The 144,179-nt window shown below is 34.1% G+C and overlaps 8 protein-coding genes across 8 annotated transcripts; 5 read left to right on the top strand and 3 right to left on the bottom strand.

The window, feature by feature from the left end:
* Positions 1-7,494: 7,494 nt before the first annotated feature.
* LOC123659573 (threonylcarbamoyladenosine tRNA methylthiotransferase) lies at positions 7,495-16,642 on the top strand. The gene is made up of 8 exons (XM_045594781.1): positions 7,495-7,669; positions 8,441-8,615; positions 10,569-10,726; positions 11,086-11,352; positions 12,144-12,309; positions 13,863-13,970; positions 14,580-14,745; positions 15,369-16,642. Exons 1-8 carry the CDS (start codon positions 7,495-7,497, stop codon positions 15,771-15,773), a joined length of 1,620 nt encoding a protein of 539 aa, XP_045450737.1. The 3' UTR covers positions 15,774-16,642.
* Positions 16,643-19,953: 3,311 nt separating this feature from the next.
* LOC123659440 (xylose isomerase-like) lies at positions 19,954-27,436 on the top strand. Its single transcript, XM_045594655.1, has 8 exons — positions 19,954-20,032; positions 20,592-20,738; positions 21,323-21,602; positions 21,946-22,395; positions 24,751-24,844; positions 25,482-25,646; positions 26,781-26,866; positions 27,195-27,436. Exons 1-8 carry the CDS (start codon positions 19,954-19,956, stop codon positions 27,289-27,291), a joined length of 1,398 nt encoding a protein of 465 aa, XP_045450611.1. The 3' UTR covers positions 27,292-27,436.
* Positions 27,437-34,730: 7,294 nt separating this feature from the next.
* On the bottom strand, positions 34,731-61,015 carry LOC123659708 (uridine-cytidine kinase-like 1). The gene is made up of 12 exons (XM_045594894.1): positions 60,858-61,015; positions 52,731-52,852; positions 50,146-50,325; positions 43,010-43,116; positions 41,983-42,153; positions 41,568-41,704; positions 38,912-39,098; positions 38,421-38,510; positions 37,781-37,940; positions 37,533-37,678; positions 35,615-35,812; positions 34,731-34,847 (listed from the first exon to the last, which is right to left on the bottom strand). Exons 1-12 carry the CDS (start codon positions 60,908-60,910, stop codon positions 34,731-34,733), a joined length of 1,668 nt encoding a protein of 555 aa, XP_045450850.1. The 5' UTR covers positions 60,911-61,015.
* A 1,783-nt stretch (positions 61,016-62,798) lies between these two features.
* On the top strand, positions 62,799-66,776 carry LOC123659441 (uncharacterized protein K02A2.6-like). The gene is made up of 2 exons (XM_045594656.1): positions 62,799-63,801; positions 63,961-66,776. Exons 1-2 carry the CDS (start codon positions 62,799-62,801, stop codon positions 66,774-66,776), a joined length of 3,819 nt encoding a protein of 1,272 aa, XP_045450612.1.
* A 30,536-nt stretch (positions 66,777-97,312) lies between these two features.
* Positions 97,313-98,729, top strand: LOC123659442. Its single transcript, XM_045594657.1, has 2 exons — positions 97,313-98,113; positions 98,319-98,729. Exons 1-2 carry the CDS (start codon positions 97,313-97,315, stop codon positions 98,727-98,729), a joined length of 1,212 nt encoding a protein of 403 aa, XP_045450613.1.
* A 12,797-nt stretch (positions 98,730-111,526) lies between these two features.
* Positions 111,527-117,918, bottom strand: LOC123659443. Its single transcript, XM_045594658.1, has 2 exons — positions 117,127-117,918; positions 111,527-111,937 (listed from the first exon to the last, which is right to left on the bottom strand). Exons 1-2 carry the CDS (start codon positions 117,916-117,918, stop codon positions 111,527-111,529), a joined length of 1,203 nt encoding a protein of 400 aa, XP_045450614.1.
* A 4,170-nt stretch (positions 117,919-122,088) lies between these two features.
* LOC123659444 lies at positions 122,089-124,965 on the bottom strand. The gene is made up of 2 exons (XM_045594659.1): positions 124,174-124,965; positions 122,089-122,499 (listed from the first exon to the last, which is right to left on the bottom strand). The coding sequence occupies exons 1-2, from the start codon at positions 124,963-124,965 to the stop codon at positions 122,089-122,091; spliced, it is 1,203 nt and encodes a 400-aa protein (XP_045450615.1).
* A 9,184-nt stretch (positions 124,966-134,149) lies between these two features.
* Positions 134,150-135,511, top strand: LOC123659446. Its single transcript, XM_045594660.1, has 2 exons — positions 134,150-134,641; positions 135,101-135,511. The coding sequence occupies exons 1-2, from the start codon at positions 134,150-134,152 to the stop codon at positions 135,509-135,511; spliced, it is 903 nt and encodes a 300-aa protein (XP_045450616.1).
* Positions 135,512-144,179: the final 8,668 nt, after the last annotated feature.

A 144,179-nucleotide genomic window follows, 5' to 3' on the forward strand; every position in this document is an offset into this window, starting at 1 on the left:
AGCGTTCGAAATAGACAATAATGGCGGCAGGTGGTCGTGGCGCGTGCGCATGCGCGTACCGTTTATTTTTTTAAAGGCCTGTTTCACTGGTTTTGGATAACGTTATTAGTCGGATAACGGTATCCAACAGATAAAAGTTTTTGTTAAATCATTTTTATGACTATCGAATTCCACAATATTTATGAAATATTTCTAATCACAAATATGAATCTAAAAGTATTAGCTATTTGAGGAGAAACAGGTGCTAATGATACTATCTCCTACTATAGTATCTCCTACTGTTAAAGTCTATTCGTAACTTATTTGCAGGATAAACTTTAACCAAAACTGGTGGAACCGGCTCTAAGAAACGAAAAAGGGCCAAAGATCCACCATGCGTTGAATCCCTTGTCGTGACATGCGGCGGTAAACTGTGCGTAACGGCCTTGGATACAAAAAGTTAAAAAAACGAGTTGTTTCTATGTAAGAGATAATAAAAAATGCATGTAATTAGGAAAATCACTGACGTACTATCTACGTTATTCACCATAATGTGAGGTTCATGTTATAAACTGTAGTTATTTTTTTTAACACTATATTCTTGGGTTATATGAAATAAAATGAAATAAATTACAAATAAAATACAGAAATAAAATGAAATAAAAATATAAATACGATATAGATACCTATGTTTGTTCCTTATAAGATTTTAACAACTTTAAAAAATGATTTTTACTTCAAAATTCTGGCATCTGCGATACAAGCTGTAGTCAGTGCAGATGTCGTTAGAAATATTTACTATTATAATATAGTTTCATGTCAATAAAGATTATTATTATTAAAATTCATCTTCATTTGAGAAAACAAAGTTAAGGTACCTACTAAATAAAAGCGTCTAGTCTAGTTCTAATACAATATAATCTTATTACTACGATTTTTTTCATTACAATGTTAATTCGTAAATTTATTAACAGATTAGTAAAATACTTCATTTGTTTTGGTATAAATAACTTTTTAAACAGTAAAAAAGTTTTAATATGAGTTGACTTTTGTTTTATTAACAGTAAAAGGGTAAAATACAAAAAGTGTACTAATGTAATGATAAATATATTGAAAAACTTAATTTTTTCTTAATGAGTAATGACTCAAACTCATTTTAATTGAAGTGAAATAATTTATTTACATTATGAGCACTTCTATTACTTTTTTGGAAGTTGAAAACGATGCAATAAAACCTTTAAAAAAGTAACAAAAATCTAATCAATGCCGAATAAATTTTAAAACGTAATATTACTTACCCTTTTAAATATATAAACAGTTTGAAAACAAAACACGCACAAAGTTTTACGATATTTACGAAACATTCATATACACGACAACCGGACACAACCTAACTCAACGAAGTAACGCGCGCTACTGACAAGTGACAGTCAGTCAGTCAGTTCTCAGTTACCTTACTTGTGAAGTATGCACGAATTGCTTAACTTTTAAAGGAAGTTTACTCTTTTATTCACAATAATGGAATAAGTAGCGCTTGAGATGAAACACAGCATTACTATTTATATAAATATATGTCATAAATTGGTCTTCACCCTTAACATTAAAATTAATAATATGCGCGTTGTTAATACTCGCAAACGAAAAAAAAATCGACTTCAATTTACATAGACAAGTAAATAATAAAATATTATGTAGGTAGTCGAATAAATATTCAATTAATACACATTTTTCGCGTCCTGCCTGTGTTAACACACGGAGCCGAGACGTGGACACTGACGAAGGGACTGGTCCACGAGCTTAAAGTCGCTACACGTGCAATGGAACGGGCTATGCTTGGGGTTTCTCTCAAAGATAGGATTTGAAATGAGACTATCTGCGAGAGAAAGAAAGTAACCGACATAGCCCACATAATTAGCAAGTTGAAGTGGCAGTGGGCTGATCATCTGTGTCGCAGGATCGACGGCCGTTGGATCAGATGGGTCCTGGAGTGGAAACCGCGTCTTGGCAAATGCAGTGTGGGACGTCCTCCAGCCCGTTAGACCGATGATCTACGTAAGATTGCCGGTGTAGGCTGGATGAGGATTGCGGAAAACCGGGATGTCTGGCGCGAACTTGGGGAGGCCTATGTCCAGCAGTGGACTGCAATAGGCTGAACTGACTGACTGACTAATACGCATTATTAGGGATAAATCAAAAAGTAGGTACTTGTCAACTTTTGATCAGATTAAAATGGGACCACAAGACAAGCACCAATTTCCGATAATAACATTATTAAAATCGTTACACCCAGTAAAAACATAACATACATTATAATTTCAATCAAATTAAGAACCTCCTCTTTTTTTGAAGTCGTTTAAAAAGCATTAAAGCAGAGTTTGTTGCCGGCTTAATTTGTAGCTGTATAAAATATTCTTTCCTGGTCAATCTATATATAACTCTAAACGCACCTTCATCTAGTAACCTAGAATATTAAACATTGTAAATAAACAATATTCATTCACTCAGCGATTGAGTCGACAGGATAAAAGGCGCCAAAGTTGATCTGTAAGGCCAAGGGTATCATTCCAAAGCAGCTGTACGACCTATTGTCACACTGTAAAACACCTATTATTAGAAAATAAAGAATAATAAACCTTACTACACACTATTAAGGATTTAAATGGTAATGTAATGATATCGTAACTTGAATTCATTTGCGTTATTATTAATCGGAACCAACGATTTCTATTGGGGTCCTATTGTGTTGTTTTTGATACGTATCCCTTTATAATTTGTTTCGATTGTGGTTTAATCCTCGCTTGATACTAAAAGTTATATATATTACAAAACTATTATGAGCGGTCATTTCAATATTTGTTTTTTTTTAACAAATATTTTTAAAAATGTCTGTAAATGTTGTAAATGCTGAAAATGTTTGTAATACCTATAAGGATTTCAAATAATTTAATTCCTTTTAAATCAAGGCTAAATTAATCTAATATTGGTTCAGTAAGAAAACTTCAAAACAGTTTCTTTAAAAAAAATCGATTAGGTTGTAATTGGTTCGCAGTTGAGACGCGGACTTGATTACTTTTGGAGCTTATCTACTAAATTTTATTCTTACTTGTCTACCTCGGGGTTGAATTCAACCAAAGACTATTTTTATTCGCATATGTTACGATCTCAAAAGTTTTTTAAATGTACTCTATAGGGAATGGTACTTTCAAGATATTATATTTCAAGAGTTTATCATTGTAGTTCAATTCAATATTCATTCTTCGTATAACTTTGATAGCGTGATGCAACTGAGGTCAGCGTCATCTAGTGACGAGTACGTTACTTAACAATGTCAATCTTATGTGGTTTGTTACAAAACTAAAAATTGCTAAAAAATGCTTGCATTATGTTTTTTAACTAGCTTAGTCTTCAAAAGAATTTTTCAATTGCTGCAGTAATACTTGAGATTATCTGTTAAAAATCTGAGTCTGTTTAAAAGTAGAAAAGTAGAAACTGAAAAAACGCGCCAAATTAAATAAAATATATTAGATAATAAAATATACTATAAACTTAGAACAACTAATTGATACTATACTCCGATTCCGATTCTTTCAAATCTTTAGGGGAATCGCCGAAATTCGTAAATTTTTATTATAAGTTTTAAGTTGCCGAGTTATTTTGGTTTTTTTAAATTATTCCTGTATGTTGATTACGCAATTATTGGATAAAATTGAGGCTTTGCATTGGTTTTCTTTCATAATGGTCATCAACACGTACCTATTTACTTCATTATGACGAATAACACTTAAGGAAATATCTTTCTGATAATTATATATAATATTTTATTCATATAGGTAGTATCTATATAAGATATGCCATAAAAATGTTTTTTTTTTTTTAATATAATATTATGTTTTAGTCTTTTGAGCTTTTGTAGGTTTCCAAATTTGCACTTGATATACCTAAACCCAAAGGATTCCAAATAATCTGTATTTTTAAATATTGGCTGCGTTCCACCTAAGGCCCACAACGCCATCGATCACGACCGCTGAAATTCGACTACGAAGCAAAAAAAAAAAAAAAAACGCCGCGGTCGTTGTACTTGTAGGTGAATTTTATAAGTGGAACACATATTTGGACACTGTCTGGTGTCAGCTGTGTGGTCGCAATATGGCGGCACGGTGAAAACATGCAGCTGTGGGGATTATGAGTTAATATTTCGCGAGGATGGGAGTAAAACTTAATTCAACATGGATTCCCGGGAATTAATCGTTGCGTTTTTGCCGAATCGAACGAGAGATAACATTCACAATTTGACATTGACAGTTGATTTTTTAAAATTCCCGCCTCGTTAAACGAGTCGTCAAACGAACTAAATTTGATAAAAGTCAACTTTGACCCACCTATATTTTGTGGGCGATGTGGTCGCAAACAGTGACGTCTATCTGTCTAACGTCATCTATGACATCGAGTGATCGCTCGTGACGATAACGGGCCTTACGGTCCGTTTTTTTGGAAGAGTCCTAATTGGTAAACAAATATGGCGTACTTATGACCACAGACAATTAGAGTATAGTGTAGCTTAGTGAAGTGACACAAAGAGTAAATGAATGAACAATATCAATAAGCCATAGACAAAGTAAAATTAATTTTACATCAAAATATTTAATGATACCATATTGCTGAAATTATTTCAAAAACTAATAATATATTAAATAATTTTGTTAATAATTAGTAAAGGTATAAAATTACGAAAAAAAATCGAACATCTTTATATAAACAAATTTATATTTCTTAAATATAAATAACCTGTTAGAAATTAGTTGCTCTTTGACTAGAATAGATAATTAAAAAAATACGTACTGATTTATTCATTACAATAGTAAAGTAAAATATTGAAATACAAAATAAAAGGCCAATAAGAAATTTATTTACTTTATTTTCTAATAACTGTCCATACTTCCTAATGAATCGCAAGATTCTTCAGAGACGTGGGTATTGAAACCTGGGGATTCTGATGCAGCATCCATGATTCCGTCAAGCTGCATCATTTTATCTTCTTATAATAAAGTCATAGTTACTACAAATCCAGCTCAGTGAGCGTTTCGTATCAACTGTCTGATGAAATGCTATAGCCACCTATATCAAAGTATTGATAGCTTCACTTTTTGCCAATTTGATTGACTTTTGCTGCTCAAGGAGCCATCTCTTGGTAAGGTCACGAAATTTCGAGCGAGTTGCAGCAAATCTAATCATAAAAATCAATGAATTACGAATGACAGGGGTTTGTTTACCAAATAGGACTATTCCAAAAAAACGGAATATATAGTAAAGTGACACAAAAAGCAAATGAATGAACAATATTAGTAAGACATAGACGAATATAAAATTCATTTTATGTTCAAATATTTAACCCTAGCATATTGCTCAAATTATTTCAAAACCTAATAATATATTGAATATTTTTGCTAAATTAGTAGAGGTACAGAATTACGAAAAAAAATATTAATCGAGCATCGAGCATAAATGGCAACAAAGGGGACTGTCCATTTTGGCCCAGCGTGAACAGAATTCATACAAAAAAACAAATATACCAAAAATTCATGTTTATTCGTGAATTGCAGTTTTATCAATATAAACTGATGAAATGTTTATTTAATAAGTATTTTAATTCATTAATTATATACTTCTAGTTTATTTTCGGTTGGTGATTTGATTACAACACGTTGCTAGTCTTAAACAAACAATTATTATTAACGAACAATCGATTTTAAAATATTTTTAAATCAATTATTTGTTAAAATCGATTAAAAGTATTGTTAAATCGAATTAATAAGAAAAAAGTCTAAAAAAAGTCTATAAAAGTGTATTTAGTAAAAAAACATTCAACTTTGGTGAAAAATAAACTATTTTAGAAACATTGTTATTGACTAAATAAAAAGCAAGCAATTAATTATATTAAATTCGATTATCGATTTAATCGATTTATTTGTTTATTGAAAATATTATTTATTATGGCAACCCTAAACTACAGACTTTTGCTTCATACATTCATTTGACTTCCATATTGCTTTCATAGTGATATAGCAACCTACTGTAAGGTTTTCCGTCAACCGAGAATTCATCACTACTGCGACGTAAAATACACAGTGGGCATATTCATAAGTAGGAAAATATATTTTGTATTTATTTTATATGTAAACAATAAAGGTCAGGCAGAAAAGCCATAAAAAAATATTATTGCAACTGCATGGTTGGTCGACGGACAGTAGGTTGTTGTGCCCATGTCATGAAATTATTTGGTTTTTGGGCTGAAAAAGGTTTCAAGATTTTATAAATCTACCTGCCTAGTTTTTAGATAACATTCTGTTAACGTACGAATCCGATTAGTAAAACAAAAATAACAAAACAATGATTTTTTATTTCAGAAACCTTCTTGTAATTATCCACAAAAAAACAAAAATGAAACACCTGGATACAAAACTATCATTTTTCTAATTCATACTTGTTAGTACTACTAACTTAATATATAATTATTATTCTCAGTGACTGTCCACTCGGGGCCGAAACCCCCCTACAAAGTGGACAGTCCGCCTGTGTCTAAAAAAAGTCGACCCTATTAATATTATTGTCACACTATTTGTATTTACTATGAATAAAAAACCTTGCGCCGGCGGCACACTCTCTCTAACATCTAAAAAAAGGAATAATAACATTGTACTCCACGAAGCTCTCATTGGGTAATCCTAAGTCTCATCCTAAAGTCTTAAATTTTTTTCCTGTGAACTACAGTAAACGTTTATGCCGTTGCTATGTGGTATACTTTAATATTATATGGGATAGCATTAAAAATGTTCAGGATGAAATTGATATTCAGAAATATTCATAAAATAAAACCTTTACAATGAACACTTTACCATAAATGATTGACATTTGCAATATTTTTTAAGCATTTTTTTTGTGCGCTCAATATAAAAAAAGAAGAAAATAAAACAATTAATAACAAAATACAAATAAATAACAAATCGCTTTACTGTAATATTATTTAACAAGTTAGAATTCGTGAAATTTTAAAATATAGTTAAACAACATGGCCTATTTTATCGCTCATGCTGTTCATTCACTTATACTCATTCACTTCTAAAAATATTATGACCACATCCCTATTTGCCTTATAAAAAAAGATATTGAAATGTCATATTCGAAAATATTAGTTATCTGTACTCTCGGAATTCGTATTTTGTAGTTTTTATGTGTTTAAAATGATAAATTGATATTTGTTTTTAGTGAAATAAATAGTAAATGGAGTTTTACAAGTGTCCGTAAGCTAATATGTTGTGAAAGTGAGTGATAAATGCGGAAAAAACGTGAATTACGATTGACAGCGGTTTGTTTACCAAATAGGACTCTTCCAAAAAAACAAGATATAGGTGGAATGATAGAATGGGCTTTGCGGGCGTTGCGGACGCTTAGTGGAGCGCGGCCATTCTGTTTATTACCAATATCAAATGTCAATTTTAAAACGTCAAATTTCCAAACATGCCAGGCGCCGTATCTGAAATTATTGACGATATTGAAGATTTAATATCTTCTCAGGATATTACGCCTAAAGAGCGATATGCGAGTAGAAAAAATGTGACCGTAAGATCTAAAAAACGGGACACTAAGAAAGCAGAGTCAGTAGAAAAGATCATATTAGAAAGTGTTGTTCCAGGTATAACCTAGAATATTTGAACTATGTTCTTATTACTAATTTTTATTTAATTTTAACTAACAATAAATAATGTACTGGTTACGTTTTTGAAAGCATCATTTCATTTTTCTACTTCAATACAAAATAACTATGTGTAAACTTTATTATTTGTAGTAAAAGTAGGTACTTTAAAAAATAAAAAATAAAATGGTAAAGTTAACCCTTTAATTTTTAACACATACGTACTTAAAAGGGGTGAGGCTTTAGATTAAGAACCATCGAATTATCTAAGCTCAAAATTTGTCCGTTTATCGGCATAATTTCGTTACAAAAAAAACTAACCTATCTAAATTCCAAATTAGACCGTTTATCGACATTATTGCGTTACAAAAAATAAATAAAAAATAACCCTAACCTAACTAACTTCAAAATTTTTCTTATTATTGGCATTCCTATATTGACATGAATTTTAATTAATTGGTTATGAATATTTTTTTTTTTTTTAATAAGACATACATCCACGGGCTTATGAACCCATGTCCTTTTTTACTCTAATACATGCAAATTTTTATTTTTATTTTTTTTCTATTTCAAGGTAGGCGTTACGGTTATGAATATTGTATATATATGTGTGTATTTTGATATTCCTATGTTTATTTTTTCTCTGTTTCTTTATTAATTATTTTTGTATACTGCTGTTTGATTGTATGGACTTTGTCGGAAATAAAATTATTATTATATTATTATTATAATTATTAATAGGTAAAATATATGTCATGATCAAAATTCCAGGTACCCAAACAATATATGTTAAGACATGGGGCTGTGCTCACAACAACTCAGACTCTGAGTACATGGCTGGTCTACTGGCCGCTCAGGGTTACAAGCTAACAGAAGACAAGTGGGAAGCTCAGCTCTGGTTGCTCAACTCTTGCACTGTTAAGAGTCCTGCTGAAGATCACTTTAAGTAAGCATATGATTGGTATTTGCAGTTATTGAAATAGCATGTCGTAAATTATATAAACTATAATTAACTGTATGTAATATATCAATATCTATAATCAACTGAGGTAGGGCAAAGCAGGAATTTCCTGCTCAAAATATGGAGCAGCCCGAATGGGGTAGTACCTCGAACTTACAGAAGATCACAACAAAATAATACTGTTTTCAAGCAGTATTGTGTTCCTGTTGGTGAGTAAGGTGACCAGAGCTCCTGGGGGGATTGGGGATTGGGTCGGCAACGCGCTTGCGATGCTTCTGGTGTTGCAGACGTGTATAAGCTATGGTAATCGTAATCGTAAAGTAAAAAATCTAGGTATTATTTTTGACCAAAATTTGACCTGGAATTCACAGATTATGGAAATTAGTCGTAAAATGTTAACTGCTATTAGTTCCATTCGTAGGTTACGAAATCTTTTGCCAATTCCCACCAAGATTGCGTTGGCACAATCCATCCTTCTTCCTATTCTCGACTATGCCGACACCTGTTACCTCGACCTCAGGGAAGATCAATTAAATAAACTCGAGCGTATTCAAAACCTTTCTATTCGCTTCATATTTGGACTTAGGAAATATGACCACATTTCTGAGTTTCGCAAAAAGCTCGGGTGGCTCATCATATTCTTTATATATTATGTTTATATATATTTGATATATATGTGTATGTATATGTGTATGTATGTGTGTATGTATGTATATGTATGTATATTTACGTATTATATGTATATATTATGTATGTAAACCTCCATGCCGTCTAATTCTTTAGTCATGTCCTTTTCATGCTAGAAGTTGTCTGGAAGAGATCGCTCTTTTAGCGATAAGACCGCCTTTTGTACATGTCTATATTTTCTTTTACGGTGTAAAATTTTTCTCTGATAGTGTACAATAAAGAGTATTTGTATTTGTAATCGCTTATCATCAGGTGAGCCGTACGCTTGTTTGCCGACCTAGTGACATAAAAAAAAAATGAGAATGGAAAAGTAATAATAATTAAAAGTGATTGTGCTTTAGACCACACGATTGATGTACAACTTCTATAGTTGCCCCTATAGTAATATACGAAATGTTATTCTCTCTCTTTCTATCTTCACTAACTTACATCTCCCTCCAACTTCCGAACGCTTCGCCTGATCACCCTTTTGGCAACACTCTCGTCACGCATTCACCAGCTTACTCCCCAAGTCAAGCAAAGCATAAAGAAGATTTTCCTTTAATAATCATTTCAACACACATGGTCGAGTGTTACAAACGTAGGCAAATATTGATGTCTATGTTTTATGTAACAGCTGGCTGATATAGATATTATTTTTTTTGGAATAAATGTACATATAATAAAAGTAATTATATCACCACAATCATTAAGCTGGATCACTAGAAACCTTGCAAATAGACAGTTAATCTACATTAGGGCTAGTGTATCAACTATATATATTTTTTTAACCTTTGCCGTTTAATATGATATTGGTTATATTCTCCAATTAGTGACGCAGTTATATTCTCCAATTAATGACGCAGTTATATTCTCCAATTAGTGACGCAGTAATATTCCAGTGTTATAAAATGTTCAATGTAACAAAAATCTAAATTACATTATCCTGGATCTTTAAATATTTTTTTTTTTGTCACTAGGTCGGCAAACAAGCGTACGGCTCACCTGATGGTAAGCGATTACCGTAGCTTATAGACACCTGCAACACCAGAAGCATCGCAAGCGCGTTGCCGACTCAATCCCCAATCCCCCCAGGAGCTCTGGTCACCTTACTCACCAACAGGAACACAATACTGCTTGAAAACAGTATTATTTTGCTGTGATCTTATGTAAGGTCGAGGTACTACCCCAGTCGGGCTGCTCCATATTTTGAGCAGGAAATGCTTGCTGTGCCCTACCTCAGTTAAAAAAAATATATATTTCCTATTCTAGAAATGAAATAGAGTTGGGTCAAAGTCGTGGGATACATGTAGTGGTAGCAGGGTGTGTGCCGCAGGGTGCTCCGAGGGTTGGTTACTTGGAAGGACTCAGTGTTGTCGGAGTACAGCAAATAGACAGGATCGTTGAGATTGTTGAGGAAACATTGAAAGGTAATTGTTGATGTAGTTAATATGATTTGTATGATATAAGGAAAATTGACAATGAGCGAAAGTTTGTTATCGTTTCACCTGGAATTGCTCATCATTTTGTTTAACTAGCTTTTTATAGATTCTGATGGAAAAAGCTGTATATGAATTATGAATCAAAAAATTTTTTTGTTTCAAGTAGGCTGTATAAACAGCTCAATAATATAATATAATAATTAATATAAATGGACATACGATTTTAATTGAAAATTCTGCAGAACAGAAATGAAGAAATTCCACAGTAAACTGTGCTACGTTCCTATTATATTGCTATTATATTTATATAGTTGGCCAAGAAAATCATGTTAAAAATACTATTTCAGGTCACACGGTCCGTCTGTTTGGTCAAAAGAAAACCGGTGAAGGTAGAAAGGCGGGGGGAGCGTCCCTCCTACTACCGAAAGTACGGAAAAACCCACTTATAGAGATAATACCAATTAATACAGGATGTTTGAATCAGTGTACTTATTGCAAGACTAAACATGCAAGGGGTGACCTTGGGAGTTACCCGCCAGAGGAAATTGTGGAGAGGGCGCAACAGTCTTTTAGAGAGGGTGTCTGTGAAATATGGCTGACCAGTGAAGATACTGGTGAGTGAACTCTCAAATGTCTCAAAAGTCGAGGTACTTCCCCAGTTGGGCTGCTACAGATTTTGAGTAGGATATTTCCTGGTGTGCATTGTCTCAATTAACTCTGAAAGTTGATACAAAATATATACTACTATACGACTAGCCCGTTGGCGCAGTTTGTAGTGACCCTGCTTTCTGCTCTGAGGGTTGTGGGTTTGATTCCCACCTTGAGTCTGAGTGTAATATAAATATTTATTTATATATTTATATATGTATTATTTATAAGTATGTTTATCGAAAAAAAAGTATGTAGCTATATACCAGTTGGCTGTTATCTATAACACAAGCATTAAGTTGCTTACTGTAGGAACAGACGACCGTGTGTGTATTGTGTATATATTTATTTATACTAATATTATTAAAAAGAAGTTCATTTCTCGGACAACAAAGGGTCCATAATTTTTAGTAAAAATAAAAGATGAAAGCTTTATAACTAATGTTAGTACTTAATAACTACAAGTGACGTCGTAATGTCACACAAATGCCTGAGTAGCGGACAGTCCCCACTATCGGCGATGACCCTTAAGACATTGTTGCGGAGCCGGGTACTCGCCTTAAAAGTGAGCTAGCTTTTTTGTGTAGAATTGCCAGTGCTAATATCAGGAACTGCTGGTTCTAATTGAATTTATTTTTCTGTGTTGGATAGTCATTTATTCAGGAAGGTTTTATAAAATTTTAGTACATTTTTTCCTAATGAACGCGACCGACACCACCGGACAAAGCTAGTGTACTAATACTCGGTACTTTTTAAGGGACGTACGGTCGAGACATTGGCTCATCTCTCCCCGAGCTGCTCTGGAGACTAGTGGAGGTGATCCCCGAGGGTTGCAGACTGAGACTGGGTATGACCAACCCGCCCTACATACTGGAACACCTTGGGGAAGTGGCCAGGATAATGCACCACCCAAGAGTCTACAAGTGAGTATAGTGGCAAGTGTACTTATGAGTTTAGATTTATTATATGTTAGAATCTTCTCATATTCAAAGGCAATTTCTAGCAACCAACTTGTTCACTTCCTAGTTCTAAAAATGATCTTCAAAATCCAGTCTAGGAATGAATATAATTAAATACCCTCTGTTAGAAGCAGTTTATTATTATTATTATTTATTATTAAACCTTTATTGCAGATATAGTTAACAATGTTTCTTACAATTCATGTTGATCGACAATATTACAAAAAAGGTACATGCTAACGTATACCTGCGTGTCTTTGGGACACAAAGGCCTCCTCCAACTCCTTCCACTTCTCTCGAGACAATGCAGCCCTCTGCCATAATGGGCCTGCAACCCTTCTGATCTCGTCTGACCATCGCATCCTTTGTCTTCCTCTCTTTCTTCTGGTGTGAAATCGAGGGGTCCACAGGGACACATCCCTCGTCCATTTATCTCCAGTGTCTCTGAGCATGTGGCCTACCTACCTCCATTTCAGGGTTTTTGTTTTTAATATAACATCTTCCACCTTTGTTATTTTTCTTAAATCCTCCGCCCTTTTGCGATCTCGTTTAGTGTAGCCCATCATGCTTCGTTCCATAGCCCTCTGACAAGTAACGAGTTTTTGGCCTTGTTTTTGTGTTGTTGCCCATGTTTGGCACCCGTAAGTGAGTATTGGTAGTATACAGATGTTGTATATTTTTCTTTTTATGGCCATGTTATACCGTTTGCCTTTCAACACTTCTTTCAAGGTCCAGAATCTCTTCCATGAGTTGGCAATCCGTCTTTCTATCTCAGAATCCATTTGGTCGTTAAATGCAATAATTTGGCCCAAGTAAATATAGGAATTTACATATTCTATTTCTTCCTCCTCTATTTTGATGTTTATTCGGGATCTATTTGATATTATTTTGGTCTTTGTTTTATTCATTGTTAGTCCTACCTTTTTACTCTCTTGGGCCAGATCTCGGAGCATGGTCTGCAGATTTTCTGGGTTATCACATATGAGTACTATGTCGTCAGCAAATCTTAGGTAGTTCAAGTACGTTCCACTGATGTTTATTCCAAAATGGTCCCATTCTAGCTTCCCAAAGAAGAAGCAGTTTATAATTTGAGTCAAATAAGTCTAATCGTCATCATCATCATTACAGCCTATACAGTCCACTGCTGGACATAGGCCTCCACAAGTTTACGCCAAAAATAACGTGAACTCGTGTGTGTTGCCCATAGTCACCACGCTGGGCAGGCGGGTTGGTGACCGCAGGGCTAGCTTTGTCGCACCGAAGACGCTGCTGCCCGTCTGTACTGTGTGGCTACGGCACTAAAGAATATAGCCACCCCCTCTCTTCCCGTGGGTGTCGTAAGAAGCGACTAAGGGATAACACAGTTCCGCTACCATCTTGGAACTTAAAAAAGCCGACCGGTGGCGGGATAACCATCCAACTGCTGGCTTTGAAATAAATCTAAAATAATAAATAAATATATGTATATAATTGAATAATAAATGCCAAGTAGCCTACATTTATTATAATTTTTTCAGGTTCCTCCATGTCCCGGTCCAGTCCGGTAGCGACAAAGTATTGTCAGATATGAAGCGGGAATATACTAGAGCGGATTTTGAGAAAGTTGTCGATTTCCTCAGAGAAAAGTTAGTATTTATTATTATTTCATTTGATTCATTGTTTATTGCAGCCTGTAGCGTGATACTAATGTCAAGTTCTCTCACTTCACATAGATGGGTTGGATCGTTATCTACAATGAAAGCACGGAAAGTATTCAATACTTAAAGTTTTGGATGATTATGACCGACAAAGGGGTACAACTTGTCATTTATCGATATTCACGAGTTTTTTAAATGGATTATATCGCTTTTAAAAAAAATATTCTGTAACTTAAAACGTGAATTGAACCAAAATATTCGTTATTTTTTTTTTTGATAATGCCCATGTTAAATTTATATAAGGGGTCACTCTAAAAGAGTATAATGCGACTCATATCACATCACATGAGGCATAGAATTAATATTGGTAAATACAAATTACCAAATTTCTACGTTTTTAGACCATTAAAATAATATTATAAAATTTCTTTACGCACGCTTGACTTGGGAATAAGCTGGTGAATGCGTGATGAGAGCGTTACGAAAAGTGTGATCGGGCGAACGAAAGTTGAGAGGGAGATATAATTTAGATGGAGCTAAACGAGTTTTATTTCAATCGTGTGGTCTAAAGCACACTTGTTTTTTTTTGTCATCCAGAGTGCCGGGTATGACGATAGCGACGGATATAATCTGCGGCTTCCCGACGGAAACGGAAGAGGATTTCGAGGACACGATGACGTTGTGTGAAAAATACAAGTTCCCCTCTTTATTCATAAACCAATTCTTTCCGAGACCGGGGACTCCAGCAGCTAGAATGCAAAGAGTAAGTTGTTAGTAATAATAAACTTTATTGTAAATCAGATTTTTTTTTACAAAAGCAAGAAAAAGTACAAAAGGCGGCCTTATCGCACAAAGCAGTTTTTTCTTAGTAGGTGGTAGGTGGTGGTAGCGGTAGGTGTATTTAGTAGGTTGTTTTAGGTTCCTGTATTTGGAAAACGATTCGTTTTGCTTACGTATCGTTAAATTCGAATTAGGTCGTGTTTGAATATATAATTTTTGAGTTTAGGGTAGGTCGTGGTTTTATCCGTTTTGAATTTTTATATTATTTAAGAGTTATGATTAGGTGGTTGCGCTGGTCGTTGTATGATGTTTTTTTCTTTATAAAAAATTCAAAAATTATTTTCACCGCAAATGATTTTTGAAATAGGTTCGGTTGATCTTGAAATTAGCGATGAATTCAATTAATCATATTGAAAAAAAAGTTTAAAAGATATATAGACATATTAAACAATCAACTTTATAAAAAATAACATACCGACATAAGAAATTAGTAAAATAAAAAAATTCTTAATAGCATGCTAGAACTACGACCATAACAGTTTAGTTTTTATAATTTTTTTTTTTTCATTTGTTTAACTAATAAAAAATCAACTATTTCCTAACCAGGTACCAGGACAAGAAGTAAAGAAACGTACGAAACAACTATCGGAATTGTTCCGATCGTACGAACCGTACGGTCACAAAGTGGGGGAAGTCCAAGAAGTTCTCGTAACAGACGTGTCGCACGACAAGAATTACTACGTCGCTCATAACGAGTTTTACGAGCAAGTTTTAGTACCGAAAGTTGAGAAATATATGGGAAAAATGCTCACAGTTAAAATAATAAATGCAACTAAATTCTCTATGGTGGGAGAACCCATAGATAAACCCAAGATGGCGGGTCTTACGCAGCCTTTGAAGAAAGGCGAAGTGTCAGGTGTTAGGCGGCAAAAGAAAATGGTTCCGATACCGATTTTAGTGATATTTTTTGCGGTTATTGTACGATTGATCTGGATGTTTTTGTATCTGTAGTTTTAATTAAAGGTTATATTAGGTGACATTGTGACAAAATACTAAGAGATCGTCCGTCAATCAAGCTAGGCTCGAAAAGGGGGATTCGGAAAAATATAACTTGTGTTTTTTTTTTCGTTGAATGTTTTGTTCACCAAAATTTATTCAGATTACACCTGTAATTAAAGTTAATCTTTTGACAATGTCAACATACGTTTGGTGATACGTGATGAGGCTTAAGACGAACCCAAAAAAATCACGTGTAGTTTTTACATATTCGTACAAAGAATCTTAAGTTTTTAGAATATTATCTTTAAATGCAGGTATAAAGTATAATTTAGTTTTATTCTGAAACTAAGGACCGCGACAAAAATGTTTAGACAGAAAGGTTGCACGTTGTTTTTGACTGGCATACAAATAATATTAAAGGCATTGTGTAATCATGCGAAAAGCATATATTGTACTAGTACATGGACATATTCAATGTACATTGTCCTCGGACCACGGATTAGACTTTCTTCAACATTTCTTCGTCAAGGTCACACTACACGCCGCTTTTCGGGTTTGTAAATCGCGCGTTTGACGAAAAAATAAAAAACACGTTAAAATCGTACTACCCCCACCCCTTTTTAAGTCTAACGTGATTAATGGACAGCCTGTTACCATGTGTCTCCATCTATGGTGTTGCAGACGTCTATAACCTACGGTAATTGCTTACCATCAGGTGAGCCGTACGCTTGTTTGCCGACCTAATTGTATAAAATAGGTATTTGTCTAAACAAGCTACAGTGACAGATTGTGACATTTAAATACATAGTATTTATACAAGTGACGACAAATACGCCTTATATCCAATTGTTATGTAAATAATAAAGTATTTTTGTAAGTTGTTTCATGTTTTATTTTTTATTTATTAAATAAACTTTTCACTCTCAACAAGGTTAGAGGGGTTAGGGGGTTTCGGATGTTAATCCTGTGTCGGGGGTCTGGAAGCACACAATATAATCACAAATGCCTAGATCATTACAAACATCTGTATATCCTCTACACAGATAGTGATCACGAGAGAATCGAAGCTAAGACCATTATTAATTTTTTGTTATTTACCAAAAAATTAAACTAACCCATTTTAACCTAACCCATTTTATTAATTTCTTATGTATGAGTATGCTCACCAACCCGCCTGCCCAGCGTGGTGACTATGGGCAACACACATGAGTTCATGACATTTTTGGCGCGAACTAGTGGAGGCCTATGTCCAGCAGTGGACTGCAATAGGCTGTAGTGATGTGATGAGTATGCTGTGTATTTATTTGTATATATATTTTTTTCGTCACATAAAAGGTGTATGTAAAATTGCAACTGAGATGTCCAATGTATATTAATGTCCTTTCTGATGAAGAAGTTAAATACAGCACTTTTGTAAAATATGTGGAATATGGCGATACAAAAGTGCTTATGAGGTGTACTCGAATAAATAAATTTTTCATTTGATTTGTGAATTATTCACCTACTTTTATTTAACTTATAAAAATAATTAAATTGTTTTGAATTTCATTTCTTACAATAATTTATAATATAATGAATTATTCGCGTTAGGAAAATAGTGACTCGAGGTTGTCGCTCAGTTTACGATTAGCCACGTGCCTTGACAAATTACTTCAAAGTTAATTAGAAAGCTGTGTCCACATTGGCGTGCGATGCGTCTTTTTATCAGTCTTCACAAAGGACATACACATCGCATTGAAGGGATTCATAAATAGTCCTATTAACCTCATAGATATTCTCCGGTGCGTGGGCACCGGAGCGGTTATGCCAGACTCCTACTGGCTAAAAAACCACCACGTGTGAGCACTCGTCTGCCTGGGTAGGGCGAGATGGGGTTGGGCTAGCATTTCCCACCTCGTCCCGGAAATAGTTGTAGTCCTATTAACCTAGGTGAAGTATTGATCAGGCTGTGCGTAATAAGCAAAATTTACAGTTAGTAACTTATATGAAACCGCGCTAGTAAGTTGTGCCCCGCGGTTTCACACGCGTTAATTTGAAAAAAAAATAGCCTTTATCCTCTGTAAATGTAAACAGAAAAATAATTTTTCAATTCGAACCATTATATTAGATTCTGAGATAAGCACGCTTAAATAAACAAACGAACTATTCAGATTCATAGAATTAGATTGCATGTATTTGCCTGTTTAGTTTTGATGCAGAGGGTACAAAAATTTTCGAGATACAGTGAATCAAAGACCAGCAATATTCATTCACAGAGAAGGGCTGGCTCTCCTACACGAAGAAAGAGCCCTATGCTCAGCAGGGGAATGTTACAGGCTGAATCGTTCAAAATTGCAATTTGGTACACGCTTGATTAGCACTAAGAAATTAAAATGTAGGTACATAAGAGATCAAATACCGTTTATTGAAATTCTGAGTATACAATAATATTATCTAATATTTAAATTTAATTAGCCTTTGTAAATAGCCTTCAAACGTAAATTAAAGGAGCACTTTATTTCTTAAGTCAATTTACAATCCTCTACTTAGTAAATATGTAACGATGTATAATCTATGCATATAATAAAATGGTGGTGGAAAGTCAAAACTGTACATTGAATATTTTTTTAAAAAGAATACTTGGGGTGTGATCTACAATCGATACCGATGCCAAAAATATGGTTTTTAGAATTTTTGTCTGTTTGTCTGTATGTAGGTCCGGGATAAACTCAAAAAGTACCGCATGGATTTACTTCAAATTTGGCACGAATATTATTAAGAAGTCGGGTCAACATATAGGCTACATATTATCACGCTATCACCTACGGGGAACGAGCAGTGAACCTTTATTTTTTCAACGCATTCCGTAACAACGCGTAATCTAACGACGCATATTTGAATGTTGTTGTTATTATGTTAATAATAACCATGCTATAAGCTAGCTTCACACTATAAATAAAGACATTCTGTAGTATATTTAGTATCAGCATTGCACCCGTGCGAAGCCGGGGCGGGTCGCTAGTTACCTAAAAAATTACAGTTAGTAACTTATATGAAATATATGCAATGCATGCAATATATTATAGTTATTTAAATATTTTCTTTACGCTGTTCTTTCTTGCATTGTCTCCTCCGCCACTTGACACTCTCTCTCATGACCATTGGTTGACTGGAAGATCTATTCTAGGGATAAGTCAACTATACGTGTAATTTTCTGTATATTCTTTTTTTAGTCCAAAAAATATATACAGTAGATAACGACACTTCTAGGTATTTCTATGGTCTTGCATATTAATGTAGGTGTATAAATATCATATTTAATTTAATAAACGATTCACACTCAACGGAAATACATAATATACAAGCACAAACGCCCAGAAGACGGCAAACACTATTGCCCATACAAATGAAAGCCATGTGCGGGGATCGATCCCGCAACCGTACGACAACCGCGGCCGTAAACCAGGGCTGTGACCGTTTTGCTAATGTGTCAATTTATTTTTAGGGCCTATTTCACCAGTTCTATTACCAAACTGGAACTTAAAAAACAGACCAATGGTGGGTTAACCATCCAACTGCTGGCTTTCAAATACACAGGCCGAAGACGGGCAGCAGCGTCTACAGTGCGACTAAGCCAATCCTGCGGTTACCAATTCGCCTGCCCAGTGTGGTGACTATGGTCAAAACACACGAGTTCGCGCCATTTCTGGCGCAAGAACTTGAGGAGGTCGGAGGAAGTGATATGCGAATATAAATATTTCATAAATATAGTAAGATTCAATGGTAAAAGTGAATAATGAATAAAAGACTTTACTTACGGATACTGTCATTCGTCAAATAGCACTATCCACAACTGGATAAACAGGCCCTTATTATTAACAATGGATATGCGGGGGTACAAATCAGAAACACTTCGACTTTATATAGATAAGTAAAGTAATCTAAGTTTATAAAAACAAAAAAACTGAAGTGAAATCTAAAAGTAGGACGGCCCTTTACCTTTTCATTGTTTTATATACAAAATAAACACATATTAATTGTTAAAACAAACTCGTATTTCGTGCCGCGTTCAGGTTTTAAAACAATAAGCAATCCGACACAATTCCGCTCTGCTGGTTCTATTCACTCGATATTATATAAGATACGTTGCATCCGTCAGTCTGTCAGTTGTTAGAGATTGGTAGATCGTTTTGAAGAGAAAATTTTAGTAATCATGTCGTATGCTCAGCCTGGAGGGAAGAGGCAGAAAGTTCGTGAAGTAAGGGCGTCTGAAAACGTTGATTATTTTCAAGGTAAGAATATTTTGTTCATACCTAACAATTAAGTACTTATTTGAAAATTTTGTTTTAAGATTTGAATGTTGGTGAATAACGTAACGTATTAAAAACAAAATAAAAAACATTATGAAGCAGATGAATTATAAAAATACATTATTTTTATTTTGTTTGTATATATATAATTGTTAGGTAGGTATTTAATGTAAAGGTCTTTCTATATATATGTGAAGTATAGGTATAATTACAATTTTTCAAAAGTCTTATTATATTTGTCTTCAATAAGTGATCTTTTCTTGATTAGATATTTACGTTTTAGAAATTACTTTTGAATCATATATTTATACAACTTTAAATACGTTATCATATTAATAATTACGTTATCTTTAAAAGTATTCTTTAGTAAAAAAAATAAAATAGGTACAAGAAGGTGAAAGCTATTTGTACGCTAATTTACTTTTTTATCTTCGTTTTTTTTTCTTAATATGCTTAAAAAATTATTAAAATTTTTAAATAAAGTATTGTAACAAAATACTCTTTAAAATATATAAAATTCTAAATTTGTAAAATATTTTAGGCATAGAGAAGGTAGAGTACAACAACATGGCGACCTCTACAGACACGAACAGCTACCGTTACTACAACTCCAACGAGAGGGTACACTCCAGGAGTATGGAGGATTGGCTCAAATACAGCGTTTCTTTTACGGAATTTAGATGCAATGGTATGAACTATTTAACATTAAGTATAATAAAAAGTAGTCTAAATTTCTAATTTTTCGTCTTTTGCTTTAATGTAAGCGTAATTTTTTTAATTTTTTTTTGTCTCGGACACTGTCTTGTTTTTGATTTATGGCGCATACCACGCATTCAGTCTGTAACATCCCACTGCTGGCCATAGGCTTCTTTCTCCTTTTTTTCTTCTTCTTCTTTTTTTCCACCACGCTACTCCACTGCGGGTTGATGGATGTGTTCACTATTATGAGTAACGATCGTTATCAGATATTTATGATAACAACCGGGAACGCTGGCTAACCACAAGTACAGACATCGAAACCGGAATGAAATATTTATACAAATACAAATATCCATCCCGAGCGGGAATCGAACTAGCAAATCGTTGGTGTTTTAGGCGACAACTCGCACAACCAAACCAGAGCGGTTGTTAGTTGGTTTGTGGCAAATTGTCTTTTTTATTTGTTTTTAGAACTATTAGACACTTCTTTATATTGATATTTAAAACAAAACAGTCACAATTTCACCGCGTTTTTTTTAATGGCAATACTTATTATGTTTTGTATCCTATTAGGTTCAGACATCCAAGGTAGACCGATTTTCAGCCGATCCTGGGACGACAATACCAACACAATAGACAATCACAAACGTTGCTTAAAAGCGTTCTACGATTTCTGTACGAAACTCGGTATCAAATACTGGACAGCTTTCGATTCGGATTTGGTTCCACAGACAGATAACTGGGATGAGAATAAATCGAACTGGGATGAAATTGTTGAATACATTATGGAATTATCTCAGAGATGTCCAATGAAATTATTGTGGTTGACGCCCGACTTGCATTCACACCCGAGGTAAGTTAACGAATTTTTTATTCAATTAAGGTAGCGCAGATCAGAATAAGTCTTGATCAAAATCTGGAGCAGCTAGGCTGAAGAAGTACATCGACCTCAGAGAAGACCATAGCTCTGAAGCAGTGTTGTGTTCATGTGGTGAGTAAGGTAGAGAGCTCCTGGGGAGAGTCTGGGGTAGGGTCGGCAACCTGTTTGTGATGTTCAGGGTGTTGCAAGCATATGCTACAGTAACTGCACAGCATCGGACGGAACTTGTTTACTATTGGATCTAGCCTTTACTTCATAGAGATTATTATATTAATTAATGAGAATTATTATTTATTACTATATATTTTTATTTTAGATATATCTCAGGTGCTTGTACAAGTAACGAGGCATCAACATTCGTACAAGCCGCGACACAGATAAAGAAATGTTTAGAAATGTCACAACGACTCAACGCCGAATGTTTCCTTCTATTGCCTTACAGAGAAGGCTACAATGCTATCTTCCAAACCGACGTTGCTAGAGAAATAAAACTTTTCTCGAAACTTCTGAAAATAACAGCCGAATACAAAGACAGATTAAACTACAAATGTCAATTGCTCATTATGCCATATTACAGTAATTCTGGGAGAAATTACGGTAGTTATGGCAATCTGATGTGGCAGCCCAACGGAAATTTGAACGGGGATGTACTGTACCGTTATATGTGGGATATAACGAGTTGTTTGTACTTTTTAAAGTTTAACAATTTGGATCGTTATTATAAAGTCTGTACTCCGCCTGGACATCATATGTATATGGCTGGAGTGTAAGTAAATTGCACAGCTGCTAAAATTATAATACTTAAAAATTACCACAGACTAACGTACTTTAAGTAGACCAAGAAAAAATTGTGTACACACGCCCTCGGGTAACAGAATCAATTCAATTAGTTATCGTACAGCTAGCAAGTAAGATTGTGCTTGCAAGTAACAATGTAAATTGTTACTTGCAAGCACAATCTTGTGTATTGTAATTCACAATGTATAGAATAATAGAGTTTTGCACTGCTGCTTCAGCCTGTATTATCCCACTACTGGGCATCGGCCTCTTTCCCCATGTAGGAGAAGGATCAGAGCTTAATCCATCACGTTGCTCCAATGCGGGTTGGCGGATATATTCCCTACTATGAGTAACGATCGCTATCAGGTATACATGATAACAACCGGGACCGACGGCTTAACGTGCTCTCCGAGGCACGGTGGGGAGACCCACAAGGACTGCACAAATACCCAGACCACGGCAAACACCTCTATGGCCAATACAAATGTTTGTCATGTGCGGGGATCGAACCCGCAACTGCCAGCGCAATAGGTACAATCCATGGCTGTGACCGTTGTGACATGGCTGTGAGAGTTTTGCACACCAAGAACATTTGTATGTGTAATTGGTCCTACGAGTTGGATGTTAAGTCGGAGGTAGATTTATGACGTGATTACAGTTCATAATCTGTCTTCAAGAGTTATATATTGGCTACGGCAATAAAGAATATAGCCACCCCCCTCTCTGACCCTGGGTGTCGTAAGATGCGACTAACGGCCGAACCCAATATTCAATCTATCTCTGGTTATGTCCTACTAGAGACAGAAATATCTATCTATCATTCATTTTACTGACCCAATAAACTTGTCGACGATAGGCAATCTTATCCTTCAAAGCTGTCTATCGACGAGAGGGAGGATAGCTTACTAGAGATAACAGTTCGTATGAAAATGACAGTGTAAGCGTCCCAATAATAATAGAGTTCTATCTGTCAGTAACGTTGGTTATCTTTAGTAACAACAATATCCGATCTATAGTTTTCGGGGGATAACTAAGATTTATTAATTGAAAAAGTATTTTCTTTGTTTAAAATAAAATTAATTTCGAGTGAAAAATAATGGCAGACTCAAGTACAAGTAGCAGTTCAAGTGATATTGCTCTTTTGCAACAATTAATTGAATAAAAATAATATGTGTCTTGTGAAATAATACTTACTTTACTCATCTTGTGAATAAAACAAACAATTTGGTGAATGATTGTACCTATAATTTGCAATGATTTGTATAATTTGAATTTTGATTTGTAAAAAAATTATACAAATTCAAACGAAACAACGATTCAATAAAGCGTAATGGCGTCGTAGCGTCTTTTCGTGTCGTGTTAAAACGTTCCGTTACCCGTTCCGTTTACCATGGATTCCATATTAAAATAATATCATTTATTATAAATTAAAAAATCTGTGTAAAAATTAATTTGTCCATATTTTTTATATAACAAGATTACTTTAATATGAATAAAATTTGTATGACAAATTTAAATACTACAAAACATCTATGTAACATAACTGAGGCCGTCTGTGACGCTGCGTATACTGGAATGTAAGGAAGAGCTCAGGTAGCCGGCCTATCTACAGCTAACTGGAGATAGTAGTCCCCTATGCGAATTATTGGGACAACTACAAAGGATAGATAGTTAGTTATTAGCAGTCGATGATAACTACCTATCTCTATCTTTAGATTGAATATTGGGTTCGGCCGTAAGGGATAACACATTTCCACTACCACCTTGGAACTAATAAAGCCGACCGATGGCGGAATAACCATCAAACTGCTGGTTTTGAAATACACAGGCCGAAGACGGGCAGCAGCGTCAATCCGCCTGCCCAGCGTGGTGACTTTGGGCAACACACATGAGTTCACGACATTTTTGCGCGAACTTGTGGAGGCAACTGTCCAGTAGTGGACTGCAATAGGCTGAAGTCATGTGATGCATATATTGTGTTCATAATATAAAGGTTTTACCATGATATATAACTCTTTATTTTAAAGAGAGCTTATTATTATATTATTATTATCTTAGATTTAACTCATTATAATAAAGAATAAGTTGAATCTAAGACATTACTACTATATCCCTACTAATATTATAAATGTGAATGTAAGTTTGTTTGTTACGCTTTCACACGAAAACTACTTGACCGATCATCCTGCAACTTTGTACACATATTCTTGAAGGTATTATTATCGGGTAGAAGCTAGTACTGATATATACCACGTAAGTGTGTCCTTGCGTTGTGTATTTGCTTTTACGTGTGTCGAGTGTTGTTGTTAATTTTATTTATGTATTTTGTTTATCTCCACAGCTACAACATGTTCGGTGGCGTCGTGATAACGAATCAGTTTGACCAGTGTGACAACAAAACCATAACACTGATGATGAAGTGCATCATCGATCAGGTATTTTATTTTTAATAGAAATATCTCAAATATTATCATATGTAATTGTTACTTGAATTGAATAAACCAAGAAAGAACTTGTTTGCCACCAAGTTCTATTAAAACTTTTTTATTATAATGTCAGTTTTTTCATATGTGATGACTCACCTGGACTGAAATAGTTGTGTTGTGTTTAGCAATTAAGTCATAACTTAGCTATTAATAAATAAATCTTTTATGTCACTAAACTACGTCTATCTAGTCTTGTCGAAATTTTCGATCAAGATCAAGATCTTTCTAGATCGTTCCCTAGCCTACATATGTGTGCCTGTTTGTAATTTTAAAATGACTGCTTTTTACTAAATGCATATAGACATATGGATGCAATGGTACATATACTAAAATAACATTTTTGGTGTTGTCTGTTTGTTCCGGCTAATCTCTTAAATGGCTGGACCGATTTTGACGGGACTTTCATTGGCAGATAGCTGATGTAATAAGGGGTTACTTAGGCCACTTTTATTTTAGAAATGTATTTATTTTACAACTCTGCAAACTGAACAATAACTTTTTTGTTTAACTCCACGCGGACGAAGTCGCAGGCACAGCTAGTTGTGTAATATAATAAATATAAAAAAGGTTTATTTTATGTCGCCAGGGTACAGCTCCCCCCGGTGGTATAAACCTGAGACTAGTTCCGAAGCGCGACTGCGACCTACGTGACTTGATGACGTCACAGGTGACGTATATCGACGCCATCGCCAGGGGACTAAGGGTCGCCTGCAATATCATCTCTGAACAAGTTTTCATTAAGCATATTCAGGTAATTATTTCCTTTCACAATATCTCAGTACGACGTTATCTGATTCAACCAGTTAAAATAATATGGTGCTTGAAATACGACGACCTATCGCATGTCGCACCGTGTCGCGTTAGTGCAGCCAAGGCCAATATGGCGGCGCCTATAGCTCGCATTGGCCGTATGGCATTTATATTCTCACTTATTCATGCAAGTGTTCCGCGGTATTTGTGTATTTTTATTCATTAAATTTTTCACTTAGATCGTGGTTTGATAAAACCACACAATTCTTTTTAACCGACTTCCAAAAAAGGAGGAGGTTCTCAATTCGACGGTATTTTTTTTTTATGTATGTTACATCAGAACTTTTGACCGCGTAGACCGATTTCGACAAATTTTGTTTTAATCGAAAGGTGGTGTGTGCCAATTGGTCCCATTTAAATTTATTTGAGATCTAACAACTACTTTTCGAGTTATATCTAATAATGCGTTTTTACTTGACGCTTTTTTCGTCGACCTACGTTGTATTATACCGCATAACTTTCTACTGGATGTACCGATTTTGATAATTCTTTTTTTGTTGGAAAGGGGATATCCCTAGTTTGGTACCGTGATAAGAAAATCAGGATCTGATGATGGGATCCCAGAGAAATCAAGAGAAACTCTCGAAAATCCGTAACAACTTTTTACTGGGTGTACCGATTTTGATAATTTTTAATTTAATCGAAAGCTGATGTTTATCATGTGGTCACATATAAATTTTATCGAGATCTGATAACTACTTTTTGAGTAATCTTTGATAACGCGTAGTTACTTGACTATTTTTTCGTCGATCTACGTTTTATTACTTGTCGATGTATTTGAAGTCGGTTTTTTTTTTCGTTTGCCTGCAAATACAATTATTTTATTTATTAATATTTTATTCTTCAGTTCAGTTTAGTTCAGCTTATTGCAGTTTACGGACATAGGCCTCTCCAACTTAGCGCCAGACATCCTGGTTATCCGCAATCCTCATTCAGCCTACATTCATTGAATAGAACATAACATAAAAGTCTTACCGTTAAGAGCATTCTTTACTAGAAAAGGACATTTGTCGCTATGTGGTTGGGAAGCAAAAATTTAGTTTTAGTGTATGTTGTAAGTACCTTCTTGTTGCAGCAACGCTATGCGTCCTATAACAGCGGCTTCGGTTCTCGTCTGTTGAGCAGCGACGTCTCTATTGAGGAGTGCGAGGAGTTTTACAAGTAAGAATTAATTTATTAAAAACAATATGGGTTATTAAAACCGTGTAGAAATATAAATAACTTTCTCAAAATCTTCTTAGTAAACTTTTCCTTAACTTGTTTTTGTTTATGGGAAAGGACTGTCCATAAATAGCGTCGCGAGAATTTCACAATTTTCTGACCCCTCTCCCGTCCTTGTCACACACAGATGGAAAACACAAATATAGATAGTAACAAAAAATAGGGTGTTTTTTTTTTGTTACATTTTTTCATGAACATATTGACTTAGGATAATTAATCTTTGGATGATTTTTCTTAAAAAAATTAACAAATTATACATTTTTTGCAGAAAAAATCAAGCGCAGGTCAGCGAAATAATGTGTACGAAATCCGAACATTACAACATGGTGTTTCAACGATATCTAGATACCTGTGACCATGTTTGATACACACAAATGTATCTGTTGGTGAAAAATTAATTAATTTCTCTATATAGGTATTTGTAACAAAAAATGACTGTAAACTTTCATGATCATAGACAATTATATTCTAGGATGAAAGTGAAACTGATTCTAATAAAATTTCAGATAGCTATTCAACTTTTTTCGCCGTCACATATTTATCTATCAGATACGTCTATTCGCAACCCGGTAGTCTAAAAATTTTATTTAATCAGTAGAGATCCTTCTCAGGACAAGTTTGAAGGGTATATTTTATTTGCTGCTGATAAAGTCTATGATTACGCATTGGAACAGCGTGGTGGATTAAGTTCTGATCCTTCTCCTACATGGGGAAAGAAGCCTAGGCCCAGCGGTGGGATATTACAGGCTGAAGTCTATGATCATTTGGTCAGTAGCTTCGTAAAAGATTTTTTTTTATCAAACCGTAGTATTGACTCATAGACAATTATTAAAATTATTAGTTATTGAAAGTTATTTTCGTTACGTATAAAAACTCCAACATTCTGTACTGTAAATGCCTAACAACTTAATCTTATTAATTCATAGCAAATTGGTGTATTGAATTTTGTAGCCATCAAAAAATTAAGTACATGAAATACTCGTGAAATATTAAAATAGAAAATTAGTCAATTATCAATAGTTATAATTAGTTATGTAAATGATAAAATTAGTAATTTTATATGTTAGTAAGCTTTTTTATCGACATATATTTTTATATGATATAAATATAACATAGTATCAAAGCAAAATACGTTTATAATGTAAGATTAACTCGCTCTTTTATTAAATAAAAGTACAAAATACAACAATACTTATAAAACATTAACTTTGCAAAGTATAAGTTTTGTTACTCGCACATTATCTGTGATAGCATTTCGTGTTCATAATGTACATAGTATAAGAAATATTACTTGAGACATTAAGGTTAAAGACATGAACCCAAGGTAGACGTAAAAAAAACGAGTGTGCTTTAGACCACACCTTTGAAGTAAAACTTACGAAACGTAACTCTCTCTCTCTTTCTATCTTCATTAACTTATATCTCCCTCTCACCTTCCGTTCGCCTTTCCCGGTCACACTTTTCGTAACGCTCTCGTCGCGCATTCACCAGCTTACTCCTCAAGTCAAGCGCGCGTAAAGAAGTTTTACTTCAAAAAGTTGAATGATGTTTTTATTGTATAAAAAAAAGAAAAATGAAAAAAAAGTGTTAATCTTTAAAAGTTATTTTTAAGAGATATACAGTTCTATAATCTAAATACGTTAAAATTAGTACTTTTAAAGCAATAGACAATGAAAAACTCAAAACATTATTCATTCATTTTATTTCGTATTTTCTTGTTTTTTTTTTTTTGATTTTTTTACATATATTCACAGCAGCTTATTATATTCATATAAAACACAATAATTGTGCTCAAAAAGTAGTTACTTGTCTATAAACCGCTTTCTATATCCAAAAAACCGGTTAGTTTTGCCTACTATGCAAACTACTAGCTTTTTGGATAACGAAACCGGGATTAAGTTACGTCACTAGGATAATGTGGAGTTAGGATAAACATTCCAACTGTGACATCAGTCAAAATTAGTTTTGCCACATATTCAATATATATAGATACTCAAAAATAACTATAATATTAAAAAAAAAAAAATTTAATTTTGACATCCTTTGTAACGGAAATTTACTAAAAATAGTTTCTATATCTGCAGATATAATTTTTTAAATTTTAATAAAAAATAATTACATATATTCAATCTGTGGCTATATTTAAGAAATTTTACAATATAAGCTGACAGCACATTGTGTATACATTTAAGTCGTTCTTTTCTTTTAATAATAGTCTATACATACACTTTTCTATCTTAGGTATAACATTTAAGAATAAATTAGAAAAAAACGACGCACTAATATTAAGTACTGAGAAAATTATCCTTAATTAATTATATTATAAACTAATTTCTTTTACTAATAAATAATAAGAAGTACAAAAAAATATTGCTAAAAAGTAAAATAAATTTGTAAACTTAAAACGAATTTTATTCTTTACGACTATTACATAGTTTTAACTAAAATAATTATATATACACAAATAATAATAATATTTCGTTTCAATTTATTAATTTAATACTGCTAATAAAAACGAAAAAAGACAACAAAATGGCAGCATACGTCGGAATGAGCACAGACTATATATTTATGGATAACACAGTATAAAGACTTTCTATCAAATTTTCTATAATGACAAAGGTTCTATTTTATTTTTTAAATCAAAAAAGATCTCACATTTTTTTTAAACAGTAACAGCGGAGTTATTATCGATTCATCACTGCAGAATATACATCCGAAACGGTGTTAGCGTCACTTTTAAGTACCTGGGTGACCATTGATTCTAGTAATAAGCAATTTTTGGTTTTTATTATATATCTTTATAACTTAACGAAGTTTGTAATCTCTACCGCGCCGATTAATCTTCAACTTGTCTTTTCCATTCCACATTGGATAAAAATTCATACTCTTTTGACACTATTAAAAACCATTTAAATAAATAAATGAACGAAATATTATGTAATGTTGGAGGAACAATAAATTGATCTAGTTGTAGTACTAACTATTGTAAAATTTTGTTTAAAGATATATGTCTATTATTAATACAAATGCATTAAAATTACTTAATACATGTAATTAAAGATCATGTCAAAATAATAATTATTATTAATAATTTCAAAATGACCTGTAATTCAGTTTAAATCAGATCACAACTGAAATAATGTAGAAAAATACAGTTTGTGAGTATCAAAAAGTCCGTCTATAGTTTAGCTTAATAATATAGTTTGATAGAAAGCCCGTAGTCTGCATTTGGATGTATTTTGATATTCAGAACACATGTATAAAAGCACCACGGTTTTTCAGTTTTTTTTTTGGTTTTTCGAACATAATTATGGAAGATATATTTATATCATATGTATATTTTTATACAAGTCTTAAACAATAAAAAAGATATGACTATAAAACTTTTTTACAGAAACAATAACTGGAATATGAATTCAGCGTACATTGTTAAACTAGTGTGTGTTTGTGTGTCTGTATGTGTTTGTTTATGTGGTGTGTGTGCGTGCGCGCAAGTACTTTGTAAATTTGCGACATAGATGAGTGTTAGACAGTATATATTTTTTGTAATGAATAGCTCTGTGTGTATAGTCTGCACGCACATTATATCGTGCAGATGTACCTAAGTATCTTTAGTAGGTCATAATAGTTTTTCTTTTGGGACAGTATTTGCAGAAAAAATAAAAGTAACCTGATAATGTTTATTATTTGAAGTTGAATGTTGACAAGACTGACAATTTCTGTAAACTATGAATTCAAATTAATGCATATTGTTTTCTGTTCCAGACAATACATTAAGTAATAACACAATATATATATATATCTATATAATAATTGTTTTGTATTTGTCAAACTTTGTACAAAAATGTAATTTATTATTGTGTAGAAATTACACAAAACGTATTATGTAGGAAATTTAGTATTGAGTTAATTCAGAGTTTCAACTCTTTCAAGTTTCAAATATCAAAAATTTAACTTCATGTAATAATAATTTTTGCATAATTTAATTTAAAACGTGACTTCTAGACAATTATTTTATTGCAAGTGGCATTATTGTGTTTTTCTTAGATATGTAAAATACTATGAAAAAAGAGATGTTAAGAACTTCTGTTCATTATTCTGTATGAAACGTCCTGACTTCAAAAAAGGAGGAGGGTACTCAATCCGACCGTATATATATGTATGTTCGGGGATAACTTCGTCGGAGATATCCCATGTGTACCATGATAAGGGAACCAGGATCTGATGATGAAAATCGTAGTGACGACTAGTGCGTTTGTTAATTTTTCTCGTCTACTTACGTTGTATTACATGTCGATGTAATTAAAGTCGGTTTTTTTTCGTTTGCGTGCAAACACAATTATATCAAGATAAGTTTGAAATAAATGCAAAAATCTTTCCAATGATTGAATTGTTTTTTAATTTAATAAGTTTCGTCATCGGAATATAAGATCTATAATTGTGTTTGCAGGCAAAGGAAGAAAAACCGACTTCAATTATATCGACAAGTAATACAACGTAGGTAGACGAAAAAATAGTCATGTAAATACGCATTATCAAACATTACTCCAAAAGTTGTAATCAGATCTCGATGAAATTTAAATGTGACCACATGATAAACATACGCTTTAGATTAAATTAAAAATCATCAAAATCGGTACACCCGTAAAAAGCTATGCGGATTTTCGAGTTTCCCTCGATTTCTCTGGGATCCCATCATCAGATCCTGGTTTCCTTATCATGGTACCAAACTAGGAATATCTCCTTTCCAACGAAATAAGAATTATCAAAATCGGTTCTTAAACGACAGAGTTATCCCCGAACATACATAAAAATATTTATATACGGTCGAATTGAGTAACCTCCTCCTTTTTTTGAAGTCGGTTAAAAAACAATACGTACTCTACTCTAAATCCGCGATTTCTTAACGATCGCACAATTATCGCAAGTTGCTTATCTTCTGTTACAAAATCGTTAGTTATTACATCTCTTTCTTTTCGTCATATCAATTTGTGCTTAATTTACAGAGTACACATTTGTTTCTGCGTTGTGTTTTTTATTTGATAGCCACGTTGTTTTCAAAATATTGTGCATTTATAGGGTGAAAAAAAAGTTGTGTGATAGCAAAATCATTTTTTGTTACATATATAAATATTGGGGCATAGATAACGTGTTATACATTATTATGATTTTTAATTTAAATGTGTATACTTTTTTAAACGTACAATAAATGATTTTATTATTATGAATGATCTACTTATTACTACGGATGTGTCAATAACAAAAAAAAAAAAAACAAATCTTAAAATTCATATATATTTGGTAACAACATAAATATATAATTTTTTTAATTTATTAATTTCAATATATTAATCAAAATTATTTATAGATTTGGTCACATATCTACGTACCAATATTACGAACAACGCAATATATTTTTTTTATGTTCTTATTTTTTATGTTAATTTATAAATTTCAAAATTAATTATTTTAGGAACAGTTTCTTTGGTACAACAATATGACCGAATATTTTTGATAAAGTATAAATTGATTTTTTTTACTACAAAAACCCAAAGAACTTAAATTAAACTAAGTAAACACCGATTTAAGAGGAACGCAGGATTTTTTAAACACATTTCTTAACAGTACTTTACATAATACATATATTAAGTGTAGAAAATTATCACCAATAAAGTTTTACATCCCCCTAAAATGTATGTACTTAAAATAGTAAATAATGCAGAGTAAGGAATTATTACTTGCGCTATTTTTTTTAAATTGTCAGAGTATATTCTGTGCTTTGTTTTTTTTTTTAATTTTTGACATAATTGTAGCAATGATTAGTATCAAAATGACACAACTCTATTTTTATTTTTTTAATTGTCAGAGTATATTCTGTGCTTCGTTTTTTTTTTAATTTTTGACATAATTTTAGCAACGATTAGTATCAAAATGACACAACTAACGACCGTATAACAAAGAAACGGTTACTGACTCATGTTAACATGAGCTGTTCATGTTAATTTACCCACCCCTATACTTATCACTGGGGATACTCGAAATACAATTGACAATTAAAATATATTAAGTACGTAATATCTAATATTTTAGACGAGATCACACTAATCCGACTAGATTTTACCATTTAATTTTCATGGTCATTAACATTATTAAGACGTAGAATGGGATATTGACCACGTTTGAACATACCAGTGACCGCGATGCTTGATTGATTGATTGATTCAGTAACATCCCACTGCTGGGCTTGAGCCTTTTACCCCAAGCAGTAGCAGGATATAATATGCTTAATACTCGCTATCACATGTACATGATAACAACCGGGACCGACAGCTTAACGTGGTCTCCGAGGCAGGAAGAAACCCACTCAGACAAGGTAAGACTCTCCGACCAGAAATAATAATTTTTGCAAATACATTATTTTTTTTTTTTTGATAATTACATTACGTCTAGTAATTTATAAAACGTATCGAAGTAATCGATTCAGAGCAGTTTGTACATAAGCGGTCGTTTTACGTCTGGCGAATGCGACACTTTATAAATAAACTTTATGTTTTTAGGAGTGAATGGTATTTCATGTTAATTTAATATACAATAATGTATAAATAAATAAAACAGTAATAATTTGATAGATATTCTTGTATATAGTATTAAAATTGTATTTAGTATATGTGGTTCAGTGTGTTTTTGCTGGTATTCAAATGTATATAATGCCAATTTCCTATATATCTATATATATTTAAGTTATTTACACACAAATTACAATCAAAAAAAATTACACAATTTTCTAGAGATAAAAAATCTTTTACCTACACCTAGACCTAGAACTTGATATTGATATTGACACATCCATAGCAATGTGTACAAGAACATACAAATATTATGCTACACTTCGAAGCATTACAATTCATACACAAGTCCGTTTAATAGTTTACGTTTAAGCGTATTAATGCCCTGTTCCTATATTCAGAAAATAAATTGTTTTCCGTCATGTCGTTAGTAAAAACGAATCGTTTTTCAAATATAGAAACGGAGCGTAAATTAGAATATTAAGATAATATGCAGTTACGTAACAATAAATAATGACATGAGTTCATCGCATATAACAAGTTCAGTCTATTGTTTTTTTTGTATGAAATAACTTAAGTATCTGACGGACGTTGGCAATTTTGTCGAATCAATAGATTTCATCGAATTTTTGTCTTTTTGAGGTTCTTATACTGACCAAGTTAAGTATAATTTTGTAAAAGTCGGATATCCTATCGTACATTTTTTTATACAACTTCGATGGAAAGCGATTACCGTAGCTTATAGACGGCTGCAACAGCAGAAGCATCGCAAGCGCGTTGCCGACCCAATCCCCAATCCCCCCGGGAGCTGAACATGAACTGTTTGTTGCAGAGATTTATTTAAATATTTTTGGTAGTCACTGATCTTGTTAAGATATACTTTGAAATATTCATGTTTAAAATTAAAAGGAACAGGAAATAAGTTTAAATAAGTAAGTATTAAATATTGTACCTTAAGACAACTCGTACTTGACTGTTTTTTTGTCACTAAATCTTAAAAGATAAAAAATAAACTAAAAAAATCACTATAAAATACTTATAAATAAAAGAAACCTCGAATACAACACATTGCAAACGTCTACCATATTGCCGACTTCTGTTATATTGCCAACTTCTACTATATTGCCAACCCAGTATTGCCAACTCCTACTATATTGCCAACCCAGTATTGCCAACGTCTACCGTACCTATACACACCTATCTCGCTCACTCTCAGTGCAGCGTATATTTCCATCTCACTCTTCGTCGTTAGGTTCCGTACCGAAGTATCTGTCGCCGAAGTTCCCGATACCGGGCAGAACGTAAAACTTCTCGTTTATTTCCGGATCTAACGCCGAGGTCACAATCTTAACCTGAGGACAAAATTTATATTTAATTTGATGGACATACATACAGTGAGGCAGTGAGTGATTGTTTGTCCAAACTTCTGTACCATCCTCCTGTACAGTTATTAAATTATCGAAGTAAAACTTCTTTACGCACGCTTGACTTGAGGAGTAAGCTGGTGAATGCGTGACGAGAGTGTTACGTAAAGTGTGATTGGGCGAGGCGAACGGAAGTTGAGAAGGAGATATAAGTTAACGAAGATAGAAAGTTTTACTTCAGTCGTGTGGTCTAAAGCACACTTGTTTTTTTAACTAAATAGAGAAAACCAATGACAATACATATCGTAGAGCAATCGCTCTGGTGTGGTGGGGGGTGTACCGTGTCAGCGCCTACACATCGGCGGTTTGCGGGTTCAATTCCCGCTCGGAACGGATATTTGTATTTTTGGATGTTTATCCTTATGGGTCGCCCCTCCGTGCCTCGAAGAGCACAATAAGTCGTCGGTCCCGATTGTTATCATGTACACCTGATAGCGATCGTTACTCATAGTAGGGAATATATCCGCCAATCCGCAATGGGACAGCGTATGGATTAAGCTCCGATCCACCTCCTACATGATGTAACAGGCAGAATCGTGATAGAAGAATATATATGTATATATATATATATATATATATATATATATATATATATATATATATATACTTTATTGCACTTAAGAACAGAATGTACAGAAAATTACATATATAGTTGATGGCAAAGGTGGATATATATATATATATAAAGGCCTTACCTCGGGAAAGGCGTAGGCGATGGAGTGTACGCCTATTTCAGCCATGAGAAGCGATACGAGGCTAATGTGTCGTTCGGGGACGTCGTGGTCCAACAGTACCCGGATAGCCATGATGGCGGCGGCGCCGGTGGCCACTGTGGCGTCCATGAGGACCACGCGGTAGTCCTTGATGTCCTTCGGCAGGCGGAGGTAGTACAGCTGCGCAAGAGAAAACAATATTAATTCTATCTTTTTTATATGACTTCGGTGGTAAACAAGGATTTACTTGATGGGTAGAGGTTACTGTAGTTTATAAGCGATGACACCGTAAGAGCGTTGCCGACCCTACGGCACCCTCCCCAGGAGCTCTGGTCACCTTACTCACCAACAGGAACACAACATTGCTTGAAAGCAGCATTATTTAGCTGTGATCATCTGTAATGTCGAAATATTTCAACAGTTAAGTTACTAAAATTTGAACACGCTATTTGCTTTTGAACCCCAATATATTTATAATAATTGTTGTGCAACATTTAATGTAAAAACTGGGTTTGGCTAGATTAGTCATGAGTTGATCAAACGATAATAATAATAAATAATGTATTCTTTATTGCACACCAGAAAAAATAATTAAAATAAATTTATCATCATCATCATTACAGCCTATACATAAGTCCACTGCTGGACATAGGCCTCCACAAGTTCGCGCCAAAAATGCGTGAACTCATGTGTGTTGCCCATAGTCACCACGCTGGGCAGGCGGGTTGGTGACCGCAGGGCTGGCTTTGTCGCACCGAAGACGCTGCTGCCCGTCTTCGGCCTGTGTATTTCAAAGCCAACAGTTGGATGGTAAAACAAATTACAAAACGAGAAACACTGACTATAGTGATATGATGACAGTGACTAAATATATATACATATCTTCTTATATATAAAATTCTCGTGTCACAATGTTAGTTACAATACTCCTCCGAAACGGCTGGACCGATCTTTATGAAATTTTGTGTGCATTATTTTTCATACCCCTAAGTTATAGGGGGGGGGGGGGGGGGGAGTAAGGCGTTTTGATAGCATATATGGCAAAACAACGTTTACGGGGTCAGCTAGTAATATACAATATATTTTGACTAGCCGCTACTTTAGGAACAGATGACCGTGTGTGTATGTTGTAAATATTTATTCATTTATTTAGTCAGTCAGTATATATATATTGTAAGTGTACTTTTCAAATAGATCAATAAAAAATAAATAAATATACGAATATATAAGTACATACATAGACAATTGTTTGGTTTGCACTTGTTAAAAGAAAATTGTATTTAGTCACGCTGCTAAATAGGTCATGGACACTGAAAACTCTCCTCTCCATGTGCAGTATTACACAAGACAATCTCCAGCTGCTTTCGGTTTGTTGTAGCTTGAATACATCTCGATTAGACTATGAACGTGCCCCTAAAGATCTCGATTTTTTTATCGGTGAACGATGGCTTATTCGATACTGAATTTTGGCACTCATTTCATATTTATGTTTTAGATGGGCGTCTATTTCAGTTCTTGTGGCTCTCCTCACCGTGCCTCGGAGAGCACGTTAAGCCGTCGGTCCCGGTTGTTATCATGTACACCTGATAGCGATCGTTACTCGTAGTAGGGAATATATCCGCCAACTCGCATTGGAGCAGCGTGGTGGACTAAGCTCTGATCCTTCTCCTACACGGAGAAAGAGGCCTATGCCCAGTAGTGAGATTTCGATAATGATGCCTTACCAATACTGAATTTTGGCACTCATTTCATATTTATGTTTTAGATGGGTGTCTATATATCATTTTCTCTACCGTTTTCTATTGAAACAAATTAGTTAAACTCAAATAAACGATCATTATTTCATTGTTAGTACAAAAATAAATAAATAGTGGGAATGAGTGAGATTGAGAGAACTCACCTCGGCCTCATCGGTCTGCTGGTTGGTCTGTATTAGTATCTTCCCTATGCGTATATCCTTACAAACATCACACACGGCTTGCTCCATGGTTTCACCGGCGCGGAGTATCGACACTCCGCATATTTTTTCTACGTCACATTTACGACCTGTCACATAAGATCCAGATTATAAAAGTTAAACTTCTTCGCGGTCGCTCGACTTGGGGAGTGAGCTGGTGTCGTGAACACTAGTATAAGTAAATACGTCACCGGTGTATGTGAATCCCTGAGGCGTGTCGACGGCGTGGTCGGTGTAAGGCATTAGAGACAGGGCGAACTCAATGACCAGGCGCATTAAACGCTTGGAGTAGAAGATGAACTCGTCCCGCGGAGTGTCCTTGTTACGGATGAACGTGTGGAGGCCTTGCACCTGGTTGAAAATTACAATGTCTAGTGAAAGCCGTGTATTTTTGAGGAAGAACACAGAGGGAAATATTTCGCCCAAAATCTTGAGCAGCCCGACTGGGGAAGTACCTCGATCTTGGAGGAGGTCACGTCAAATAACACTGTTCTCACGCAGTATATATGTTCCTTTTGCGAGTAACGTAGTCAAAGCTTTTGGGGAGGGTCTGGTAGAGTCGGCAACGCGCTTGGAAGGCCTTGGAAGGCTTTTGTTGTGCAGGTGTCTATAAGCTATGGCAATCGCTTACCATCATGTGGGCTGTACGTTTATTCGCACCCTTGTCATATAAAAAAAATTATGGTGACCATAAATTACTTATTTTTACTCAACATTTCATTTACGATCTTCTCGTAAGTGAAAGGCTATTTGGGACATTTCTGAAGTAAAATACAATTATTTCTCCATTGCTATTCTCTTTGAGTATACATCATTGTAAGCACAACTCACCTGTGGCGTGTTCTTGAGGACGTACAACGAATCCGGCAGCGGTTGTCCAATGTGGGCCACGGCTAACTTTTCCCTCACTTTGAATCCACGCTGAAAGTATTTTTTTAATAAGTACTATGTATGTGTGTAGCATTGTATTATTTTGTATTATATTTCAAAAGTAATTTGGTCTAAGAAGCAAAATCAGAAACTTTGAGAATGAGTTCCATATCCGTGGCGATATTTATTCGATGACGCGTTACTGCACTAGTCACGGCACAAATTCATGACTGTTGCGGGTTCTATCCCCGTATATGGCATACATTTGTATTTGTCAGACATATGTTTGCGTGGTCTGGGCGTTTATGGTTGTATATTGTTTCCGGACCTTCGACTCAGGAGTGAATTATAGTGGGGGCCTGAATGTGATGTTACAGGTTGAATTGTTACACAGGTCCTAAATAAAATAGAGGGGGGATAAAACTGGGGGTGGGGGGGGAGTCGGAACCCACCAGACTGAGCTGCTTATGAACGTGTTGTACGATGAGCGCGATGGCCACGTTATTGTCCCCTCCACGTGGTACGATGATATCCGCGTGGGCCATGCTGGGCGCGATGTAACTCTGGTAGGCGGGTTTCACATGGGTCAGGTACTGCTTTAACACGCCTTCCAAATCACGTCCACGTTGTACGATGTCCCTAGTATCATTCAAGCTCATAAGTAGAAATGTCAGAATACAGCATTCAAGGTCACGAGTAACAGGGTTGATAGAGTACTACAGGAAATGTCTTGCTTAAAGTGTGGGACAGCCCGACAGAGGAAGTGCTTCAATTTTACAGTAGATCACAGCCAAAAAAATATCGCTCTCAAGAAGTCCAAACTCATGACTAATCTAGGTTCGTTGTACGTTGTACGTACGTATTTGTGTTGGTGTACGACGGTAAATATATTGTTTAAATTGTTGCTAGATAAAATCGATCCCAACTCCGTAAAATTAACTGTTAAATTCACATTATAAATTAGTAATTGAGGCATAACGATCCACTGGTTTATCTGATTATGAATATTATATAAGAAGTGTTTACTACTATGTTTGCGACTAGAATTAAAATATAATTACAATATTAATAGTTTGTTGGAGTTGTATCTTGCTAAATTATATTATATTGTTCCTGTGGTTAGTAAGTCAACCAGAGCTCTCGGGGAGTTTGGCAGCCCTAACCTACAATAGACAGGTATTTTGAGGACTGGAACGTCGGGAGGATCGCAAGTGCGTTACCGATCATAAACCTGAATCCTCCCCAAGAACTTATTCTGGCTTATTCACCACAAGAACACAAAACTGCTTAAAATTATTATTTGGCTGTGGTATTCTATAAGGTAGAAGTGTTTTACCAGTCGGGCAGCTACAAATTTCGATCAAGATGTTTCCTGATGTGACCAAAACCCAACTGTACAAACTGATTAGAACCATTTTCTAAATATTGGACATTTTTGAAAGGTATTATAATGAAACAACTTTTTTCGGATTTTATCGCGGTTTATTACGATTTTTTGGTCCTCCCTTGACCATGGTTGCTGTTAAGTGTCCGAAACGTTGGGCATCTAAAAAAAAACCCGAAAAATGTTCTTTCATTATAATGAGTGAAATTCGCGTAAACATTAGAAAACAATATAATTATGATTAATAAAATTGCAAAATATCATCCAAAATGAATGTGTATTTATAGACAATAATTTTATAAAAGTATGAATATTGACACTTTAATAATAAATTTAATATAATAAATGCATATTATGAGAAATATTATGTTGTAGCTAATATGCATTGTTTTACTTCTGGCACGGTTGTTGAAATTCCTTAGTCACAATGCTATTGTTATCTATATATCTATTTTATGTTTGAGTTATAATTCAGAATATTAGATATTAATATAAGTAAATAATATCTAATAAGAAAAAAAATTTCTCTTCAACTTAAAATATATACGATGCCATGACAAATCGACCATTTTGTAACCCGACCCCTTTGAAAAACATTTTTGAGAACTTTATCAATTTTTTTTATCCATCCCAAAAAAAGTTATGAATTTTCCAAAAAAAAAACAGATTTTTTATTTTCAAAAAGCCATAACTTTTTCAAAAATTGGCCTTTTGGTATCGTTTTTTTTTTTTAATTTTTATTTTATGAATTTTTCGAAAAATAGACAAAACTAATTTATTGTAGTAGGAAGACTTAATTATACTCCATTTCTATAAATTTCTATTGATTATTAGATTATCAATGATCTTTAACCCTTAATTAACACAAATCAGACTTTCTAAAAGTATGTTAAATATTTGTTTTTTATAGTAAAGTATATCTCTAAAAAGTAAAAAAATAATGCCTGTATAAGTGTGTGTACTTGTGAATATGTAGTAGATATTTATTGCCTTATTAAGTGTTATAGTGACGCGTTAGCCATCATGCGATCGACACGTGTTACTATTTGTACGAGAAATATGAAAGTAACGAGACATTTTATTCTAGATCTAGATCTAGATTATAATAATATAAAAACTTAATGCAGTCGATGACTCGAAACTCGCATATTCTTCATTGGCCACCGTGTCATTGCTATGTTTTACGTAATTACCAAAACAAATCAAATCCACTTTTCCACAACTCCACATAAGACAAATGAAAATATTAATGAGAAAAAAAAAATTAGTATCAAAGAGTGAGGTGTTTTGTTAAAAACTAACTTACAAGAAAAACGGTAATAAGCGCTGATTGAATACTTAAATAATCATACAAACAACATACATGTGTGTGTGCATGTGCGTATTTGAATATATGCGTGTGCGTGCACATGTGTCAGCCAAATTTTTAATTTTTGTTTGAAATGTCTAAGAAATAATCTAGGGTTTTAAGCCGTGAAATATGAAAGAAAACTACTTTGTTATATATAGGCTGTTTATAAAAATCAGGGACAACTTTTTTTTTGAAATTGACATTATATTTAACTTGTTTGGAAATAAATTAAATTGGTTCCAACCCTTAGTTGAAGCATCTGAAAAATTTTATTACCAAAAAATTAATCACTTGAGATTTACCTCGTAATCCTCCCAATCCTTATTATCCGTGTGTGATAACAACAAAAAGTGGATAATCGGAGAGTAGTTACCTCCTCAGACGGCGTGCTAGGCGAATATCTGCATCAGTGTCAACGAAGACCTTCATATCCAGCAGTTTCAGTACATCTGCGTTGTAGAACGCCAGGATACCCTCGAAGATTATCACGTTAGCACCATACATCGTTTTCTGTTCACACAGACGATACTTTTTATAGCCTATTATTTATTAAATTATTATCAAATAAAGGAACAATATGTATAAATTCAAAATTACAATGCTACAGTTTACATTTCATAACGGTGAAAAACCGTTTATTATCCATAGAAAACAAGTATTTGGGCTAATACTGGAAATGCAATTAGGTTTCAGAAACATTACTGTTAGTACGACAAAAAAATCTAGGTTTTGGTAAAATTCCGTATTAATCACCTGACAAAATAAAGAATGTGACAACAATATCTTACCGTCCTATTCTCCCTCGAATGTGTGACGTAGTTGTAAATGGGTACTTCGACCTTTTTACCTTCCTTGAGTCTCTGTAGCACTGTTATCAACAATTCTATATCGAACGCGTCTGGATGATCGAAGTTGTATTCGTTACGCATCGCCGCATGATGCTGTTTTTCATTTAGAACCTGAAATAAACCATTTTTTTAACCGACTTCAATAAAGAGGGCTCCAAATTCGATTGTATTTTCTTTTACTGGGTGTACCAATTTCGATAATTCCTTTTGTGTATTCGAATGTTAACGCTTTTCATTTTTGGTTATTCAAATTTTATACGAAAATTAAGCTCCATAAAAGACATTAAATCTTAATTTTTATATATAATAACTAGCGACTCGCCCCGGCTTCGCACGATTGTTAAAACTATCAGTGTTCCTTTACTATATTATGCATGTATTATACATATAAACCTTCCTCCGGAATCACTCTATTTACTAAGGAAAACCGCATCAAAATCCGCTGTGAAGTTTTAAAGATCTAAGCATACAGACAGCGGGAAGCGACTTTGTTTTAGTAATAATAAAGGTTAAAAAATTTACATAACGTATTTGGCATACAAGAAATATTGCGTATAATACTAAAACGTGTATCTACAAATTTAAATATATTTAAATAAGAATAAATCTATTTACCTTCCTGAGAATAAATAACTTTTTGATTATTAAGCCATTTTGTCAATTTTTAAAATAATCATGCAACAAACATTCCCGTAGAGTAGAAGTTATGAATTTTTTGGAGCAGCCAGACTGGGGTAGTACACCATGGGGTATACACCAGACAGTAGGTGACCAGAGCTCCTGGGGGGACGGGGGGGATTGGGGATTGGGTTGGCAACGCGCTTGCGTTGCTTCTGGTGTAGCAGACGTTTATAAGCTACGGTAATCGCTTACCATCAGGTGAGCCGTACGCTTGTTTGCCGACCTAGTTGTACAAAAAAAAAAAATAACTAAAAATGGTTGTTTATGGCTGTGTTAAGGAAGTTACCTTATAGAAGGAGTCCATACTGACAATAGTGACCCATGGTATGTTGAGAGATTCTATAATTTTCGTCGCTACTGTCGTCTTACCAGATGCACTGGCGCCACCGATACCTTTGAATGATACCATGAATTTAAAATAAATTATTACATACACACACGGTCCTCTCATGCGGTAGGCAATTCAATACGTGTTTTAGGTGAAGTCATTTGCTACAGATTCACATTTTTTTTTGTCATAAATATACACATATCTAAACTAATAAATTGAGAGTCGGTTTTTTTGTTCGGTTCTATTGCGAAAATTACTGAACCGATCGGAATAATACTTATAGTTTCGGAGAAGGTTTTAGTGTATGATATAGTTGGTGATAACACATCGTAAAAAAAAATATGGACGGACAGAGGTCTCACACACACACATCAGCCTATCGCAATCCACGGCTGGACATAGGCCTCCACAAGTTCGCGCCAAACATGGCGTGAACTCATGTGTTTTGCTCATAGTCACCACGCTGGTCAGGCGGGTTGGTGACCGCAGAGCTGGTCTTGTCGTATCGAAGACGCTGCAGCCCGATTTCGGTCTGTATAATTCAAAGCCGGCAGTTGGATGGTTATCCCGCCAGCGCTCGGCTTTTTAAGTTCCAAGGTGGTAGTGGAACTGTGTTATCCCTTAGTCACCTCTTACGACACCCACGGAAAGAGAGGGGGTGGCTATATTCTTTGCTACCGTAACCACACAGGCAAATACAAAAATATATTACATTATATATATATTATATATTACATCCAGTTTCGGGGCAGAAATCGAACGTTTTACCCCATAACCCACATCGTGGTGGGTTTTACGTTTGTTGTAGGTGTTTTTGGAACCTCGTCACAGAGTCAGTCGTGTCAGATGTTTAAAAGCAAAATGTGATATCATTAAATTCTTAACGAAGAACCAAATTTTTAACTTTACAATTTACTAGCTTTCGATAGATTTTAGCTGTTACGTTTTCTCTCGATTAAATACAGCCTGTCCCAGTCACTAAAAAACCATTCTTCGGTTAAAAAATTTTTTAAAACCGTTCCAGTAGTATGATGAATTTCTTTTTACTAAGGGTTGGCCGGTATTCGAAATTAGAGCATAATTTAATCACAGACTAACAATAAACAAAAGAGTTGTAGGTATATATGCGTTTGTGTGTCAAATACATACTACTAAGTCGCGAGTGAATAGGTTACTTCTAGGTAAGCGCGCTCCATCTTAGACCGCATTTTCACTTATCATCAGATGAAATAGTGGTCAAAAGAAAGCCTATCATTGTATAAAAAAAAAAAACACATGGTAGTGTGTGTAATATTTTTTAATTGATTTAACCTATTTTTTATGCGTAATAAAAAAAAATTCGCATTCTGCACAAGGAGGGCTCTATATAAACTATGTGTTCGTTTCATACTCCTCCGTCCGCGCGAATTTAGTAAAAAGGGGTACAAAGTTTTTGCTTCACGTATTAATTTTTATATATAGATATTATTAGTATAGCTAACATAATCATTACAGCCTATACAGTCCACTGCTGGACATAGGCCTCCACAAGCTTACGCCAAAAAATAACGTGAACTCATGTGTTTTGCCCATAGTCACCACGCTGGGCAGGCGGGTTGGTGACCGCAGTACTAGCTTTGTCGCACCGAAGACGCTGCTGCCCGTCTTAGGCCTGTGTATTTCAAAGCCAGCAGTTGGATGGTTATCCCGCCATCGGTCGGCTTCTTAAGTTCCAAGGTGATTGTGGAACCTTGTTATCCCTTAGTCGCCTCTTACGACACCCACGGGAAGAGAGGGGGTGGCTAAATTCTTTAGTGCCGTAGCCACACAGCACATAACATAACATAAATTAGTATAGATTATGAAAGTCGACTTATTTACGATGACTTGCGAAAACAATTAATTTACGAATTGCCAAATATTTTAAATGACATTCAACAAATATTTTGTATTACGTAGTCAATCACTTAAAAAACATCTTAGATATAATAATTGTTGAACAAGAAAAAACTATCCTTATTATAGAGACAACAAAGTGCAATTTAATTTGTGTACTAAAATTAAAAAAAAATCTAAAATTGTTTATGCTAATAACGCAAAAGTTCATGCAATAGAATTAGAAAAAAAACCTTTAATTTTTCGTCTCTAATGATGAGGGAATCCCAGAGAAATCGAGGGAAACCCTCAAATATCGTAGGGACGACTAGTGCGTTTGTTAATTTTTTTCGTCTACTTACGTTGTGTTACTTGTCAATGTAATTGAAGTCGGTTTTTTTCGTTTGCGAGCAAACACAATTATAAAATACAAATATTATTGTACAAAGATGGGTTTATAGCTTAGTGGCTATCTCTTCAAGACAACCTATGGACATGGACCATATGGAAGGAAAAAAGGTAAGAGATATATGATTATGACCTAATTAACCTATACTAGCTGTGACCTGCGATTTTACGCGGATTAATTTTAAAAAAAAACCGCACTTAAATATTATTTAGTCTAACTGTGTCCCGTGGTTTCACTCGCGTTAATTTGACTATTATATAGCCTCTAGCCTTCCTCGGTAAATAGGCTGTCCATCACAAAAATAATTTTTCATTTCGAACCAATAGTTCCTGTGATTAGCAAGTTTAAACAGACAAACTCATTAGATTTATAATATTAATATACACATATGAAAAAAAAAAGATAAGAATACGTTAAAAACGAATGTATTTTAATTTTGGCAATAAAATACATGATTTATTTTTGGAAAGATAATGATATCGTTCACACAAATCAAAGGTTAGGAGCGTCATGGTTTTAATTGAGATAAGTGTAACAGACAATAAAATTGATTGATTAATTAGTTTAATTGCTTTTAGTTGTGCCAATGGAGCACAGTTGATTCCGTCAGTGTCATGTAGCCTTTTTTAAAATTTATTATACAAATAGATCGGCAAACAAGTCAGCCAGTCAGTCAACCTCAGCCTACTGCAGTCCACTGCTCGACATAGGCTTCCCCAAGTTCACGCCAGACATCTCGGTTTTCCGTAATCCTAATCCTACACCGGCAATCTTACGTAGATCGTCGGTCCAACGGGCCGGGGGACGTCCCACACTGCGTTTGCCAAGAAGCGGTCTCCACTTCAGGACCCGACGGACTCCGACGGCCATCGGTCCTGCGACACAAATGACCAGCCCACTGCCACTTTAACTTGCTAATTCTGTGGGCTATGTCATCATATATGTCATGATAGTCTCATTTTTAATCCTATCTTAGAGAGAAACCCTAAGCATAGCCCGTTCCATTGCATGTTGAGCGACTTTAAACTTGTGGACCAGTCCCTTCGTCAGTGTCCACGTCTCAGCTCCGTATGCTAACACAGGCAGGACGCATTGCTCGAAGACTTTTGTCTTCAAGCATTACGGAAACTTCGCAGTGAATACTCGACGAAGTTCGGCAAACAAGCGTACGGCTAACTTGATGGTAAGTGATTACCGCAGCTTATAGACGCCTGCAAAACCAGAAGCATCGCAAGCGCGTTGCCGATCCTATTCCCAATCCCCCTCCCCCAGGAGCTCTGGTCAACTTACCAACAGGGACACAACACTGTTTGAAAGCAGTATACACAGGTAAATAGCCTGTGTTCTTCTGTAAGGTCGAGGTACTACCCCAGTCAGGCTGCTCCATATTTTGAGCAGCAAAATTCCTGCTATACCTTGGTTAAAAAGTGGAGAAGACAAGGAGTTTGATCGGTGCGGTCGAGATAACAGTCTCAATTAAATTTTGTAAACAGGCAAAATATTTAGACTTTAATTGTTACACTTTAAACTAAAACAACACAAACATTTGTTTAAGGCGCTAGGTGGGGCGGTAACAGTGACTCATCGCTGTCACTAAGCGTTGACACGCCAATTGAACATTTAAATCATAGGAAATTGGAACGCCTGTTTGGATTGCTTATAAATGGTCAATTTTCAAGCACTGTACACGGACGAAACATTCATAATTTATATATGTTTTAGCCATATAAATGTTAGTGACACCGAGTTGGCGCAACGGTTACAGCCATGGATTGTACCTGTTGCGCTGGCGGTTGCGGGTTCGATCCCCGCACATGACAAACATTTGTATTGGCCATACAGGTGTTTGTCGTGGTCTGGGTGTTTGTGTAGTCCTTGTGGGGTCTCACCACCGTGCCTCGGAGAGCACGTTAAGCCGTCAGTCCCGGTTGTTATCATGTACACCTGATAGCGATCGTTACTCACAGTAGGGAATATATCCGCCAATCCACATTGGAGCAGCGTGGTGGATTAAGCTCTAATCCTTCTCCTACATGGGGAAAGAGGCCTACGCCCAGTAGTGGGATATTACAGGCTGAAGCGTAATATAAATGTTTGTCGTGATCTGGGCATTTGTGCTTGTGTATTCTTGTCTTTTTTTTCGGACTTCCGAAACAGGAGAAAATGATATTGGCAAACATGTAGGTTTCATGTAGGTAGGCTTCATGGTATGAAGCGTTTATTTATTAATTTGACCACGTTTTAATCGTGACAAAGAAAATTATATTTTTATCTGTTGGATATCCTTATACATCAGATCACTTTATCAATCGGTGAAACTAGCCCTTAAACAACCGAAAGCCTCTCTCAATTCTCCTAAGCATTCTATTAAATGAAATTTATTTAAATCTAACCAAGGTCGTCAAGAAATTGTATAAAAAAATTTGTCATTTCGATAATATTGTTCAAACATGTTTTGGTCATTTCAATTCAACATTCTCAAGTTTCCATTCCGAATTTAGAACGCAATTAATTTAAATGAAGTTAGATTGATCTCATTAGCAATGTAGGAACAAGGACATCTGACGTATCATCAAATTCAACGAATCTTAATCTACATCAGGGGTTCCCAAACTTATTTTGTCTACTGCCCAAGAGAATAAATTATTTTATAGTGCCCCCTTTGAGCAATCTTTTAATGAATATTAGTTGATGTTCACAAGTTGTAGTTGAGAGTCCTTATAGATTAAATGACAAATCACCCCACAACGCTACCATTTTTTTTTTCTAGCTCTCTGCCCCCCTTTAGTACTGTAGCGCCCACAAGGGGGCGTTACCGCCCACTTTGAGAAACACTGATCTATATCTATCTATAGGTACTAATAAATGGAGAGCCGGTTTTTTGTTCGGTTATTTTATAAGAAGAAGATTTTATATGATATGTTGGTGATTACTTACCGTGTAAAAAAATATGGACAGACAGAGGTCGCTATATATATATATATATATAGATTGCTATTCGTTTATTTCGCTCAAATTCGAGAATGGCTGGAACGATTTGTCTAATTTCGATCTTGAAATTTTTATGGAAGTTCAGGAAAGGTTTAAACGATGAGAAAACACTAAAAACGACAATTTAATTTTCCAATACAAAATGTGAAATCCTAGCTGTGAAACATCTGATGTTTTTTGTCGAAAAACTTATGACTTGGTTGTCAAATATGTATAAGGGCGTTCAGAAAGTCTTTTGTACATATTTTTCACAAAAGTATGTAGGTCATGCGAAGATTCAATATATGGCTACTCAATCCCAAAACTCTGACAGGATTGAAAATTTCTCAAGTAAAACCGCGAAGAGTAATCAGTACTATAAATACGAAAGGCAGAATGGATGATTGTTATTTTTCACATAAAAATTACCGAATCGATTATGATAAAACTTTGTACGTAGACAGCTAAAAATTCTGAATAACACATATATAACATGGTACTTTTGAAGTAAAACTTCTTTAGAATAGCTGTGATTTGAAACTCGATGAAACGAAACATTTTTGAATATCATATCAAAAATTGACCGCTCCAGCGGGGTTCGAACCCGCGTCTCCGACTTGCCGTGTCGGCGCTCTAGCCAATTAAGCTATGGAACGATGCACCCGCTCGAGCGAAATTTTCGATATGATAATTTTTAATTTTCGGTTTAAGCGAACCGTTAGACCGAAAATTAAAAACCGTTTAGAATTCCTAATGTGGGTAACACAAAAATAAAAATCTTCAATGAAACGAAAATGCGTTACGACAGAGAAACAAACATAAATGTATATGAGAGAAAGAGATAGAATACATTACACAGTATTTTATATTCTCGGTGGAAAAAACCTCTCGTAGGGTACATTTCCGAAGTTTCACTTCTGCCGTGTGTGAATTATACACACACAAATTTTTATTTAAAAACTTTCGCAGGTAAACTCGAAAGGCGCAGCTAGTCGTGTCATACTCTGTTTGCTCAATGTACTAGCTTAAGAATGTCATATAATTATGTAATTAAAAAAAAATGTCAGAGGATCTTTCGCGAAGGTCAGTTCTTTACTTGTAATATATTAATGTATAAAATTATCTCAAGATGTAAACAAAGTTATCTAGTATAAAAATGGTATAACTTTGTCGGTTTGAACAAAAAGAAAAAAAAACATGATCCTTCAGTCTAATAAAGGCATCTGTTCACTTTGGTACACATGGTGGTGATTGCTTTCTGCTTTAGAGTTGTGGTGCAATCTCGTCCCGAGGCTTTTGCGTAATATCTTATAACACACTCGGTCGTCTGTTCCTGTTTAGGCAATTTAATTCTTTTGTTACAGGTGACAGCCGATTATTAGAGCTAAATAGTTTTTTTTTTTTTTAAATAAATATATATAGAAATAATACACATTTAAATAGCAATATTCGGTCACCAACCCGCCTGCCCAGCGTGGTGACTATGGGCAAAACACATGAGTTCACGTTATTTTTGGCGTAAACTTGTGGAGGCCTATGTCCAGCAGTGGACTGTATAGGCTATAATGAAATAGCAATATTACTCCTAGACTTATACAGGATTTGAACCACGCCGATGAATTAGTCAAAATAACATGTATACGTAAAGATAATATGTACATCTATGATAAAAAATGTGCATCGGTCGGTTATTATGAAAAACTAGAGACGAAAGTTTATAGGCGTTAAAAGATTACATTATGACTTTAATTACAGCAGCAAAAACTAACGAAATCACGCTTCAAATCATGTAGACCAATTTTTTGACATTGACAAAAAAAATGGATTTCACAAAACTATTTGAGTCAATTTTTCTTACCAATGAGAAATGGCTCCACTTCCTGGCCACCGGTACAGTTATACCAGGGCGGTCTGCCCGCTGTGTATATTGTTCGTCTGTCTGCGTGTAGGATACTTTCAGCTGTTGTGCGTTTGTTTGACTGCGACATAGACGCGGTGCGGACTCGACGAGCTCTCGGAGATTTTAGGATGTTTGAGCCTAGGATTAAAGATAATTTTGTAGATTTCCTGGATTTATAGCTCAATTTAGACATTGTAGCGGGCTGCTCCAGATTGCTCCGATGAATTACCTCAACTTTACAGATAATCAAAATTAAATAATATAGCTCTCAAATAGTGCTGTGTTCCTGGTCGTGAGTAAGGTGGCTAGGGTTCTAATGAAGGGTCGGCAAAACGCTTGCAATGCTTCTGGTGCTGCAAGCCTCTATCGGCTACGGTAATCGCTTATCATCATGAATGGCGTACGCTTGTTTGCTGACATAGCCATGTAAAAAATAGACATTAAAGGCTCGTTACTTATGGTAAAGAAATTATTCCACATCAAGCAGTGAAGCGTGCCGGATTAAGTAAAATCCTTCTGCTACAGACAGGAAAGATTCGCCCAGAAATGGGACATTCATAGCCTGTAAACTTGATGTTTTACAATCAGTTTTCTTTAATTTTAATTTGATATATTTTAATTCACTTTTTTATGGATTCCGCCTGTAAACTTGAAGTAGGCATAGGACACTTTTTACTTTTTTTTTAAATTGTATTAAGTATTAAAGCACTTAAAGTGTATATTTTTGTTGCTAGATAAGCAATTAAAATCACAATCGATAAATTACGATATTACATATTTTTTTAATGATAATATCTGAGTGATATGATGTTAAGGAATCTAATCGAAAGCTCTATAAACATAAATAATTCTGATTCAGAGAAAAGGCCAGATAAGCGAATCAATACGATAAATATCTAGATTTGCTGATAAGTTACAGATAAGAGTCCGTGTTGTTTATCTATCTGCGGAATGCAAAGGATATATATTTTTTAATTTATCATATCAATACTAAAATATTTAAGGGAGTATTCATAAATTACGTCAGAAAAAATTCACGATTTTTCGAACGCTCCTCGTCCTTCTCACAAATGGTCACACTAGTGTGACGTCACATACTTTGCAATTTTACACCTCCAAATTATTGTTTATTAAATTAAAACATTAGTTTGGACATTAACTCTAATTAATATTATAAATAGATATATTATTATTAATGTATATATTATTATTAATGTATAATATATAATTAATATTATAAATGTGAATGTAAGTTTGTTTGTTACGCTTTCACACGAAAACTATTTGACCGATCATCGTGAAACGTTGTATATATTCTTAGAGGTAGTAGAAGTAACATAGGATATTTTTATAAAAAAAAAAAAAAAAAACAATTCGAGCGAAGCCGCGGTTAAAAGCTAGTTTTATATAAATTTTATTGATGATTTTTAAATGAATTTTATTGATAATCAGTAGGAAATTTACTTTTGAACTTCGATGAACTAATTTTAAATATATAATATACTGTAGAATGTTGTGTACTCCGTTATGGGATACATATTAGATAATGATTTAATAATGTTTCGATAAATATTCGTTTTATATGTATTATGTGGATGTATCTATAAATTTTTTTTTTCAATTTAATACAATTGGATGTATTCTATTTTGAAATATCATATCACAAAATTTTAGGCCCCACCTTACCTCTTGTCAGACAATGTCACTCTTCACCGACTCCTTTAACCTCTAACAAGGAAGAGTGTCAATTTATGAGAAACGAATTTTCCCTATTGTTAGTAATATTTGCTTATTATAATAAAAGAAATTTTTCGGATTTTATCGCGGTTTATTATGTTTTTTTAGATGCCGGACGTTTCGGATACTTTACAGCAGTGTTTTTCAATCTTTTTAATTTCGCGACCCCTCTACAAGTTGAAAAATTCTGGCGACCCCCTTGTGTTTATAGAAAGACTAAGAAATAATATAATTTAATTAAAAGACCACGTTAATGTTTTTTTTTTCTATTTTGGTACATTTATCTATTTATTCCCATTCTTCTCACTAAAATTGTGTTTTTATTGTGTTCCTTGCCTTTTTGTTTCAGTCGGCGACCCCCCGACTAAGTCTTTGCGACCCCCTTAGGGGTCACGACCCACAGATTGAAAAACACTGCTTTACAGCAACCATGGTCACGGGAGTATTATTTCATTACAATGAGTGAAGACGCGTAAATATCAGAAAACAATATATTCTTACTCCATTTCTTCTCGTTTTAGAGTGAATCTAAAAATTTGGTAGGTATCACCGTATCGGCACGAATATTGAGGGCTCGGCGATAGAGTGGGCATCGTTTTGCGCATCGAGCAGGCCGCAAACAGAAAATAGTTTCTTACAGAACAAAAAAAAAAAAATGTTTAGCACTCCTTAAATATAAAGTCGTTAAATGTTTAAATAAAGTTTAAGGTCAACGCTCAATATTAATGAGGATCGGATTTAACGTATATCCATAACTAATAATCGGCATATATAAGTGACCTGTTACTTTAATTACTTTAAGTTACCTGTGGAAGGTGGTCGGAAAGGTCTGACATTTGGCACGGTGGTCGGCGACGCCGGGGCGCGCGAGTAGTCGTCATCATCGACAAACACTTGTTCGCTCAGGTCCAATGCAAGTTCCGTGTCGCTGTGGATACATCAGACTCAGATAACTATAAATAAATAAATAAATATCTATTACTATTTACTATACACACGGTCGTCTGTTCCTAAAGTAAGCAACTTAATGCTTGTGTTATAGGTAACAGCCGACTAGTATAGCTACATATTTGTTTGAAGTAAAAGTTCATTTCGCACGCTTGACTGAGGAGTAAGCTGGTGAATGCGTTACGAGAGTGTTACGAAAAGTGTGATCGGATGAGGCGAACGGGAATTGAGAGGGAGATGTAAGTTAGTGAAAACAGAAAGAGAAAGAGTAACGTTTTGTAAGTTTTACTTCAGTCGTGTGGTCTAAAGCACACTCGTTTTTTTTATATACTACAGACTCGAAGCGTGAATCGAATCCACAAGCCCCTGAGTAGAAAACAGGGTCACTGCAAACTGAACCAACGGGCTAGTCAATATCAAATAACTATTTCTAGGTCATCAACTAAATTAATTATTACTAAATCCAGTTTGTACAAAATTTGTTTTTATATGGCTTGCAATAAAAATATGCTAATTTATCAACCTTAGCTGTTTATGAGACCAATCAACGTTTGTTTGCAACGATACATTATTTTACATTTTAAAACTTTTCTAAAACAATTAAAACAGACATTTATAGGTTAAATCTGCATGCATATAAGCTACGTACAGCTATAGGCACTTTATGTGAAGTTTGTATATACTACATAGCATAGGTAAAAGACAGTAAAGTATAATAATAGAAATCTGATTTCGATGTTTTGAACTAAACCATTGTTATTATATTATTTGTTGTTGTTTTGCCATATATTTTATTAACCTTCTTAACCCCCCCCCCTCCCCTTTAACTTAGGGGTATGAAAAATAGATGTTCGATTCTCAAACCTACCCGATATGCACACAAAATTTCATGAAAATCGGTCAAGCCGTTTCGGAGGAGTTTAACTACAAACACCGCGACACGAGAATTTTATATATTAGATTAGATTCGTCAATCAGTAGTTGTGCGGCGTGGTGGATTTGGCCCCGATACTTCTCCTACATGGGAAAAGAGGCCTATGCCCAGCAGTAGGATGTTACGGTCTAAAACTAGTAAATATAACACAAATATATCTATATAATATGTCTGGATGATATTAATCTGATAAATGAATTTGTTCACATATGACAAAAAGTTATATTTTTTTATATAAGGACAAATTGAAGTATGTATATGTATAATTTATGTCTGAAGTCCGAATCCGTCAAAAAGAGGTCCTTAAAACCTTGCGCAATCTGGACGTGAATAAAGCTAGTGGTTCTGACGGAATACCTGCCATAGTACTCAAAACTTGTGCGCCTAAGTTGTCTCCAATCCTGACACGTCTGTTTCGTCTCTCTCTAGCGACAGGACAAGTGCCGAAAGCCTGGAAGCAAGCTAACGTGCAGCCTGTGCCCAAAAAGGGCAGTCGAGCTGACCCTGTCAATTACAGACCTATTTTCATAACGTCCATACTCTGTAAGAGTATGGAACGTATACTGAATAACTGGCTCTTGGCACACCTTGAGAAGAACGATCTCCTTAGTGACCGACAGTTCGGTTTTCGCCGTAATCGGTCCACGGGTGATCTTCTGGCGTATTCCACACACATTTGGAGTGAGGCTATCGAGAAACACGGGGAAGCCATTGCGGTCTCGCTCGATATCTCGAAGGCATTTTACAGGGTCTGGCATGACGGCCTTATTAGCAAACTTCCTTCATACGGCCTCTGTGTTTGGATATCTGACTTCCTGAGGGATCGATCCGCGTAGTCATAGACGGTTGCGATTCCGATCGTTTGGCCATCAATGCCGGGGTTCCTCAGGGGTCTGTACTCTCGGCAACGCTATTCTTGCTGCACATCAACGACCTGCTCAAACCCGGAACCTTAGGGTATGCAGATGACAGCACCGTTGTCGAGCGTTACGTGTCTGACGCACGAGCGAGTGGGTCTGAGATCCAATCGCTGAGGGAAGCTATGATTCAGCGTCTGAATTTGTCCCTTAAAGCTGTCTCCGATTGGGGTGACGCAAACCTGGTCAAGTTCAACGCCTCTAAGACCCAGGCGTGTCTTTTTTCGGCAAAGCGGAGTCCTTTTTTTTTTTTTAATGTCACTTGGTCGGCAAACAAGCGTACGGCTCACCTGATGGTAAGCGATTGCCGTAGCTTATAGACACCTGCAACACCAGAAGCATCGCAAGCGCGTTGCCGACCCAATCCCCAATCCCCCCAGGAGCCTTTCCATCTGACTCCCTCTTTCCGAGGTGTGCCCGTGCCCATAACCGGCCGCCTAGAGCTTCTTGGCGTTACTTTGTCATCCGCCCTCAATTTCGGCTCATACATAGGCAAAGGCTCAAACAGCTGCCAGAAAACTGGGCGTCCTCTCGGAGGTGCGACAGTACTTCACTCCGGAACAGCTTCTAAATTTATATCAAGCGCAAGTTTGATCATGCATGGAGTACTGCTCTCATCTTTGGGATGGCTCAGCCAAGTACCAGCTGGAGCTTCTCGAGTCGATTGAGAGACGAGCCAGGAGGCTCATCGGTGATAATGCACTGGTCGCTGCAAAGCTTGCATCATCGACGGAGGGTGGCCGGCCTGTCGGTTTTTTATCGGATACACTTCGGAGAGTGTGCGCAGGAACTCCATAACCTGATTCCCCCTTCCCCCTTCCATCATCGTACAACCAGACGCTCTGCGTTACGCCACCCTTATATGGTTGACATTCCCCTTATACGCACTAAGCGATTCGCTAGTACATTCTTGATCCGTACAGCCAAAGAATGGAACTCTCTACGAGCGTCTGGGTTTCCAGAAAATTATAAATTGGGGATCTTTAAGTCGCGAGTGAATAGGTTACTTCTAGGTAAGCGTGCTCCATCTTAGACCGCATTTTCACTTATCATCAGGTGAAAAAGTTGTCAAACGCAAGCCTATCATTGTATAAAAAAAAATATAGGGTAGAATTATCATGAAGTTATCATCCAAATAAATTGTAAAAATTTTCAGACATAACAACAATATTATGACCAAATACTACTTCCATTATAAAAGCGAAAGTTTTTGATTCCAGGGTACTTTTTTATGTGTTACATAGCTTATTACTTCCGATTTTGATGATTCCTTTTGTAATCAAAAGCTGGTGCTTACCATTTAGTCCAGGTGTTCCCAAACTTATTTTGTCTAATGCCCACTGAGAATAAATTATAGTGCCCCCCATTTTTGCACCAACTTAAAAACCGCTATAACTTCAAATTAAATAAATTATTGCGAGCTATATTAACGGAGATTAAACATTAATTGTAAACGATACTTTTACTATAACCCTCAAGAGTTAACTTGAGACCTGAGCCCAGTAGGTAGTACACAGCAGCGCTCAGGTCTCAAGTTAACTCTTACGCGCTACACCTGCCAATGAGAATGATTATTGAAACGCAACTTTATAGTATTTAGACAGAGTATCTTTTGTTTAAAATAAAACAAACATAATTAATTCTAATATAATGACGCCTCCCAAGCCTCTACACAACGCCACCATTTTTTTCTGGGTCTCTTACCCTTTATGCCTGCAGCGCCCACAAAGGGGCGTTATCGCCCACTTTGGGAAAGGCTGATTTAGTCCCATTTAAATTTGATCACGATCTGACGAGCACCTTTGAGTTATCCATAATGTATATTTAATGGAATATTATTTCGACTACCATGTTGTATTACTTGTCAATGTAAAATTGATATCATATTTTTTTAACAAACAATTATAAAAAGAACGAGTGTATTAGACCGCACGACTGAAGTAAAACTTCTGCACAATAGGCCAGCACTGTATCTTAGATATACGAAACGTAACTGGGTATGCTCACTTGCTCCGTTCCCCTCGCCCGACCACACTTTTCGTAACGCTTTCATCTCGCATTCACCAGCTTACTCCCCAAGTCAAGCGTAAAGAACTTTTACTTCAATAGGTATAATTTCGAAAAAGAACAATATCATGGGCAAAAGCAAAATTTAAATAACATCTCTGCATATAATTTGACCTCAATTCAAAAATGAATACAAAAAACAACTTAAACGGTTTTTAATAGCATCACAAGTAACCTTTGTATTTATTACATATTCAAGGATTTGTTTATAAAGCGTGCTCTTTTTAACCGACTTCCAAAAAAAGGTGGAGGTTCTCAATTCGACTGTATTTTTTTTTATGTATGTTACATCAGAACTTTTGACCGTGTGGACCAATTTCGACATTTTTTTTTAATCGAAAGGTGGTTGTGTGTCAATAACACATTATTTCATAATTTAATGATTATGTATAAAATGATTATTTATTTTTTCTTGATTGTGTTAACATTTGAAATATTATAAACCTTATGCTCTTCTTATCGACTTCCTGTAAAGTTATTAGAAGTAGTTGACTCACAGTATACTTAGGAGCCATCGATATAAAATTCTCGTGTCGCGGTGTTTGTAGTTAAACTCCTCCGAAGCGGCTTGACCGATTCTCATGTAATTTTGTGTGCATATTGGGTAGGTCTGAGAATCGAATAACATCTATTTTTCATCCCACTAAATGTTAATCGTAGTCCACCCTAATTTTTAGTTAATTTTTAGAAAAATATTTATTTTTTATTTTATTATGATTTGGCGTCAAAAAACACAATCAACCCCAAATTTTCACCCTTCTACCACCAACCCCTATTTTTAAATAGCGTTTAGCGGCAAAACAACGTTTGCCGAGTCAATTAGTAGATTATAAATACATATTACATATGCTTTAAGATAGGTTCATATCTTATAAAGACTTTTGTATTGTAACTATTTTTTATATTATATTTAATGTACACATTTTACAAAAACTATATGTGACTTTTTGTACTTTTTGATTAAGAATTTCCAAAACGTTATTCACATCTATAATTAACAATTGTAAGTGTGCTTATTCAAGTAAAATAAAAATACTAACTGTCCCCCGCATGGACTACACTATCTTGGCTGTCCCATTTTATCCTGTTGAAATATAGCCACCCTATTCAGTGATAACATTCACTAGTAAAAGAATTTTTAAAATTGGTTCAGCAGTTCTTGAGTTCATCCTTTACAAAGAAAGATTCCAAGTTATCTCGTTACTAATATTATAAATATAAAAGTTTTGATAGATATTTGTTACTCAATATGCCAAAATTTTTCATATAGTAGATAAATTGCTAGAGAACGAAGATAGGCTAAATTTTATCCCTAAATATGTAAAGTATATGAATTTAGAAAGTCTTAAGTTAGTAGTAAATTAATAATTTGTACTGAACACCGGTAAAACTAACTAAACTGAGGTAGGGCACAGCAGGAATTTCCTGCTCAAAATATGGAGCAGCCCGACTGGGGTAGTACCTCGACCTTAGAGAAGATCACAGCTAAATAATACTGTTTTCAAGCAGTATTGTGTTCCTGTTGGTGAGTAAGGTGACCAGAGCTTCTGGGGGGCGGGATTGGGGATTGGGTCGGCAACGCGCTTGCGATGCTTCTGGTGTTGCAGGCGTCTATAAGCTACGGTAATTGCTTACCATCAGGTGAGCCATACGCTTGTTTGTCGACCTAGTGGTATAAAAAAAACTAAATTGTGAGGTCCACAGTCTCTGAAAATCAGTCAACCAACCATCTTAAAATATTTCCATATCTTTATTTCTATAGAGCCTAAAATATATTTTTTTCTGTAAGCAAATAATAAACGCTTTACACTCAATGGCCTCCAATAGGATTTTCTGGAAACACAGAATACACAAACCATAAACGATTTTCGACATATCATTTTATTTATGGAAATAAATTGTAAACCAAGAAGTTATACAACCAACTTTATTGAGTATTTCTTATATATGATCAGATACAAAAAAAAAAATGAGCTGATTATTATTAATATTTAAAATAATATGATATCTCCATAAAAAAAAAAAATTAATACAAAAGATATTATAACTATTAAATGTCTAAAAGAAATTTGTTTATGTTAATACAGTCTTATTAAACCACTATCATTTTAGTTCAATGTGGCCGAGTTCGCACAGATATTGTAAATTAAAAGTTGCTCGAGCAAAAATTAAGGTCAATGTTATACAATAGAGATAAACTACTTTTTTTTAATTACATCATTATATTGGCCGAGTAACTTGTAAGGCTTTCTAGTTTGTATATTTAAATAGTTTTATTGTATGTATGTAGTTATTTTTATAGTTGGAATATTTTTACTATATGCATATAATATTTATTTATTTATTTAAATATAACCAACACGAGATACATTAATAATAGTTTCTTACACATGAGATTACAACAGGATGTCAATGTTCTTTTAATTACAGGTTATCACAAAGTGCATTAGCGCGTCAAGTAATACAAACAATTTTAATATAATTTTATTTGCAAAAATTTATAATTTAAAATATGCTAGTTAATTATTTAAATTAATTTTGTTTGTAGTGTTTTGCTCTATGTTAATTTTGTATTAGTTTTTTCTTTATCTACCTAAACAGTCTGATTTGAGTCATGTAAGTTCCGAAATTGGCTTTCATTAGAATAATTTGTATTAGTTTAAAAACTTAATATGTAGTTGTGTGTTATTTTTGAGTTGAACAAATTAAAAAAATAATTATATTATATTCTTTATTGTCATTAATAAAAGAAACAAGTACAAATTATATTTAAAAAGAAAGTTGGCAACGAACTTATCTCTATTAGAGATCTCTACCAGCCTACCCATGGTGGTGAGAACTGATGTTACTGCAGGGCACAGAAATGCAAAAGTTGCTTAACAATAATTATTAAAAATCTATAAATTTATTCAAAATTAATAATATAAAATACATGTATACTTGACTACATACACACCTATATATTATGTTTAAAATTATTAATATTATTAAGAGGAAGGTCCTTATGCTCTCAACTTATGGTCTTGTACAACAGTCCAAACATTTATATATAGTGTTAATATTTAACTCATGCATTATTGGAACAAGATTTCAATTAAGTAACACAGGCGTTAACAAAATATTATGACAGATTACTCGAATAGTAATTGTAAAAGTTAATTTGATTTAAATCACAAGAAAAAAAAATATAAATATTAATTATATAAAAAAAAATTACTTAATTTAAGCTTCAAAAGCACTTCAATCATCATTTTGAGCATGTAGCATGCTGTGATTAAATGATTTTAATAGATATAGAATGATTGCTTGAAATAAGAAGTATAGTGTCAAAATGTAAAAGGATGTATTGTCATAAGTTTTATAAGAATTTGAGTCTTTAGTTTTATAAAATCAAATATTATATATCTACTTCTTTTGTTATCTTATTTTGATGTGACGCTGACGATTAGTTTGCATACTATTTTCTTATCTTATCACATCACATGAATACATTTAAATCTACGTGTTTTGTTTACTTACTTCTTTTGGCATTGACCAATATTTTTGTTGTTATTGTGAGAATAAGAAATTTTTGCATTAAAATAAAATATTGCGAGTGGACAGTACATAAAGCCAATACAAAGCTGTTGTCTAAAAACGATGACTAATTAATAACATCCAAATTTCTTACGGATTCGCGAAGATTACAGAACTGGGTTCCATATCTTGCAAGGTTTTGTCGATTTTCATCAACTAGAGTTGACTCTAACAATATTTATCGTATCTGAGCACGTTTCTACTTTACGGCACGATCCTATAGCGTAAAGCAAGCTGCCAATGTACTAAATGAACGTCTAAAAATAAGTCACAATGCGTGGATGCGGAGGTTATGATTTCAGGCACTATGTTGATGTTACGGTACACTCAGCAACTATCGCGTCCGACACTCAAACACTGCACGTTAGAACAACGGTTAGACGTGCCCGCGACGATAATCACAATAAATACTAGCCTTCATAAGTTAAAATTTTGTTGACACGAGACAGCTGTGCAAACAAACAAAATATAGGTTAGCGGACACGATTTACCTATCCGAGCTAGCCGAACTAGGAGTTTCGAATTTGTTCAGCTTTCCAGCCATCACTGGACGTCACAAAAAGTTTTGATTTATTTAAAAAAAAATTAGTAAGAGTTCATAAAATTACGCTAGGCACACGCAATTACTGATTTTTGTAGATTGACATTAACAGTCCCGAAACTGCGTCACACGTACGCATAATGCTGCATCATAGACGTCAAATCATTGATTATATTGCAAAATTTATATATATATTTATTTAAAAAAACGATTACAAAGGTAATTTATATATACTATTTACTTAAAAATTCTTTTTCAACATGTATGTGATTACGAATGTAAAATAAAATTAGTTAACTGTTTTACGGTTTCTGAACGATTTTGTTCTTACGTTCCGTTATACGAAGATGTACTTAAAATCAATAGATGAAAATTACGTTAAAGAAGAAAATTGTATGCTTATTTTAATATGGATATCTAGTTTTTTGTTTTGATATTAAATTGATGGATTTCTTTGGGCTCGTCGTATATATATTCGAATATTACAATCTTTGACAATCAGTTTGGATTGAAAATGTAGTTATGCAGCGTTGAAGTTAACGCCAGCGGTCGTAGGTTCGATTCCCGATTGGGACAGATATTTAGAATTTTACAAATTTGTTTCTGGTCTAGGTGTGTGTTGTTATTTTGAGTTGGCATCACTGAAAGTCACGAGTCTTAAAAAAGGAAAAGAGTTTTGATCAATTTATTTTGCAGAAAACGGCTATTCGCGACATCTACGATCTTGGAGCTCAACTCTCCCTACGGGATGTTTTTCAAAAGGTAGACATATTAACACTTGCGTCGCAGTATATTTATAACAATATTATGTATATTCACCAAAATATTCATTATTTTGAAATAAATAGTAATAATCGCATTGTAAACACGAGAAGGAATAACAAAATGTAACTCCAAGTTTCCGACTGCGCAAAGTAAATGTTTCCGGTGGTTTTCGCATGTATAATAAAATACCACAAACAATTTTGGAATTGTCTCAACGTAAATTTAAAGTTTTTATTAAAAAAAATTAATAGATAAAGCTTATTACTCGGTGCAGGATTACATAGTTGATAAAGATATGTGGACTTAGTGACGCTGTATTTTATGCAACATGTTTCTAATTTTGTACTAAAACACAGTTTATATATTATTTTTCAAAAGAGTAACTGCGGAGTTTCTTGCCGATTCTTCTCTGCAGAATCTACATTCCGAAACGGTGGTAGCTTTACTTCTACAAATATAATAATTTATTTTTAAAGTTTTAATTTGTAAAATGACGATTCGAAAGTACCTTCAATTCCATTCGAAGGAGCCTATTTGAATAAAGCTATTTGTGATTTTGATTTTGATTGATAGCAAACATTACTCATCGCTATGCTGTGTGCTTACGGCATCAAAGAATATAGCCACCCCCTGTCTTCCCGTGGGTGTCGCAAGAGGCGACTAAGGGATAACACAGTTCCACTACCACCTTGAAACTTACAAAGCCGACCGATGGCGGGATAACTGTCTAACTTCTGGTTTTGAAATACACAGGCTGAAGATGGGCAGCAGCGTCTTCGGTGTGACAAAGCCAGCCCTGTGGTCATCAACCCGCCTGCCCAGCGTGGTGACTATGGGCAACACACACGAGTTCACGCATTTTTGGCGCGAACTTGTGGAGGCCTGATATATATGTAAGTACCGACTAGTGCGGGTACTATGAAAATAATTGTATTAAAATAATATTCTGCTCAATGTAGGTAACTAATAAATGTTAACTAGCAGCAAGTCTTTCCTTTGGTTCCCATATTTTAATATTATTATATACTTGAATATTTATCAGTGGCGACGAGTACGACTGTGCGACTTACGTGTGTTGTATCGAGTTATTAAAAGAATGTCGATCGGTAAAATTGAACCTTTTAAAATGTCAGTGGATAATTGGACTTTGTACGTCGAGAGGCTAGAACAATATTTCATTGTAAATAATGTGAAATCCGAACTAAAAGTGGCTACTTTAATTACCGTCATTGGAAGCGAAGCGTATGAATTATTAGTAAATCTTTGTACACCCGAAAAGCCCGCTAATAAAACTTTTACGGAGTTAGTCACAATTATACAAAGTCATTTACAACCCAAACCGAGTATATTAGCAGAAAGGTACAAGTTTAAGCAAAGAGTACAAAAACAAGGGGAATCTATAGCGGAGTACATGGCGGAACTCAAGAAATTGTCTAAGACTTGCATGTTCACCTCGTGCTGTATGAGTACGAGTATAAGGGACCAATTCGTCTGTGGTCTGAGCAGTGAGACAATTATGCAGCGTTTGTTTGCCGAGGAGGATAACACGAAGCTAGAAAAATTGTATAAGTTGGCAATTTCGATGGAAGCCGCGGAGACAAATGTAGCTTACGTGGAAAAGGACAGAGCAGCAAGTAGTAGCAGTGGGAAGACAGCGGAGGAGGCTCCGTGTAATGCAGTAGCGGTCAGAGGCGAGTACCGGGTGACGTCACGCGGCAGCGGCGGCGGCGGCGGCGGCGGCGGCCGCGGCGGCCGCACGTCCTCCTATGTGCGGGCTGGCGGTGCTCCGCGGAGACCGTCGTGGGCAACAGCTACTCAGTGTAATGTGTGTGGTTCTCGGCATGATACGAAAACGTGCAAGTACCAAAATTACGTATGCAAAGTGTGTTTTACGGAGGGACATTTAAAGAAGATGTGTCCACGATTACGTCACAATAAAACGCGAAACACGTTTAACAGTGAAGTACAGGTGATTAATTCGGACGGAGATCAGGATTCTGAGGAGGTAAATTTTAATGTGTTTATGGTCAAAAGTATTAATAGTTACGAACCGTTCATGATAACGCTACAAGTAGATAACACGAACTTGAGTATGGAAATAGATACAGGCAGTGCAATATCTTGTATAAGTACTGAATGTTATAAAATGTTATTTTCACATTTGAAAATGGAAAAATGTAATTTAATAATGTGCTATTATACGGGCGAAAAAGTCGCTCCGGTAGGTAAGATATCGCCGTTAGTAAGATATAAAGAAATATGTAAGAATTTACCATTATACGTTGTAGACCGAGGTAAAAAGCCGCTGTTAGGAAGACAGTGGCTAGTTCAGTTAAACATTGAAGTACAAAATAAAAAATGTTTTAATAATAGTGTTTCCGAGTCAAAACTGAATGTACAATCTCTCAGTTCCAGATATTGTAAAGTATTTTCGGACGGACTAGGCCGATACACTGGCGGGGAGGTGAGCTTACGCCTGCGGCCCGACGCACGGCCCGTGTTCCTGCGGGCGCGGCCGCTGGCTTTTGCGCTGCGCGAGCCGGTTGAGCGCGCCTTGGATCAGCTGCTGCGGGATGATGTCATTACACCAGTCGATACCTCAGACTGGGCTACACCTATTGTTCCGGTAATCAAATCAGACGGATCGATTAGGATATGCGGTGACTATAAATTAACAGTAAATAAATGCCTAGAAGTAGACCGTTTTCCCTTACCACGTATAGAGGACTTATTAACGAAAATTCAAGGGGGTAAAAAATTTACAAAAATTGATTTGTCACAGGCCTATGCGCAGCTATGTTTGTCCGATGAGTCTAAGAAGTATACGGTAATTAACACACATCGTGGTCTTTTTAAATACAATAGACTGATATATGGATTATCCTCGAGCCCTGGTATTTTCCAAAGAACAATAGAACAAATATTTGCTGATATACCTAAAGTGGGTGTGTTTCTGGATGACGTTATTTTGACTGGACGGGATGACAAGGAGCATCTAGAAATTCTTCATAGAGTTTTACAAAGATTACAAGATTACGGGTTAAAAATAAAAAAAGAAAAATGTACTTTTATGGCGGACTCCGTTATTTATTTAGGCTATGAGATAGACAAGGACGGAATTCATACAAATCCAGATAAAGTTAAAGCAATTGCAAAGGTACCTATACCTAAAACGGGGACAGAAGTAAAAGCATTCTTGGGTATGGTAATGTACTATGGTAAATTTCTAAAAAATATAAGTACGATTTTGTGTCCGTTGTACGCACTATTGAAAAAAGGAGCTAAGTTTGAATGGACAGATGAGTGTAATAAATCGTTTTGCAGAGTAAAGAAAATGCTGTTGTCAAGCGAGGTGCTAGCTCACTATGACCCGGTGCTGCCGCTGGTGCTGACCACGGATGCCAGTAGTGTGGGCGTGGGCGCCGTCATCGCGCACCAGATGCCAGACGGCTCCGAGAGACCTATCGCCTACGCATCACGAGTGTTAAACGCGGCAGAAAAAGCATACTCACAAATTGATAAAGAGGCGTTGGCGATAATATACGGGGTAAAAAAATTTCATCAATATTTATATGGCCGAAAATTTTTATTGAAGACGGATCACAAGCCGTTAGTTTCAATATTTGGTCCAAAAACGGGAATTCCTACTATGGCAGCATCCAGAATGCAACGGTGGGCGGTGATATTGTCGGGTTATGATTACGACATAGTATATATAAAGTCAGAAGATAATGCGGCGGATGCATTGTCACGATTACCTTACGATTCACCAAACAGAAATGGAGACGAATATACTTATTTGAATTTTGTTTGCGATAACCTACCAATAACGCACGAGGATATCGAGCAGAAGACGAAAGAAGATGTGCATTTGCGACGGATTGTAACATACATCAAGTCGGGTTGGCCAGGTCACTGCACTGATAAAAGTTTACAGCCGTTCTACTCGAGAAGAAATGAGCTTTATATGGATACTGGCTGCATTATGTGGGGATATAGAGTGGTGGTACCCACAGTATTCCGTAAAAGACTGCTAGAAGAGTTACACATGGGACACATGGGTATAGTAAAAATGAAATCAATAGCCAGAAGTTATATGTGGTGGCCGGGAATTGATGCCGACATCGAAAGAGAGTGTAAGGAGTGTCACACCTGTACAATGGAAGCAACAGCGCCTCCGCGGGCACCACCACAACCGTGGCAATACCCAATAGAGCCATGGTGTAGATTACACATAGATTACCTTGGTCCCATTAAAGGTAATAATTATTTTGTGTTGATTGATGCTTCAACAAAATGGATAGAAGCATTTAAAATGAAAGATACAACAACAACAGCAACAATAAGAGTAATGAGGGAAATTTTCGCGCGATTTGGATTACCTAGAGAAATTGTATCAGATAATGGAACGGTATTTACAAGCGCGGAAATGAGGAATTTTTTGATACAGAACGGTATAACACATACTTTTACACCGGCTTACCATCCTGCTTCGAATGGTGCGGCGGAAGGGGCCGTTAAGTTGTGCAAGCGTGCTATAAAGAAAGCAGAAAGAGATGGCTGCGACGTGGAGATCGCTCTGCAAGCATATTTAATGGCTTATCGGAACACGGCACAATGTACTACGGGACAATCACCGGCAATGTTACTGCAACGGCGTAACCTGCGCTCGCGTCTTGACTTGCTGCGGGAGGGCGGCGCCCGCTGTGCGGGGGAGCGCGCGCGTCACCAGCAGCAGAGGCTCGTGGAGCGCGCCGCCGGCACGGAGAGGGCGTTCGCGGTAGGACAGAAGGTATGGGCGAGGAACTTCGGTACAGGGGAGCCATGGGTAAAAGGAACAATCACTAGTTTAGATGGATCACGGACTGTAATAGTGGAGGGGGAAAATGGTGTACGTTTAAAAAGGCATTTAGATCAAATAAAAAATTATACTGGTATATCAGGCTTGCCGTATCCTAGTCTGAGGGAGAATGACTTGGTCCAGCGAGAACCGAGCCGGGAATCCGCGGCTCAGAGCCGACGACAGGCCACCACGCCGCCCCCGCCAGGGTATCGTACTCGTTCTGGTAGATTAGTTAAGCCGGTAGTTCGTTTGAATCTTTAATAACATTTTAACTAATATATATGTCATAAATTCAATAAGTAAAATAAAGATTGATTTAGGATAGATAATTTATTCAATTTATTTGTTGTGTTTCAAGATTTTTAAGATAGTAGTTATAGTTAGTAGTTATATTTGAAATTATCATTTTTTTGTATTAGTTTATATCATAAGTAGTAAATAAGGGTGGAGGTGATATATATGTAAGTACCGACTAGTGCGGGTACTATGAAAATAATTGTATTAAAATAATATTCTGCTCAATGTAGGTAACTAATAAATGTTAACTAGCAGCAAGTCTTTCCTTTGGTTCCCATATTTTAATATTATTATATACTTGAATATTTATCAAGGCCTATGTCCAGAAGTGGACTGCAATAGGCTGGAATGATGATGATGATGATGATTAAGCAAAGGTCATTTTTTAACAATTGATTAAATATAAAGCTTATTAAAATAGAGAGAATTTCGCAGAATAATGTGAAATTTCAGTTTTTTTTTTTTTATTATATTACACTTAGTTGGCCATACTTTTTGTACTACCTGAATTATTTCTTATTTTCGTGCGCTTTTTAACCGACTTCAAAAAAAGGAGGAGGTTACTCAATTCGACCGTATATATTTTTTTTTTTTTTTATGTATGTTCGGAGATAACTTCTTCGTTTATGAACCGATTTTGATAATTCTTTTTTTGTTGGAAAGGAGATATTCATAGTTTGGTACCATGATAAGGAAACCAGGATCTGATGATGGGATCCCAGAGAAATCGAGGGAAACTTTCAAAAATCGTAAGGGTGACTAGTAAATTTAATCATGTTTTCATTAAGTACTATAAAGCACTACTATTTAATAAAGGTCTGGAGTCGATCTGATGATGGAGAAGAAAGATAGTCGAGGGAACTCTTCAACAATTTATAGCAATTACCTGCTGTTTGAACTTAATTCGTTTCTATTGATGAGAACTTTGCATATATATGAGTTATAAGTACCATTTCAGTCTGATGATGGAGACGAAAGATAGTCGAGGGAACTCTTCAACGACTTATAGCAATTACCTGCTGTTTGAACTTAATTCGTTTCTATTGATGAGAACTTTGCATATGTATGAGTTATAAGTGCCATTTCAGTCTGATGATGGAGACGAAAGATAGTCGAGGGAACTTTTCAACGATTTATAGCAATTACCTGCTGTGTGATCATCTGTGTCGCAGCACCAGGTTTGATGATGGAGCCCATAAACACTCGAGGGAATTTCTCAACAATTTACAGCAGTTACCTTTTGCTGTTTGACGACCGCTTTGATATAATGGTGCATGTGCCGTGTCAGCGGCGCCTAAACACCGACGGTCGCGGGTTCTATTCCCGCTCGGAGTGGATATTTATGTTTATACAAATATTTATTTTCGGTCTAGTTGTTAATCCTTGTGGTTCTCCCAACCTAGCCTCAGAGAACACGCTAGGCTGTCAGTCCCGGTTATTTTTACGTACACCTGATAGCGAACTTTACTCATAGTATGTCGACGCGTTAGCGCAGCGGTCACAGCACCGGCTGTTGCGCTGGCGTTAGTGGGTTCAATCTCCGCGCACGACAGATATTTGTATTGGCCATATAGATGTTTGGCATTGTCTGGGTGTTTGTGCTTGTGTATTGTGTATGTTTCCGGTCCCCCGACACAAGAGAAAAAGCATCCTTGTTAGGTCTACCCATCACTAAAAATTGTAAAATAAAATAATTTTTAACAAAAAAAAAACCGACTTCAAACTGGAAACTAAAAAGTGAAAAATAAATTTACTTAGTACAAAGTAATTCGTATTTTGATTTAGTTAATCAGAAATGATTAAATAAATATTTTATAATTTTGAAGTTGGTGCCAAGTAAATACAATAAAAATACAACCTGGCTACAATAACAGATACAAACAACACACACACAACAAACAAGTACAAAAAATATTATTAGATATGTCAAAACAATAACAGAATAATAACAGTATTCAACCTAATAGTCAATGAAACAAATTATGAAAGAAAACTGAATACAGCTTATGAGTAGATACTAGAGTAGTTATTGTTTTACTTGGCACCGACTTCAATATTATAAAATATTTATTTAATCATTTCTGATTAACTAAATCAAAATACGAATTACTTTGTACTAAGTAAATTTATTTTTCACTTTTTAGTTTCCAGTTTGAAGTCGGTTTTTTTTTTGTTAAAAATTATTTTATTTTTACGTCAATTGTACTTTACACCGTACGACTGAAGAAAACTTCGTAAAAACGCAACTCACTCTCTTTCTATCTCATAAAACTATCTATAAAATAAATCTAACTTTTACCTCCCTCTCAATCACACTTTTCGTCACGCATTCACCAGCTTACTCCCTAAGTCAAACGTATATGAAGAAATTTTACTTCAAAATTTCAAATATAACAAATATTTAAATAACATGCGTTTGACAGCTCGCGAGATACGACAACATTTTATCTCGTCAGCGAAAAAATAAAAATGAATCCCTAAAAGTGTTACTAATCACGAACTCGAGAAAGACTTGAATACTTTTTATTTTTTTGAAAGTACCCGACGTCACGGAAGAACACCCATACGATGGACAGATCAGATCAAATCTGCTGTGGGTGTCCATTGTATGAGTGTACCAGGAATGCCGAAAATAGGTCGAGGTGGCTAGTAATTTCGAGGCGACTGACATCTGCTTGCCACTCGTAGCGACCACGACCGTTCTGACAAGAACGTATCGACTAAGAAGAAGAAGTAGGTACATGCAATTCACACACGGCAGAAGTGAAATTTCTGAAAAGTACCCCACGAGAGATAATTTTCACCGAGACTATAAAATACTGTGTAATGTATTCTATCTCATTCTCTCCTATTCTTTAATGGGTTTGTTTTTTTTATCGTGACGCATTTTCGTTTCATCGAGTTTCAAATCACAACGATTCTAAATAACTTTCATTTAAAAATTAAGAAATCACAAGGTTATTTCAACATCAATTTCACACGTTTGATAATCAATGCAGGACAGCGTCAAAAAATATAAAATTAATCGATATTATAACCCATTATAATAAATTTAATCACAATTTAATTAACTCCAGCGCAACTGTCGCAAGTTGACGGGACAGTATTGCAGGCAATTAGCCGAAACTTTCCTTATTTGCATGTTATGGGGAAAGTTTCCAACCCTGACTGCTAAGGATTCCGAATTTGAATTAGTTATTTTTTTTTAATTTCACACCGATGATTTTCCGATATTTTTTGCGTGATTTGCTTGAGGAATACCGCAATATCATTTATATTTTTAGCATGTTTAATGTCGATTGACCAACTACAGTATAAATTTGACCAAATTCAAAAGCTTTGAGGTCTTTTGCTGTTTTGTAAGCACTTTCAAAAATGAAATTAGTTACTATCATTTATGTCTAATATCTACGAGTCATTTGCAATTCCAAATGTAAGTGGTTTGACAACTTACTGGGAAGACTCATAATAATTTGCAAGAAAGATTATAGAAATAAATGATTTTCATTCAATTATTTATAATATCTGATGTTATAAGTTTTTGGAAATGAATACATCGGGTGGTGCAAGTACAGTATGCACACAACCAACTACCTTTCTGTATGTTGCTGTTTCAGATTCGTGATTAAAATCAATAAAAGGATTTTGGAAAAACAACTTTACATATCGGTCTTAATTTAAATGGTCTAAGATTCGAACCTAAATCGATCTTTACCGAGCTGATAATAGAATGAAACATACTTTATCATAAGTATATCAGATAATATATTAAAAATGGGTTGCTTAAAAAAATCCTGGACTGACTATTTTCAGTTATTCAGTTTGCTGAAGATCGACTTAGGTTCGAATCTTCAACTAAAATGAATGTCTAAAATATTTTTTGCTGGTCTTTGCTGAAGAAACATTATAGATTTTGTCTCTCTTTTACTACGGATGGATATATATATATATACAATGTTTGCATAATTATCTCCTTGAAATACATATCCACCACACCACTTCATTTGGGTTGTCGGTTTTTAGGCTACAACTGCCCCGAAAAAATCACACTATTTACGTAAAGAGGTAGGCTTATATTTAGAGATGACTTTTTAAAATTACCTTTATATATTAAAAATAAATTACGCAGTCTGTCTCCATAAAAAAGAGAAAAAAAACCGCAGACATGAAATAAATGAGCATAATCTATTCAGCCGACTCGCGTGGCGGTCCTCTACGTGACACGGCCGGGACTTCAATTTGCCGTCGACTTTTAGGTTATTTTACGTCGCAACTTTGATTGGGACAGACTTCCGAATCGAAGTACGCTTCTTGAATGTTAAATGATACCTCTTTGTTAGCAAACTCTCGCATTCAACGCGAGATTGAACGACAATTTTATTGTTATCGATTCGTGTTTTCATTCAAAGTTTGCATGTGACGTGATAGTAAAGGTGGAATAAAATGTTATGTTTGCTGTAGATTGACTTTCACGTTTTTACATTTAAGTTAGAATTTTATAGTAGGTAATGAAATTGATGGATGAGAAAACTTATATATACCTACATTTCTATTTATTCTATCCACAATTCCTGTCTAGATTTTTACGAAAACAATTCAAATTAATAAGTTACAATTAAATCATAAAACCTATTACAAAAGTTACCTAGCTCCAAAAAAAAAAAATCAAATTAATATCTGTAAATCGTAAACAGAAACAGACATGAAAATATTACAAAATACGTTTCCATAGAATTTCCTTTTCTCTTTTAAATAAAATACATAACATTTTTTTATATAAAAGTATTAAAACCTGTCGCTTCTTGGTTTTCTTTTCTTTACAATCTATTCACAGGAATATCTTGATGAAAGCTTGACGTCTTCTTTTCAGCTTATATCAATTGAAACAAGTTACTCACAAAAGATGGACAGACGCGATAAATCGTTTAACTTTGAAAACTACGTTGTGTTTCTGAAAGGTTATACTTTATAATAGTCAAGTCGTTATATTAAGGTGCTGTGTGGCTACGGCACTAAAGAATTTAGCCACCCCCTCTCTTCCCGTGGGTGTCGTAAGAGGCGACTAAGGGATAACAAGGTTCCACAACCACCTTGGAACTTAAGAAGCCGACCGATGGCGGGATAACCATCCAACTGCTGGCTTTGAAATACACAGGCCGAAGACGGGCAGCAGCGTCTTCGGTGCGACAAAGCCAGTACTGCGGTCACCAACCCACCTGCCCAGCGTTGTGACTATGGGCAAAACACATGAGTTCACGTTATTTTTGGCGTAAACTTGTGGAGGCCTATGTCCAGCAGTGGACTGTATAGGCTGTAATGATGATATATTAAGGCAGGGCAAAAAATAGAATATAAAAAAATCTGGAGCAATATGATCGCGGGACCGCAACATTACGAAGTACACAAATTTTAAAAGGCTATGCTGATACTTTCAACATTCCTAAAATATGTGATAAAAGTTATAACTATTTAGACCTATTTTAATACTTTTAAGTCCAGAAATGGCAAAGTTTTGGCTTCGTTCGAGGCATACGACATTAAAAAGCTGTTGCAATAGTTATTTTTCTTTTATGTCACTCACACAGTTATGGTTAACGCTATTTAACGGATTACGACATTGTAAAGTTTTTTGTTTTATTATTCTTTTTTACCATCGAATTCTACTATATTTATGAGGTATTTCTATTCGCATATATTAATCTTAAACTTGTCTTGTTTTTTTTGTGTCTCATTGTTGTGTCAAAGTCTATTTGTATCGTCATCCATCAAATAGTCATAATCAAATAGTATCGTCATCCACAACTGGTAAAACTGCCTTTCTATAACTTATGGCTCGAACGAAGCCAGAAAATAGAGAGGGCGCTGTGAATAGGCTTTTTAGACATACTCTCAAAAGATGGACAGCGTACAGAAGATAGCGTATATTAAACCTAGGAAACTGTAAATAGTTCTAAGTTTCATGCCTAAAGACATTTCTAAGCATACAAGCCTTACACAATACGTATCTTGTTAAGAAAAAGAATATAAATCACTCAAGAAATTCCTTCTAAAGCTTGAAAATAAATAACCGCTCCGTAAAACGGAACACAATTAACAAAGGATCTTTTTCACCGGACCGGAATATAAACTCTTAACTAATTGCTGGATTCATCCGCTTTAATGAAATCACCGATTGTTCTTGTTCTGCGTTTTCTGTCTGCCAGGTGAACGGTCCACGGGGATTGTTAAGTGACTCGTTAGAAAAGGAATTTATTTAAGTTATTAAAAATACTTTTAGATTGATTTTAGATTTATTTCGATTGTTCATAGATATTTATATGTTTTTTTAAATAAAATGAATAAATCAATGGGATATAAATTAACTTCTATTTTTATAAAAAAACACAGTGTGTGTTTAAGACCGCGCGGCAGAAGTGATAACTTCATTGGCAATTGCAATAGAGCAATAACGCAATAAGTCCCGAGTTCACCCGATCGAGCCTTTCATCGTTCATCAGCGAAGAGCTGTCTGTATCTTTCTGGTTCGGGTACATTCGGCGGTCCCGAGTTCACCCGATTTAGCCTTTCACCTCAGACCGTGACGGATCAGCCTAACTTACTACCTACGAAAAAAATGTGTGTGCCGTGCGCCAAAAGAAGTTTTCCCTTCAAAAAAGTGTGTGACAAGGAGGAGCTGACAAATTCCGAGCCGCGACTGGGGTGATATTAAAACAATAATTTGTTTTATTAAATGAATCAACTTATTATTAGTTAAAACAATAAAACTCTAGAATAAAAACCTAAATTGATGCTTGCTGTTCGTATAGGTACAGTAAATGCTGATTGACAATTATAGCCTGAGAATCCGTAAGGATCAGACCTTCAACATTTTATAAAAGCTAAAAGTTTCTCAGCGTATGCTCCCAACTTAGGTTGAAGCAATGGCCAAATATGATGTTAAAGTCATAGTTGCTGCACCGTTTTCACTTACCGTTTACACACCGTTTAACACTACTGCACCAGGTTGCAAAGGCGTACAAAGTGGCAACTAACTTACGTCATTTCGTAATGCGTAATTTTGTAGTATTAACCCTAAAAACAATTTCATAAAAGTATTGCCAAGACCGGACCATATCGCTCGCATTGTCAAAAAGTTATCATATCTCATGTTGAACCAACATTTTTACTCTACACGCCCTAACTTTACAAACTACACTTGAGTCGAAATATTTTCATTGGCAGCACTCTTACTCTTTTAACCGACTTCTAAAAAAGGACTCTCTTTTTTCGATTTTTTCAAATTCTAGTGTATTTTTAGGCCTCTTTCTCCACGTAGGAGAAGGATAAGGGAAGGATTGGAGCTTAATTAATCCATCACGGTGCTGTAATGCGGGTTGATGGATATGTTTCCCATTATGAGTAACGATCGCTATCAGGTATTTATGATAACAACTGGGACCGACGGCTTAACGTGCTCTCCGAGGCACTGTGGGGAGACACACAAGGACAGAAACTCAAACCTGAAAGGATTATTTCGCTCGGAATGGATATTTTTATTTGTAAAAATATCCGAGCGAGATTCGAACCCGCAAACCGTCGGCGTTTTACGCGATTACTCGTACCGATACACCACAGCAGTGTTGAGCGGAGTTGGACATGATAAGCGCCAGCATGTACAAAAAAAAATACAGTCGAATTGAGAAACTCTGAGAGTCTTTTCGTTAAAGTCCATTAATATTAATTCTTACTAATTTATTTATTTATTTATTCTTATAAAGAATCCCTACTAATATTATAAATGTGAATGTAAGTTTGTTTGTTACGCTTTCACGCGAAAACTACTCAACCGATCATCATGAAACTTTGTATACAAATTCTTGGAGGTATTAGAATTAGCATATGATACTTTTAAATAATAAAAAAAATTATAAGATAGATAAAATCTCTCTACTTATTTAATGACTTCAATGCGAGCGAAGCGGGTAAAAGCTAATAAAATATATTTGTAGTTTCGTACTTAATATAAATCTACTAAGATATTTAGAAGATCTTTTACCAACATTTCAAAGCATTAGTCAGAATAACCTCTATCAGTTTATTAGTGAAGCTGGAACCCTCATCGACGGGTCGCTACGTGATATGAAATCTCGATGAATTTAATTTGCTATCGAGTAAAATTGCTTACAGCTGAGTCATTTGATTTATTCGTCTGGATTTTATCTGGTACATAACTTCGAGACTCGATACCGTAGTAATAATTATTTGAAGAGGTTTAGTTATAGTATGTGTCTCTCGGGGTGAGTTTCTAATATCTCTCTCTGTAAGTGTCTAGCACATTTTCAAATGGTTTTGCAGAAAATATTTGATATTTTTTATGTAAGTACCGTATTCTATTATTTGATGGCTCGATTTTGTATTTTGATTGAGGATTATAAATAAAAAACGTAAAAATGCGTAAAAGAAAAATTCGATTTTTAAAAAATGACGCATTAGCTAGGCGTACCGTACATATTCCAGCCAACGCGGTTGTAGGTTTTTTGTACTATTAATGTATTGTCTTTAATAACAAATTAAAGAAAATAAAAATAAAAATATACTATGTATGTATGTTGCTAAATCACGTTAAATGTTCAATTCCATCATTGTTTTAAATCTATAAGTGTCGACAGCGTATTTATGCATTTCCTTTTTGGCTTATTGTTCGACAGAATTAGCTACTTATGATTTACGATCTTAACTCGAGCTCGGGTATGAAATATATTTTTCATTAAAAACTTCTTTTTATACGACGAGGGCTACAAACAGCATATGGTTCACCTGATGGTAAGCAGCTACCATAGATGCCTGCAGCTCCAGAAGCATCGCAAGCGCGATATCGAATCCCCCTAACCTTCCCCATGAGCCCTGACCACCCTACTCACTGCAGGAACAAAATACTACTGGGGACAGTATTATTTAGCTATTCTGTTATTTTTACTATTCTTTGTTAAATTGGTTGAACTGACTGACTGACTGTACGGTCGAGGTACTTCCCCAGTCAGGTTGCACCAGATTTTGAGTAGTATATTTCCTGCCATGCCCTACCTGGACGAAAACTGGCTTATAGTCTATATATGAATTGGTTTGCATATTTTATTTTATTTTATATGCAGATGTTTGACGCGAACTTGGGGAGGCCTATATCTAGCAGTGGACTGCGACTGACTGGTGATGATACAGGTGACAAAGGAGGACTTTAATTACAATTGTCAAAGTCACCTCTGTGTTCCGACAGCTCCGATGTTATCGCTTTGTTGTTATTATAGACACCTGCGTAAACTCCCAACAGTCATTCTTACTTGTGGTAGAAATATTTTAAGCCGAATAGTAGTGGAGAACGATTGTGGATTAGCTTAAGGATTTTGCCTTGCTGATATTACAGGCTGATTCAGTTTTGGTCAGCCTGAACTTAAACAAATCTATTATGTTTGATTTTAATGCTAAATATATAAATTATTAATATCACCTATACTTCTGTTTTTTGGGGACTAGCTTCGGGTTCTAAGCTCCAATCGTACCCATTAATCATTCCTTGCAGAAAGATTTACCTTCGCAGTGTTTGTTTGTGATCAGAAATTTGAAGCATTTAGCTGATATGGATAAAACTGACTATTTATTATTATATTTTTTTATTTACAATAAACAAATGCAGTAAATATTTAAGTCAATAGCTTCTTAAGACCTCATTGATACATTGTTTAGTATGATTAAGAAAAATGGATGGTCTTAAAAAGCCGTTTGTTTAATAGTAATGGTCCTCCATAAGACAGGATTGCAGACAGACGAATATCCGCGATGCTAATGCGGATACTGTTACTTGATGGGCCACTGTCAGAGCGATTCCTATTGTATTTCGAAAATATCAAAATAAAAATTAATCATTTTTGAATATCATATCGACATCTCTTACGGGTTTCTGTCAAGAACTCACCTACACATACACATATAGCAGTGCCGGATTAGCCACGTAGCAAGAGTAGCAAATGCTACGGGCCCCGCTAATTGGGGGGCTCCGCGCTCCAAAGCCTGTCTGACCGTAATTAAAATAATATCAATTTAGATCAAATATTATTTAATAACAATTTAAAAATTTAAATAAATTATAGTGTAATCTAGACACTTGAACGAAAAAAAAATCAGTGAAAAAAAATTGTCAATTTTTCAAAAAGTTACACTATTGTTAATTAGCTAATTATTTTCCGATCTCTGTTTTTATAAATCACGGCATAAAAGTTTAAATAATTGGTCTAAAAATATTCCGCTCTTCTCATTTAGGTACTTAATAAAGTTATGCAAAAAAATGCATGTTTATTATTTTGTTAATTATTTTTTTTAAATTAACAAAAAATAAAATTTGTAAAAAATGTTATCAAAAAAAATTTTTTTTAGTAATACCTTATTATGGCTGTTTTTGCATCTACGAGTAATATAGGTATTAATTAACATCAGAAAAAACCCCTTTACGTCATTTGTTAAGAAATTGTTTATATTAAAAATAAAACGGACTATTTTGGGATTTTTTAAAAACAATTTTTCCAGTTCCGGGAGACGGGACTTTTTAATTGGAAATTTCCTCCTCTTTCAGGATCTTATTTCGAAATAATAGAAAAAATAATTAACGAAAAACTAAATAACATTTTTCTTAAATCTTATTTTGTTAATAATAATAATCGCCATTTTTTATGTGCTAATAAACCCTTAAAAAACATTTTTCTAGACGTCATTCCGAATCGAATGAGCTATCGCACATATTTTTAGGAGCTTTATTTCTATTTAACAGGTTTTTGAACTTGTTGACTAGACTACATAGGATGTAATAAAAACGAGAAATTATTTAAAAATTATTATCTCCGAATTTATGCATTTTAAAAAACAATTGATTCAAAAAACATATTTGTCTAACCGTAGGTAACATGAGCAGCAGATCTAGAGATACAGGTCGGCACTACGCTTCTGGAAGTATTAAGCGTAAAGCAAAAGATGAAAAGGAAAAAAATAACGAAGCTGTTCTATCAAAAACACGTAAGCTGATCGAGTATTTTAATGTTCAGAGTGATGTTACTGAATCTACAGAAAGTAAATCAGAAAATATAGAACTTGCATCTCATTGTACATATGATAGTGGTACTACTAATGTTTGTGATGAAGCTACATTTTCTAGAAGTTATGCTGTAGTTGAAGAGACAGCGATTCCTCTTAATTTAGCTATATGATGTTCTAGCCATAGAGAAGTTAAAAGCACAGCCAGTCCTCTCGATCTAGAGTCGTCGTGTTCTAACCAAAAAGTAGTCGATGGCATATTATTACTTGATTCTAATGTCACTATGGTTTCAAGTAAAAAAAAAACGGAAGTAAAATATACTCTAACGATATTGGTGAATGGCCGAGCAACTTTGATAGAGATTATTGGATTGAAAAAGAAAGCAGCGAACTGCAACACATGAATAGTGATTTATTGTCTTCAAAGAAAATTTACGTAAACGAAAATAAGCCACGATTCTGCCATAAGTCATTTTTCATCTATAAATATAAACTAACGAATAAAACTTACGTCAGAGACTGGGTGTATTATTCGGAAACCAAAGGACGACTTTTCTGTTTTGTTTGCAAAGTTACGAATTCAGATAGTTCTTCACCGCGGCTTACGAAAGACGGATTAGATGACTGGAAGAATGCGCATAATTTGTTGACAAGACATGAAGAAAGCTCACCACATAGACATGCCATAATTTCGCTGTTAAACCTCAAAAAAAAAAAAAAAGAATACGCGTGTTGATTCTCAACTTGTGAGCCAAATTGAGACTGAGCAAAAGTACTGGAGGCTACTCTTAAAACGAATCATTGCAGTAATAAAGTTTTTAGCAGAACGAGGTCTTGCGTATCGGGGTGGTGACGAAATTGTTGGTTCACCTCACAATGGAAATTATTTAGGCTTGTTAGAATTAATAGCCCAATTTGACGCTTTTATGGCTCAACATATTCGAAGTCATGCTAATAAAAGGAAAGGGACATACGTCATATTTATCAATTACAACTTGTGAGGAATTTATTCAACTAATTGCATCAAAAGATCCAAAGATCTGACCAACTGTGAAGAATACCAGCAACAGATGTCAAGACGAATCAAGCGAAATACAAGGCACGACCATTTCAGCGGCTCTACTACACTCGACAACTTTGTTGAAAATCAAACACCTGGACAACGTTTCGAATTTGACGTGTTTATTGATATTGATAACGTACTGTTTGCTTTAACTAAGCGTATGAAAGCATATCAAAAAATTACTAGTGTTTTTTAAGTTTTTCGACAGCTAAAATCTCTTACAATAGAAGAAATTTTGGAAAAATCGACAAGTATGGTCAGTGCTTACGAAGATGATTTGGAGAACAGCCTAGGCGGTGAATTAGTGCAGTTTGCAGAGCTGCTGAAAACTGACGTGGCTAATGTTGTTAACAGCAAGAAACAGGAGCCTCTGGAACAGCAATTTTATAAATTTTTATTAAATAATTCTTTAGAATCGTGTTTTCCAAACTTAGGAATTGCCTTGCGCATTTACTTATCTCTCATGATCACTAACTGCAGTGGAGAACGTTCTTTTTAACATTAAAACGTATTAAAAATGAATTAAGGAACACGATCGGTCAAAAACGCTTTAATCATGTCACTTTGTTGAATATAGAGCACAATTTGCTTAAAGAAGTCGATATTGAAAGTGTTATATCTAAATTTGCCCATATTAAATCCATAAAAGTTTATGTGCAACAGTTTTGTTTTATGTAATACCCTAAACTTGAGAATCTAAAGTAAACCAAGGGCCCCTTGACAGAATTTGCTACAGGCCCCGCGCTGGCTTAATCCGGCACTGACATATAGACGGCGCCACGGTTCGCTTAAACCGAAAATAAAATCATCATATAAAAAATTTCGATCTAACGGGTACATCGGATGGTCAGTCGGAGACGCAGGTTCGATCCCCGCTGGAATGGTCAATTTTTGATATGATATTCAAAAATGTTTAGAATTCCTAATGTGTGGGTAACACAAAAATAAACCGTACATATCAAAAATTAATCACCGAAATGTTCACGCATAATTTTCGCACGACTGCATTTAATCGTAAAAATATTACTTAGTTTGTTAAATATATGTCGCGGTGTTTGTCACCAAACTCTTCCGAAACGGCTGGACCGATTTTAATGAAATTATCTGTGCATATCGGGTAGGTCTGTGAATCAGCCAACATCTACACAACAGATAAGATTTGTGTTAAAAAATCGAAATATTCACAAAAAAAAAAAACGAGTGTGCTTTAGACCACACTACTGGAGTAAAAATTTTTTTTAAATTGTTTACTTTGAAAGTCAATTTATTGTGAAAAGCTTGTTAGACAAGCTTCTTATATATACCTACATATACAATAATTGCTCGTTTAAAAGTATTCGATATCACCGGTAAAAGCAAGCACAAAATTTATTAAGAATAAAAAACCACCATTTTAATATACTAAAAGCCTTAGACAAAAAGCTTTTAAGAAAATATTTGAAATGAAAAAAAAATTTCTTTCGAACCGGTTATAAAACCTCTTTCGTGGCTTGAAATAAATCGGGAAATTCACTGCTATCGAAAAGGATGAATCCCTTTGATTCGTCTTCGTTTCCACACGGTGTTTCGTGAGGCGGAAATAAGTACGGGGATTTAAGTTTATTCTACTTTAATTTTAATCTTATTTACATTTATCTGTCCCGTTACCTTTTTTAAATTGCACTTTTTAAACGGTTTTAAAGACCACAGATTAAATTCTTAACCAAATATATTTAATGTTTTAAGCAACCTCAAAAAAAGGAGGTTTTCATTTCAATTGTTTTTTTATGTGTTACCTTAACTACATATTTACTGATTGGACCGATTTTGATGATTCTTTTTTAAATTGAAAGTTGGTGTTTGTCGTGTGGTTCTATTTAGATCTGAAATAATGCGTTTTTAATAATATATTTATTCGAATACCTACGTTGTATTACTTGCCGATGAAAATTGAAGTCGGTTTTTTTTTCGTTTGTGAGCTAACATAATTGTTTAATACTTTAGAAAATATACAGAAAAAATTGTAAACTAAATCTAAAATAAAAAATATATATAAAATCTATATAAAATCTAAAAATATAAAAATATATATAAAATCTAAAATAAAAATCGAAGAGCATGACAAAGATATTTAATATTTTATGATTTATCTTTTATGTATTCTGGGCACTGTGAGTGACGACCGATCAAAACCTTTTGACATATTGCTCCACTTCCCGCCATTGAACGTCAAGATTCGATTTTCCACTCGTTTCCTCCGAAAAGTTGGTGCCGAATTCAAGTGTAGACAGTGATCCTGTAGAATTTACTCTAACAGGGCTACCAGTGTACAAAATGAAAGAAAATAATCACAATTAATTTAGACACATAAGAAATAAATAAATAATTAAAATAAATATTTTTTTTCTTATTTAGATATATATAATAAATTTCGTTTGAAATTTTTTAAATTTAGTTGAGTTATCTTTGTAGAAGTAATAAAGAAATAAAAGATTTAAAAAAAACAGACCAAGTGAGACACATGTGATTGTTTTTTTTTTATAATGGAAATTATTTTACATTTTCTACCTGGTGTTTTAAACATAAGTAATAAACATTAAAGTAAATAAACATTATTAAAATAAGAAATGCACGCCCTATTTTTGTCATCCACACTATTATCCGAGCCAGTGGTTTGTGAACTCGAATTCTTATGTAAAACGTTTCTGAACGGTAGCGCGTAATGGCGACACGCGCGCCAATTTCGCGGGTGTCGAATTAAATGTCATAAACGCCATATTTAAATCGAAATGTCGCATTTGAACATTCTATCTATATAAAAATCCTTCCATTTTAGATTCCTAGTTTTTTACAATTTGTTTTATTAAAAATAAAAAGTATAAAATCTTGTTTGAACCTAAACATTGTTATATTATTAACATTGCGTATAAGACCTTTGTAGATAACAAAAAAAGCTTCTAAATAACTTGATTTTTTTTTACGAGAGTAATACGATCGTCGAAAATTCACTAACTTTAGCAAACATACCAACGGTCAGTTAATTTCAAAGGACCTTCGTCCAGTCTGTGGTTATTATTCCTATAGTTCAAACTTCTCCGGTCACCGGGGGCGGATGGACAAAGGACGCTCAAGTTTAGGGATTCATTTCCGCTAAATATATATTTAGAAACTATGTATAAACTGTAATGATTATAGTAGTAACTTGAAGTGCTTTTTGTTTTAGTCGAATTGTTTATTATAGACCAGTTATATTTAAAGGAAAGTATATTAAATTGATTGAAAAATTTAAATATTATGATTTCTTGAATGTAATAAAATTATTTTAAGTATTATTTGGTTTCAGCTGAAATTGTCAATACTTTATAACTTTTACTCCTAGGAGGGATATTAATTGCTAAATCTATAGCAGTGACAACTGTTATTCTTATCGTCTTTTAAAAGAAGTGTTTACTCATAAATAGAAAATTTTCAACCTAATTGAAATAACATTCCAATCAGTTCTGTTCAAATTAATTTATAATTTCAATGTATGTATAGTCATAGAACAAAAAACACACACACATACACACACAACACATACAAGTCACGTACATTACGTTAATTACTCTTTCGAACAAGAAAATGCAATTATTTTAACTAGACAAACATCGCCCGAGGATTACGAGGGTGCTTGGTCAGCGGAATTAGTTGCTACTATCGTTTACATTACAATAAAATCGAGTTAACTTCGAGTTTTATGTGAATAAATTTTTCCTTCAGCTAAGGTGTCGAGATATGTACTTAGGTGAGACAGAAATAACTACATAGATATAATTTGCATAGGGTAAATTACAAAAGAGGTAAGTACAGTTGTCATAGTAATCTTACGTTTAGTCATAATTTTATGTCGTGATTGATACTATCTTTTGTGTGTCTTTATTATTTTGGATTTGTATAATTGATTCAGAATACTTTTTAATAAGTTACTAACCGACTTCCAACAAAATAGGAGGTTTCAATTCGATCGTATTTTTTAATGTATGTTACCTCAGAACTTATTACTGGGTGGACCGATTTCAATGATTTTTTTTTAAATTAAAAAGTGATGCATGTCATATATTTAAACTTAATAGAGATGCGTTTTACTTGACTATTTTTTCTTAGACCTACCGCATCACTTTTCTCTGGTTATCCCTATTTCGATAATTCTTGTTTCCAATTCAAATTTCAATTAAATATAAAGGGCCCTGTACACAGTCAAATTGTTTATCAAACTTCATGTTTTCATCAAACCATAGCGCATACGATCAACCCAATTGATCAAATAATCAGAAGACTCCTACAAACCATAACAATAAAATATGATAAATATAAATATAACAATAATAATAAGTATTTTTGTGTTTCAATTACCCGAAATACCAGAAAGTTACAAAATTATTATAAATATATGATAAATTAATATCAGCACATACGTACTTTTCGTTATACAACTAACTACCATGAGAACATAAATATATATGGGCTAGGATTTTTTGCCCAGAGATTTGGCATGGCGATTCAAGGGGAAAAGCGGCCAGTATTCATAGCACCTTTTCTTAAGTTCTTAAGTTATAAATTATAAATAATATGTATAATATTATAAAATTTCGAAATAAATCTATTATTGACAGTAAATATATACACATTGTCATATTTACATAGAGCTATCATTACTTAAATCACCTTCCAAAGTCGTTCTACTATCCAACCAATAGCCAATATAGCTAGTTAGTATTACTGTGGGCCTGTTACACTAGTTGTGATAAAAGGTGTTTAAGATAAATTTTTTATTTCAGATACAAGTTTTTGATGTATTATTATTTTTTCACAATCGAATTCCACTGTGCAACAGGCACAAATGGCTTATTCTACCTCCTGTTTTAAAGTCTAATCTTAACTTATTTGCAGGAACAAATGTATCCAAAACTGGTGAATCAGGCCCCGTGAGTACAAAGTGAGTTATCGTAGTAGCTCCGTGGGGCGTGCGTAGAGTTAACGTAGCGCTACGTGAACTAAATTACTATCGACACGAATTCTACCGTGCGTCTCAAATAGTGTTTGTACTTATTTACATAATTAATTATTGTCTTCGTTAACAGTCTACGCATTTCTTTAGAATATTTGCGGTTTTACTTATTGAAGATGAAGTTTTTTTTAAGTGCTTAATTTTTCATTATAAAATATCGTATGTATTGTTGTAGATAAAGATTAATAAATATAGTCTACAAATATACTAGGTTAAGTAAGGAAGGTAAGTTAAGGCCTACATTTATGTTACAACTGACTGAAACGTATTTTGCTTTTTTTTTATACAACTAGGTCGGCAAACAAACCTACAGCTCATCTGATGGTAAGCGATTACCGTAGCATACTCGTATAGTCGTCTGCAACACCAGAAGCATCGCAAGCGCGTTGCCTAGCTTACCCCCAATCCCCCCCCCCCCCCCGTGAGCTCTGGTCACCTTACTCACCAACAGGAACACAACACTGCTTGAGAGCAGTATTATTAAGCTGTGGTCTTGTATAAGGTCGAGGTACTACCCCAGTCGGGTTGCTCCATATTTTGAGCAGGAAATTTCCTGCTGTACCCTACCTCAGACAATAATACAGAAATATAAATATATATTACCTATACTTAGACTTGAGGTGAGAATCAAACCCACAAGCCCTGGAACAGAAAGCAGAGTAACTGCAAAATGTACCAATGATCTAATCATACGCTGAATAACGAATAGCTACACATAATATTTGCTCGCAAATAAAAGAAAACCGATAACGAAAGTAGGTACTTGTCAGATCTCGATAAAATTTAAATGGAACCACTTAACAAGAACCAGCTTTTGATTAAAAAAAAGAATCATCGAAATCGGTCAACCCAGTAAAGAGTTCTTTATTGAAGTCGGTTAAAAAGGTTCAAGTTACGTTTGGCCAAAAAAAAATGGGTATTCAAGAAATAAAGGCTGCGATTATCAACTGCTAATATCGGCTTGCAAATATTACGCTTGTTCATATTAAAAGTGTAGGTCTGTTAATATTAGAAGCGAGTGTCTTTTACAGCAGTGTTAAGAGCACGCGGTGGTTGTTATTAGGTTATTTTCTTGTTCTCGTTATTGTTCGTTGGTAATGTTAATGAAATGGAAAGAAATATGGATAGTGTAATTTCGACTTTTGCTGCTAATGCTCTGGCCACTTATTTTGTATTGTTAAGATAGGAAATACTATAAAAAAACGTTTCGTTTTGTTTACGATCCGTTTAATTTTGAAAATTCGTCTGGAAGAAATGGCTAAACAGCCACAAGTCCGTCCACACACAGTACTTCACAGTCTGTAACTGTCTTTAAATGTGTTTAATGTTTAAAATTTGGTTGTGGTGTACCATAAAGTATAAATAAATAATTTTGAACATGTGAATAAAATCCAGGTTTGAATGCTTTTAAACTTGGTTTTTACGGTTGGTAAATATTCGCCAAACTGCAGGGGGACAGTATGATGGATTACACTCCTAAGCACTTAGTCTACTTCTATTTGGTATAGTATAAATAATACTCCTAATTTTTTAATTTACTATCAGAAATGTTTTAAACAAACTTAATATGGCTTTCCTTTCCCCTAACTTTTATCATATTTTTCTGTAGTCTCAATACTATTTTAGTCTGCATAAAAATGTCTTTAAATCTACGTAACTAAACGCACGCTATTGCGTGATCATATTTAACGAATTTGTGAGAATTATTATTAATGAGTAATGACATTTGACCTGAAATTACGCACGAATGACTTAGGGAGTAAGCTGGTGAGGTGAATGCGTGACGAGAGCGTTACGAAAAGTGCGATCAGGCGAGGCGAACGGAGTAAGAAAAAGAGGTGCGAGCACACATTTCTTTCTCTCTTTCTCTCATAGCCAGTTACGTTTCGTATATCTAAGACAGTGCAGGCCTAATAGGTTATCCAACAAAAAAGTTTTTTTTATTGGATAACCCAGTAGGCCTGCACTGTCTGGCAGCAGCCAATCTCAGGAAGACGCGCCAAAGTCCCTTTTTCGTTCCGTATTAATGACCATCTCCGAAATATACAAAGAAGTTTATGTAAGAAAGAAGTATATTAATACCACAGATTAAACTAAAGTGTTCGGAAATTATAAAAATTAAATTTAATAATTTAATTTTTGGGTATAATTTTTAAATAGTTGAAGATGTCCAGCTTGTATTCATATGTATTTTGTTTTTATTATTAATTTATTAATTATTATTAATTTCAATATGTTTACAACAAGTATCTACTTCAATCTACTTCAACTACAAACAAAAGTGCCTTTATACATTTTTAAATCATTATTTTAGGAAATAGTAGGTATATTTGAAGGAATATTGAAACTCAATGCCAATTTGCCATTTCTCGAGCAAGCATAAAGATACAAATGTATTTCCGTAATTAAAGAGCATCTCGGAAATAGCTATAATTTAATACGGATTCTGACGGGCTGTCATTATTTCAAATGTAATATAGTGAACTGAAATTTCTCGCTCAAAGCACAACAGTTTTAATGAATTTAAGAATTTAATATTAAAACGTATTAAAGACATGGCATTTATCGGAAACATCTCGAATATTCTCTATGGCTCTTTATACAAACTTGCACTTTGCTCGGAGGGCGCTCGAGTGACGTATAACACGACCAGTGTAAAATGATCTCCGCGCCCATTCTTTCGTACGTACCATGTGCATAGTCAAATTATGAGAAGGCTGGAAAATTGAAGGATGTATTAAGGAATCGAAGCCTTTTAATCAACTTCTCTCCTTATCCACGTACTGAATCGTATTTTTTTTGTGTAGGTACTTACTATACTATCTAATATGTTATGGAGTTATGACATTTTCAATTTATATTAATTTAGTGTGAACCCATATTTTTGGTTTGACAGAAGGTTATACAATATGTAGAAACATAATTAAGGATTTGAGCAGAAATTTTTAATTACTTCACAAGCATATATTTTTGATATATTTATTTTTATATTCATGTAATAAAAATGAATATATAATAAATAAAATCTATAGAAATATGTATATATGTTTTAATCACTATATACGTTTCAGCCTGTAATATCCCACTGCTGGGCATAGGCCTCTTTTCTCATGTAGGAGAAGGATCAGAGCTTATAGACCATGCTGCACCAATGCGGGTTGGTCGATATATTCCCTATTATGATGTAACGATCGCTATTAGGTGTACATGATAAGTGATAACAATCGGGACCAACGGCTTAACGTGCTCTCCGGGGTACGGTGGGGAGACCCATAAGGACTGCAGAAACACCAAATCACTGTATACTGTTAAGAAAATTATAATTAGGAAACAAATAACAAATAAGCGAAATAGTAGATGTATCAAAAAGATAAAAGAAAGTGTGTTTTATTCATATTTTCATAAATTATGGCTTAAACCTTTTATACATTCTGGAAAATATTAAGTATTTACATTAGCCACACGGCATAAGACATCCTATTATCTTCGGCTGTTATCATGTTACCATTTAATAAACAGTGCGACTTTTAAAAAAAATTAACATATTCATGCATCGAATGACTCCATAGTATGTAGTTGTTAGTAAAAAAATACTAAGCGAGCGAAAAGTGAAAGAAAGGGAAAAGGGGTAGAGTGGTTGAAGTAGAATAAATTGACGTTTAAAATCAAAGAATAAAGTCCTAAATAATTCTTTTGTCTGTGCATTTGTACACGCGAATCTCAGAAACGGCTTATCCGATTTAGGCGTGGTTTTCATTAATATATTGTAATAAGCTTTATTTAACATTTAGTGTTTCTGTCATGTCAATCGGTTCATAAATAAAAAGGCTATGGCAATTTAAAGAATCACATTGAACATGTAAAAACCCTAAATACGGACCAAGTCGCAGGCACAGCTAGTCTACAAATAAAGTCGGAGTTCATATCTACTTGCACGTAAACGTTTTAAAAAGGGTTAGATGAGAGGTGGGATCATTTTACGCTGGACCGTTGACAAAAGACACAGGAAACAATAGCTGTGCACGAGATAGGCGCTCTTTGAAAATTTATCGTTCATGTTTACTGGGTATGATGCGAGTAGGAATGATGGCAGCTGTTTTAGTTTATAACGAGCATAATTATGACATAAGCGATGTTTTATGTGTGAATTTTTATTTTAAATTTACACATATTCTGGCTTGGTAAGATATTAGATCCTAGCTGTCTTTCTTGTCTGAAAGAAATCGCTCTTTTAGCGATAAGACCGCCTTTGTACATATTCCTCTGATTATACTATTTTTGTTTTTCTTTTATGTGTGTCTTTTAATGGTGTACAATAAATATTATTATTATTATTATTTACAACTGTATATTTATAAAACGGAAACATAAAAGATAAAAATAAAACCATACTTTATAGAAGTGTGGTATCACAAATAATTTGACTTGATATAAATATCCGAGCACGATCATGTTTCTAAGGTAAGTTAATGTGTGAGATATATCTCAGTAACAGCCGGCTGATATAATATTTCTTTATAGATATACCATATATTAGATATTTGCTTCAGCCTGTAATATCCCACTTCTGGGCATAAGCCTCTTTCCCCATGTAAGAGAATGATCAGAGCTTAATCCACGACGCTGCTCCAATGCGGGTTGGCGGATATATATATGAGTAACGATCACTATCAGGTGTACATGATAACAACCGGAACCGACGGCTGATGATGATGATGATGATGATGATGATGATGATTAGTACATTGGTATAGGCGTAAAAGAAAACACACAAAATAATTTCACTACGACAACCGCTCATTTTTAATTCGTTGTAGCAATCAATTCAAAAAATACTCTATTGAAACTGTTAACTACGAAACAAATTAATCTTGAGCCACATAATGTTAGACTATCTAAAACCTACCTACACAAATCCCTTCTACCGTCGAGATTTGATAGAATAACAAATATTATAACTTCAACGTATGTTGCACGAAGACAGGGATTACGCTTATTAAATTAAGCTCTTTGGAAAGTTCGAGTAAAAGTTTTAAGCCTTTTAATATCTATTACTTAATAAAATGTACATGAAATCTTTGGTAGTAAACAGATATTTATGAAAATAATATATATTTATATACTAAGTATTTATTTATATATATTTATATAATGTCTGAATTTATATTTATCCTTTGGGTATTGAGGTGAATAATAAAACTGTAATTGAGTTGCTTTGAAAAGAGGGGTTTATTATTTTATTATATACTTAAACTAATTTTATAAAATATTATTTAATATTAAATTATTTACAAACTAAACTGAAAAGAGAAACAATATTTAAAGCTATTGTTTCACCAGTTCTTAATAATAACTATTATTTAAATATTTACAATTACTATATAATTCTCACAATCGTTTATTATGAAAAAACAGCTCCATAGTAACCGATTCATAGATCAAATATACATCGAAGAACAATTACAAATTATATTAATACCTACTTAAATGAGGTGTCACGCATTTTGTTTACATTTACATAAATATTTTTCGATACTTTTGGTGTTGCAGGCGTCTATTCAACCACTGCTTACCAACAAGTGAGCAGTACGCTTGTTTTCCGACCCAGTTTTATATAAAAATTAAATGCATAAAATTTTGACATTGCTATGTAATCGGTATAGTACGACGGTTTTTTTATATGTATGTTATAGTTACTTTCATTTGGTATACAACATTGTAACAGGTCATTAGTTCCAGCTTACATCCTCGCCCTGATTGAGAGTAATAATGAACATATTGCATTGAGGAGCATATTAGCGCTGATCAATCAAGCTGCACGTGCTATTGACTCGGACGAGAACTCATTAACGTTCACAAACAGAACTAAACTACAACGTACAATATTACTAACGAATACACGTGTTGGGTTGTATGTCAATATCGTGACTAAATATACAAGATGAACATTAATGTAATATTTCAAGTACGCAGGCTTGACTTGGGGAGTAAGCTGGTGAATGCGTGACGAGAGCGTTACGAAAAGTGTGATCGGGTGCGGCGAACGGAGTAAGAGAGAGAGGCGAACACACATTTTCTTTCTCTCTTTCTCTTATAGCGTATTTAGATATACGAAACGTAACTACGTTTCGTATATCTAAAACACAGTGCCAGCCTATTGTGCAGGTCTATTGCTAAAAAAGTTTTGCTTCAGTCCTGTGGCCTAAAACACACTCGTTTTTTTTTTTATAGTAACTGCAGAATATTTCTTTCCGATTTTTCTTTGTAGAATCTGCATTGATTAGTGAATCGATTTTATTAACGTTTATAAATAAAGCAAAATGCCTCAAAAATATTTTTAATTATAACGAAAATTTCCTCGACACTCTTGGTGAGGTCTTACTACACTCTATAAACAGTTTTAGCGTAAACATTCTACCGTTCACGCTGAGTGTCACGTATTTGAGACGAGGTTAAAAAAATTCTCTGAGTAGCAAAAACCCTTCATTTCCTGCAATGAGTAGCGATAATGATGTTATTTTCCCTCTTAATGTTTGTAATGGCACATAGTAAATGAAAAACTATAAACATGTTTTATCGATTGTAATATTACCATTCTTTAAATAAGGAAAATTTTAAATTTTCGGTTTGCTCATTGAGGTTTATCATGGAATTTTTGAACGGAAATATAAATATTTATGTAATTCTATTGAGTTAGTATATTGTACTTAGTATTATGGAAAAAGAGCCCTGGGGGGGGGGGATTGGAGGTAAGGGCACATGCTTATGATGCTTATGGTGTTGCAGGCGTCTATAAGCTATGGTAATAATAAATAATTCAGGTGAGCGTACGCTTGTTTGCTGACTTATTTGTAAAAAAAAATCTCTTGGCATATGGATCGCAGAGAAAAATAAAAGTACTAATAAAAGGATAATAAAAATATAAATAAAAAAAAAAATACTGCATAGCAACGAAAAACATGACTGATTGATGTGAATAATTTGAACATTTATTTATCTGTATTTACTATTTACTTCTTTTGTATAAACAACAGTATACTACACGTTTATAAAAATAAAAAAGATTAAAGCTAATGAAACAAACAAATTTAATATCTATTTAGTTTTATTTATTAAAGGTTTACTAGAAGTTTACAATGAGATAAGACAATTACAATAGATATCACAGATAGCATTGGAAAATTTGCTAAATTTGCATTGGACAAGATGCTATGAAAACTCACTACATTTAAAAAATATATCGAAATACATTGTGTGTGATTATTTGTCATTTGCAAGAGATGATTTTTTTTTAAATATAATTTGGTCGACAAACAAGCGTAAGGCTCACTTGATGGTATTATGGCGATTACCGTAGCTTATTTACGTCTGCAACATCAGAAGCATCGCAAGCGGTCGAATAAAACATAGCTGGACATATTATTTTCGAATAGGGGAGAAAATGAAACGAATCATAAATTAGGATATAATAGTAGGTAACACTTATAATGCGTTACCAATATACTCGTTCTTAAACTATTTATTATATTTAGTTCTTAACTATTAACTGATTTGAAAAATTCTTTCACTGTTGGGAAGCTAGACTATCCCCGGGTGACATAAGCTATAACATATCTACAAAAAAATTAGAGATTCCTACTAAAAATTCAATAATGTAACCAAAGGTGTAATAATTGTGTTTGCCCACAAACGAAAAAAAACCGACTTCAATTACATCGACGAGTAAAACAACGTAGATCGACGTAAAAATAGTCAAGTAACTACGCGTCATCAGAGATAACTCAAAAAGTAGTAATCAGATCTCGATAAAATTTATATGTGACCACATGATATACATTAGCTTTCGATTAAATTAAAAATTATCAAAATCGGTACACCCAGTAAAAAGTTATTGCGGATTTTCGAGAGTTTCCCTAGATTTCTCTAGGATCCCATCATCAGATCCTGGTTTCCTTATCATGGTACTAAACTAGGGATATCCCCTTTCCAACAAAAAAAGAATTATCAAAATCGGTACATGCAGTAGAAAGTTATGCGGTATAATACAACGTAGGTCGACGAAAAAAGCCAGCCCTGCGGTCACCAACCCGCCTGCCCAGCGTGGTGACTAGGGGCAACACACATGCGTTCACGCATTTTTGGCGCGAACTTGTGGAGGCCTATGTCCAGCAGTGGATTGCAATAGGCTGGAATGATGATGATGATGATGTGCCTGAAGAAGTTTCACTTTAAAAAATTAGCTAAAATACTTTTCAAACGTAATAACAAAAAAAATCATTTAAAAATAATAATATTCAAAAAAGCAATTGGAAGAGTTTGTGTGTATTTTAATTTTTAATTTTGAAATTTTTGTTAAATACCCGTGCGTAGCCGGGGCGGGCTGCTAGCAGGTAAATAAAGAATGAATAAACTTTTCTCGTGCTAATTTGAGCTAGCTCGTTAGTTTGTCATTTATTCAGAGCGGCCATTAGCGTTCAATGATGTGTTGCGTTTTATTCTGATAAGCGCTATAATTTAGGTCAAAACTTACTTATTGTCGCATTATTATGTAAGGAATTGAGAGACGCTTCAGTCTGTAATATTCTACTGCTGGACATATGCCGCTTTCCATATGTAGGAGAAAGATAAGAGTTTAATCAACTAGACTACTCCAATGCGGATTGGCGGATATATATTCCCTACTATGAGTAACGATCGCTATCAGGCGTACATAATAACAACCGGGACCAGTTGGTCGTACGCTTAACGTGCTTGCCGAGGCACGGTGGGGAGACTCACACCATCTATATGGCCAATCCAAATATTTTTCATGTGCGGGGATCGAACCTGCAACCGCCAGCACAACAGCCACAAACCAGTGCTGTGACCGTTGCGCCAACGCTTCGTAAGGGACGTACATATTGATAAAACTTTTTTCTATTTAATATTAAATGTATAAGGTGATAAAAAATTGTTAATTTAACTAGAAATTTTATACCAGTTTAATCTCTTGGTGACAAAGTTATAATTTTGTGTTGACAACGATAAGAAAAAAAAAAATTTTTTATAGGTATCACGATTAATTTTACTATTAGATAAAATCATAGTTGTGGTAATTAATTAGTTTATTACTTGTTGGCGATAACTCACCTTAAATTGGAATGAGAAGAACGCGAATATGTTAATGATAATTAAATGTTATTTAGCTGTTACTATAAAAGAACAAGAGATGTGTAGAGTCAGAGCCCAAATAAACGAAGTTTATAATTGTGTTTTATTAGCATTTTTACGACTAAATATTAATAACGGAACATATTCATAACTAAAAAACATTTAAACAAAATTATCCCTACTAATATTATAAATGTGAATGTAAGTTTGTTTGTTACGCTTTCACGCGAAAACTACTCAACCGATCATCATGAAACTTTGTAAAAATATTCTATAGTAACGTAGGATACTTTTTATTAAAAAAAAAATATCAATGCGAGCAAAGCCGCGGGTAAAAGCTAGTTTCTAATATCTAAACATAAAACGCACATTTATACTAATTCCTTATGAAAACGGTAAAGCTATGAAAAAGTAAATAAAATATGCCCCATACTAAAACATCGGAACCTTTCAAGATATTCAAAAGCTCAGCAGACTGAATTAATAGAAAGAATATATAATGACGAGTGAAATTTACGGAACTCGTGGGGCTACTTCCATTCAGTGAATTTTCTCGAGTATCCGCCGTGTTTTCATAAACGCACCTTTCGCATTTATTCGATAAAGTCTTGTGGTGATTGTGAAGAGTTATGGCGGCATTTTGGGGAGAACTGCGGCAATATACGGAATCGTATTCTGAAAGGAATCGTTGTTTAACCCCCCGTTATAATATAATTAAATAATAATACATAAAGTAACGGATACAAATAGAAATGATATATTTATCGAAATAAAAAGTTGACCTTAATTAGGTTACATTTCAATCGCACGAGTCTTCTTAATTTAGTTGTGTATTTTACATACAAACAATTAAAGGTACTCGGTTATTTTGTATTATTTTTACAATCTGCGTGAATAGTTTTTGTTTATTATATATATATTTTTTTTGTTTATAATTTCATATATTTTTATTCATGGAATTAAAATTAATAGAGCTTATTAAAATCGTGTTTGTGCGTTTTTTGCTTGATCTTAAGAATAACAGTTCAAGCATGGTAATATTCTGTGTATCTATTTTAAATGGGACAAAATTCATTGCCTAGATTACAGCAAACATGCTTTGGCCTATATAAATATTTAAATAAATAAATAAAGGCTTCACACTCAACAGCCCTCAGTAGGAATTTCTCCTGTGTCAAGGGTTTGGAAACACACACAATACACAAGCACAAACGCCCAGACCACGACATACTGGCACAAACAATATGGTCAATACAAATGTCTGTCGTGAGCGTAATGGAAGAGTGTTAAACTCACGACCGCCAGAGCAACAGGACATTGACCACTGCACCAGTAAGTTTTTGTAATTTTTATTTGATTTTACTGTTTCTGCCAGAAAAGTTCCGATTTTAGTCATATTTCGTCCCCGTGTCATTATAATTCAGTAACATCTACCCTAAAGGTAATACGGTAGGGAATAAAAGTGCACCTTGTTATTTTGGATGTGGCGGGGCCGTCTGAACGGTCCGGTGATTACGTGGAAGTCGTCTTTTTTATTTCTTCTGACTTACGCGATATAATTGGGGAAATATTTCATATTCCTGTATTAAGTTTTATGTCTGTTTTAGTGTTTTTTTTTTATATTTCTTGGGCGACGAATAAGCGAGATGAGACAAAGTGAGATTATTGGACAAATATCTTATTGGACAATTTAAAAGTACTTGAAGGAAAAAAAGTGTGCCTTAGATCACACGGTTGAAGTCAAACTTACGATACTTAAGTCTCTCCCTTTCTATCTTCTCTAAGTTATATCTTCCTCTCAACTTTCGTTCGCTTCCCTGGATCAAACTTTTTCTCACTTCTAAATGAAAAAGAGGCCGATATCCAGTTGTGGGATATTTATACGTGTGTACCGTTTCAGTTCCAGTCAATATTAGACTTCTGCTTTCTGTTCCGCGGGTTGCGGGTTTGATAACCACCTGAGTCTGGATGTAATATTTGTGTTTGTATTTAAATATCTATATATGTATTATTTCTGTGTATATTTATCAAAAAATATTTATTATAAATTTATAACAGTCGGCTGTTATGACTTAAGAAAAAAATTTCTTCGAAATACAGTAGAACTATGTATATTCTCTTTAAAAGGTGAAGATTTCGTCCAATATCGAGACATGTACACAAAATTGTTCCATTTTTTGACAGAAAAGATACCAACTTGGCAATCGTAGTACCCAAAAAACAAGGAAATTATGTTTGATAGCCTTTTTTGGTACTTATCAATTAAATTATAGCGGTAATTAGAAGGCTTTATCACGTCAGAAGACTTGTATATATACTATAAGAATTATCGAAAATTGCTCGTTTGTAAACCCTTTGTTTAAACAAATTAACCATCTTACCACCAGTTGACACAATGACATGTGGAGTTTTCTTAGACATTTGATATTAAGGATAGCCACGTTTTAATTACTAATAATTTTAGTTGCACGTATGTACTTGACTAACTGAGGTAGGGGGCACAGTAGGAAATTTCCTGCTCAAAATATGGAGCAGCCCTGTAGTACCTCGACTTTATAGAAGATCAAAACTAAATAATACTGCTTCCAAGCAGTGTTGTGTTCCTGTTGGTGAGTAAGCTAACCAGAACTCCTGGGGGTGATTGGGGATAGTATTTTTTTTTCTTTTTTTATACCACTAGGTCGGCAAACAAGCGAAGACACCTACAACACCAGAAGCATCGCAAGCACGTTGACGACTCAATCCCCAATCCGCCCCAGGAGCTCTGGTCATCTTACTCACCAACAGGAACACAATACTGCTTGAAAACAGTATTATTTTGCTGTGATCTTCTGTAAGGTCGAGGTAGTACCCCAGTCGGGCTGCTTCAGATTTTGAGCAGAAAATTCCTGCTGCTGCTTTTGGTGTTGCACCCATCTATAAGCTACGGTAATCGCTTACAATCAGGTGAGCCGTACGCTTGTTTGTCGACCTAGTTATATAAAAAAAGTACTACGTATTTAAATGCGTGAAAAAAGTTTAAAAAACTGTCCTTTTTGTTCCTTTGTTCTTGAAAATTTTTCAAAAAAAAAAAAAAAAAATAACAGCGTGTTTTCTAAGCTAAAATAGTTTTAATTTAAATGTAATTCGTCATTTTACGGTAACACTGTTAACGCATGAGTTACACAACTCATTATTAATATTATTAAAAAACTGTTCTTAGCTAAGTTTTAAAATTTTATCAGGACTATTTTTGGACTTTAAATTGACTGAATGTTACGTAGAAAGAGATAATGTAATTACAACTAAAATATTTACCCTTCAACTATATTTGTTCTTTTGCATTGTGTTTTATTTATATTTATCAAATACACAGCGTAAAACTAGTGTGATCTGTTATGTAAATTTTGATATTCATATTTAAGTAAAAGGCAATAGTGAAAATCACGATAAAGGCAAGTCTATAGTAATTAATGTAGAGTTATACTAATTTTATTTTTATAGTTTTATTAATCATCTTTATACAAAAAAGATACAACACACACCATATTAAGAATAAAATTAATAAGTTACTGGTGTAATAGAGTGCCTTATTTCTCTAAGCGACGATCTCTTGCAGATAGGTCAGACAATTTTTTTAAAATAAATGTGAGACATATGTACGGTTTTTTATTTTTGTGTTACCCACACATTAGGAATTCTAAACATTTTTGAATATCATATCAAAAATGTGAGACATTTTTAAAGATTTCTATTTATTTAAATTTAAAGGAAATCCAAAATTAGGCAACGTACAGAGTCAACACTTTTATCCATTTTAATATTTATATACTTATTTCAAACAATCAAGAGTCTCCGACTGACCGTGTCGGAGACACACGGACCGACACGGTCAGTCGGAGACGCGGGTTCGATCCCCGCTGGAGCGGTCAATTTTTGATATGATATTCAAAAAGATTTCTATTTATTTATATTTAAAGGAAATCCAAAATTAGGCAACGTACAGAGTCAACATTTTTATCCATTTTAATATTTATATACTTATTTCAAATAATCAAGATTACGAAATCAATTTAATCATTTTTATAGAATCTTACATATTGTAATATTTATATGAATGTGTCCTTATAGTGATCACATCATATAAAAGACAAGGAGTAAGAGATGATAAAATTATCTGATGATATAATTATCTATTACAAAGATTGATGTTACTCCAGTAAAATGCAAAAAGAGAGAAACATAAGTGATCTTCTTAGTAAGAATATTGCTGTAAATGGTATTCAAAGTATACCATTATCGTTTCAAGATTGTATTAAAAGAATAATTGAAAAAGAAGGCTATATAAAATGTGATGTTGAAGTGAGCAATTTCAACTCTGGTGGCGGTAGTTTTGCTGGGGAACTCTATGAAGTTGATATTAAAGGTGACACTATTGAAGGTGCGAAGAAAACGAATGTTTTTATAAAATGTTTAGTAACTTTTAATAACATACAATACGTCGATGTAAGAGAATTATTTGCAAAAGAAGTTTTTATATATAAAGATCTGTCGAAAGTTTTCAACTTTCTTCAAGATCAAGCAGACATACCGCAAGAAGAGAGATTTAAACTACCAAAAGCGTATGATGAAACAAAGCTCGAAGCGATTATTCTTGAAAACTTAGGCCAAAGAAATTTTAAAACATACGACAGATTAAAAGTGATGCCTTTAAAATATGCACAATTGGCTGTCCAAGAATTGGCCAAATTTCATGGTATGTCGTTTGTCATTGAAGAGAAAATGCCAGATTATTTTGAAAAAAATATAAAATGCTTGCATCATCCGTTTATATATGACGAAGACTGGAATGGCTTGGTCCGGAATGTATGTACCAATTTAGCAAAACAATATAAAGATGATAAAAAGGTTAAAATTGAAAATTTTTTACGGGTGTTCTTGGAAAAATTCCCAAAATTTGGAGATTATAATAAAAATGTCAAATGCTCCTTGACTCATCAAGATTATCGGATTAACAATGTGCTTGTGAGAGAACATGTATGTATTAACGTCAAAATGTGTAAATTTTATACAATTTATCGACTTTTATATAATCTAGATATGATATTAATATTCTTTAATACCTTATCAAATTTAATTTTCTTTTATTATATTTATCTTCTTTAAAGCAATTTATTGTAGTTATGTAATTTGGGTAAAGTAGTGAAATAGCATCTTTTCTGTTTGTCAGAATGGTGAAGCAGTAGAAGTGATCATAATAGACTACCAACTAATGGACTATGGATGTCCAATCCGGGACTTCTTGTTCTTTGTATTCTCAGGGAGCGATCAAAAATTTAGACGGCGACACTTGAATGATCTCAAGAACTTGTACTTCGAGACGTTGTCGAGGTTCCTAAAATACTTCAACATGGACGTGGAGGCTATGTACCCGAGGAAGGAGTTCGAGAAGGTTTACACTGAGTGGCTGGACTTCGGACTGATGTCAGTACTTTTTGCTTCGGTGTTTCTTTTCGCACCAGACACTGGATTAGATTTAGAGAATCTCAGTCTTTCGGAATTACCGTTTTGTCCTGATGAAATTGTTAAGCAAAGACTCAAGGAATTAATTGATGATTTTATTGAATGGGGCTATTTGTAATGAAATAATAAAACTATTAGTTTTCAATCAAACAGTGTATTAATATTATTGTCAAGATAACTACAAACAACCGATGATGGTGAGTAAATATTGCGTATAATGATTTGCATATATTGTTAAAATACCTGTATTTTGTGAAACATTAGGTATCTTAACACATTTTATTTTTACTTATTTAGACAATTTTATCAAATTATAGGAGTTTATTTTTACTACTGATTTCTGCAAATGGATATGTGATATATATGACATATCTATATATATTTGTATGTATGTCCGGGATAAACTCAAAAAGTACTGCATGGATTTACTTCAAATTTGGCACAAATATTATCAAGAAGTCGGGTCAACATATAGGATCAATATTATCACGCTATCACCTACAGGGAACGAGCAGTGAACCTTTATTTCTTCAACGCATTCTTTAACAACGTGTAATCTAACGACGCATATTTGAATGTTGTTGTTATTATGTTAATAACCATACTATAAGTTAGCTTCACACTATAAATAAATACATTCTGTAGTATATTTAGTATCAGCATTGCACCCGTGCGAAGCCGGGGCGGGTCGCTAGTTATAAATGTATACAATGTTCACAGATCGATAAAACAGAGCCACCTAGCGCGTACTATAAAAACTACAAAGGTTGTTAGATTAATATCGAAATTATTACATTGGAAACTAATAACTAAATGACGCTAGAACGGACATCTAAATCTTTAGATTTCTTTTTTTTTTAAATATTGGTTTTTTAACTAGTTTTTTTTTTCATTAAACCTGTAAGATAATTTATAAAGAACAGCCTAATTTGAACCAAACAAAAGATAATCTTTAGATTTTTTGTAGATAGTATTCTTCTCAATATTTTGAAAAATCGAATTTTTTAGCTTCTTCAGTAATATATGAAACGTACCTTTCCCTCTTTCTATCTTCACCAACTTATATATATATCTTAACATCCGTTCACACACAAACACACTCACACTTTTTGTAACGCTCTCGTCATGCATTCACCAGCTTACTCCCCAAGTCAAACGTGCGTGATGAAGTTTAACTTCAAAAATAGTATTGATAAAGTACACTACAATTATATATAAACACTTGAGCTTATGAATTAAAGATGTTTCCTAATTCAAGATTTAATTTCATTGAATGAACAGAATATATACTCCGGTGAGTCGTTAATCTCTGTAGAGTCCATAAAATAAATGGCGCGAACAAACGTACGGAACCGGCTAATACATCATTAGCGCTGAGTTAGATTCAACGGTTTTTCTAAATGTTTTCTTACACAGGGTTGTCTTATGTTTACGAATAATATAGCATAAGAATGATTAAAAAACATATGAATTAATATAACATATAACGACATTATATTTAAAGATGATCACAAGATACTTTCAGTAAAAAAATAAAATGAAGAAACTTAGCTATATCAGCCGTGTGTATAACACAAGCATTAAGTTGCTTATCTTAGGAACATACAACTATATGTGAATGTTATAAGGTATTTATCTATAATCTATAATAATAATAATATATATAAAAGCGAAAGGTCACTCATTCATCACGAAATCTCCGAAACTATAACACCTACAAACTTGAAATTTGGCAGGTAGGCTCCTTATAAGACGTAGGCATCCGCTAAGAACGGATTTTACGAAACTCGACCCCTAGGGGGGTGAAACGGGGGTTGGAAGTTTGTATGAAAGTCCTATGTTTTTGAAGTAAGAGACTTAAAATTTAAAATGTAAGCTCTATAGATGGTGAAAAGGTGACCAAATAATGAATATTTAGAAATCAACCCCTTTTTGGGGTTAAAACGGGGAATCGTAGGTTGACTCACTGATCACGAAATCTCCGAAACTATAACACCTACAAACTTGAAATTTAGCAGGGAGATTCCTTATACAGCGTAAACTACCGCTAAGAATTAATTTTACGAAACTTGATCCCTCAGGGGGTAAAACGGGGGTTGGAAGTTTGTATGAAAGTCCTATGTTTTAGAAGTAAGAGACTTGAAATTTAAAATGTATGCTCAATAGATGATAAAAAGGTGTCCGAATAATGTGTCTTTAGAAACCAACTCCCTTTTGGGGTTAAAACGGGGGATGGTAGGTTGACTCAGTCATCACGAAATCTCAGAAACTATAACACCTAAAAACTTAAAATTTGGCAAGTAGGCTCATTATAGGTCGTAGACATTTGCTAAGAACGAATTTTACGAAACTCGACCCCTAAGGGGGGTGAAACGGGGGTTGGAAGTTTGTATGAAAGTCCTACGTTTTTGAAGTAAGACACTTGAAATTTAAAATTTATGCTCTATAGATAGTGAAAAGGTGTCCAAATAATGTAGCTTAAGAAATCAACACCCTTTTGGGGTTAAAATGGAGGATGGTAGGTTGACTCACTCATTACGAAATCTCCGAAACTATAACAGATACAAACTTGAAATTTGACAGGTAGGTTTCTTATAGGACGTAGACATTTGCTAAGAACCGATTTTACGAAAATTGACCCCTAAGGGGGTGAAACGGGGGTTGGTAGTTTGAATGAAAGTCCTATGTTTTTGGAGTAAGAGACTTGAAATTTAAAATGTATGTTCTATAGATGGTGAAAAGGTGTCCAAATAATGTATTTTTAGAGATCAACTCCTTTTTGTGGTTAAACCGGGGGATGGTAGGTTGGCTCTCTCATAACGAAATCTCCGAAACTATAACAGATACAAACTTGAAATTTGGCAGGTAGTTTCCTTATGGAGTGTAGACATCTGCTAAGAAGGGAGCTGGTTTGATGAAATTCAACCCTTAAAGGGGTAAAACGGGGGTTGGAAGTTTGTATAAAAGTTCTATATTAATAATAATAATAATAATATATTCTTTATTGTACACCAAAATATAAACAAACAGTAGTAATTACAAAATAAAAGATGTACAAAGGCGATCTTATCGCTGAAGAGCGATTTCTTCCAGATAACCTTTGGACACAGGACATGATATAGTAGTGACGGATAGGAAGTGTACAATATTCTTAAGGATGAATAAAAATAGTGTATGATAGATTCATTAATTCATACAAATACACATATAAGTACAAATATCCATACATAAATAATCAAAATAGTATTAATATACGTGTATAAATGTAAAATATATATTGGTAATATAAAATTTCTATATTCAAAAATATATAAAAATTCTATATTTTTGAAGTAAGAGACTTGAAATGTAAAATACATGCTCTATAGATGATGAGATGCTGTCCAAATAATGCATCGTAATCTATATATATAAAAGAGAAAGGTCACTGACTCACTCATCACGAGAACTCAAAAACCACTGGAGGGTTCATCCATCCAGGATGGACAAAGATGAAATTTGGCAGGGAGGTAGATTATAGTTAGTAGACGTCCGCTAAGAACGGATTTTGCGATATTCCACCGCTAAGGGGCTTAATTGGGGTTGATAGTTTGTATGAAACATATAAGTTCGCCTGATAGGTTATTTATACTGCTGCCTGAAAATAAAACTAAGAATGTGGTGTATAGAGAGGTGTTATAAAAACAACTATTAAATTATACTAAATTGTGCCTTTTAAAAAGTTACTCAGTGTGATAAGCATTTCAAGTAACTGAAATAAAACAATAATTTGCGCTAAACATCCTAATAGTAATGCATATCTTTATAACCACGCGGATGTAGTTGCGGGCAACAGTTAGTGTATTATAAAACAAAGTCTCCAAAAGTGTATGTGATCGATTCCCTCAAAATCTACTGAACGGATTTTCATGCGGTTTAAGAGGAAGGTTTAGGTAACGGCTAAGCCGATTTTGATGAGAGTTTCACTGGAAGTTTGCCGGGAAAACTTTGTGACACACTGATTTCAACGCGGGCGAAGCCGCGGGCACAGCTAGTTTATTTATAAAAAAAACATGAGTAATTAAAACTCACCATCAAAATTATATTTGTATCAGATATACCAACACTGAGTTTTTTGTTTATGTATTAAAAATATTTGACTGTGTTTTTATTATAAAATAAGTGCTATGCTGACGTTATGGATGATAGAAATATAGGCAAAAAAATACTAACTAATTTCCTATTAATATACAAATATTAAAAATATTTCCTGTATTATAGATCCCAGTATTTGGTTAAAACGAAAATAAGCCAATTTCCAAATCTTTAACACAAAAAAAAATTAGAAAAGAACACTGCTCATTTTCATTCCCTGGAGTAAAAAGAATGACTTGCGCGACCTTAGTTCAGCGTTTTCCTTCATCGAACCGAAGTGAAACTCAATCGTTACAACCCTGATCGTCCCTGCGGGACATTATCGCCTTTCCGACACTCAACGTGATTTATATCGGCCGGAAATCGGCCACGGGATTAGCAACGCGGGATTATGCGGCTTAAACGCTCTACAGGGATTGTGCACAAAGATTGGTTAAGTATTTTGATTTGTTTTACTAGATTATTCTCGTGGTTGTCTTGAGTTCCATCGTTTAGCACATTATTTGACAACTTTAGTTTTCACTTTCACATCACATAATATCACAACATCTTCCTCTTATATAAAATAAGTAATCAGAACAAATAAATCAAAATAATAAACTAAAAGAACTAAACATAAAAATAAACCGATAAACAAATCAATCCATAAATATCTAGGTTTTAGTTTAGATTCATCTTATTACCAAAAAATGGTAACTAATTTATTGTTTACGAATAAAGAGGTATATATCTTCCTGGTTTTTCTTGCAGCAATTAGAGGCTATGTCACATTCGACTCACTGCGTAATGTATATCAACACCAGTAGGTATTTACAAAAATATCCTTCCTAACTTGCTCATACCTTACCATATGAATCTTCAGTGTCATTATACAGACTCGTATATTCTTCGCCACGCGTAAAATCTGTCAATAAAGTCCTGAAATTTAATGAGGGCGCTGCAATAACACGTAGCAAACACATAGCAACACTGTATAGTATGACATAAATGACTTTGATACTCGCAATATTTTGCGAAAAATATAAGTATGCGAGGGATTAGAGGCAAAAATGTTTATATTGAATTGGAAATTGTCATTCTATGTGTCTTGAAAAAGTTCGCGGACAAGGATTTATTTAACCTAAGTAATTTCAAAAGAACACAAAGTAAAACCAAATAAAAAGGCCAAAAGCAAATCAAATGTTTATTTGACCTAAAAACGGAAGTATATTAGAATATTAATCAGACTCAGAATCGCTTTGACTTTTGCTGTTGTCGCTTCTTACTTAAATTATTAATTCGTCTACATCTTTGTATAATTATTAATATAATATATTGCCTCTTTCATAATAATCCTTTTCTATTTTTTTACATGTTTGCAACAAATTTTCCAGTTTTAAAAGTGCTATTAAATGCTTCTTCTGCTAATTGTTTTACGTCACGATACCCAACATTACTTGCAGCTACCTTTTTTTTCCAGAAGTGCCCAAATTGGCTCTATTGGGTTAAGATCACAGTGGTATGGTGGAAGCCGAACTACTGTATGCCCATGTTCTCCCAAAATAGTATCTTTCTCATATATAGGTGCCGCGCTTTGTGGATTTGGAGGTTGTAGAAATAGTATAATATACTAGTTTTTAAGTTATTAATTTTAATAGCACGCGGTCAGAAAACAGGGGGTAGGTTCGGAATCAGGCGCGTTAGGCACCTGATTTTCAGCCTTTATTTCCTTAGCTGGCCCACGCCGCGACAACGTACCTTAGAAAGTAATATGGAAGGACACTGGCCTGACTAATTCCCGGTGATGATGGTCTTCAGTTCCGTCTTCGTCCGATGACCGGCGGAGATCTCCACCGGTGTAAATGCCGGTAATCAGTCAGCCCGTTATTAATCGAGGGCAGTGACTCGATTTGTAGCAAAGTATAATTAAAGATATAAATCTTAAAGTAAAAATAAATCCCCAGCGGGATTTAAGCCGAGTTAGGGTCGAGGTTAGGTCTCGAGGTTCGGCGGCAACGAAATGCAAAGAAAAAGAGAAACAAAGACACGCGAGCAAGGCGCTCCTTCCCGCGCTCGGGAATATTGACAAGCAAAAGTCCACGCGTTAAGCATAGTCTGTATTTTTATAAATTATTAAGTTTAAATTTAGATATAAAATTATTTTATAATTTAAGGAGTAGACAGGAATATTAAATTTAGAATTTCTAATTACAATTAAATTGATTTTATTAAAGAAAGATCAATAATTACCAAAAACATCAGCGGCATCTATCAAGTCCGTTAGAGAAAAACGCCGATATGAAACACCAATAGTCACGAAGTGTTGAAACATGCCGATAGATGGCGCCACAAGTAGAAGCATGATAAAAGTAAATTGAAAAAAACTTAACCTTTACTACAAGATCTTATTTATTAGAGTAACGTTCCAGCACAACGTTACATAGGATTAGGTTTATTATTTTTTACTAAAGTTAATAAATTAGGTTTCCTTAGTGATGAATGAAATGGAATATTATTTTCTAATAACCATAATTTTATATCATCGACACAAGTACTGGTGTTTGGTGATTTGTTTATAATTACTGAATGGTAAGGAGCATTATCAAAAACTATAATAGAAGCCTCGTGTAGATTGGGAATAAGTTTTTCCGTAATCCATTTAGTGAAATTATTTGCATTCATTTCTGAGTGATAATCTTCCATTTTATTATTTTCACTAAATATGAATAGGCAATTTGGTACAAAGTCTTTTTCACTTCCAACATGTACAATGATGTATCTTTTTCCCTTGGAGACATTTTCCTGGACCAGTGTTATTGATTGATAGCCAGCATTTTTTCACTTTTTAAGAGCCGTGAATATAACTCTCATCAATGTAAATAATATTTTTTTTCAATTCTTCTGGTAAATTTCTATTTTTCATGATAATATTTAGACAATCCTTTTTTTGGCTGCAATGTGTACTTTTTCAATCAAAGCAGATCTATTTGATTGACATTTTTTGTACGAAAAGTCAAGACTTGTAATAATTTTTCTCAAATGTTCAAGTCTGCAATCAAAATCAAGTTCTGTTTTAGCTACAGCTAACAATTTACGTAGTGTTGGTACCTCTTTACGTACAGTATAAAAAAACTGTATTTCTACTGTACTATGGGATTTTCCTGGAATTAAATAAAAAAAAAAAAATTGAGATGTGACCTGCATTTTCAACATCACAGATATCGGGAAGCGAGTTAAATTTGACTTACAAGACTTGACCTGAACAAAAACATATATGTTTATACATAATTGCATGTAAAATAAAAGCTTGTCAAAATATACTTTTACACACCTACAAACTACACATCTCCATTTTATACCAAAACTTTGTGTTAATAAAAGTGCTACCTACGTAGACAGTGTAGTGGCAAAAAGTATCAAAAAATATTGGTCGCTCTTATCTTTGTTTGTCAAATCAGATATAACCTGTGTAGATGTAAACAAATCCTTTAATAGGCTTTAATATGATGAATCGCAAAAAATATCATAGTATTAATTGATTAAATAGAAATTTTAACGTCATTACATACCAGTCATAGCCGCAGTTCGAGCGTAAACATCGTCTAATTCATCATTCATCATTAGTCATAAATAATTAAAATACGTCCGGCATTAAATATAACTTGTCGAGCACCACTGCGAATTGTTTTTCGTATAACTTCTTTTTGCTTGTCAGTTTCTTGTGATTTTTTGATTTTGTCGAAGGGGAACCCATTTACGTGTGATATCCAGGACGCCCGGGTAGGCAGTCCTAGACCGTATGTCGGCTTCAGCATTTGAGGGTGCAATAAGATCAAATCCCTGCGGGAGCCTTCAGCTACTTTAATTGGAGGGTCTCGGATCTGCAGGCAACCGGATCCTTCCAGCGACAGGCTGGCCTCAGCGGAAAGGCCAGATCTCCTCCATGGGGACTGTCCTGCTCAACTTTGAGTCATTCTCCTTCTGGGACATTACTGTCTCGCAAAAGGATACATCGCCTTCCAGGACTCGTCGTTGCCGAGCATCGCGGGGATTACGCTCGGCAGTGACAAGCCCTCTCCGAGGACTGTCGTCAGATCGCGACGCAGCGCCGCCCATCTCGGGCACACCTCGAGGGTGTGCTGGGTCGAGTCCACCGCCGCGCCACAATCGTGACATCCAGTCGTCGGCTCTTTGGGCTGTCCGATACAAGTATTCATCAAAGTAGCCGTGCCCGGTGAGAACCTGCCTCAGACGGAAGGTGAGGGGCTTGCGCTTACGGCGCATCTACCGCTGTCAGTTTCTTGTGAAGAACTAGCCATTATAATGCAAAAATCGAAAGAACATTTGTGTTATAACAAGTGTTTAACAGTGTTGCCAAGAATATACGAGACTTTAGTTCCGCAAACATTCTTTTCAAGTCTTTATTGACGGATTATACACGCTTCTCATTGTTTGTGTCTCATAAAATGGTCTATTGATTGTATTTCTATTAAATATTATAATTTTTATTTTTACACAATATTATTATTATTATTATTTAAACAAAATGTCTTTTGAAAATATGTTTACAAAGATCAATGATACAATGTTACGGGAGCAAAACGTGTATTTGAAAGGAAATATTTTAAATAAATTGTTATTTTTGCTTTCGATCATTTTCATGGTTTTCCACTGCACGTAAAGTGCACTTTATGTAATAATCAATAAAGTTAAAGTCACAGCTATCATCTAGAATTCTAGAACTTTATGAATGAAGATATTGATATTTTTATGAATGAAACAATCAAATCACTAATTCCTTTATCAAGTTGTCTTCAAAAGCACTTTTATGTTGTTAATATATAATTCATCATATATATATATATATATATATATATATATATACACAATTGTTATATATGTATACAATTATACATACAGTTTACAGTGTTAGGCAGAACAGTCTTTTCATAAATGTAGGTGAAGAGTCATTTGTTGTTTGACTGTAAATTGACAAGTTACGCGACAATATTTATTACGCGTTAAAATCTAGAAACTATACCAACAAAATGAAATATTCCGACTATTAGATGCTTATTTACGTGCGTACATACTCAAATTCTCAAATACTTATTAAGATATAATTTAAACACGAATGATTCTAATGTTGAATTAAGCACAGAAATTTAATAAAATGTCTATTTCTTACCAGAAAAATGAAACGCACATCCGCTGCCACTGGGTGATCATATGACACTAGGGATCCCTTTGCATTAAGTTTTGCCATTTTTCACTACGCTAACTATATCTGACATTAGATCGTCATTTTTTAAAACCATAGCAAACTAAATTGGTTAGGCAATAGCTTAAAACCCCAGGGGGATGGATGTAGTATTTTATGTCATCATATGTTATGTCGAAATGGTCATTCATGTCTTAACGCTTCTTCATATAAACTTGAGATCCATGATATAGTATGTGGTCCATTTCGCAGCACCCAACGATATGTTCCTGAAATGCTGCTTTCGTTGGTGGAAGAGTGGATGATTGCACAAGATTATTTAACTTCGTTGATTTCATTAATTGTACATAGTAAAAGTGATCGATACTGTTATCAGATTTCGCATTGTAACTTACAAACGGTTAAGAGAATAAAAAAATATTTTTAGCAAAATTTGTCAAACAATTTACACTGTACACCTTTTGTTGACATGTCAGCTTATTATTTATCTATCTATCCATCTCTCTTAATCCGTTTTATTTCACAGGTCAAACCCTCACTCGACTGGATTAAAGGGTTACAACTATATGTTACTTTGATTTCAAAACTTTAAATTAATTACTTAAAGGTCATTGACGATGTTCAAATTTCCATATGATCTTTTTGAAAAAAGATATCTGCAGCAGGTGTTTTAGCCGACTAGAAATTATATATAAAGAGGCCATAATTAAAATATTAAGTCAAGTACCTTACTCGCCTGCAATAAGTAATTTTAACTGTAACTAATTTTAGCCGCGGATACATAGTGTGGTAGATCGTATGTAAGAGTACGGAACACGCAAACAATTGCTCGTTCAAGGTCCGATTTCTCCATCAATCCGTTAGCAATTTTAAATACATATAGTTATTTACAGTTATAAGAACATACATAGCATTTATTTACTTTAAAATTTAATTAATTATCTTAGATTTTTTTTATAAATATATCAAGATCATCTATACAAATAAATAAAATTCGAGTGTCAAAAAAACTGAATTACGAAACATTATATATTTAATTACGAATTAAAGAAATTCTGACACGTGTTTTCTTTCGAAGCATACTAAATTTACTCATCATATTTCCATTCAGCCCGAAGCTATTTTTTTTCTATACGGCGTCGGCTTACAATTAAACTATTTCCCAATAAAGATTTGTCTAGCTAAATATATTTATCTAGCGACCCGCCCTGGCGTCACACGGAATCAAAAACTATCAGTGTTCCTCTACTATATTATGCATGTATCTATACAAATAAATAAAATTGGAGTGTCTGTTTGTAATATTAAAGTAACAGTTTTTTATTAAATGCATATGGATATATACATGATACATAAACCAAAATAATATTTTTTACAATTTTTTTTCTTTCTATCTGTTTGTTTGTTCCGGCTAATCTCTGAAACGGCTGCACCGATTTTGACGGGACTTTCAATGCCAGATAGCTGATATAGTAAGGAGTAACTTAGGCTACTTTTATTTGACAATTTTATTTATTTTTTAACTTTTTTGTCAAATTCCACGCGGACGAAGTCGCGGCTACGGCTAGTAATAAATAAAAATGGGCCTAATAATAAACCCCGAGCTAATCCATACGGTATCGCTATTGATTATGAGGTGTACTCATTAAGTAACAGTCTGGCATCTATTCCTAGCGTAAGATATAAACCATCTACATAGGTTTACTTCATGCCAACGGCTTGCAGCTTAAGCAACAGGAGAGTGTGATCTATTCTGAAATGTTTACGATTCCGAATATATGTCGTCGACTTGAAATATATTGGAAATAGCGAGAGCATTTTACTCCTAAAGCAAACCTGTGTGTGACTATGACGTCTACTGCTCCTATTTGCTCAGTGTTAGGATCTGTTTATTATTGATAGTAGTTGGATAGATAGGTTAAAATTAAAAGAAATTTTAAAGTTACCGTTTTTAATAACAAAAAAAAAAAAAAAAATACTTATGAAACAAACCTTATTAATCAAATACAATAACAATGCTAAGTAACGCCCTCGTCACAATTTGGCACTAATTTCAGGACATTAGGCTATTATAGTTATACGGTAGAATGAATATACCTTCCCGGCTACCAATAGTAACTGAGAAGGGTCCTAGTGTGGCACTACTGTATAATGCACTTCGGGTGGTACACTAATCTAGCGAATAGTTTGGTACGTTCTTCGTTGGATGTCCTTGCTGTGCCTATTGACAGGTTGCTCTCAGAAAGTCTCAGGTTCAATATGACTCTATTCACATCGCTAAAATTAACATTATTCTACGCAAAGGCCCTCTTTTATTGCCTGCCTCTCTGTCCGTTCATCGTATCGTCGTGTCGTCTTGTCGTCACATCCTCATCGTTTCATCGTATCCGACTCACCGTGTCTTCGGATCATCTTGCCGTACCTGCATCACTGTCGTCTATCCTTCATACTTCATCGCCACGTTAACTTATGACACGCTTCTCAATTCTATATGTTATTCCGTAGAGTTATACACCAAATTACTTCGACATAAGCTTATATCTAGACGACAAACCGTTTTTCATAGAGTGATAACATAAAAATACATCATGTATTGTGTTATAGTAGTTTATGCAACTGTCATATAATGAAGGGTATTAAAACACGAGTGTGAGTTTATGAAACGAGCGCAGCGAGTTTCATAATAGTAACGAGTGTTTTAATACCCGTGTTATATGCAGTTGCATACACTACTTTATCTTCACTAATGCAATTAATCAAACAACAAGAGTAAAAGCTGACAATAGTTTATTTATAATAATTGTTCAAATTTTGGATGGTACAATTTTGAAAGTTAATGTTAATTATTGATCCAGCAGCTGTAGCGGTCGCGGGGCAAGCAGTAGAGCTCGTAGACGGAGTCGGAATATGTTATTATATTCTTTTTCATATAATTTTCTAGATTTTTCTGGCAAAAGATTGTGAGTTAATTTTGTTGCCAATTCTAGAATATCCGGAGGCGTACAAATATCATCGTCGCTATCCATTTTTAACTTTTAATTTATTAAATTAAATTCACGCGTACGTGTATTGTCACAGTGATTTTGCCGTCATTAAAATCTAACCAATGAGAGCGCAACTGCGCGCATGCGCGCGATGTTATAATGAGATTTTACGATATCGATGTGGATATTATACCATCATGTGAAATTGCTTAAATTGAGTGTTTTGTTGTCTGCGCTATAACAGTAGTAATTATAAGTCAAGTATTGGAAACATAAGTAGAATGTTACAACATTAGTGTAGATAAACATATTTATGACATAGGTACAGATTTTTTTATATTATTCAGTTATACACACATTTGTTGTCTTGCAAAAGAACGAACACACTTAAAAAATAATATTGGATTTGAGCAGTCGTTTGGAAGGTATGCGCGTACATACATATATGCAATTTATTCTTATTTTATTATAATAATACTTTAAGAAACAACACTTTTTTTTATAAACATATATATATCAGTTTTAAAATTGAATATTTTAAAATGATAACAATAAATATGTTAACAATTCCAAAAGACTATTTACTCAAATAAAGTTTTACAAGTAGCCCCATTCTATAAAGTCATCTATAAGACCGCGATATAAATAATCATACTTTTTATCAGGACAGAAAGGTACATCAGATAAATTTACTGCTCCAAGTTCCATTTTAGTGTCTGGTGCGAACATAAAAAAAGAAGTGTGCAGCGTCATCATCAGACCGAAGTCCAGCCACTCAGTATATACCTTCTCGAATTCCTTCCTCGGATACACAGCCTCCACGTCCATGCTAAAGTACTTTAGAAAACTCGACAACGTCTCGAAGTACAACTCCTTGAGCTCAGTCAAATGTTTTTTCCTGAATTCTCTGTCCGTAGAAGTGAATATGAAAAATAAGAAATCCATGATCGGACTTCCGTAATGAATCAGTTGATAGTCAACTGGTACAATTTCCACCACTTCTCCATCCTGAAAGTTGAAACTAGATTATAAAAATAGTTTTGGAGTTTATTTCTTAATTTTCTCATTTTTAAAAAATATTAATGTAATGGAATCATCGATTGGCTAACAGTAATCCTAAAATTATGTATGGCTTCTAGACGCACAGTGCCTATTCAGGATTTTAAACATTATATTATTTAATTGCGAATTAAATATATATCAAGAAATTCTGACACGAGGTTTCTTTCGAAACATACAAAATTTACTACTGATGTTTACAATCAGCCCGAAGCAAATGTTTTTCTATACGCCATCGGCTTACAATAAACTATTCCGTAATAAATATTGAGACTGTATTCAATATTCTATATTCTAGATGATATTTTATATTTATCTTACGACTCGCCCCGGCGCACTATGGGAAAGCCCCAAAGCCGTATCAAAACCGTTTCACGAGAAAGTCGTTGTTATGGAATAAAAATAATAAATTAATATAGTCTAATAAACAAGCTTTCTTTATCCTATTTTTTTTTTATTTATTTTTTGTTATAATGTATATAAATAGGCTTCAAAGCTAACTCATATTCAATAACATAATTTTGACGCAATGCGTTACTACAATTCAACGCCACAATACTCGAAAGTTTTTGATATAAATGTATAAGTATTATACATTTTTTAAATGCTTATAATCTCCTCTTAACGTTTCGTAATTAGTATTATATATATTAGTTTGATAAAATAAAATTAACCAATATAAGTACGATTTTATTTTTGTGTTACCCTCACATTAGGAATTAATCAATACAGTTTAATATGGTATGTTTTTAGGGTTAATTTTTTTTAACGAGAAGTTTACCCATTACTGCTATTTGCCGCTGTCGAGATATTTGTTGTATTAAGATCTTTATACATTAGCTAACGCAAGGAGAAAAAAAATTGCACATATTTGCACTTTTTTTGTCACGGTGTCAAAACATATCGCGAGGTAAAAATCATTATTTTTTCAATTTAATTTATATTAAGGTCAAATTGATAGAAAAGTTCATTACAGTGATGAGTATTATTAATAGTTTTTTTCTGGTTTTGATACGGTTTTGACCACCTTACTTGATAAAATATGGACACTTATCTATTAGGGTCGAATTAAAAACAGATTGGAAGAGTGCAAATTATTATTTTCTTATCTTTTTGCACATAGCACTATTTCATTGGCCTATAAAAAGAAGGCGAGCCCTGAAAAATTCACAGTTGTTGGCCAGACAGTCAGTTGCCCTAAAAAGCAGTTAATACCTATTTTCAAATATGCCCAAAAGTTAACTGATTTGAAAAATGAAATGGTGAATTTGTTTGTAGCAAGCGAGAGTTGTGTAATTTGTTGATAAATGGGAATAATATAGAAGACTACTTAAAAGAAAATTTCAATTTGTCACCAGAGGATATGGCTACTGTGGTCTCTTACATTCAAAGAAAGTTGGTATCTAAATTTAACGAACGCCTGAGAAATGCATCTCGGATAAAAGAACGCTTTGAAAGTAAGAACGTCAATTGGTTAGATGGTCAATTTCGTGTTCCACTAGAGTGTCGAGTCACGGGTAATGACCCTAATACGTCTGGAAGTAGTGGTGGCAGACCTTTGAAACCATACGAAGCATCTTCAGAAAAAACAAAGAAACGAAAAAACATGGAATTAATACAAGAATACGGATTGGACTGTGTGTTCAATGCATATGCTCAGGAGTTACGGTTTATGGGTGACACGGAGGAGGTCACAATCGTTAATATTATACGAACTGTATCAAAAAATGATAAGAAAAAATTCTTAAATACATTATTGAGAACTCTGAAGACGTTACACCTTTTTCAAAGGAGGAAGCACTACGGACCTATATTAACTTAGATCTTAACAAAAAACAGTATGGGAAACTTCGACTTTGTTTGGCGGACAAAAACTGCTCAGTGTTTCCTTCTTATTCAACTTTAGTCGAAGCGAAGAAGATGTGTCACCCACCAGATTCGAGCATAACCATTACTAACATAAGTGCAAAATCAATCTGCAGGACTTGTTGGATCATACTGTGGCACGTATATTACTAATTGATTCAGTTTACAAAAACAGTTTAGGAAAGTTGAAACTATTCTGTAAATGGGGTTGTGACGGGTCATCAGGACAGAGTGAATACAAGCAAGTTTTGCCCGAAGAAAGCGATTTAATATCAGATGCAAACCTTTTTATTGTTTCACTTGTACCCATTAGACTCATAGATGAGATAACTAATACTATTGTTTGGAAGAATGAAACTTGCTCATCTGTAAGATATTGCAGACCTATATTGTTAGAATTTGCCAAAGAAACTCCTGAAAAAACCGCGTCTGTTGTGGCTGATATCAACAATCAAAAACAAAATCTGTCTCCCTCCCTGATAAATAAGAATGGCGAGGTAATCGAAATTACTCATGACCTATTTTTAACCATGATTGATAGTAAAGTGGCACAAGGTGGTGGTTTTAACTGAGACTCGTTCGAGCACTTCTTGTACAGTTTGTGGTGCTACTCCTCGGCAAATGAATAACTTAGAGGCGGTTAGGACACGACATGTGAACGAAAGTTCATTTCAATACGGACTGTCAACATTACATGCTTGGATTAGGAGTATGGAGATGATCTTGCACATTTCTTATAACTTGTCTTTTGAAAAGTGGTCAGCTACTACACCTGACAATGAAAAAAAAAAAAACAAAGACGAAAAGAAAAAACTGGTACAAAAGCGGTTTAGGGAGGAAATGGGACTGCATGTCGATAAACCTCGACAAGGTACTGGAAATAGTAATGACGGAAACACAGCTCGGAGATTTTTTCAGAATTACTCTTGCTCTGCAGACATTACAGGTGTAGACGTAGAATTTATAAAACGTATGTACATAATACTACAAAGTATGTTATCTGGAATGGCTATTAATTCGAAAAAGTTCGGTGAATACGCATTACGTACAGCCCAACTGTACGTAAATATTTATAATTGGTATTATATGCCTTCGTCCGTGCATAAAATACTTACGGAGAACGGAGACAAAATCATTGAGTACTATGCTATTTTACCTATCGGACAGTTGTCCAAAGACGCGCAAGAATCCCGAAATAAGGATTACAAAAAGTTTAGACTTCATCATTCTAGAAAGTGTTCAAGAGTGGCTACCAATGAAGACGTGTTCCATAACTTATTGTACACTTCTGATCCATACATATCAAGTTTGAGAAACACCTCAGAAACAATATTGAAATAACTTTTAGATGAAGCCAAGGCCCTTCTTGCTATCTTTTCTCGTTTGTTACTATTATTCAATTTTATGTAAATTACAAAAAAACAAGACAAATTTTGTTTATTTTTCAATATGAATAAATGAATATGATATGAATGCATGTATTTTTTTAAGTTTTATTTCTTAAAATTAATTAATATACAGAATTTTCAAAATCAAAATTATTTCCATTAAACTTTGTACATACAGTATATGTATATGTACATATAAGTATATGTGTGCAAAATTACAGCTCATTTCTTAGTTTTGAAACAACTGAGATACGGACTTTTGAGACGAAATATATGCGATTTTGCCATAGTGCGGCGTCACATGGATACAAAAATTATCAGTGTTCCTCCACTATATTATGCATCTATACATATCTATACAAGTAAATAAAATTGGAGTATCTGTTTGTAACAATAAAATAACCGTTTTAAAATTTATATCAATTTCAAATTAGTGTGTCTTTCTGGTACATCTTATTTAAATATTCCGTTTTTCTCATAAACTGACAACTTGAAGGCGTTAATGTGAAATTCTCTATCTATACAAATAAATAAAATTGGAGTGTCTGTTTGTAATATTAAAATGACCGCTTTTACTAAATTCATATGGATGTGTACATGGTACATGTACCAAAATAACATTTTTTACAATTTTTTTGAGCGTCTGTCTGTCGGTCTGTCTGTTTCTCTCTCTCTGAAACGGCTGGACCGATTTTAACGGAACTTTCACTGGCAGATAGCTGATGTAGTAAGGAGTAACTTAGGCTACTTTTATTTTAGAAATTTATTTATTTTATAACTCTGTGAACTGGAAAATAACTTTTTTATTCAATTCCACGCTAATCACACACAGCACACACACAGCTAATTATAAATATAAACCTTCCTCTGGGATCACTCTATTTACTTAAGAAAACCGCATCAAAATCCGTTACGCAGTTTTAAAGATCTAAGCATACAGACAGCGGGAAGCGACTTTGTTTTATACTATGTAGAGATACTTCAACTACCCAATGGAAAAAATCTCTTAAGACCTCATAAAACATGGACAAATTCAGCCCAAATCCTTATACAGAGTTATGAGATCTATGAGAATTTGGTCTGCATTTGTCAATGTATGAATTTAATTTACTCTTTATTGTACATATAAAAAGACGTTTAAAATTTATATAATTGTGTTTGCAGGCAAACGAAAAAAAACCGACTTCAATTATATCGACAAGTAATAATACAACGTAAGTAGACAAAAAAAAATTCGAGTAAATACGCATTATCAAAGTTTACTCCAAAAGTTGTAATCAGATCTCGATGAAATTTAAATGTGACCACATGATAAACATCGGGTTTCGATTAAATTAAAAATCATAAAAATCGGTACACCCAGTAAAAATTTATGCGGCTTTTCGAGAGTTTCCCTCATTTTCTCTGGGATCCCATCGTCAGGTCATGATTTCCTTATCATGATACCACAACAGGGGTATTTCCTTTCCAACAAAAAAAGAATAATCAAAATCGATTCATAAGCGACGAAGTTGTCCCCGAAAATACATAAAAAATATATATACGGTCGAATTGAGTAACCTCCTCCTTTTTTGAGATCAGTTAAAAAACAATTCACGAAAAGAAATATACAACAGCCGGTCTTATCGCTAAACAGCGATCTCTTCCGGATAACCAACTTGGAGGAGATAATGTGAAAAAAGCGGAAAGAATACATACATGCATACATACATACACATATTATAAACAATATTAACTGTACAAAAATTACAGAACGTATTACATAATAAGATGTAAATACACTACGCATATAAATATTTTATGAGATTTTATGACAATTTTTCCGTAGTGTACTTACTTACCTATTATGTTTATTATTTTTAAAAACAAAAATGAATTACTCACATGCATGCGTACCAACAAGTTATTTTTTTTATAGTCTCCATGATTTAAAGTACATTTCACGCTATTTTGGCTATTATAGTACTTTGGTAGTTTTTCTATTAGAGTTGAAGAGAAATTCTTAACTCTCTCTTTCACGTCATTGTCGTACAGACTCGCTACATGCGCACAAATATTTCGCATAAGTCCTGCCCAGTCGTCCTCGAAAGTAAAAGGACTTTTTATCACTTTTATTTTATTATTATAGTATTCCGGCAGTTTGTCTTCAATAACAAACGTAAGAGCGTGAAACTTTGCCATTTCTTTTATTGCCAAATGTGCATATTTAATTGATATAACTTCTGCCTTTTCGTACGTCCTGAAACCCTTTTTTGATAAATTCTCCAGTATAATAGCTGTATTATTTGTTTCTTCGTAAGATTTTGCGATTTTGTAGCGATCTTTTTGTGGAACAATTGCTTCATCTTGTAAAGTGGTAAATATGTGGGATAGATCCTTATAAATAAACACTTCATTCGAATATACGTTTTCAATTGATAATAGCTTGAAATTCTGCTGTGGAATCTGCCATTTAACAAAAATATTTGTTTTTTTCTCACCCTCAGCTACTTCACCAGTAATATCGATTTCATAAGGTTCGGCTAAAAAATTATTTCCACGTGTATCGAAATATTTCACTTCTATGTCATATTTTTTATAATTTGTTCTTTCTATGATTCTCTTTGTAAAACCCTGTAATTCTTTGGGCAGAGATTCTAGGCTCACTTTAAGTGTTGTGTTCGTTGTAGCTAACATTTTAATGTGGAGAGTCCTTACTAAGTGACTTTAGTCCACTATATCCTCCATTATTCACACTTGTACTTATATATGTCTTACAATCGTTACGCACGTTACGGATACGTTCATAGAAACTTTTGTCTGTTTGTACTAAATTAGCGACATGTTACGCCTAATTGAAATTATTTCTTACTTAATTTTTTTTTCACAGAAAAAAGTATTGTGTGCGGCATACTAACAAATATATTATATTATAATTTATTATTTTATTTTTACAAAAGACAAACCGTGAAAAATGAGAACGAAGCTCCTTATTATAAAATATTTATTTCAAGTTCTATTCGAGGTATAAAGAAAATAATTAATCGGGTATACATTTTTTATTATGGTTTTTTTATCGATAATCATAAAAGAATGTTTCTTCTTAATTCTATAGTTCTTCTTCGGTGGCGATAGGGAAATTACCTAAAAACGATATCGACTGCAAAATCAACAAACGATACAACTTACGTCAGTCGTGCTCCGTTTTGTAGCTTTATTTTAACGTTTTCACATGGGTTTTTAAAAAACGATACAACTTATGTTTGACGACTGAGAGATAGATGGTTAAAAAAAATGGCGCGCCACAGCGTTTCGCTCCAAAGCGATGTAAGAATAAATGCATTGTTTTTGTGTAAATAACTGTAAAAGGCAAAGAACTAAGACCATGCAGCCTTGTTTCATTTTTAATTAAATATATTTAATTTTTGTTATTTACTGTCATATACGAAAAATATTCAATATTTCAGTTCATTTTTAATTATTGTTACTGAATATATGACAAGTAAATAAGTAAAAATAAAAATATATTGATTTTTATTTTTTGTGTTACCCACACATTAGGAAATTCTAAACATTTTTTAAATATCATATCAAAAATCGACCGTTCCAGCGGGAATCGAATCTGCATCTCCGACTGACCATGTCGGTGCTCTAGCCAATTAAGCTATAGAACGATGTACCCGCCAGATCGAAATTTTTGATATGATGATTTTATATTCGGTTTAAGCGAACCGTGGCGCCGTCTTTAGTGAGTTTTTTTTACAGAAACCCGTAACTATTCAAAGTTTTATATTACAATGAAAATCTTTGACAGGAGACGACACCATGCTATTCTCGATGCAGGTTCGATCCCCGCTGGAACGGTCGATTTTTGATATGATATTTAAAAAATGTTTAAAATATATTGAAGTGAAAAACATGACATGGATTAAATTAAAGAAAAAAAAGCAACCCTTTCTATCTAAGCTCAAAATTATATTATACATGATTAGATTTTATTAGTTTTAATAAAATTTATTGGATTTTAGGCTTAAAATAAGATTAGATTTTTATGAAGAGTTATTAAAAACTATCAAATATGTATATGCAAAATAAAAGAGTTTATAGTTAGCATAGAAAGTAAATTTCTCTTTTCAGAGCAACAACTTTAATTTTTGTTTCACTAAACTATGTATGTATATATATATTAAAAACCATTCTTTGTTTCAAAACCGAATCGGAGCACCCATCTATCCATGTGGTCTTGATCTGTCCTACCCCTAGCGTGTTCTTTTTTTTCCTATGGAATGTCTGAAGTTATGACCACTTAACGATGTATTTGAATGAAGTGTTTATTTACAAAGATTTATCCAAAGTTTTGACCACTCTACAAGATGAAGCAAATGTTCCATAAGACGAACGCTTCATAATCACAAAGGCTTACGAAGAAACTAATAATAATGCACTTATATTAGAAAATTTGTCCAAAAAAGGTTTCAGGGCGTATGGAAAGTTGGAAGATATATCGATTAAGTACGCACAACTATCAATAAAACAAATGGCGAAGTTTCATGCTCTTTCATTTGTTATTGAAATTAAAATGCCGGAATATTTTAACAAAAAAATTAAAGTATTAAAAAGTCCATTTGTTTTCGATGTTGACTGGGTAGAATTTATACGAAATATTCGTAAGCATGTAGCAAGTCTGTACGATGGTGGTGTGAAGAAGAGAATCGAAAATTATTATTTAAAACTTATAGAAAATGTACCAAAGTATTGCAATGATCATACTACCGTTAGATGTACTTTGATTCATGGAGACTATTTTCATAGTCTCAATGAATCAAAACAATTTATTGGTACGCACGCAGGTGAGTACTCTTTTATTACTCGTAACGAAAAGGTTTAGGCAGGACCTTTAAATAACCAATGAAAATATACTATACCTGTTTCCACTTTAAACTATATTTACTGGAAAAAGTCTACTTTTAAATAATAATGGGCCTAATAATTAACCTCGAGCTAATCCAGACGGTATCGCTATTGATTGTGAGGTGTACCCATTAAGGAAACAGTCTGGCATCTATTCCTAGCCTAAGATATAAACCATCTATAGGTTTACTTCATGCCTACGGCTTGCAGCTTAAGCAACAGGAGAGTGTGATCTATTCTGAAATGTTTACGATTCCGAATATGTGTCGTCGACTTGAAATACATTGGAAATAGCAAGAGCATTTTGCTCTTAAAGCAAACCTGAGTGTAACTATGACGTCTACTGCTCCTATTTGCTCACTGTTAGGATCTGTTTATTATTGATAGTAGTTGGATAGATAGGTTAAAATTAAAAGAAATTTGAAAGTTACCGTTTTTAATAAAAAAAAAAATACTTATGTAACAAACCTTATTAATAAAATACAATAACAATGCTAAGTAACGCCCTCTTCACAAGGTAGCACTAATTTCAGGACATTACACTATTATAGTTATACGGTAGAATAATATACCTTCCCGGCTACCAATAGTAACTGAGAAGCATCCTAGTGGGGCACTACTGTATAATGCACGTCGGATGCTACACTAATCTAGCGAATAGCTAGATCGCAGCTAGCATCCGAAGTGCATACGCTCTTCATTGGATGTCCTCGCTGTGTTTATTGACAGGTTGCTCTCAGAAAGTCTCAGGTTCAATATGACTCTATTCTTCTCGCTAGAATGAACTCTTTTACTGCCTTCTTTCCTGTCCGTTCATCGTATCGTCGTGTCGTCTTGTCGTCACATCCTCATCGTTGCATCGTATCCGTCTCATCGTCTCTTCAGGTCATCTTGCCGTACCTGCATCACTGACGTCTATCCTTCATACTTCATCGTATCCGTCTCATCGTCTCTTCGGGTCATCTTGCCGTACCTGCATCACTGACGTCTATCCTTCATACTTCATCGCCACGTTAACTTATCACATGCTGCTCAATTCCATATGTTATTTCGTAGAGTTATACACCAAATTACTTCGACATAAGCTTATATCTAGACGACGAACTGTTTTTCATAGAGTGATAACATAAAAATACATCATGTATTGTGTTAACATATTTATGGCATTGGTACAAATTTTTTAATATTATTCAGTTATACACACATTTGTTGTCTTGCAAAAGAACGAACACACTTAAAAAATAATATTGGATTTGAGCAGTCGTTTGGAAGGTATGCGCGTACATACATATATGCAATTTATTCTTATTTTATTATAATAATAATTTAAGAAGCAACAATTTTTTTATAAACATATATCAGTTTTAAAATTGAATATTTTAAAACGAAATATTATGTGGTGTCATGGGACACCAGGTAGGAACGAAGTTCCTTCGGATAGTATAGAGGACAACACAATTTGAAAAAAAAATGTTGCATTTTATATAGGTATATATTCTAGTTCTTGATTTTTTTTTAATTTTGTTGATAGGTTTTTAATTAAGTACATAAAAGTATTTAGGAAATTTAGTATTTTAGAAAATAACAAATACCGTAAAATAAAATAAATCAAACAAAATAATAATAGTAATAATAATTCAAACTATTAAGTGAAATAAAAAAACATAATTGTCTTTATTTATTTTTGTGGACAGTATAAAATTAAATAAATAATTAGAAAAAAAAAGTTTACTAGTAATATTTTAGTTTTACAAAAGTCATATTATACAGTCGTGTGACTGATACTCGTATTACGTCACTTGATACGTCACGTGATATATTTTTCTTACGGTTTTAGTATCACATTTTTCTCAGTTCGGTCACCCAGCCAAATGTCTAGACTGCCGTAAGGAACTTCGTTCCAATAACAATAGATATGTTAACAAATTCCAAAAGACTATTTACTCAAATAACGTTTTACAAGTAGCCCCATTCTATAAAGTCATCTATAAGACCGCGATATAAATAATCATACTTTTTATCAGGACAGAAAGGTAAATCAGAAAAATTTACTCCTGCAAGTTCCATTTTAGTGTCTGGTGCGAACATAACAAAAGAAGAGTACAGCGTCATCATTAGACCGAAGTCCAGCCACTCAGTATATACCTTCTCGAACTCCTTCCTCGGATACACAGCCTCCACGTCCATGCTAAAGTACTTTAGAAAACTCGACAACGTCTCGAAGTACAACTCCTTGAGCTCAGTCAAATGTTTTTTCCTGAATTCTCTGTCTGTAGAAGTGAATATGAAAGATAAGAAATCCATGATCGGACTTCCGTAATGAATCAGTTGATAGTCAACTGGTACAATTTCCACCACTTCTCCATCCTGAAAGTTGAAACTAGATTATAAAAATAATTTTGGAGTTTATTTCTTAATTTTCTCATTTCTAGTAAATATAAATAGAAGGGAATCATCGATTGTCTAACTGTAATCCTAAAATTATGTATGGCTTCTAGACGCGCAGTGCCTATTCAGGATTTTAAACATTATATTATTTAATTGCGAATTAAATATATATCAAGAAATTCTGACACGAGGTTTCTTTCGAAACATACAAAATTTACTAATATAATATATATATTCGATATTTCCATTCAGCCCAAAGCTAACTTTTTTCTATACGGCATCGGCTTAAAATAAACTATTCCGTAATAAAGATTGAGACTGTATTCAATATTCTATATGCTAGATTATATTTTATATTTATCTAGCGACCCGCCCCGTCGTCGCACGGATGCAAAAACTATCAGTGTTCCTCTACTATATTATGCATCTATACATCTATAAAAATAAATAAAATTAGAGTGTCTGTTTGTAATAATAAAATAACCATTTTTTACTTAATGCATATTAATGCTTGTATGATGTATATACGGCACATATATCAAAATAACATTTTTTACAATTTTAGTCTGTCTGTGTGTTTGTTCCGGCAAATCTCTGAAATGACTGGACCGATTTTCACAGGACTTCCACTGGCAGATAGCTGATATAATAAGGAGTAACTTAGATTTTATAACTCTGCGAACTGAAAAATAACTTTTTGTTAAATTTCACACGGAAGGAGTCGCGAGAACAGCTAATTATAAATATAAATCTTCCTCTGCGATCACTCTATTTACTAATGAAACCGCATCAAAATCCGTTGCGTACTTTTAAAGATATAAGCATACAGACAGCGGGAAGCGACTTTGTTTTATACTATGTAGTGATATTTCAACTACCCTATGGAAAAAAATCTCTTATAAAACATGGTCAAATGCAGTCCAAATTCTTATCTTATTCTAACTGAGGTAGGGCACAGCAGGAATTTCCTGCTCAAAATATGGAGCAGCCCGACTGGGGTAGTACCTCGACCTTACAGAAGATCACAGCAAAATAATACTGTTTTCAAGCAGTATTGTGTTCCTGTTGGTGAGTAAGGTGACCAAAGCTCCTGGGGGGATTGGGGATTGGGTCGGCAACGCGCTTGCGATGCTTCTGGTGTTGCAGGTGTCTATAAGCTACGGTAATCGCTTACCATCAGGTGAGCCGTACGCTTGTCGACCTAGCGACATAAAAAAAAATACAGAGTTATGAGATCTATTAGAATTTGGTCTGCATTTGTTCATGTATGAATTTAATTTACTCTTTATTGTACACATAAAAAGAAGTTTATAATTTATAAAAAAATTCACAAAAATAAATGTACAACAGGCGGTCTTGTCGCTAAACAACGATCTCTTCCAGACAACCAGCTTGGAGGAGATAATGTGAAAAAAGCGGAAAGGGTGTACAGAAATAAAATGAAAAAAAACAGGAAGGAAACCAAATATACACACATACATGCATACATTATAAACAATATTAACTGTACAAAAATTACAGAACGTATTACATAATAAGATGTAAATACACTACGCATATAAATATTTTATGAGATTTTATGACAATTTTTCCGTAGTGTACTTACTTACCTATTATGTTTATTATTTTTAAAAACAAAAATGAATTACTCACTTGCATGCGTACCAACAAGTTATTTTTTTTATAGTCTCCATGATTCAAAGTACATTTCACGCTATTTTGGCTATTATAGTACTTTGGTAGTTTTTCTATTAGAGTTGAAGAGAAATTCTTAACTCTCTCTTTCACGTCATTGTCGTACAGACTCGCTACATGCGCACAAATATTTCGCATAAGTCCTGCCCAGTCGTCATTGAAAATAAAAGGACTTTTTATCACTTTTATTTTATTATTATAGTATTCCGGCAGTTTTTCTTCAATAACAAACGTAAGAGCGTGAAACTTTGCCATTTCTTTTATTGCTAATTGTGCATATTTAATTGATATAACTTCTGCCTTTGCGTATGTCCTGAAACCCTTTTTTGATAAATTCTCTAGTATAATAACAGTATTATCTGTTTCTTCGTAAGATTTTGCGATTTTGTAGCGATCTTTTTGTGGAATAATTGCTTCATCTTGTAAAGTGGTAAATATGTGGGATAGATCCTTATAAATAAACACTTCATTCGAATATACGTTTTCAATTGGTAATAGCTTGAAATTCTGCTGTGGAATCTGCCATTTAACAAAAATATTTGTTTTTTTCTCACCCTCAGCTACTTCACCAGTAATATCGATTTCATAAGGTTCGGCTAAAAAATTATTTCCACGTGTATCGAAATATTTCACTTCTATGTCATATTTTTTATAATTTGTTCTTTCTATGATTCTCTTTGTAAAACCCTGTAATTCTTTGGGCAGAGATTCTAGGCTCACTTTAAGTGTTGTATTCGTTGTAGCTAACATTTTAATGTGGAGAGTCCTTACTAAGTAACTTTAGTCCACTATATCCTCCATTATTTACACTTGTACTTATATATGTTTTACAATCGTTACGCACGTTACGGATACGCTCATAGAAACTTTTGTCTGTTTGTACTGAATTACCGACATGTTACGCCTAATTGAAATTATTTCTTGCTTAATTTTTTTTTCATAGAAAAAAGAATTGTGTGCGTCATACTTACAAATATATTATATTACAATTTATTATTTTATTTTTACAAAAGAAAAACCATATGAAGACCAGACAAGAACGAAGCTTATTATCATAAAAATATTTATTTCAAGTTCTATTCGAGGCATAAAGAAAATAATTATTCGGGTACACATTTTTTATTATGATTTTTAAATGGATAAAAATAAAAGTAAAATGTTTCTTCTTAATTCTATAGTTCTTCTTCGGTGGCGATGGGGAAATTGAAAGAGATGGTGTCATTTCTCAAAGAGAGATGAGGATTGCAAAATAGATTGTGAGATTAAACAAACAACAAGAAACATTAACAAAACAACAGACAACATAAATTTAGCACGATGCCGAAAAACTTCAGCCTTTAAAAAGGCAACGGCTCATATAATTTTTGTATATTATAATTTGTAATATTCTTTTGTTAGTTTTACTATTTCGACTTTGAATTTTAATAATTTCGATTCTTTTTTTCCTTTTTAATTATTTGTGCAGTAAACTAGGTGAAATTTAGGCTATGCTTTAGATTAAGAACCATCGAATTATGGGGTTTTGGAGGGTGGACGGCAGAGGGTCGAGAGGGAGCTACACTAGGTAACACTGCCATCATTCGGAAACCAATGGTTATGGAGATATTATGGAGATATCCATGGTTAAAGTTTTGAGATTAGAAGAGGAATTTTGCAATCGAGTTTTAGGCAAAAACCGGAAAAAGCAGATATTTTGTGATTTTTTTAATGTTACGGCACGAAATTTTTTCCGTAAATCTCAGATTCAGATTCAGCACTCCAAAATACACATAGAATGATAGAAATTACAACAGCCCCCTAGTAAAAATACAATTTAACTGAACTCGTTTTACCGACGACTTTTCTGCTCCAGACTTCATGCCAAACGGCCGTATCTATCTCCTTTATTTATTAAAATATTGTTACTTATTGTTCTTTTCATATTTTCTTAGTAACAAAATTGTATATACTGAAAATGTTTTGAAATATATCTTTTTTGAAATAGATCCGCTTCTTATTGCAAAAAAAATATATATAAAAAAAACCGGCCAAGTGCGGTTTCGACAAAAATTATTGTGGAAGGGCTGCTCTGTCCGCAGCGCCGAAGCCAAGCATTATTCTAACCTCAAAGGTGGTTAGGTTACATTTTTTTTTGTAACGAAATTATTATTATTTTTTGTAACGAAATTATGTCTATAAATGGTCTTATTTTGAAGTTAGATAGGGATTAGGATTTTTTTGTAATTATGCCTATAAACGGTCTAATTTTCAGCTTAGATGGTTAGGTTATTTTTTTTTAATTTAATTCATGTCATGTTTTTCAATTCAATATATTTTTATTTTTACTTGTCTACTGTCATATATTCAGTAACAATTATTAAAAATGAACTGAAATATTAAATATTTTTCGTATATGACAGTAAATAAGTAAAAATTCAATATATTTCAGTAAAAAACATAACATGAAATAAGGCTGTATGGTCTTAGATCTTTGCTTTTTACAGTTATTTTGACAAAAACAATGCATTTATGCTTACATTGCTTTGGAGCGAAACGCTGTGGCATGCCATTTTTTTTAAAGCATCTATTTTTCAGTCGTTAAACAGCAGTCTTTGTATCGTTTTTAAAATAATAATTGTGTTTGTTGGCAAACGAAAAAAACTGACTTTAATTACATCGATAAGTAATGCGACGTAGGTAAACGAAAAAATTGTCAAGTAAATAGGCATTATCAAAGATTACTCCAAAAGTTGGAATTAGATCTCGATGAAATTCAAATGAGACCACGTGATAAACATCGGCTTTCGATTAAATTAAAAATCATCAAAATCGGTACATCCAGTAAAAAGTTATGCGGATTTTCGAGAGTGTCCCTCGATTTCTCTAGGATTCCTTAATCAGATCCTGGTTTCCTTATCATGGTACCACACCAGGGACATCTCTTTTCCAACAAAAAAGAATTATCAAAATCGGTTCATAAACAACAAAGTTATCCCTGAACACACATTAAAAAAATACACCTATATATATACGGTCGAATTGAGTAACCTCCTTCTGTTTTTAACTCAGTTAAAAAAACCGTGTAAAAACCTTAAAATAACGCGTGAAATGTGAAAATAACGCACGAAATGTGAAAATAACGTGTGAAAGCTACAAAACGGAGCATAAGTAACGTAAGTTGTATCGTTTGTTGATCTTGCAGTCGAAATCATTTTATTTATTTAATTATTTATTTATTTAACACCAACAAGATAGACACTGACAATAGACACATATAATCATAAACAAAGTATCTTAAAAGGTAAGCGTTATCTTAATTATAGGTGTTACACGCATTCTATTAATTTAAGCATGTATACATAAAGATTGTTATAACAAACGATATTAATTAAAATACATTAAAAACAATTCTAACATAGTAAAATAAAGTCCCGATCAATTGACCATACAGTTGAAATGAAAAACAATTTAATATGATTTGATTGTAAAATTAAATTAACATTAATAAATAAATCGCAGTTATTATAAAACTAAATAGTACAATCTAAAATTGATAATTGAAAATCTATTTACATAAATTAAAAAAAATGATATATAATAATTTAGAATTTAAAAAAAAAACATTAAGGAATTATGTCATGCAATTAAAAAAAAACCATCAGCTATTATATATTTAAATATTGATAAGTTACTCGAAAAAATATCAATAGAAACATTAGGATCGGGTTGTTTTACCTTTTTTTCAATGTTTTTTCTGCAATTCGATTTGTAAAGCGAATTATAACTCATCATCAGCCTGTTAATTGGTGAATGGCGTCCCTGACGAGTCCGGCTGAATTTTTCAACAAATGGAGTAAATGAAGATAGTCTTGTTGTTCTTGAAGGGGCATGAAAGTTTAATTTATTTAATAAGTAAGAACTGTCAATGACACCATTCACCAACTTGTGCAGAAACATAAGATCGTGGAGACGTCTTCGATTCACAAGTGGTGGAAGTTTAAAATACTTTAGTTTTTCCTCGTAACTATTGAGCGACCTAGGTATATCATGATAAAAGGAGAGGTGCTGTAGGAATCTTTTCTGTACCTTTTCAATTCTTTTACAGTAAATATCGTAATAAGGATTCCACACGACACTACCATACTCCAAGTTGCTACGAACTAGGGCTGAGTAAATAGTAATTTTTGTCTGGGCGTTTTTGAAATCTTTACAATTGCGGATTATAAAGCCAAGGGTCTTAAGGCTTTTGCTGACAATATTGTCAATATGAACATGGAAACGGAGTCGATCATCAAGCTCTATCACCAAATCGCGCACATGAGACACCACTGATAAAATGCTACCCTCGATAAAGTAAGACCTTCTAAGCGTGGTTTTCTTTCTCGAGAAAGAAATAACCTGGCACTTATTCGTATTAAGGACTATGCCATTGCTCTAACACCATAACACCAATCTGTCCAAGTCGCCCTGCAAAAGTAAAGCATCAGCATTGGAACAGACTGGTCTAAATACCTTAAGATCATCAGCAAATAAATAACAATTCGAATTGGTGAAACAGCTACTGATATCTTTAATGAATATGTTAAATAATAAAGGCCCTAAATGGGAACCTTGAGGTACACCTGTACGAGCGGCAAATCGAAAAGAAGCATAACCGTTAACGACAACAGTCGATGTTCTGTTTGTGAGGTATGATTGGAACCAAGCCAACAGTGGTCCCTCTATGCCGATGTTTTTTAGTTTGTTCGTTAAAACGACATGATCAACCTTGTCGAAGGCCTTACTGAGATCAGTGTATATTGCATCCACGGATCTGCCATCATCAAGAGCCTCAGTAATGTCCTCAACAAAGGAAACAAGATTCGTGGTTGTTGAACGAGCCCTCACAAATCCGTGTTGCTCCTCTGCTACATGATGCTTGAAATGCCATGTGATAATAGGGCAGATGAGTAATTCGAAGGCCTTAGCGAAAACTGAAATGATAGAGATGGGTCTGTAATTTTTGACCTCCTCTCTATCCCCGCTCTTAAACAATGGCAAAACCAATGCCTCCCTCCACAAAGTTGGATATGTGCAGATATGAAGCGAAGTGTTAACAATTAATGTTAGCGGTAAAGCCAAAGAACTAGCGCAATTAGAGACAAAAACAGATAGAATACCATCTGCACCAGCCGCCTTGGAAGGGTCAAGTCTTTTTAGTAAGTAGTAGTTTAGTAAATTGGGAAAATTATTACTGCACACTGGGACCATATTTGATGATGAAAATTTTGTTTTCGTATCTTTACCGTAAATCAAAGAAAAGTACCTCGCGAACAAATTACAAATATCCGTTCCGTTGACCGCGACTTTATTACCCAGTTTCATTTTTGAAGGGTAAGAACTCTTACCCCTCTTATGTTTTAAAAATGACCAGATTAGTTTTGGATTAGATTTTAAGGATGCTTCAAGTCCATCCAAGTATTTTGCGTAAGCAGATGACAACAGCTTATCGCATCTTCTTTTTAAAAGGTCGAAAGTTAGTTTATCGCGAGGATTATTATATTTGCGTAGCCTCAATCTGTATTTATACTTTTCCTTGATGCAGTTATTAACACATGGAGTGAACCAGACCGGGTAGCGACTACTGCGAGGTTTAGATTTAGGCACATATTTTTTAATTAAAATTCGAATCTGCTCGTAGAATTTGTCAACCATTTCATCGACAGAAGGGCAAATGCTTAAGATCTCCTTCCAGTTGACCTCATTGAGAGCAATTTTTATATTTTCGTAGTCAGCCTTATGAAAACAAAATTTTGTTACATTACAGTTAAATGGCAAGGTCGAAGATTTATTAAAATTCAATGAAAAAATTAATGAGGGGTGAAGGGGGTCGAGAGAAGACAACGGATCAATACAGGAAGAACATCACGAATTGGATTGTCGCAAAGAATTAGATCTAAGATTTTATTTTTAATATTTAGTATATTGTTGAACTGGCTTAGGTCATTACAAGATAGAAAATCCAATAACATATTTTGTAAAAGACTGTTAGAGAGAGCTGCTGAAAGATGACCCTGAGGTTCTTGTGACCAACTAATACTGCTGAGATTGAAGTCACCCGCTATAAGAGTGCGGCCATCAAGTGATTCCAAGACCCGATTTGAGTTATCAATAAAGCATTTTAATATATGTTTTTGTACGGGGGGAGGAATATAAACTGCGCATATGTATACCTTCTCCGAGCAACTCTGATCTCTATTAAACTCTATAGAAACCCAGAGATCCTCGCAATCGGATGCAAGGTTGTAGTGTCGTGTAGAATGAAATTGTTTCGATACTGCAATTAGCACGCCACCACCGTTCTTAGAGGCATGAAACCTAAACTTTCACGATCGGGTCTATACACTATATAACGATCATCAAAAACTTCCGAATCGAAAACGCCATCATTCAACCACGTTTCGACCATAATAATCACATCATATGAGCTGCAAATTACATTGTTAAATAAACTGACTAAAAAGTTTTTGTTCTTAACCCTCTCACGTTTTGATAATAAACAGAAACACTACCTAGTGTGCCCTGTGATAAAAAAAAATATAATAGTAAAAATTAGCGGCACCTTATGACAAATTACTCAAAGTCTCATGATTGCGAATATACACGTAACTTGTGCCCTCATTTTTCCTGACAAAAATTTTACCATCACGAACCCACACAAATCTGAATCCTAGCTCCTTCGCTTTTTTACGTACTCCTGTTAAAAAATAACTTGTTAAAGCTGCAGAACATGAGCATGAGTGGCACTCCCGCAGCGCCGGAGTTAAGGTGGAGTCAGACGCGGAGCTCGAATGTATTATAATAGCTTTAAATTCTTCTTCTAATCTCAAAACTTTAACCATGGATATCTCCATAATATCTCCATAACCATTGGTTTCCGAATGATGGCAGTGTTACCTAGTGTAGCTCTCTCTCGACTCTCCACCGTCCACCCTTCAAAACCCCATAATTCGATGGTTCTTAATCTAAAGCATAGCTATTTTCCTCAAAAGGAATATCCATTATCTAAAAATAAAAAAATAAAAATCTCGTCAACAAAGAAAACATAACTATGATATTTTCATTTAATTTAGAGTTTTAATAACTCAGCCTTATTCAAATGATGTAGGAACATACGTAAGAGTTGATTACAACAATGAACAATTATATGTTAATTTATTTTTATTATTATTAAAAAAAACCTTTATTTTAGTTTTATAATTTTAAGATATCATTCTTACAACGTTAATTATTATCTTCTTTATTGCAGATTAAATGATAAGTAAATAAATAATGAAAGACTGTAAGTAAACGCTTTACACACGGCAGCCCACACAATATACAAGAACAAACGACCAGCGCACGTCAAACATCTGAGTGGCCAATATATTGGCCAATACAAATATTTGCCAGGTGCCATGTATGCCATGATCAAACCCGAGACCACACGTGTAACCGCCATAAGCCAGTGCTGTGACCACTGCGCCTAGCTATGTTAATTGATGTGAATATTCCTTCCGGTGATAATTCCTCACGGACATGATTTGTACCTTTACCTATCTGTAAATATTTGCTTCTTAAGTTGTGAACTGTAAACTCGTACAATTTTGTGCAATTTCACTTAATTATTAAACATAACATAAGGAACATTTAGACTTAATGTATATTTCTTCATTTACATATACGTGAGGTTGAGCGGGAGTCTATTTTTAAAAGATAAAAATTATTTGTAAAATGTTTTTCATTTTTCAGTCTAAATGTTTAAAAAGTAACCGCCAGTGCTTGTAACCACTGCGCCAACTCGTTGTCGAAATTTTTTTTATTTGTAATTAACTAATTTAGCCTCTTGATAACCAACAATATTCATCTTTATTTGGCTAGGTATTGGGTAACAATGATTTCTAGCAATATCTTTTTTGCTACACTCTTTCTGGTAGCAATTTTACTAAGAATGTAACTTAGGTTACAACATAGGTGGTTAGGTATGAAGCCTTTTTATTACTTCTAGATTTTAATTTATTATTCGGTATATTACTGCTAAAGCCTTCTTACTATATTGGATTTTATAGTGCATTTTATATTTTACTAGCTGTCCTCGCGACTTCGTCCGCGTAGATTTTAACAAAAGGTTATTGTTCATTTCGCAGAGTTATAAAATAAATAAATTTCAAAAATAAAAGTAGCCTCAGTTACTCCCTATTACGTCAGCTATCTGCCAGTCCCGTCTAAATTGGTCCAGCCGTTTCAAAGTTTAGACAGACAACAGACAAAAACTGTTAAAAATTGTTTTTTGGTATATGTACCGTGTATACATCTATATCCATTTAGTAAAAGCGGTTATTTTATCATTACAAACAAACACTCCAATTTTTTTTCTTTATTTATTAGAGGATAACAATTAAAAGATACATTAATAATAGTTTGGCACACATGAACTTACACTAGGATTTCAATGAGCTTTTAATTATAGGTTATTACAACAAGCATTATCACGTCAAGTAATACAATTAATTAATGAGTAAATTTGTCAATAAGCAATCATTAATAAAAATTCAAAATGACAATGTCAAGTTTGAGTGCTAATCTAGTCATCATTACAGCCTATACAGTCCACTGCTGGACATAGGCCTCCACAAATTTACGTCAAAAATAACGTGAACTCATGTGTTTTGCCCATAGTCACCACGCTGGGCAGGCGGGTTGGTGACACCAAAGACGCTGCTGCCCGTCTTCGGCCTGTGTATTTCAAAGCCAGCAGTTGGATGGTTATCCCGCCATCGGTCGGCTTCTTAAGTTCCAAGATGGTTGTGGAACCTTGTTATCCCTTAGTCGCCTCTTATGACACCCACGGGAAGAGAGGGGGTGGCTAAATTCTTTAGTGCCGTAGCCACACAGCACATCTAAAGCTAAGTATCTCAGCTAATCTAGTAACAATTTAAAAATACCTAATAAAATACAATGTCAAAAGCATACAAATTTAGGATGATCCAATAAACAAGTGGCGTGATAAATAATGCAATTACAAAATAACTTACATTCAGAGCAGACACAATTTTTTTTAAATACAAATTACTGTACCATGCTAGAATAAAAGTAGTGGCCGTCAGCGTATTAGGCAACTAAGCGCTCAACTACACCAGAAAAGTTGTCTAAAACGTTCATATATCATTGTAATTCATGTTTCATGAAAAAAAAAACACCTCGTATTTTATAAAAAAAAAGAATAAAAACGAGGTTTTCGAAAACTCAAACAATGAATAAATTGTTCCCATACAATTGAACAAACTTTATACTTTTATGAGAAGTAATTCTTGTTAATGTTGTTGATTTTTATAAGGCTGCGTTATATTCCTACTTAATAAAATAACAATCATCAATTAATCTTTTTCGTCTTGGACTGCCTTCAAAGTAAGAGAAGATTGAACCTAAATCTGACGCAACACTCCAATGCGAATTAGTGCATAATTTCCCTATTAAGATGCGATATTCACCAGGAGTTTGAGATGACACGTATACATAAGCAAAATATTTCCTTCTGTGCACTACCTCATAAAATCTAGCTTTGAAACAAAAAATCACAAATACAACCCACTTTATTTGAGTTAGAAGCCTTTGTTGGGGCTAAAAACACTTTAGTTATAACTTAAAACCAAACTAAACTGAAAACTACATTGAAATAATATATTTCTTCACGCCAGTGTCCACTTCTGCCAAATATCCCCGTTTGTCAATGTTTTAATATTATGTACTAAATTCAAATACTTTATGAAATAAATTTGACAATAGAATTATAAAGATTACAAAAATTGTTTGTAAACGTGTCCTAACAATTGCATTAAATATATATAAGCGTAATTAAGGAAAAAAAATAACAACTCTTGGAATACTGAACCCGGATCGAAAGCACGTGTAAATTAATAAGTAAATTAACTTTAAAATGAGTCTAAAATCTCTGTCTAAAGAATTGCAGGATTCAATCGATAAAATCATAGAAAAAGAAAAATACAAAAAATATGACATTGCAGTAAAAAAATTTGAGACGCACGGAAACAATTTCTTAGGTGGACTTTACGAAATAGACATTACTGGTGAAACAACTGAGGGTAAGAAGAATACAAATGTTTTTGTTAAACAGCAGAATCCTATGGAATATTTGAAGTTATTACCACTTAACGATCTGTATTTGAATGAAGTGTTTATTTACAACGATTTATCCAAAGTTTTTACCACTCTACAAGATGAAGCAAACGTGCCACAAGACGAACGCTTCATAATCGCAAAGGCTTACGAAGAAACTAATAATAATCAACTTATATTAGAAAATTTGTCCAAAAAAGGTTTCAGGACGTATGGAAAGTTGGAAGATATATCGATTAAGTACGCACAACTATCAATACAACAAATGGCGAAGTTTCATGCTCTTTCATTTGTTATTGAAATTAAAATGCCGGAATATTTTAACAATAAAATTAAAGTATTAAAAAGTCCATTTGTTTTCGATGACGACTGGGTAGGACTTATACGAAATATTTGTAAGCATGTAGCAAGTCTGTACGACAGTGATGTGAAGGAGAGAATCGAAAATTATTATTTAAAACTTGTCGAAAAACTACCAAAGTATTGCAATGATCAAACTACCGTTAGATGTGCTATGATTCATGGAGACTATAAAAAAAATAATTTATTGGTGCGCACGCAGGTGAGTACTCTTTTCTTATTCCAAACGAAAAGGTTTAGGCAAGTCCTTAAAATAACCAATGAATATATACTATACCTGTTTCCACTTCAAATTATATTTACTGGAAAAAGTCTACTTATAGTTACTGGATATGTTAGTAGCTTTAAATATATTTTAAACTTGTTTTAATAATCCAATTTAATTTTTCAGGATGGAGATGCGGCCGAAGTTATACCAATAGACTATCAATTTATTAACTATGGGTGCCCGGTTATGGATTTCTTGTTATTTATATTCACTTCTACCGACAGGGAATTCAGAAAAAAACACTTGAACGATCTTAAGGAATTATACTTCGAGACGTTATCGAGCTTCCTGAAGTACTTCAACATGGACGTGGAGGCTGTGTATCCGAGGAAGGAGTTCGAGAAGGTTTACACTGAGTGGCTGGACTTCGGGCTCATGATGACTCTGTTCTATTCTTATGTTTTATTCGCGCCGGATACTGGAATAGATTTAGGGAAAGTTCCTGTTTCAGAGCTACCTATCTGTCCTGATAAAAAGTATGATGTATTTTATCGAGGTCTTATAGATGACTTTGTTGAATGGGGCCACTTGTAGTCTTGTCTTGTTAAGTTTTGTGGTTAATAATTTCATAATCAATCAATGTATGTACTTATTAAATTTGTTATAAATAGTAACTTCTGTAGTCGTATATGACACACAGGTATTGAAATGAATTAAATTAATTTGTCTTTAAAGGAAAAAAAAAAACTCGACATCGATCTAAGATTAACAATAAATACTTCGCACTCACCAGTATCTAGTAGGATGTGCCTCCTGTTTCAAGGATATATGTATAATACATGCATAATATATTGGAGGAACACTAATAGTTTTAGAGGTTTCTAATGTGATGTCGTAAATAAACACATTTTTGCGCTTACATTGCAAATATTTATTTTATATTTAGTATTAGCATTGCACCCGTGCGAAGCCGAGGCGGGTCGCTAGTTAATATATAGATTAGAATCAGATATGTAATGATGTGCCATAAAAGTACAGACACAACGACATACATACGCCATTCTAACATACGCCACAGTAAATACTTCTATTAACTTTGATTAGGCGTTTGTTAAATGTATCAGAGAATATTTAAAAAGTTATTTTAAGAAAAAATATCGTATAAAAGCATCGTCAACTCAAAAGTTAAAATAAAATACTAAGGTGTAAAACAATTTCAAAGTACTAAAGAAATAGATTTGCTTATTCAAGATAGAACATGTAGGTACATCTAAACAAAACAAAATAAAAACTAAATTCTCTTATGAACGAACTTGGCAAACTAAAATATAGACTATTAAATATATTGTAACTCTTCAGCCAATGTTTAGTGATGTCACGGGAGGACCGTTATTTGTTTCAAGTTTATGCGTTTTCTTTATGGGTTTTCCTACCATGCCACAAAAAAACAGGTGATCAGGTCCCAGTTATGAGTTATCACTATAAACTCTTTATCAGAACATTAATATTAAGCAGCAATGTTTTATTGTTATACGTAGTGGATAATTTAATTATGCAGAAGACGTGTGTTTATTTCATCTTATATGTAAAATTCTCGTGTCACAATGTTAGCTACCATACTCCTCATAATGGCTGGACAGATTTTTATTAAATTTTGTGTGCATATCGGGTAGGTTTGAGAATCGGCCAACATCTATTTTTCATACCCCTAAGTTATCATCATCATCATCATCATCATTTCAGCCTATTGCAGTCCACTGCTGGACATAGGCCTCCACAAGTTTACGCCAAAAATAACGTGAACTCATGTGTTTTGCCCATAGTCACCACGCTGGGCAGGCGGGTTGGTGACCGCAGTACTGGCTTTGTCGCATCGAAGACGCTGCTGCCCGTCTTCGACCTGTGTATTTCAAAGCCAGCAGTTGGATGATTATCCCGCCATCGGTCGGCTTCTTAAGTTCCAAGGTGGTAGTGGAACTGTGTTATCCCTTAGTCGCCTCTTACGACACCCACGGGAAGAGAGGTGGTGGCTAAATTCTTTAGTGCCGTAGCCACACAGCCTAAGTTATAACGAGCCCTATATGGGGCTAATAACTTATATGGCAAAACAACGTTTGCGGGGTCAGCTAGTTTATATAAATTAATTTTCGTAATAACACAGCCTTATTAAAATTATATCAAGATAGAAGTCCGATTGTGTTTATGAGAAGATTTTTTTTCCTTTTTATCTCAGATGTTACCATTATTTATTTTTCTTTAAAAAAAAATTAAATGCAATTAAGATCATGGTTACAAAATAAACATACGTTTTTAGACGTACAGCCAGATTTTAGTTGTGTCATTTATTACGTCACAAAATCATAAATGTGTCAGTATAATTAACAATAAACACAAAAAAATATCTTATCTATATTAGATATATTATGTAATACTAGCAATATCCGTGCGAATAATTCGCGCTAAATATACTTATTTAGCGCGAATTATTCAAAATATTAAAATATTAAAATTTACCGACCGTCAATAATAATTAATTAAGTTACAAAAACAAAAGCAATAATAAATTTTTTAGTTGTGGATGCCGGTAGAGCAAGCATGTTGACGTCATTTCAAAATGAAAAGCCGTCGTGTATATTTAATAATTTTAATAATTAATTAAGTTACAAAAACAAAAGCAATATTATTTTTTTTTTGTTGTTGATGCCGGTATATCAAGTAATTATCTATAAAATGATATATAATTTACGTCGAGCAATTGTGAGGTTTTTTCTAAAAAGGGAGGCAAATGTCTTAACCTTAGCATATTAATATATATAATGATGATGTATATATTCATTTGGAGATTCTGGCCGGACTCGCTTAGATGACGTGTTAGATCTGTAGTTTTTAGATACTCATTTATCCTATCCTATTTTTTGTGCCTCTGTTACTTAATTTTTTGCCATTCAAACTTATAATTTAATACAAAAAATAATATTTAGTATGATGGTAAGCTATAACAAATGATGTTATTGAAGATTTGATCAAGAAAACGAAACATCAGATTTATACATATCATATATTGTTTGAAATACGGCATATATCTTGAATATTTCGCAAAAAAAAAATTAACTAAATGAGCTATCGAAAGTCTGTAAAATCCCACTGCTGGGCATATGCTGTTTCCTATTATGAGTAACGAACGCTATTTGGTGTTTTAGATAATGGGTTGGGTTGGGTTGTCTGGAAGAAATGGCTAAATAGCTATGTGTTTTTAATTTTTTTTGACACTTTTTTTTATTATTATTATTTAATTTACAATATTTTATTTTATTTTTTTATTTTGTGCATTAGTTTTTTATTTGTATATAGTATATTTATACATATTTAATTTAGTGTTTATGTTTAATATATATTATGTTTTGTGATGATGATGATTACATTACCTGCTCCTCAGACGATTACGCAAGCGCCAAAAATAGTTTTGATTCTTCTAGTTCTGTTTCGGACTTACTAGAAGAGAAATTATCAAAAGCATTTCCTGATAACCTTAACTCCCTCTACTTTGTGCATATCAACGCGCAGAGCATTATGTCTCATTACTCAGACCTTCTCACATCCTTTAGCACTGGCAAAATCGACGGTATCCTCGTATCTGAAACCTGGCTTAAGCCCTCAATCCCATCCACTTTCTGCTCTCTACCCGGCTTCCAGTTGTATCGGAATGATCGCGTTGATCGGGGTGGTGGAGGTGTTGGCATTTACCTACGCAGCCACATTCCCGCCGGTGTTGTTTGCCACTCTAGCCCTCAGAGTCCTCTTGAATATCTGTTCTTGCAACTGGTAGTCCGTCACAAAAAAATTTTGCTTGGTGTCCTATACTGCCCAAATGACAAAATAAATTATTTTGACGAGCTCGAAGATGTTTTAGAGAGACTTGTACCCACTTTCGATCACGTGGTTTGCATGGGTGATCTTAACACATGCCTACTTATACATGATTCGAGGGCTCATACTTTAGATTCCATCTTATCATCATTCAACCTGCATACCATTCCTTTATCCGCACCAACGCACTACTTTCCCAACTTTAGACCTTCACTTATTGACCTAATATTTGTCTCTAACCCTAACCTTGCTGTATCTCATGGGCAAATGACAGCTCCATTTTCGCATCATGACCTTATTTTTCTTGCCTACAAAGTGCGACCACCTAGAGTAAGGGCTAAAGTTCTCTTTCAGCGTGACTTTAAGCATATGGACGTGGAACGCTTGAGAGAGGATATTAGGAACACAGACTGGTCAAGTGTTCTCGCGGCAGACAACGTCGATGATATGGTCGTCTCGTTTACTGCTGAATTGATTAAAATTTATGATATACACGCGCCTGTAAAACCTGTGCGAATCAAACATGCCCCTGCTCCCTGGCTTACACCCCTAATCAAAAGAAAAATAAATAATATACTACATTCTTCTAATAAATAGTAATAACTATTATCGTATTACTATATCATTATTGTGAAAAGTTACTCAGTGTAATAAGCATTTCAAGTGACTGAAATAAAAAAAAATGCGTTAAACATCTTAATAGTAATGCATATCTACATAACCACGCGGATGTAGTCGCGGGCAACAGTTAGTGTAATATAAAACAAAGTCCCCAAAAGTGTGTGTGATCGATTTCCTCAAAATCTACTATATATATATATATAATATACTACATACTAACAAATACATGTATAGATACATACCAAAATACAAAAATACACTTGTACACATACATAAACATATACAAACTCACTACATTACATACGTAAATACCTGTTCTTAGCGGATGTTTACGCCCTATAAGGAACCTACCTATCAAATGTCAAATTTGTAGCTGTTATAGTTTCGGACATTTCGTGATGAATGAGTCAATCTACCATCCCCCCTTTTAACCCCAAAAGGGAGTTAATTTCTAAAGATACATTGTTTGGATACCTCCTCACCATCTATAGAGCATACATTTTAAATTTCAAGTCTCTTACTTCAAAAACGTAGGACTTTCATACAAACTTCCAACTCCCGTTTTACCCCTTTAAGAGTCGAGTTTCGTAAAATCAGTTCTTAGTACATGTCTACGCCTTATAAGGAACCTACCTGTCAAATGTCAAATTTGTAGCTCTTATGTAGTTTCGGAGATTTCGTGATGAATGAGTCAATCTACCATCCCCCGTTTTAACCCCAAAAGAGAGTTTATTTCTAAAGATACATAAACATAGGGCTTTCATACAAACTTCCAACCCCCGTTTTACCCCCTTAGGGGTCGAGTTTCGTAAAATCCGTTCTTAGCGGATGTCTACGACCTATAAGGAGCCTACAATTGAGGAGCTAAATTTCAAGTTTGTAGGTGTTATAGTTTCAGAGATTTCGTGACCAGTGAGTCAACCTACGAAACCCCGTTTTAACCCCAAAAAGGAGTTGATTTTTAAAGATACATTATTTGAACGCCTCCTCACCATCTATAGAGCATACATTTTAAATTTCAAATCTCTTACTTCAAAAACATGGGACTTTCATACAAACTTCCAACCCCTATTTTACCCCCTTAGGGGTTGAGTTTCGTAAAATCCGTTCTTAGCGGATGTCTACGTCCTATAAGGAGCCTACCTGCCAAATTTCGAGTTTGTAGGTGTTATAGTTTCGGAGATTTCGTGATGAATGACCTTTCGCTTTTATATAAGTACTAGCTGTGCCCGCGGCTTCGCCCGCGTTGAAATCAGTGTTTCACAAAGTTTTACCAGCAAACTTCCAGTGAAACTTTCATCAAAATTGGCTTAGTCATTCCGTAAACCTTCCTCTTGAAGCACTCTCTTCATTGGTGAATGATGCATGCCGCTTGAAATCTGCCGCATAAAATGCCGCATGAAAATCCGTTCAGTAGATTTAGAGGGAATCAACCACATACGCTTTTGGGGACTTTGTTTTATAATACACTAACTGTTGCCCGCGACTACGCTCGCGTGGTTATGAAGATATGCATTACTATTGAGATGTTTAACGCAAACTTTTTTTTATTTCAGTCACTTGAAATGCTTATCACACTGAGTAACTTTTTAAAAGGCAAAGGTTATTTTTATAAAACTTCTCTATACACCACATTTTTAGCTTTATTTTCAGGCTGCAGTGTAAATAACTTATAAGGCGAACTTATAGCTGCTGTTTATGTTTCGTACAAACTATAACCCCCAATTAAACCCTCTTAGCGCTGGAATATCGCAAAATCCGTTCTTAGCGGACGTCTACTCACTATAATCTACCTACCTACCAAATTTCATCTTTGTCCATCCTGGATGGATTAAAAACCACTGGACGGTCCCAGCGGTTTTTGAGTTCTCGTGATGAGTGAGTCAATGACCTTTCTCTTTTATATATATAGATTACGATACATTATTTGAACACCTTCTCATCATTTATAAAGCATACATTTTAAATATCAAGCATCTTACTTCAAAAACATAGAACTTTCATACAAACTTCCAACCCCGTTTTACCCCCTTAGGGGTCGAGTTTCGTAAAATCCGTTCTTAACGGATGTCTACGCTCTATAAGAAACCTACCTGCCAAATTTTAAGTTTCTAGGTGTTATAGCTTCGGAGATTTCGTGATGAGTGGGTCAACCTACCATCCCCCGTATTAACCCCAAAAGGGAGTTGATTTCTAAAGATACGTTATTTAGACACTTCCTCACTATCTATAGAGCACACGTTTTAAATTTCAAGTCTCTTACTTCAAAAACATAGGACTTTCATACAAACTTCCAACCCCCGTTTTACCCCCTTGGGGGTTGAATTTCGTAAAACCCGTTCTTAGAAAATGTTTACGCGCTATAAGGAACCTACCTGCCAAATTTCAAGTTTGTAGCTGTTATAGTTTCGGAGGTTTCGTGATGAGTGAGTCAACCTACCATCCCCCGTTTTAACTCCAAAACAGAGTTGATTTCTAAAGATAAATTATCTGGTCACCTTTCTACCATCTATAGAGCATATATTTTAAATTTCAAGTCTCTTACTTCAAAAACACGGGACTTTCACACAAACTTCCAACCCCTGTCATATCATCCCTTAGGGGTCGATTTTCGTAAAATCCGTTCTTAGTGGATGTCTAAGCTCTATAAGGAAACTACCTGCCAAATTTCAAGTTTGTAGCTGTTATAGTTTCGGAGATTTCGTGATGAGGGAGTCAACCTACCATCCTCCGTTTTAACCCCAAAAGGGAGTTGATTTCTAAAGATGCGTTATTAGAACACCTCCTCACTATCTTTAGAGCACACATTTTAAATTTCAAGTCTCTGACTTCAAAAACATAGGATTTTCATACAAACTTTCAACCCCCGTTTTATCCCCTCAGTGGTCGAGTTACGTAAAATGAGTTCTTAGAAAACGTCTACGCCTTATCAGAAACCTACTTGCCAAATTTCAAGTTTGTAGTGGTTATAGTTTCGGAGGTTTCGTGATGAGTGAGTCAACCTACCATCCCCCGTTTTAACCCCAAAAAGGGAGTTGATTTCTAAAGATACATTATTTACACACCTTCTCACCATCTATAGAGCATAAATTTAAGTTTCAAGTCTCTTACTTCAAAAACATAGTACTTTCGTACAAACTTCCAACCCCCGTTTTACCCCCTTAGGGGTCGAGTTTCGTAAAATTCGTTCTTAGCGGATGCCTACGTCTTATAAGGAGCCAACATGCCAAATTTCAAGTATGTAGGTCTTATAGTTTCGGAGATTACATGATGAATGAGTCAATCTACCATCCCCCGTTTTAACCCCAAAAGAGAATTTATTTCTAAAGATACATTATTTGGATAACTCTTCACCATCTATAGAGTTTACATTTTAAATTTCAAGTAGCTTACTTGAAAAAAATAGGACTTTCATACAAACTTCCAACCCCCGTTTTACTCCCTTAGGGGTCGAGTTTCGTAAAATCCGTTCTTAGCGAATGTCTTCGATTTATAAGGAGCCTACCTGCTGAATTTCAAGTTTGTAGGTGTTATAGTTTCGGAGATTTCGTGATCAGTGAGTCAACCTACGAACCCCCGTTTTAACCCCAAAAAGGAGTTAATTTCTAAATATACATTATTTGGACACCTCCTCACCATCTATAGAGCTTACATTTTAAATTTCATGTCGCTTACTTCAAAAACATAGGACTTTCCTACAAACTTCCAACCCCCGTTCTACCCCCTTAGGGGTCGAGTTTCGTAAAATCAGTTCTTAGCGGATGCCTACGTATTATAAGGAGCCTACTTGCTAAATTTCAAGTTTGTAGGTGTTATAGTTTCGGAGATTTCGTGATCAGTGAGTCAACCTACGATCCCCCGTTTTAACCCCAAAAAGGAGTTGATTTCTAAAGATACATTATTTGGACACCTTTTCACCATGTATAGAGCTTACATTTTAAATTTCAAGTCTCTTACTTCAAAAAACTTAGGACTTTCATACAAACTTCCAACCCCCGTTTTACCCCCTTAGGGGTCGAGTTTCGTAAAATCCGTTCTTAGCGGATGCCTACGTCTTATAAGGAGCCTACCTGCTAAATTTCAAGTTTGTAAGTGTTATAGTTTCGGAGATTTCGTGATGAATGACCTTTCGCGTTTATATATATTATTATAGATGTGTGTATATGTGTATATGTATGTATGTATGTATGTGTATATGTATGTGTATGTGTGTACGTATATGTGTATATATATATATATATATATATATATATTTGAATATATATGTATAGATTTATCAAATTTATTATCTTTTCTTTTTTTTTTACGTTTTTTTTTTCTTGTTCTTAGTAAATCTTCTTGCACTGTTTGCCTCGCTATATTAAACACTTACTCATGACCATGGGTTGACTGGAAGAAATCTCTTTCAGAGATAAGTCCACCTTTGCCATAAATATTATTCTTATGTTGTTTTTACATGTATTTTTTGAGTGCAATAAAGTATATAATAAGTCCGCCCATTGTACTTCACAGTCTGTAAATGTTTTTTTTTTAAAATGTGTTTATTATTTAAAATGTAGTTGTGGTGTACAATAAATAATGGGGTCCGACGTATTAACGTGCTCTCCGAGGGACGGTGAGGAGAGCCCACGAGGACAGACATCCACAGAGAATAATACAATAATTTTATCATATAAACAAAAAACATTTCAAGGTAAATTACTAAAAAACTTTTTGTGATGTACCTTTTTCACATTAACTTGTCTGTTTAAACTGTAGAATAATGATCTTAGCG

Source organism: Melitaea cinxia, chromosome 14 (genome assembly GCF_905220565.1).
Source record: "Melitaea cinxia chromosome 14, ilMelCinx1.1, whole genome shotgun sequence".
Taxonomy (NCBI): Eukaryota; Metazoa; Arthropoda; class Insecta; order Lepidoptera; family Nymphalidae; genus Melitaea; species Melitaea cinxia.

What these genes read in the sequence shown, in the direction of transcription:
- LOC123659573 (XM_045594781.1), top strand. Translation starts at nt 7,495, where the DNA reads ATGCCAGGCGCCGTATCTGAAATTATTGACGATATTGAAGATTTAATA. An exon ending in ATTAGAAAGTGTTGTTCCAG is followed by an intron (nt 7,670 to 8,440) that starts GTATAACCTAGA and finishes TCAAAATTCCAG; the next exon opens with GTACCCAAACAATATATGTT. An exon ending in CAGCAGCTAGAATGCAAAGA is followed by an intron (nt 14,746 to 15,368) that starts GTAAGTTGTTAG and finishes TTTCCTAACCAG; the next exon opens with GTACCAGGACAAGAAGTAAA.
- LOC123659440 (XM_045594655.1), top strand. Translation starts at nt 19,954, where the DNA reads ATGTCGTATGCTCAGCCTGGAGGGAAGAGGCAGAAAGTTCGTGAAGTA. An exon ending in GACTTGCATTCACACCCGAG is followed by an intron (nt 21,603 to 21,945) that starts GTAAGTTAACGA and finishes TTTTTATTTTAG; the next exon opens with ATATATCTCAGGTGCTTGTA. An exon ending in GAGTGCGAGGAGTTTTACAA is followed by an intron (nt 26,867 to 27,194) that starts GTAAGAATTAAT and finishes CATTTTTTGCAG; the next exon opens with AAAAAATCAAGCGCAGGTCA.
- LOC123659708 (XM_045594894.1), bottom strand. Translation starts at nt 60,910, where the DNA reads ATGGCTGGAAAGCTGAACAAATTCGAAACTCCTAGTTCGGCTAGCTCG. An exon ending in TTTCCGACCACCTTCCACAG is followed by an intron (nt 50,326 to 52,730) that starts GTAACTTAAAGT and finishes CTTTAATCCTAG; the next exon opens with GCTCAAACATCCTAAAATCT. An exon ending in ATTCGAGGGAGAATAGGACG is followed by an intron (nt 41,705 to 41,982) that starts GTAAGATATTGT and finishes CTGTGTGAACAG; the next exon opens with AAAACGATGTATGGTGCTAA.
- LOC123659441 (XM_045594656.1), top strand. Translation starts at nt 62,799, where the DNA reads ATGTCAGTGGATAATTGGACTTTGTACGTCGAGAGGCTAGAACAATAT. An exon ending in CAGTGCAATATCTTGTATAA is followed by an intron (nt 63,802 to 63,960) that starts GTACTGAATGTT and finishes TATACGTTGTAG; the next exon opens with ACCGAGGTAAAAAGCCGCTG.
- LOC123659442 (XM_045594657.1), top strand. Translation starts at nt 97,313, where the DNA reads ATGCAAAAAGAGAGAAACATAAGTGATCTTCTTAGTAAGAATATTGCT. An exon ending in ATCGGATTAACAATGTGCTT is followed by an intron (nt 98,114 to 98,318) that starts GTGAGAGAACAT and finishes TCTGTTTGTCAG; the next exon opens with AATGGTGAAGCAGTAGAAGT.
- LOC123659443 (XM_045594658.1), bottom strand. Translation starts at nt 117,918, where the DNA reads ATGTTAGCTACAACGAACACAACACTTAAAGTGAGCCTAGAATCTCTG. An exon ending in ACTTGTTGGTACGCATGCAT is followed by an intron (nt 111,938 to 117,126) that starts GTGAGTAATTCA and finishes TTCAACTTTCAG; the next exon opens with GATGGAGAAGTGGTGGAAAT.
- LOC123659444 (XM_045594659.1), bottom strand. Translation starts at nt 124,965, where the DNA reads ATGTTAGCTACAACGAATACAACACTTAAAGTGAGCCTAGAATCTCTG. An exon ending in ACTTGTTGGTACGCATGCAA is followed by an intron (nt 122,500 to 124,173) that starts GTGAGTAATTCA and finishes TTCAACTTTCAG; the next exon opens with GATGGAGAAGTGGTGGAAAT.
- LOC123659446 (XM_045594660.1), top strand. Translation starts at nt 134,150, where the DNA reads ATGAGTCTAAAATCTCTGTCTAAAGAATTGCAGGATTCAATCGATAAA. An exon ending in AGTTTCATGCTCTTTCATTT is followed by an intron (nt 134,642 to 135,100) that starts GTTATTGAAATT and finishes TTAATTTTTCAG; the next exon opens with GATGGAGATGCGGCCGAAGT.